The 144,179-nt window shown below is 36.8% G+C and overlaps 1 protein-coding gene and 1 pseudogene across 3 annotated transcripts; one reads left to right on the top strand and one right to left on the bottom strand.

The window, feature by feature from the left end:
- Positions 1–42,854: 42,854 nt before the first annotated feature.
- LRP12 (LDL receptor related protein 12) lies at positions 42,855–142,472 on the top strand. 3 transcript variants are annotated; one of them, XM_014345991.5, is made up of 7 exons: positions 42,855–43,266; positions 99,888–99,944; positions 122,755–122,890; positions 132,188–132,390; positions 133,637–134,741; positions 136,512–136,644; positions 140,183–142,472. In XM_014345991.5, the coding sequence occupies exons 1-7, from the start codon at positions 43,188–43,190 to the stop codon at positions 141,047–141,049; spliced, it is 2,580 nt and encodes an 859-aa protein (XP_014201477.2). In that variant the 5' UTR covers positions 42,855–43,187; the 3' UTR covers positions 141,050–142,472. The 3 variants fall into 3 exon arrangements, with proteins under 3 accessions (XP_014201477.2, XP_034822363.1, XP_054972821.1); XM_055116846.2 differs by lacking the exon at positions 42,855–43,266 and adding an exon at positions 43,316–43,395; XM_034966472.4 differs by lacking the exon at positions 99,888–99,944.
- Positions 65,596–83,173, bottom strand: LOC103786648 (NADH dehydrogenase [ubiquinone] 1 alpha subcomplex subunit 5-like; annotated as a pseudogene).
- Positions 142,473–144,179: the final 1,707 nt, after the last annotated feature.

The raw sequence follows: 144,179 nt of genomic DNA, 5'->3' as shown, positions 1-144,179 counted from the left end.
ATGAACCCACAGAGAGCAATGAACAACTCCGGACGTGCCACCTTTAAGAACTGTAACACTCACTGCAAAGGTCTGCAGCTTCACTCCTGAAGTCAGCGAGACCACAAACCCACCAGTAGGAAGAAACTCTGGACACACCATCTTTCACCATCTTTGAGAACCGTAACACTCACCATGGGGGTCCGTGGCTTCATTCTTGAAGCCAGCGAGACCAATAACCCACCAATTCCGGACACAGTCTCAGAGCTAGAAGGACAGAGCAGGCAGAAATAGAGTCCACATAAAGTACCTGGTCACTCTAGGCTAAGTGGCACCAATAACACTGAATGGTTGCAGCTGAAATTCATGAGCTGATGAGTACATGGAGATGTACACCAGCTTAAAGCCCTTGTGAATCAATCTGTCTTCTAACAACTCTTGTTCAATTCTCAGGACAGAAAGTTTGCCAAGACGATCTTTGCCCAGATGCTGGTACCATTTGTGGGCAGAACTTTCTTATGCTGTTTGGTCAGTACCATCTATTTCTGGACTGATGTCTCAATATCCTTATCTATAAAATGGGAATTATAATAGTACCTAACCTATAAATTAGTGATGGTTAGAAGAATTAATACGTGAAATACGATAATATATAAGTGCCTGGCACTTAGAAAACACTAAAAAATTGTTGATTGGGGATGAAGGTGAACAAAATGATATAAATGTATTTATTGCCACCGAACTATACACTTAAAAATGGCAAAGATGTTAAATTAAAAAAAAAAACTTGATTGCTGCTGCCACCATTGTTGCTGCTGTTTGCCAGTGTTACTATAATTAACAATTTCTCATGAACAACCAATTATTTTGACACCTTTCTCCTTTATGCTGGGTTTTTGTTGTTGTTGTTGTTTTGTTTTGTTTTGTTTTGTTTTGTTTTTAAGACATGGTCTTATTCTATCACCCAGGCTGGAGTGCAGTGGCATGATCATGGCTCACCATAGTCTTGACCTCCCAGGCTCAAGCAATCCTCCCACCTCAGCCTCCTAAGTAGCTGGGACCACAGGCATATGCCACCATGCTCAGCTAATTTCTTTGTAGAGATGGGGTCTCACTATGTTGCCTGGGCTGGTCTCAAACATGGGCTCAAGCAGTCCTCCCACCTCAGCCTCCCAAAGTGCTGGATTATAGGAATGAGCCACCATGCAGCACACCGTATGCTGAATCTCTTGATACTGACTTCCTGCCTAGGTCATGACACATGTTGTTGGCTGCTTGTTTCCTTCTAGGTACTATGTTTCAGACAGAATTCCCTCATGAAAATTAGTCTGTTTGATACCACCGCCTACCACTTCCTGATAGTGTTACCCATCTCATCAGGTAACAGGTCATTTCCATTATGTCCCCAAATAACACAAATTTCTTCTTCCTTACCAGATATTCTTGAAGACCTGACTCAAATACTTTCTTTTTCATAAACTTTACATAACCTGAAGGGTTCTCCCAGCTCTCTGGAGTGCCTACTATATGTAAGCTGAATAATGAATCTACCAATTAATCATTTGCTTCTTCATAAAATCTTTTCTGTAAGTCCCTCAAATTGTTATTTAAATCATGTATTATTATTTAACTTATCATACATCCATCTTGTGTACACAGAAAGGTAGTACCCTCCTTGATGATAGCAACTGTTATTCATCTTTGTATGCCCCCCAGCTAAGCACCACGCTTTTCACAGAACTCAACAAATATATGTGATTTGATTTGAAATGCTTAGTTAGAATACCATAAAAGACTACCCATTCCACATTCAGAGGAAGTCATTAAGATTTAAAGAGGCCATTAAGGACTAATCCAATAACTCACAAGAGAGTAAACTGCTTACTTTCAGGCAGATGTGCTAACTTTCTAGGCCACTAAGGTTCTATTTAAGCAATTTACCATGAGTAAATTATCAAATGGATCCAGGTAGCTCAAAAAGGTTAATACCCGCTACTTCCTACTAAGAGGTAAGCTATGCCTCCTTTGCCTGCTCTGAGCAATGGCAGGCAAAACCATCTATTGCTTATAATGTACTGAGAATGATATTTAAAGAGTAACCATTTGGACTGAACATACATAGCTGAAGAAAGCAGTTCCATAAACTGTAAGATTACACTGCACTACTGGTACCCAGATGCTACTGACTTGCCCTAACATTGACATCACTCTTCTTTTCTTCCTACCCCATATTCTAAAATGGTCATATGTAACATGAAAACAACAACAACAACAACAACAATGGAAGAAGAACTCAGTTGCATTCACTGTTTTGTTTGTTTGTTTTGTAGATGGGGTCTTGCTCTGTCACCCAGGCTAGAGTGTAGTGGCACAATCTCGGCTCATTGAAACCTCCGCCTCCCAGGTTCAAGAGATTCTCCCACCTCAGCCTCCCAAGTAGCTGGGATTACAGGCGCGTGCCATCATGCCTGGCTACTTTTTGTATTTTTAGTAGAGACGGGGGTTTCACCATGTCGGCCAGGCTGGTCTCGAACTCCTGACCTCAGGTGATCCATTCACCTCCGCCTCCCAAAGTGCTGGGATTACAGGCGTGAGCCACCGCACCTGGCTGTGTTCACTGTTAATTGTTGCAGAAATTGCACTCAATAGTAGGGATACAAAGGGATTTAAAGCCTGAAAACATGATACCTGTTTCATGAAACTACCATTCTAGTTGTGAGTAAAGTGGTGGAAAGGGGAATGAGAGAGGAAACACAAACAATCATGAAACAATGTGGTGCATATTACAATAACGATATTTGCAAAGTGTTCTGGTGAGGATTGGGAACTCCTAACAGCTTTGGGGTAGGAGTAAGAGAAGCAGATGTTGAGCTGTGCCTTAAGGGGGCATCAGGAATTCTCCAAGGGAGACAAGAAGAGAAAAGGCAAACACAGAGAGATGCATGAACAAAGAAATGGTTTTGGCAAAAAGCGATCTTAGTGGTACTTTTGTCCAATCTGTAAATGTTATAGACCAAAGAGAACCAAAAATAAGACTGAGGGATGTTAGGTGACACATAGTCACAACTGGAAATGAAAAAACCAATCTTGAACCTGCATCTGTCTGACCGATGTCAAATCTGGTGGTTAGCCTGATTTGATAAATTGCATATTTAGTGGAATTTCAATGTAAAAAGGAGGCTTGGTAAGTAAATCCTGCTCAATTGGAAGTTCATTTTTACATTCATTCATTCAATCACTCAACAAGTACTTATTGGCATCAACTAGGTGCCAGGTACTCTATTAACAGATAGGAAACTAAGACGCAAAAATAACGAAGGCATTCAAAAATCATGATCTCATGGAACTAACAAATTAGTAGAGGATATGAATAAATAAGCTGGCAGTTAGAGATGAGTGTAAGGGTTGTGAAGGGGAAGTACAGAGTGCCATGGGGGCAGGCTTGGGAGAAGCTTTACTGCATAGAGAAGCATCACCGTGTAGGCTAAAACCTGAGGAATTAGAAGGAGTTAGCAAGGTGTTCCATGAAGGGATAACAGCACATGTAAACGCACGAAGGAACAAAGATCCAAAAATAAGAGAATGTATTATGTGTAAGAATTCAAATTTCAGTGTGAGTGGTGGTCTTCCTCCCTATGCTATCCCTTAGCCAGCTCCTACTTATCATTTACATTGCAAATGGCATGTAATAGCCTCCCTTTCCTAACACTCTAAAAATCAGCTTCCCATACTGCCCAAGGTAATTTACAGATTCAATGCCATCCCCATCAAGCTACCAATGACTTTCTTCACAGAATTGGAAAAAACTACTTTAAAGTTCATATGGAACCAAAAAAGAGCCCGCATCACCAAGTCAATCCTAAGCCAAAAGAACAAAGCTGGAGGCATCACACTACCTGACTTCAAACTATACTACAAGGCTACAGTAACCAAAACAGCATGGTACTGGTACCAAAACAGAGATATAGATCAATGGAACAGGACAGAGCCCTCAGAAATAACGCCGCATATCTACAACTATCTGATCTTTGACAAACCTGAGAAAAACAAGCAATGGGGAGAGGATTCCCTATTTAATAAATGGTGCTGGGAAAACTGGCTAGCCATATGTGGAAAGCTGAAACTGGATCCCTTCCTTACACCTTATACAAAAATCAATTCAAGATGGATTAAAGACTTAAATGTTAGACCTAAAACCATAAAAACCCTAGAAGAAAACCTAGGCATTACCATTCAGGACATAGGCATGGGCAAGGACTTCATGTCTAAAACACCAAAAGCAATGGCAACAAAAGCCAAAATTGACAAATGGGATCTAATTAAACTAAAGAGCTTCTGCACAGCAAAAGAAACTACCATCAGAGTGAACAGGCAACCTACAAAATGGGAGAAAATTTTCGCAACCTACTTATCTGACAAAGGGCTAATATCCAGAATCTGCAATGAACTCAAACAAATTTACAAGAAAAAAACAAACAACCCCATCAAAAAGTGGGCAAAGGATATGAACAGACACTTCTCAAAAGAAGACATTTATGCAGCCAAAAGACACATGAAAAAATGCTCACCATCACTGGCCATCAGAGAAATGCAAATCAAAACCACAATGAGATACCATCTCACACCAGTTAGAATGGCAATCATTAAAAAGTCAGGAAACAACAGGTGCTGGAGAGGATGTGGAGAAATAGGAACACTTTTACACTGTTGGTGGGACTGTAAACTAGTTCAACCATTGTGGAAGTCAGTGTGGCGATTCCTCAGGGAGCTAGAACTAGAAATACCATTTGACCCAGCCATCCCATTACTGGGTATATACCCAAAGAACTATAAATCATGCTGCTATAAAGACACATGCACACGTATGTTTATTACGGCATTATTCACAATAGCAAAGACTTGGAACCAACCCAAATGTCCAACAATGATAGACTGGATTAAGAAAATGTGGCACATATACACCATGGAATACTATGCAGCCATAAAAAATGATGAGTTCATGTCCTTTGTAGGGACATGGATGAAATTGGAAATCATCATTCTCAGTAAACTGTCGCAAGAACAAAAAACCAAACACCGCATATTCTCACTCATAGGTGGGAACTGAACAATGAGAACACATGGACACAGGAAGGGGAACATCACACTCTGGGGACTGTTGTGGGGTGGGGGGAGTGGGGAGTGATAGCATTGGGAGATATACCTAATGCTAGATGACGAGTTAGTGGGTGCAGCGCACCAGCATGGCACATGTATACATATGTAACTAACCTGCACATTGTGCACATGTACCCTAAAACTTAAAGTATAATAATAATAATAAATAAATAAATAAATAAATAAATAAATAAAAATCAGATTCCCTTAATGTCTTTGCTGTGAACTGCAATTACTGATTTATCATATGGCTTCCCCACCAAACTGTAAGCTCTTTGAGGGCAGGTATGATGTTCTTGATCCTAATCTCTTGAACCTGTAAATGTTACCTTGTGGGGGGAAAAGGGTTCCTTGTAGATGTGATTCAGTTAAGGGTCTTGAGATGGGAAGATTATCCTGGATTATCCAGATGGGCCCTAAATGCAATTACAAGCGTCCTTCTAAGAGAGAAGCAGGGGGAGACTTGACTACAGGCAGAAGAGAAGAAAGCCACAAGACCACACAGGTAGTGATTGGAATGATGCAGCCACAAGCCAGAGAATACCAGGAGCCACCAGAAGGTGGAAGATTCTAGATTCTCCCCCTCTGCAGACTCCAGAGGGACAAGCCCTGCCAAACCTTGATTTCAGCCCAGTGATATTGATTTCTTTTTTCTTTTCTTTTCTTTTTTTTTTTGAATCGGAGTCTGTCTCTGTCACCCAGGCTGAAGTTCAGTGATGCAATCTCAGTTCACTGCAAACTCCGTGTCCCAGGTTCAAGATATTCTTGTGCCCCAGCCTCCCAAGTAGCTGGGATTACAGGCACATGCCACCACGCCCTGCTAATTTTTGTACTTTCAGTAGAGATAGGGTTTTGCCATGTTGGCCAGGCTGGTCTCGAATTCCTGACCTCAAGTGATCTGCCCACCTTGGCCTCCCAAAGTGCTGGGATTAGAAGGTGTGAGCCACCACGCCTCACCCCAGTGATACTGATTTTGGATTTTGGGACTCCAAAATTGTGAGAGGATAAATTTCTGTTGTTTTAAGCCACCAAGTTTATGATAATTTATTACAGCAGCCACAGAAAACCAATACAAACACTGATATATATCTTTTCCCTTAAGAATTGTTTTGGTGTTTTAGCGTTAATTCCTTTGGATAGATTCCTAAAAGTGGAGTTGTGAATCAAAGTGTATGACCCTTATTTTAGGTATAATGAAGATTACTGAATCAGTTTCATAAAACAATTTCTATAAATACCAATAACGTAAGAGTGTATCTATTCACACCATCTTCATCACTAAATATTTTCATTAATTTGAATGTATGCTATTTTGATATGCAAAAAGTTTTTCAATACTGTTTTAATTTATATTTCTTTGCTTGCTAATGAAAATAAATATTTTCCCATGTTTACTTATCAGCCTTATTTCTTTTGTACATGTGCAAAGTTTATTTTTTTAGAGAGATTTGTATGTATTTCTCCTAGAGCAAAGATATCACACTTTTGTTTCTTAAATTTGCTTAAAATGATTTATCTTACTCTATTGTTTGCCAGTTTTTTTAGGTTGGATTTAGGTTTCTGTCTTTTTAAAGGGGCTGTGCAAAACTTTCATCTATACAAATAAGACAAAGTACTGATCTTTTCCTTGGTGCTCCTTTTGTTTCTAAACTTAGAAAGCCCGCCACTCCTCTTCTAGAAGAACACTATAGAGTAAATTCTAGTTTCTTTTAGATTATTTATGGCTTGACTTTATATTTAACCCCTTTTCTATCTGAAATGTACTTTTGTTGTGTATAGTGCAAGTTGAAGAACAAATAATCAATTTTTTCTCCGCTGCTTTATAACACTTCTTTCATTATGTATTAAATTCTCATATACAATGGTATCTGTTTCTATATATTGTGTTTCTCTAATCCAATTACCTATGATAAGGTAAGTATTATATAGTTTTCAATATTGCATTTTAAAATTTGTTTCCAAATACGGTAGGCTTGCCTCATCACCATTTATATTACTTTTTTGAAGTGTCTCTTTGTGTTTTTAATATTTCAGTAAGTTTGCAAAAGTTGTTTAAAATTTTGTATGCTTTTATATCAAATTTATCTAGTTTCCTCCACAACAGAAGGTATAGTGACAGATCTATGATAAGCACTTATAAATTGTAGTGATTATTGCTAAATAATAACTTTTAAAAACATATTTTTGTCTACTTGATTTCTGAGCTATGTAATATTTCATTTTACCAATTATGAAACAACCAAGTCCAGGAATTTTAGCCAATCATCTTTTTTGTTGTTGTTTTTCAAATTTCATTATAGGTTCAGAGGGTATATGTGCAGGTTTGTTACAAAGGCATACTGCATAATACCGAGGTTTGGAGTACAAATAAATCTGTCTCCCAGGTAGTGAGGATAGTAAACAATAGTTCATTTTTGAGCCCTTCTCCCACTCCTTCCTTTCCCTCTCTTGTATTCCCCTGCATTTATTATTCTCATCTTTATATCCCTGTGTACTCGAGGTTTAGCTCCCATTTTTTATTTATTTATTTATTTATTGAGATGGGGTCTCTCTCTGTCGCCCAGGCTGGAGAGCAGTGGCACAATCTTGGCTGGCTACAACCTCCACCTCCCAGGTTCAAGCGATTTTCCTGCCTCAGCCTCCCAAGTAACTGGAACTACAAGCGCATGCCACCACACCTGGCTAATTTTTGTATTTTTAGTAGAGATGGGGTTTCACTATGTTGGGCTGGTCTCGAACTCCTGAACTCAGGTGATCTGCCCCACTCGCCCTCCCAAAGTGCTGGGATTACAGGCGTGAGCCCCCATGCCCAACTAGCTTTCATTTATAAGTGAGAACATGCAATATTTGGTTTTCTTTTTCTGTGTTAGTTTGCTTAGGATAACGGCCTCCAGCATCCAAGTTGCTGCAAAGGACAAGATTTTATTCTTTTTTATGACAGCATAGTATGACCCCATTAAAAGATGGGCAATGGACATGAACAGACACTTCTCAAAAGAAGACATACAAGCAGCCAAATATAGAATGATTCTAGGTTTCTTACTATCCTCCTTTTTTAAAAAAATCACAGATTTATCTCCTTTATATGTTGTAAATAATTCTATAAAGCAATATAACATTGCCAATTTCTTCTTTCATACCCTCATCATTTCTTGCTTTTATCATAACCAATATTATTAGTCAGTTTATATAGTTCCTGGTTCGGTCAATATTTTTTGCATGTTTATATGAGAAAATGCTCATCATCACTAATCATCAGAGAAATGTAAATCAAAACCGCAATGAGATACCAGCTCATAACGGTCATGACCTTGGTTTAAAAAAGTCCAAAACATCTAAAAACAGCAGATGCTGGTGAGGCTGTAAAGGGAAATACTTATACAGTGCTTGTGAGAATTTAAATTAGTCCAACCACTGTTGAGAGCAGTTTGGAGATTTCCCAAAGAGCTAAGAGTTGAACTACCATTCAATCCAGCAATCCCATTACTGGATATATACCCAAAGGAAAATAAGTCATTCTACCAAAAGACACATGAGCCATTTGTTCATTACAGCCCTATTCACAGTAGCAGAGACATGGAATCAACCCAGGTGCCCATCAGTTCTGAAATGGATAAAGAAAATATGGTGCATATACACCAGGAATACTACACAGCCAGTCTTCTTTTGGTGAATAAAAGCTTTGCTAAAACTCCACCCCCACCAACACACACACACATTTCTAAGTGGTGTCTGTTTTAAAAGACCTTAAAATATATAATTAAGAGAATGATTATTCCCATAGTAAGTTGAATAGACACAGTCTTTTACAAGCCTCTTCTTCAAGTCTTTAAAACTGCTGAGCTATACTTGACTCGTGAGCCCTAAAACCACATGTGCACTTCAGCAAAAACTAGGTCAATAGTGAAATTTGACTAGTGTGAGAAACCATCACTTCCTCATATTATTAGACACCTTGCTGTATCTTTCAAAATACAACAGCACAACAATGCTTATTAGAATTCATTGATCTACTTGCCTCCTTTTTATCCCTTGCCATGCATGAACAAGGCTAATCCTTAGGGATCACCTATGTATTCATTTAAATGTTATTTATTCTACATCTGTGTGTATCTTCTATGAGCTAAGTGCTGGGAATACAAAAATTAATAAGACCCTGACCCTGCCATTAAGAAGCTCAGATATTGCAAGGGAAGTAGACAAATAAACAACTGCAATGGGACCCTGAGATAACGACTCGCTTCCTTCAAATGGGGTTAGCAAAGTTTTTATCTTAAGAGTAAGGCAGAGTAGAAACCACAGGAATCCCTCCCCCAACCCTGCTTTTCTTACTTTAAAACAGCAGCTGGTATCTCCTGTAATGACAACGCAATGACATGAAAATTGCAACAATATACTATGGCAGATGTCAACAGAGATGGTATTTAAACTGCACCCTAAGGAATAAGATGGAAAAAGGATGGAGGGCATTTCAGGAAAAGGTAACATGAGGGTGTGAGAAAACATAAAATGTTCTGGGAAAAAAAACTACTCCAGCATAGCAAAAGTGTAGAATTTCACTACACACAAATGTAGAAAAGATAAGATACAGAGCAGGGAATCAAGTCTTGAAAAATAAATTGGAGATAGAGTATAAAACTTAAATGCATTTGGTCTCTATGTTATTGCCAATGAGAGTCATATCAGACTCTAAAGAAACAGAGTAAGACAATTCATCAACCCAGTACTTTGTGGCTCTTGTTGCTACCACTTCACTAAAACTATACTTGTCAAGGTCAAACATAGTCTCCATGTTGCACATTAGTGTTTTTAAAACATTACGTTGGTGGCTATATAGAAAGCTGATTGAAGAGGGTTAAGACTTGTGGTAGCAGTACGAGTTGGGAGATTGCTGCTGCCACAATTAAAGCAAGAAATGATGAGGGTATAAAATAAGAAATTGGCAATGTTTATATTGCTTTATTGAATTATTTACAACATAGAAAGGGAGAAATCTGTGATTTGTAGTAAGTGGAGCACAGTGCGAAATCTAGGATCATTTTCTAGTTCCTAGTTTGGTCAATTGCATGAGAAAGATGAGCAATTTAAGGAATCATGTAATAATTTCCATGGTAGACTGTGTTGAATTTGAGTTGATTCTGGGTCATTCAGGCAGGGGATTCAAGGTAGAAGTATGTGTCTGATACTCACATGTAAGAGTAAGGGCTAGAGATATGGATTTCAATATCTTCTGAATTCGCCCATATTAATCTTACGTTCTACTTCTGTTCTCATGGAAACTTATATTTTAATCTGTATGTTCAAAGGGAAGATCATTCTACTTGATTTGTTATCGACAGCCAATATTATTAGTCAATTTACTTAAGTCATTCATAAAACATAACTAGTACTGAATCTGAATTTAGTGAAAAAGTTGAGAGCTGACTGTAGTCAGAGAAGAGATCTATGTGAAAACTACAAGGACATTATTAGCTCCTAGGAATATTCCTAAAATGGTAAAATCATGTGTTTACATATTTGTGAGTTAGCTCTCATTCATTTGAATTCTTATTTTAGAATTCATTTGTCTTTTCAAAATAATTTGAATTTGAATTCTAAAATAAGAAGTGTTATAGTGTTTATCAACCTACTCCAATATGGCTTATATATTCCATGGAAACTATTTTTGTCAAGTTCACCAACAATCTTTGTGTTGAAAATTCAGTGGGCACTTTTCTTCCCTCATCTTAAGCAACTTCTCTCACCTTTCCACATAGAAAGGTACTTCTTTTCTTGACATACTCTTCTGGCTTTGGCTTAGTTTCCTCCTGTCTCACTGACTATTTCTTTTCGGTCACTATCTCCTTCTCCTTCTCCAATACTCCTTCTCCAATACTTGACCTCTAAATGTCCCAGAGCTTCTCTTTTCTTTATTTGTACACTTTTCCCCAAGCCATTCCTGTACCTTCAAATACTTTCTATTTTTTGTGACATCCAAATTTATATTTAAAAGATCTAGGAAACAGACATATATATCCAACTGCTTATTTGATATCTCCATTTGGATGTTTCATAGGTATCTCAGATTTAACAAATCCAGTACAGATCTTTTGCTTCTTCTCCATCCACACCTCCCAAAACTGTTCTTTTCCTGATGTTCCCAATCATGGTAAGGGGCAGTTTCACAAGCCAGAAACATACAAGTCAACCCTGATCCTTTCCTTACCCACATTCACAATCCTTCTGCCTTCAGTCCATCAGTCATTTCTACCTCCAAAATATACTTAGAATACTCTCCACTGTCTCTGTCTCCTCTGCCACTACCCTAGTTTGAGCCACCATCATGTCTCACCTGGACTAATCCATTCAATATCTGACTGATCTCTCTGCTTCTTATGTGTCCCTCTCCAATCTACTCTTCATCCAGCAGTCAAGTACTCTTTTAAAAGTATATGTAGATTTATGTCAGTTCCTATGTAAGAAAAAAAAATCATTTACTTCCCAGAGCATTTGGAATATAACCCAAACTCTGCAAGGCCCCACAAAACATTTTCTCTTAGCCTATTCAACCCATTGCTCCCTGGGATGCAGCCACACTGGCCTCTCTATAATTCCTAGACCCTGCCAGACCTGTTCCCTTTTCTAAGAAGACTCTTTCCTTATTCTTTGCATAGTTGCTTCTTCATCTTCTGCTTGGATAGTAAATGTTCCTTAGAGAAATATCCCCTGGCCACCTTATCTAAAGAAGCCTGACCCCTTACATGTACCTCATTCTCTACCACAGAATTATCTTTATTTTACAGCACTTTACAACACAAATTATAATCATTGTTTATATTTATATTTATATTTATATATTTATTCTCCATCTCCTCCACTGGAATACAACCTCCAAAAGGACACAGCCATGTCTGGTGGTCCATCGCTACACTGTTATCTCTCTGCTTGAAATAATTCTTCCTTTGGTTAACAGAATGACTCTCTTCAGTCCCGTGCTACTAATATTGCCACTCCTTCTACAGCCAGATCCCCCTCCTCCCTGGTCCTTTAATGTTGGTAATTGCCAGGGATACTGTCTTTATTTATTTCCAATATTAACATTCTCCTATGTTTCCCAGGCCTGGCGCATGGTGGCACTGAATAAAATGCTGGGAGGAAGGAAGACAAGAACAAGATGCAGGTAGGAAGGGAGAAAGGCAGGAAAGAAAGGAGAGACAGGCTGTAGGTAACCAGAAACTAAAGGTTTTATTTTCAGGGAAACTTCAGAGGATATTACATAAGGACAGTAGCTTCAGTTTTTGCAGTTCTTAAACACTGTGTCAGAAGAACTTCTGTAAGCAAACATTTGGAATTTGCCTTGTGACATCAACATTCACACAACCGAGAGAATTAAAGCTGGTAATTAAGGCTGGCAATCAGGGTTTTTCAGCTCTTACGGATTTAATAACTCTTAATTTGCAAATGCTTGTACCAGAAAGACTGCATCTTCAAAAAAATCAAAAACATGAAAACACAACTAATAAACAAGCACCCATGTTTGATTAAATATCAGAGGAAGAATGAAAACCTGAAGAAAACATTCAAATGATTTCATCTGTCCTAATAAAACATAAGGAAGAGAATGTTTGAAGGAAGTTTTGGAGCGTGCTTGGCAGAACTGCGGTTATGCCAAATCTCACCTCCTTCCACCAAGTTTCAAAGGAAGAAGTATCTTTCTTGTTCTAAGCTAGCCCCTCCACCTGGGTTCCTGAATCCATTTCCTCCCATGTCCTCAAGTACTTTGCTTTAAATGTTATTTCTTCTTTCTCCTGTATTTCAACATCTTGCCCTCTCCATAGGCTCCTTCTCAAAAGCTTAAACAAGCTTAGCTTCCTATTTCAAAATACACACTCATTGGCTTTTAATTCTCCACTAGCTATCTCCATCTCTTCTCAGCAAGCTCATCCAAAGACTAGTCTTTCTTCCATTATTGCCTCTTCAGTGAACTGCCGTCAAGATTCTGCTCTTACTACTCTTGTGATACTGCTCTGGTAAAAGCCATCTTTGGCATCCTAATTTACCAGTCTCTTTTTTTCAAAATCTTGGCTTCTCTGCATCAACTGACCATACTGTTATCTCTCTGCTTGGAATAATTCTTCCTTTGGTTAACAGAGAATGACTCTCTTCAGTCCCATGCTACTAATATTGCCGCTCCTTCTACCTGCCAGATCCCTCTCCTCCCTGGTCCTTTAATGTTGGTAATTGCCAGGGATACTGTCTTTATTTATTTCCAATATTAACATTCTCCTATGTTATCTTATCCATTCCTATATCTTCAGTTAACACCTACATATCAGTATCACTCAAATTCGTGCCCCTAGGTCAGATTTCTCCTGTAATCTCAAAGTGCCTATATTGACTGGATTAAACACAGACGTCTCAAACCCATCTCCAATCTCTACTCTATGTTTGCTCCTCTTCTGAACTTTCCTCATCTTAGTGAATGGCCCACTATCTACCCAGTTATCCCAGCTGAGAATCTGGGTATCATCTTAGACTCCTCCCTCTTCTTCATTCCAATTCACAACCAAGTCCTATTAACTCTGCCTTTTCAAAATCATTTTTCCTATTGATCTCCTTGTTTTCAACTTGTGGCTATTGCCTCACTCAGTCTCATAGAAATCATACTCTCAGGCTCTCTCTGCCTCCAGTCTAACATTCTTTTTATCCATCCACCATGTTGTCAGAATTTTTTTTCTCAAATTACAGTTTTTTCTCTATGCCCCATTTCTTATACTTTTATGTCTGTTCATCTGCATTCTTTGGCCTGGAGTGTCTTAGTCCTTGTTTACTCACAGAGCATTTACTCACTTTCCAGGCACATTTCAAGAATAACCTTCTCTGTGGAGATTTCTTGACCCTCCCAACCCCATAAAATCAATGAGTCATCCTTTAATCCCATGACATTCAGTACTGACATGTGTCATGCCATCCTAACAGTGGATTGCATCTAAAGATAATTCTACTATATTCTAAGTTCTGTTTGCTCTATTTTAGGGTTTCTTGATGTCAGGAACTGAAACTTACTTATCTTTCTCCTCCCAGCACAAACACAGTGTGCAGCACATAATTGACAATAATGTCGCTTGCTGAATGAGTGAATAGCCCTTACATTGTCAAAAAATAAAAATACTATCATGAAAGACAGTCCTCTTGAAAGACATGAAAGACAATAGAGCACATTAAAAATTCACTACATCAACACTCATCTCTACCTCAAAATCTGGTTCTGCCTTCAAACTGAAATCCTAACTATAACAATAATGAAATATTAAATGTTCATTGAATAATATTTTCCAAGGCACATAGAAAGCATGGGTTTTCATGATTGCCTGGAGATTTGCTGTACAATCTAGTAAGACCTTTCCATTAACCTCAGCTCCTCTGCTCCTGCCCCACATAGAAGCAGTGTGCCTCTGCACTTCTAAATGTTTCTTCCGGCTACAGTTACACACCTGTGGATCCTGAGCCCTCTATGTGCTACTGATGCATAAGAGTGAAGAGGTCAAAGAACAGGAGCTGCATTGTTTTACATCAACACTCTGTACTTTAAATGATATCCTTGGTCTGGGGCCAAGCCCATGCTGGGCTCCTACTGAAGATGTTATCCAACACTCCTGACCTTGCCTTACTTAACTTTCTCTTCCTTCCTGAATTATTTGACTACCTGGATCTGACCCATTTTTTAAATCTAAACTTTAGTTCCTTCTCATCATTAGTTCCTGGAGGACATGGAACACATCCTAGAAGCAATGGGAGACAGTACCTAGGTAAGAGGAAATTCACTAAAATTTGGTGAGAATAATAAGAACAGAGCCAGAACAGGGGTCCCCAGTACCAGAGGTCAGAGATCAAGATTTACAAGGAGCTATTTGTTGATGCAGTCCAGTCTCAGATCCAGTTCCTTGAAATAAAAGATTACCTGATCCAAGGAGGTATATGCTGGGTAGAGCTTCAGAAGTAGAGATGGGAGAGTAGACCTGTCAGAATCAGAGGCAAGACATACCAAGATTTGGCCTAGCCCCCAAGAACATACAGTGGCGGAGTCACAACAATAACCCAGCTGTCAGACTCCAAAACTCTGTGCTTATGGGCCGAGCACCCTGAAACTTCAAGAGTGTCAGTAAAGATTAGAGTTAAGGTGCATTAAACACCTGGCTCAGTGCCTGGCACATAGGATGTGGTTACTATTCACGCTACTATTACTATCTTACAATTGACCCTACAAAGCCATCGGCCACTTTTTTCTTTCCTGATATATTTTCACTGGTTCAACAGTTCACCATTTGAAGAAGCTTTGTGTACTCTTCAAACTCAACAACTCCATTATGCTCCACAATAATTTTTTTAAAGATATTGATGGATAACTGTTATGATTTTTTCCTAGGGAATTTCTTCCACTGTGAATATTTCTCTGTGCAGATAATTACTTGGTGTACTTACCCCTTCTCCAATATACTTAAATAATAGGACTGTGATTTCAAACTATGGTCCCCTTTCTACTGTGACTCAATTTTGTTTTGTTTTGATGATAAGCTCCTGCACTCTCTTTAGGTACACATTTTCAGTTTCCTTGCGAGGCTTCTTTTCCTCCACTTGACCTTTAACTCTTAGAATGTCAATACACTCTGAAGAGTTGGGGTATAATAATATCTCATCAGAGGTCTTAAATATTATTATTTCTCCAATCACTAAATATCCAGAATGGACTGATTCCAACACCTTTCCTACTAACATGCTGATGCAGTAGTAGCTAAGCTCTTGTTTCCTATAAATGTACAACAAAAATCACTGATAAAATGTATGTTATTAGTGTATGTGAAAAAGAGGTGCATTTATAGGAGGAATAATCTTACTAAAAATTAATGTCCTGGGATATGAAGCACATAAGGAAACAAAACATCTTTTATGTAAGTATAACAACATTATTTTGTTTTGTTTTTGAGACAGGGTCTCACTCTGTCGCTCAGGCTGGAATACAGGGATGCTATCACAGTGCACTGTAGCCTCAATCTCCTGAGCTCAGGCAATCCTCCTGCCTCAGTCTCCCAAGTAGCTACAACTACAGACATGTGCCATCATGCCCAGCTAATGTTTTAATTTTTTGTAGAGACAGTGTCTCTCTATGGTGCCCAGGATGGTTTCAAACTCCTTGCCTCAAGTGATCCTCCTACCTGAGCCTCCCAAGGTGTTGGGATTACAAGTGCGAGCCACCATGCCTGGCTGACAGAACTTTAAAAGATATTTTTAAACACACCACTTAAAAGATATTTTAAAAGATACCAAGTTTGGAAAAGATCAACAGGAGGAATTTTGTTTATTTTTGTCATGTTTGTATTTTGAGTTCTAAATAATTGACTCCATGTAGAAATTGAAGGATCAGAGATTTTTAAATATACTCCAGGCAGGGCAAGATGGCAGACTTGAAGAAGCTAATGTGCACCACTGTCATGGAGAGGAAACAAACAGGTTAGTGATCACTGACCCTGTGGGCCAATCATCTAAGAAACCACATGGATCCATCAAGGAAGCCGGGGGACACAGAGAGCAGAGAGGAATGAAACTGGGCACCAGCCTACCTGGGCTCAGTGTGGAGCCAGGAAAACCTCTCCAACATAGGAAAGAGTGAATGAGTGACAGCTCCCAGGGAGATTCATTCTCTCCACAGGAACTGTGCAAGACTGAAAATAGAAGAATTCCCCTGGTCCCTCATGCACCATCCTACCTTCTAGACTGAGGCAGAGAGCCACCTGGACATTTTACAGGGGCACCTCTCAAGTTCAAGGGGACCTGTACAAGCCTTGGGTCCCTTAGCAGATCAGCACTGCCACCATCGCCCCAATAGAGGCTTTAGTTACAGTGCCTGGGAACAGTAAGTTTGCTCCACACCCCCTTGCTGGATGGGGCTTGGTGCCAGTTCTGGCCCAGGAGTCCCACCTTGTCCCAAATTCAGCTGGTCCCTTCACCCACCCCTACCACTGGTACTAACAAGCCTGCTAGAGCTTCTGGCCCAGAGGTATTGCTTCCGTGGCAATTCAGCCAGTGGGCGCAGCCTCCTGTTATCCCAAGAAGCATCTGGATGGCAGGGCAGGTGTCCCCACTGACCCCCACCACTGGTAGCCAGGAAAGCCATGCCTGCTACAGCAGGAGTCCCCACCCCTGGGCCACTGACCAATACTGGTTCATGGCCTGTTAGGGACCAGGCCGTACAGCAGGAGGTGAGCAGTAGGCGAGCAAGCAAAGTTTCTTCTGTATTTACAGCCACTCCCCATCACTCACATTACTGCCTGAGCTCTGCCTCCTGTCTCCTGGATAAAAAGGCAGCATTAGATTCTCATAGGAGCACAACCCTATGGTGAACTGCGCATGTGAGGGATGTAGGCTGTGCACTCCTTGTAAGAATCAAATGGCTGATGATCTGTCACTGTCTCCCATCATCCCCAGAAGGGACCATCTAGTTGCAGGAAAACAAGCTCAGGGTTCCCCTGATTCTAAATTATGGTGAGTTTTATAATTATTTCATTATATATTACAATGTAATAATAATAGAAATAGAGTGCACAATAAATGTAATGTGCTTTAGGCACCCTGTAACCACCCCCTGCCCTCCCCACTCCAATCTGTGGAAAACTTATCTTCCATGAAACTGGTCCCTGGTGCCAAAAAGGTTGGGGACTGCTGTGCTAGAGCTTCCAGATCAGTGGTCCTATTTCTGCCTGAATTTGCTGAGGGGCATATCCTCCTGTTGCCCTGGAAACACCCAGGTGGCAGGGGGGCAAATGCACCTCTCTGCCTCTCATAACCAGATGGGCCACACCCAGACAGCTTCCAACCCAGTGGTCCTGCTTCCACCTGAATTCTGCAGGCAGGTGCAACCCCAAGTTTCCCCAGGAAGCACAAGGACAGCAGACTAGGGCCAACCTGGCCAGGGTACAGCTTGTCTGCCAACTACAGCTCCTGCCTGAGGGAGCCCCATGGACCAGAACACCCAACAAAAGAAATGCAGGCATGGAGATAGTATACAGACTCCTCCAAGACCCAAGAGCCGACTAGAATTGAAGTCAGTCAACTGAGCCCATCTTATACAATAATCAAGCCAAACGGCATCAGAGAAGAAAAAAGAAAAAAAAAAAATCCAAAGAGCAACTTCAAAGATTGAAGGAACCCCACACAAATGAAACAGAACCAGCACAAGAAATCTGGCAACTCAAAAGGCCAGAATGCCTTCTCTCCTCCAAATGACTGTACTAGTTATTCAGCAAAGGTTCTTAACCAGGCTGAAATGGCTGAAATGAAAGAACTAGAATTCAGAATATGGACAAGAACAAAGATCATTGAGATTCAGGAGAATGTTGAAACCCAATTCAAGGAACCCAAGAATCAAAATAAAACAATACAAGAGCTGATAGATGAAACAGCCATTATAAAAAAGAACCAAACTGATCTGATAGAGCTGAAATACACACTACAAAAATTGCATAATGCAATTGCAAGTATAAACAGTAGAATAGACCAAACTGAGGAAAGAATATCAGAGCTCAAAGACCAGCTCTCTGAAATAAATCAGACAAAAATAAAGAAGAAAGAATGAACAAAGCTTCCAAGACATATGGGATTATGTAAAGAGACCAAATCTATGACCTGTTGGTGTCCACGAAAGAGACAAGGAGAAAGCAAGCAACTTGGAAAACACATATTAGGATGCTGTCCATGAGAACTTCCCCAACCTCACTAGAGAGGCCAACATTCAAATCCAGGAAATGCAGAGAATCCCTGTGAGATATTACACAAAAAGACCATCCCCAAGATACATAATTATCAGACTGTCCAATGTTGAAATGAAAGAGAAAAATTTTAGAGCCAGCTAGAGAGAAGGGGCAGGTCACCTACAAAGAGAACCCCATCAGGCTAATAGCAGTTTTTCAACAGAAACCCTAAAAGCTAGAATAGATTTGGAGTCTGTATTCAGCATTCTTAAGTGAAAAAGTTTCCAAACAAGAATTTCATACCCAGCCAAACTAAGATTCAGAAGTGAAGCAGAAATAAGATCCTTTTCAGACAAACAAATACTGAGGGAATTTATTACCACCAGACCTGTCTTACAAGAAGTCCTGAAAGGAATGATAAATATGGAAAGACCATTATCAGCCACTACAAAAGCACACTTAAGCCCACAGACGAGTGACACTATAAGGAACCACACAAACAAGTCTGCATAATAAGCAGCTAGCAACACGATGAAAAGATCAAATCTGCACATAACAATACTAACCTTGAATGCAAACAGGCTAAATACCCCAATTAAAAGACATAGAGTGGCAAGCTGGATAAAGAACCAAGACCCAATGGTATGCTATCTTCAAGAGACTCATCTCACATGCAGTGGCATCCATAGGCTCAAAATAAAGGGATGGATAAAAATCTACCAAGCAAATGGAAAACAGAAAAAAGCAGGGGTTGCAATCCTAATTCCAGACAAAATGAACTTTAAACCAACAAAGATCATAAAGGACAAAAAAGGGCATGGTAAAGGGTTCAATTCAACAAGAAGATCTAACTGTCCTAACCATATATGCACCCAACACAGGAGCACCCAGATTCATAAAGCAAGTTCTTAGAGACCTACAAAGACACTTAGATTGCCACACAATAATAGTGGGAGATTTCAACATCCCACTGACAGTATTAGACACATTATTGAGGCAGAAAATTAACAAAAATATTCAGGACCTGAACTCAGCACTTGACCAAATGGACTTAATAGACATCTACAGAACTCTCCATCCCAAAACAACAGAATATATATTCTTCTCATCACCACATTGCAGTACTCCAAAATTGGTGAGATAATTCAAAATTTAAAAAGTACTCAGAAAATTCCAAAAAACCCAAAATCATACCAACCACACTCTTGGACCACAGCACAATAAAAATAGAAATCAAGACTAGGAAAATCACTCAAAACCATACAATTGCATGAAAAATAAATGACCTGCTCCTGAATGACTTTTGGGTAACAATAAAATTGAGGCAGAAATCAAGAAATTGTTTGAACAAAGATACGACATACCAGGATCTCTGGGATACAGCTAAGGCAGTAAGAGGGAAGTCTATAGCACTAAATGTCCAAATCCAAAAGTTAGAAAGATCTCAAATTAACAACCTAATATCACAACTAAAAGAACTAGACAGTCAAGAGAAAACCAATCCCAAACTAGCAGAAGACAAGAGATAACCAAAATCAGAGCTGAACTGAATGAAATTGAGGCATGAAAAACAATACAAAAAAAATCAATTAATCCAGGACTTGGTTCTCTGAAAACATTAACAAGATAGAAAGACGCTAACTAGACTAATAAAGAAAAAAAAAGAAGTTGCAAATAAACACAACTGGAAATTATAAAGGGGACATTACCACTGACCTCACAGAAATTAAAAAAAAAAAACCATCAGAGACTATTTATGAACACCTCTATGAACACAAACCAGAAAATTTAGAAGAAATGGATAAATTCCTGGATGCATACACCCTCCCAAGACTGAACTAGGAAGAAACTGAATCCCTGAACAGACCATAATGGAACATTTGGAACATAATGAGTTCCAAAATTCAGTCTGTATTAAAAAGCCTACTAACCAAAAAACAGCTTAGGACCAGATGAATTCAAAGCCTAATTCTACCAGATGTATAAGGAAGAGCTGATGTCATTTCTACTGAAACTATTCGAAAAAATTGAGGAGAAACGACTCCTCCCCAACTCACTCTGAGGCCAGTATTATCTTGATACCAAAACCTGGCAGAGACACAACAAAAAAGGAAAATTTCAGGGCAATATCCTTGATGAACATAGATGCAAAAATCCTCAACAAAATACTAGCAAATCAAATCCAGCAGCACATCAAAGAGCTAATCCACCATAATCAAGTAGGCTTTATACCTGGGATGCAAAATTGGTTCAACATACACAAATCAATAAATGTAATTCATCACATAAACAAAACTAAAAACAAAAACCACATGACAATCTCAATAGATGTGAAAAGGCTTTCAATAAAATTCAACATTCCTTCATGTAAAAAAATCCTCAGTAAACTAGACACTGAAGAAACATACTTCAAAATAATAAGACCCATCCATGGCAAACCCAGAGCCAACATAATAATCAATGGGCAAAAGCTGGAAGCATTCCCCTTTAAAACTTAAAACAAGACAAGGATGCCCTTTCTCACTACTCCTATTCAACATAGTATTGGACATCCTGGTGAGAGGAATCAGGCAAAACGAAACAAAATGAAAAGAATCCCATTCACAATTGCCACAAAAAGAGCAAAATACCCAGGAATACAGCTAACCAGGGAGGTGAAAGAGCTCTACAGCAAGAATTACAAAACACTATTCAAAGAAATCAGAAATGACACTTGTAACAAATGGTAAAACATTTCATTTTCATAGATAGGAAGAATCAATATTGTTAAAATGGCCATACTGCCTGCCCAAAGCAATTTACAAATTCAATGCTTTTCCTATCAAACTACAGATGACATTCTTCACATAATTAGAAAAATAAAAGTATTTAAAAATTTATATGGAACCAAAAAAGAGCCCAAATAGCCAAGGCAATCCTAAGCAAAAAGAACAAAGCTGGAGACATCACATTACCCAACTTCAAACTATACTACAGGGCTACAGTAATTAAAACAGCATGGTACAGGTACAAAAACAGACACATAGACAACTGAACATAATAGAGAGCCCAGAAATAAGGCTGCACACCCATGACCATCTGATCTTTGACAAAAAATTAATAAAAGCAAGCAATGGAGAAAGGATTCCCCATTCAATAAATGGTGCTGGAATAACTGGGTAGCCATATGCAGAAGATTGAAACTGGACTCGTACCTTACACCATATACAAAAATCAACTCAAGATGGACTAAAGACCTAAATGTAAAACCTAAAACCATAAGAACCCTGGAAGATAACCTAGGAAATACCATTCTGAACATAGGAATTGGCAAAAATTTCATAATGAAGACACCAAAACCAATTGCAACAAAAGCAAAAACTGACAAATGGGATCTAATTAAACTAAAGAGCTTCTGCATAGCTCTTTAGTTTCAGGAAGGAAACTATCAACAGAGTAAACAGACATATACAGAGTGAGAGAAAATATTTGCAATCTACACATCTGACAAAGACTACATAAGGAACTTAAACAAATTTACAAGCAAAAACCAAAAAACCTCATTAAAAAGTGGGCAAACGGCCAAGTGCAGTGACTAATGCCTGTAATCCCAGCACTTTGGGAGGCTGGAGGCTGAGGCAGGCAGATCACCTGAGCTCAGGAGTCCAAGGCCAGCCTGGGCAACATGGTGAAACCCTGTCTTGAAAAAATAGAAAAATTAGCTGGGCACAGTGGCATGAGCCCGTAGTTCCAGCTACTTGGGAGGCTGAGGCAGGAAAATCTCTTGAGCCAAGGAGGCAGAGGTTGCAGTAAGCCATGATTGTGGCACTGCACTCCAGCCTGTATGACAGAGCCAGACCCTGTCTCAAAAAAAAAAAAAATGGGCAAAGAGTATGAACAGACACATTTCAAGAAAGACATACAAGCAGAAACAAGCATATTTTAAAATACTCAATATTATTAATCATTAGAGAAATGCAAATAAAAACCACAATGAGATATCATCTCATACCAGTCAGATGACTATTACTAAAAAGTCAGAAAATAATAGATGCTGGTGAGGTTGCAAAGAAAAGGGAATGCTTATACACTGCTGGTAGGATTGTAAATTAGCTCAGCTATTGTGGAAAGCAATGTGGCAATTCTTCAAAGAAGTTAAAACAGAAATACCATTCAACCCAGCAATCCCATTATTGGGTATATACCCAAAGGAATATAAATTATTCTACCATAAAGACACATACATGTGTATGTTCATTGCAGCACTATTCACAATAGCAAAGACACAGAACCAATCTAAAGCCCATCAACAGTAGACTGGATAAAGAAAACGTGGTACATATATACCACAAATGCTATGTAGCCATAAAGAAAGAACAAGATCATGTCCTTTGCAGCAACATGGATGGAGCTGAAGGCCATTATCCTAAGCAAACTAACACAGGAACAGAAAACCAAATATCACATGTTCTTATAGATAGGTGAGAACATATGGATGCTAGGAGGGGGAGGATCAGAAAAAATACCTATCGAGTACTATGCTTATTACTCATTTGACAAAATTATCTGTACACCAGACCTCCATGACATGCAGTTTACCTATGTATTAGTCTGTTCTCACACAGCTATAAGGACATACCCAAGACTGGGTAATTTATGGAAAGAAGTTTAATGGGCTCACACTTCCACAAGGCTGAGGAAGCCTTACAACCATGGCAGAAGGTGAAGGAGGAGCAAAGGCACATCTTACATGGCAGCAAGCAAGAGACTGTGTGCAGGGGAACTGCCCTTTATAAAACCATCAAATCTCATCAGACTTATTCACCCTCATGAGGACAGCATGGGGAAAAACGCAACCCCATGATTCAATTACCTCCCACCAGGCCCCTCCCCCACATGTGGGAATTATGGGAGCTACAATTCAAGATGAAATTTAGGTGGGGACACAGCCAAACCACATCATTCTGTCCCTGGCCCCTCCCAAATCTCATGCCCTCGCATTTCAAAACCATCCCTTCCCAACAGTCCCCCAAAGTCTTAACTCATTTCAGCATTAACTCAAAAGTCCACAGTCCAAAGACTCATCTGAGACAAGGCAGGTCGCTTCTGCCTATGAGCCTGTAAAATCAAAAGCAAGTTAATTACTTCCTAGATACAATGAGGGTACAGGCATTGGGCAAATACACCCATTCCAAATGGGAGAAATTGGCCAAAATGAAGGGGCTACAGGCCCCATGCAAGTTCAAAATCCAGTGGGGCAGTCAAATCTTAAAGCTCCAAAATGGCCTCCTTTGACTCCATGTCTCACATCCAGGTCATGCTGATGCAAGAGGTGGGTTCCCATGGTCTTGGGCAGCTCTGCCCCTGTGGCTTTGCAGGGTATAGCCTCCCTTCAAGCTGCTTTCATGGACTAGCACTGAGTATCTGCAGCTTTTCTAGGCACATGGTGCAAGCTGTCAGTGCATCTACCATTCTGAGTTCTGGAGGACAGTGGCCTTCTTCTCACAGCTCCACTAGGTGATGCCCCAGTGGGGACTCTGTGTGGGGGCTCTGACCCATATTTCCCTTCTGCCCTAGCATAGGTTCTCCGTGAGGGCTCCACCCCTGCAGCAAACTTCTGCTGGAAATCGAGGTGTTTCCATACATCCTCTGAAATCTAGGGAGAGGTTCCCACACCTCAATTCTTCTCTTCTGTGCACCTGCAGGACCAACACCATGTGGAAGCTGCCAAGGTTTGGGGCTTGTACCCTCTGAAGCCGTGGCCTGAGCTGTCCCTTGGGCCCTTCTGCCACAGCTGATGCAGCTGGGACACAGGGCACCAAGTCCTAAGACTGCACACATTGGCAGGGGGCCTGTAGCCAGCCCAGGAAACCCTTTTTCCCTCCTAGGCATCTGGGCCTGTGATGGGAGGGGCTGCCGGGAAGGTCTCTAACATGCCCTGGAGACATTTTCCCCATTGTCTTGGTAATTAATGTTCTGCTCCTCATTACTTATACAAATTTCTGCAGCTGGCTTGAATTTCTCCCCAGAAGATGGGTTTTTCTTTTCTATCACATCATCAGGCTGCAAATTTTCCAAACTTTTATGCTCTGCTTCCTCTTGAACACTTTGCTGCTTAGAGATTCCTTCTGCCAGATACCCCAAATCATCTCTCTCAAGTTCAAGATTCCACAGATCTCTAGGACAGAGGCAAAATGCTGCCAGTCTCTTTGCATAGCAAGAGTGACCTGTACTCCAATTCCCAACAAGTTTCTCATCTCCATCTGAGACCATCTCAGCCTGGACTTTATTGTCCATGTCACTATCAGCATTTTGGTCAAAGTCATTCAACAAGTCTCTAGGAAGTCCCAAACATTCCTACATCTTCCCATCATCTTCTGAGCCCTCCAAACTGTTCCGACCTCTGCCTGTTACCCAGGTTCAAAGTCACTTCCACATTTTCAGGTATCTTTACAGCAGTGCCCCACTCTCTGCAGTACCAATTTACTGAATTAGTCCATTTTCATACTGCTATGAAGAAACACCTGAGACTGGGTAATTTATAAAGAAAAGGAGGTTAAATGGACTCACAGTTCCACATGGCTGGGGAGGCCTTACAATCATGGCGGAAGGTGAAGGAGGAGCAAAGGCACATCTTACATGGCAGCAGGCAAGAGACTGTGTGCAGGGAAACTGTCCTTTATAAAACCATCAGATCTCATGATACTTACTCACTATCATGAGAACAGCACGGGAAAAACCTGACCCCATGATTCAATTACCTCTGACCAGGTCCCTCCCAGGACATGTGGGGATTATGGGAGCTACAATTCAAGATGAGATTTGGGTGGGGACACAGCCAAATCATATCAACCTATATGACAAAACCTGCACATATGCTTCTGAACCTCAAATAAAAATTTAAAAAATACACTCCATGCCACATAGAGTGATTCAGTAATGATATAAATTTAGTAACACAGATTCCTTCAGATGAGTAATCGCATTGTTTCACCTAACCTCCACCAGACTCATAATCCGATTTTATTGTTTATAATATTTAAAGTGTTTTAAAATTAAAATCCGACTTCCTACACGGTATAAATTTCTGTGTTATTATTTTTCCTTTGTCTCAAATTTTGTTGTTGTTGTCCCATAGGACATGTGATTGAATGAGTGCAGAGTCTGCCAGGCTGGAAAGTTTGGCAAGTTTGCCACGACTACTAGAGATCACAGCACATTACTCACATAATCAGAACTGAGAACAATTTCTGCCTAAATGAAAACTCATTTATTGCTGATACTTACTGTTGGTAGTAAATAGTTATACTCACTCCTTAAAAGAAAGGAGCGAGGAGGAATTTGGAGTTTAGAAATTGATTCTTTCAGGGTCTCGAGTTTTGTTTTACAAACTTCACAGCATTATACTGATGAAGCCATGATTGCTTGCATTTCAAATGTTGAAAGAAGTGACCAAAGTGATTTGGCTATTAAACATGGTGAAAAGGGAAAAGAAAGATGTAGAGTTAAATGGTTATCCTCGATGCATAGATTTAAAAATATCTTTACAATTGCTAGTTACATCTGTTTCTAAAGAGTAATCTAATTTCTGATTTCTGTATGCTTGGTTGGGCTGTCTTTTGTTGTTTTTCCTTAATGGCCCACAGTTATCCTTCATGGTGTGAAAGGGTTATTTAGTGCTTTTAATGTGTTTCCTCTGCATCCCTTACTTGCATTCACTTCATTTAAGTTTTATGTACAGGAAATGCTTAGAGTTCTCATTATACAGCTCTTATATCTTTCAATATCCATTAAAAACTCTATTTTTAAAAAAATAATCTTATACTACCCTTGTTAAAGCCATGAAATTTGGAACCAGAAAAGCAACGAGACTCAATTTTGCCACTTACCAGCCTTGTAAACATGAACCAATCATTGATCTCTCTGAATCTGTCTCTTCTTCTGTAAAATGGGAATCATAATGACATCTCCTTTACTTACCCAACCTCCACCAGTAACTTGTTATCTGATTTTTGGCACATTACTTATCCTTCTGGTGCCTCCGTTTCTTCTTTTACAAAGGAAAGATAATAGTCCCTACCTTATAAGGCTATTTAAGGATTAAAGAGAGAATATATGTCAAATGTGTAAAACAGGTACATATTAAGTGTTCAAAAAATGTCAGCACGTATTATTGCTAAAAAGATAAAATGAGCTAGTGTATGCAGCATGACGCAGTAGAAAGAACAAGGGCTTCAGAGTCTAACAGATGGGTTCAAATCATTCCCTGCCATTTATTAGTTTTGACATCTTACATAAGTTACTCCACCTCTCTAAGCTTCGGTTACCTCAATTGTCAAAATTATGGATATTAACAATATTCATATGCATAAAGAGCAGTGTGGGTATTCAAGAAATGGTGGTTATTATGAGCATTATGCAAAAGTAACTTTTGTAAAAAATCACTGCTCAAATAATATTTATAAGAAGCTCCTATCTCAAGCCTGACCAGAAGCAAGAAGAAAGCATATTCTAAAGAAACAGGAAAACAATAAAAACAACAGTGAAACAGAACAAATATATGACCATAACAAAATCCTTTACTGATGAATTTGTCAGAAATTTCACAAAATGAAGAGAAAGGTCTTTGGATTCACAGCTGTACACTTCTGCTCAGAAGGTTTGTCAAATATCAACTTCTGCTTGGTAGGTTTGTTAAATAGCAACTGTGTAATAGGAAATACACATATTTCCTTCTAAGAAAATCAGACTTAGTCAATGGGTGGTCTTCACCATAATCATAACAAAAATATTCATATATCTGGAGCTAAAAATGGGTAATGTATATGTAGCATAATGTAACACTAAAAATTGGGATGGTAACTTCTTGTTGGACCAGTTTGATATGCTAGGCTAGCATATCATAGATTATATAATGACATATTTAGTCCTATTTGCTGTAGTGAAGTTGATAGAATACTAACATTTCTAGGATCACGTGCCTAGAAATGGCACATGAATCAGTCCATGAATGATATTCATGGTGACATGAGAAGACAGTTCATAATCATTACCAATGTTGCTATTATTAAAGCCAAATGCCCAGTACTCATTATCATATGATATTCTAGAACCATTTTTATAGTTTAAAAACAGGAAGTAGGGAAAATATAAAAATATATGTTGAGTAAACACAAGCACAGAGAATGCCTGTGTTCTAACACATGTGATAAATATCTCATGTAGTGTTTTATATGTGGTATTAGGAAAAATGAGGCAAAGTGTTATAACAATTAAGCAAGTATATTCAACATATATGGCTAGAATGTCAATGATCTGGGCTATCATGCCCTAACTTACTCTAACAACTGAAGACTGTGTTACACCTATCTGGTTACTTTGGTTCCTGATTCAGGAGCCAATCTCATTCCTATGTAACAGGACAGTAAAACTCTCTAGTTAAGTAGCAAATTGACCCAGCATTAAGTCAGACAATGTGGAGTACATGTCCCCTGGGTTTCCCATTACTGCTTCCACACCATTCTTCCTTTCTTCTCCTTTCCATTTCCACTTAAGTTTGATTCTCATTTCTTCACATAATACCACTGTGATGGTTAATTTTGTGTCAACTTGGCTGGGCCATGGAACCTAGATATTTTGTCAAACATTAATCTAGATGTAGCTAGATTTTTTGAAGGTATTTCTTAGATGAGATTAACATTTAAATCAGTAGACTTAGAGTAAAGCAAATTAGCCTCCATAATGTAGGTGAACCTAATTCAATCAGTGGAAGGCCTTCAGAGCAAAAACTGAAGTTCCCCCAGGTAGAAAGAATTTTGCCTCCAGACTACCTTTGAATTTGAGCTTCAATACCAACTCTTTCCTGAGTCTCCAGCCTGCCAGCTTGGCCTGCAGATTTCAGACTTGCTGGCCCCCACAATTGCATGAGCCAATTCATTAAAAATTTCTCTCTTTCTCTCTCTTTGGTTCTCTCTGTCTCTTTCTCACTAGGAAGACAATGCTAGGAGATGAAGTCAAAGTGACAACCGGGGTCATAGAAGGAAGTTGCAGCTCAAGGGATGGCTTGTACAAATTGAAAGGCCTTTAGTTTCTCTCAGAATGAGTTAGGAAGTCCTTGGACATTTCTGAGTAGGTTGACATGATTTGACATGTTTACAAAACTTTAATCTGGCTGTGGGCTGAGAAAAAATCACTACTCACAATCATTTAATTTTTCTGTACCCAATTTGCAAAACCAGTAAGTGAGAATTGGAGATCCTTTTAGGTTACATTGAACTTTTAAGACGTCATAAAAATACGAATGGAAAGGGTATTTTTTAAATCCCTGGTTTAATTAAATGTTTTGTAATTGATGGCAAACAACAAATCAGTTGCTCAACTTGATACCATTTTTAAAATAAATGCTTGGCGTAATTCATGATCTAAGCTACTCATCAAAGTGCCCTTCAAATTATCAGATTTTCCTATTTGCCACGGCCTCACAGTTATTTTCACATGTTCCCACTAAAACTTGGCTTAAAGAACTCCTGAAAGGAAAAATGGCAGAGATTCAGTAGATGCAAGATTTATTGTGACTCAAATTTAGATGAAACCAATCAAGTCTTGGCATGGGAAATTGAAGTACAATGTATTGAGATGTGTTGTTTTCCTGGTAACACTTAAAAAAGAAATCCAAATGCTTCTGGCCTAATCAGACAAAGCTCTTATACTTGTGATGTTGAAGATTTTTCTGCATTTGACTGACTTTCAGTGTGAAAACAGGCCATGTGCATGAGCCAAGTTTTCCAGAGAAACAGAACCAAAAGGATAGATAAATAGATGATAAATATATAGATAGAGATTGATTTTAAGAAATTGTCTCATGTGATTGTAAAGATTATCAAGTCTGAAATTTGTAGGACAAATCAGCAGCTGGAATTTCAGGCAAGAGTTGATGTTGCAGTCTTGAGTCCAAATTCCACAGGATGGAGACTGACGCAGTTTCTATGTTGCAGTATCAAGGAGAATTCCTTTTTCAGGAAACCTCAGTCTTTGTTCTTACGGCCTTTACCTGATTGGAAGAGGCCCATTCACATCATGGAGGGTAATCTGCTTTACACAAAGTCTACTGATTTAAATGTTAATTATTTTTTTTAAAAAAAATCCTTACAGTAACATTTATACTAGTGTCCGACCAAACAACTGGGTACCACATAGCCTAGTCGGGCTGACATATAACATTAACCATCACACCATGTTAACCTTCAGTCCAAAGCTCCTTCACAGGGTAGGGTCTAAGCAAATGCTGAAATGCATAACATTAATTTTCAAAGAACACAGATTATTCTACTCATCTGAAATCTGGTATCGTATTCTAATTATATTTTCATTTTCTTCACTTTTCTCTTTTTGCTGGAAATAAAAGCAAGAGGCACTATTCAAAGTTCTGTTATTAAATTCATGCATGAGAACAAATAATATTATTAATGAGGAATGAAAGAACAAGCTTTCTTCTACTTCTTTATTCCTATGTTGCTAATACAAGTTATATTTGAGAACTGCTACAGTAAAATCCCTAGATCAGGTTCATCTATTGTCTTAGACTGAATGTTTGTGTCTCCTTCCCAACACCCACGATTAATATGTTAAATACTAATGACCATGTGATGGTATTTGGAGGTGGGGCCTGTGGGAGGTAATTAGGTCTTGAGAGAAGAGCCCTCATAAATAGGATTACTGTCCTTATAAAAGAGACCCCAGAGACCTCCTTCACTTCCTCCTACCGTGTGAAGTTGCAGCAAAAAGACTGCTGTCTGTGAACCAGGAAGCAATCCCTCACCAGAAACTGAATCTGTCAGCATCTTAATCTTGGGCTTTGCAGCCTTCAGAACTGTGAGAAATAAATTGTTTACTAGCCACTTAGTCTATAGTATTTTTATAGCAAATTGAATGGACTAAGACATCTATTAAATGTGAAAAGTAACCTGATAATGCACAAAAATTGCTTTAAATCAAGTTGAGTCCGGGATATTAGTAGCGTCTAAATGTAGTTTCACAGGATTTGAAGCCCTATTCTCACAGCTGGAACCACTGAATTTCCACATACCAGGGTTTCTTAGAAAAATCCTTCTCTTAAGAAGAATGTAGGGGCTTCTACCTTAGCATCTTGGAACACACCATTTTTCTACTTTGTTTCTGTGAGCTCTGACCCTGTGCCCCAGTACTAGGAATCTCTCTTGCTCCAAAGCTGTAATACTCACCTTGAACATCCAGTCTAATGATGCTGATTATCTATTTTTAACCTAATTGGCAACCCAGTCTTTCTGGGATTGAAGCCTTGTCTTGCTCTTGTTAGACTTTCCTTCTTTCTAGGGGCAAGACATCTGCCTCTGGATTGAAGATGAATAACTAAGGCCCCAGCTACCAGCTCAGGGTTCACTACCTACCTAGATGTACACGTGCCAACAGATTGGCCTCCCAGTAACAGCTATGTGCTATCCATCTGTTGGAATACTCCTGCCATCTCAGCCCTTCATGTGCCATGCTCTTCTTTTTTTGGAGACAGAGTCTCACTCTGTCTCCCAGGCTGGAGTGCAGTGATGCGATCTCAGCCCGCTTCAACCTCCGCCTCCTGGGTTCAAGCGATTCTCCTGAATCAGCCTCCCGAGTATCTGGGACTACAGGCGCCTGCCACCATGCCCGGCTAATTTGTTGTATTTTTAGTAGAGATGGCATTTTGCCATGTTTCTCAGGCTGGTCTCAAACTCCTGAGCTCAGGCAATCTGCCTGCCTCAGCCTCTCAAAGTACTAGGATTGCAGGCATGAGCCACTGCGCCCAGCTTTGTGCCATGCTCTTTCCGGGAGTTTGGACTTCCTTTCTGAAAACCAGCCTGTCTTTCCTCCCTCACCTCTGCCCAAGGTCTACTTCTAGGTCCCCATTTCCCCAAGAATGCCTGTCCCTCAACAGAATTCACAGGGTATTATTACCCTTATAAAAATGGGCCTGGGTTTTCTCACCTGTAAAATTAGAAGATTGGACTAAAGATGACCCTTTCCGTTCTGACAGTCTTATGATTCTATAAATGCCTCTTCTGCTTAATGGTCCTTGACAACACCTCAGAGAAAATACAATCACACCAGGTCCTGAGTAGATTATTTCTATTCCTACATTTCTGTGCCTAGCTCTCTTTTCTGATAATAAAGTTCTCATCATTCATTTGGAGTAATGCTTCTATTTCTTAGAGAGTACTTTTCTTTAAATACTATAGTCATTATCAGTTCACCCAGTCTATTCTAGTGAGACTATTAAGGGACGTACTAGAGATTTTCCTTCGCATTTCTTACATAACACAAATTAAAGGGAAAGCATTGCTAATCCACTGCTTCCTGCCCATGAGGAGCGTTAAGACTGAGCATTCTGGGCAGGATGAGCTCGCTGGTCCACACACGCCTCTGATAATGGGCCTTTGATGGTTAGGATATCTTTGGGCTTGTACACTTTCTCCTCTCTTTTGGTAAAAGAATATTTTTACACAGTGCGTTTATTAGGAACCTTGCTCCCTGAGGCTTAAATGTTAACAAAGGATTAAGAGCATAAATAATTTACATGAGATACAAACATATCCATGACAGCATAACACATTTTAAATGATACACTGAACAAAAGTTAATATAGTTTTCCATTGCATATGAGAATAGGCAAATCCTCTTTGTCATTTACCTTTACTTTTAAAAACGAAGTTCATAACAATAAAATTTTTCACTCACTGAGCTATTATTTTTTTCCAATCAGAGAACTTCGGCAGAGACTGTTTTAGGAAACGTGGTATCTATACTTACTGCACACATAAAATGAATCTTAAAAACGAATAATGAGATTGTTTTCCCTTTCTAAACAACTGAATTAAATTAAAAGCACGATCAAACTACTTGGCTGTACAGAAATCAGTTATTAATACTGATTAAAAAATGTAATAGGGAACAGCTGATTCAGTAGACATAGATATATTTGGCTTCTGTAGAGCTGAACTTGTCTGTCCCATACCACATTTGAAGTTATTCCAATAGTGCCAAGCAAAATAGTGACAGAGTAATTGGCATTAAACAAGATAAAGGGTACGTGTTCTTTGGCTATTATGTTAGCAACTGAGTACACTGAAATACTATCAGCCAAAAATATAATTGCCAAAAAGAACATTACTGATATAATAAATGTTTGTGACCTTTAAGTCTTCTAAAGGTATAGTATGGCTCTAGGAGGAATAATTAGGCATTCTTGCACCAACTTGTCTTCTATCTCAGGGAAGGATTGCTGTGCAGTAAGGGGTCACCTTAGAAGGGAATTGGGGAAACATCCCTGACCTCAAATCTCTCCACCCTGACACTTCCACTAATGACCCATTAAATTATAAATACTCTAGAAGAGTAACCATATTTGGCTTCAAGATGGATTTGTTTATAAAGTTTTTTTTTGGGGTTTTTTTTTTTTTTTTGCCAGGAATCATTTCTGATGGAGGAAGGGAGAGGGTAAGAAAGCATCAACACACTGGGAGCCTGAAGTCGAAGGAAGAGAATGTAAGCAAGTCTGGGGAGAACAGAGGGGAAATAAAAAAGGAACCACTGGGTGGTGAAGACAAACTTTACATACTTCAATGTTGTATCCAGGGTCCATGCCGAATTTAGAAATCCCTAAGTTTAACTTTGAAATGGATAATGCTGTAACCTAACAGGCTGAGGGGAAAAAATAAAAAAGGACAAAATTCTTGATGAAATCAGAAAAAATAAATAAATAAAGATCACCAAGAATTCAGCTGTGATCTAAATCAAAGGCCAAAGAATTTTCTGTAGAGGCCTCTGGATAAGAACATTAGACTTTCTTGTAGGCAATTCTGTTAGTTCCTCTTGACCTCTTGACCTTTTATTACTTGAGCTCTCTCTGGCACAGACGCACTTTACCTTTCCTTTTTTTGTAAAATTTTCTTTACTTGGTGTCTACAATACCAGACTTTTCTTCGTCTCTTCCCACCCACTGGCCATACCTTCTCTCTCTCTCCTCTTATTGTAGGTTCCTCTTCCTCTACCATCTCTGACCCCTGCAATACTGATGTTTTCCATATTCTCTAAGGGAAACTTCATCCTCTCCAGAAGCAATCTTATCAATGCCAATCATCTTCTACCTTGGGCCCATTTTTCTCCTCTGAAATACGCAGTATACCCAATTGCCTGTTGAATTTCTCTACCTGAATGTGCTGGTTCTAAGTTACACTCATTATTTTCTCTGTCCTCTTCTCCCTACTTCACTCCATCTAGTTGCTCAAACTAGAAATCTCAGAGTCTTAAATTCTATCTGCTACACAACCACTGACTGTGTTCTCTACTCCCCATTCCTACCGCTCCTGGGCACTCCTCAGTCCATCTAATCTCCTTGCTGCTGTCTGTAACCCCCTTCTGACTGCTCTCCACCTTTCCATTTCCTCCCATGCTGGGCTCTATCAAAATGGAGCCTGACTCCTCTGCTCAAAATTCTTTCAAGGCTCCCCAAATCCTGCATCATACAAAATAAAACTACACTTATTTGCATGTCACTTATAATCCTTGGTGATGTAATTCCTGATTATAGTTTGATTTCCTCACCTTCCTCTACCCCTATTGAATCAGCAATACCAAACTACTTTATATTCCCAGAACACACCCTGTTCTCTTCTCCTATCTCTACTTGACATTCCTCTGCCTTCAATGCTTTTGTATTACCCCTCGCAAATCTCCTTCTTTACTGGCCGTCTCCTACTCATTCTTCATTTCTCAAATCAAGTGTTTCTCCTCTATGAAAACTTCTCTAATTCTCCCCTGTGGTTCTGCTGTATCTCACACATATGTATCTCTACTGTTACCATGTTTGTTCACTGAACAGTCTCAGCACCTGCAACAATCACTGGCACATACTAGGTGCTCAATAAATACTTACTGAATGAATGAGTGTTGTTTATATTTATTGATATATCTGTTTCCCCCACTAGATTATAAGTTCTGTTGTATCTACAAGGACTAGCCTGACAGAGTAGAACCTCCATGGTTTAGTGATTGAGTCAGGTAATGTGAACATCTACACTGTCTACAATCTTTAGCATATTTCAAGTATTCAAAAATATAGAGTGGATTATGAGTAAAATCTCAATAACATTCTAGTTAATTTTTAGAGAATTGATTTTATTTTGCTGAACCATCAACTTTAGCAAATACACATTGATGGACAGAAGACAATATTGGTAATAGCAAATGATGAATAATAAAGATAATTTATTTTGGAGTTTCAAAGTTGGAAAGCGCTCTTTAAACTTATCGTTCTCATATGTTAGTGACTGATGGCCCAGATATTCATAATGCATTGAACACATCTTGAATTCACACTTCAAAGATCTGGCTATTTGGGTTCCCTTCTCTGTTCCCTGATCCTGACTTCACACTGGGCATTAATTTCATCACCTCTTCAACTAATTCTAAGGAACAGTTTAACTTGACAGACAACAGAATTGGAATCTGTCTGCACATCTGAAGCAAAGTGTTAGCTCACAGCTTTCTGAAGAATGTTTTGAAAAGACTTCTTTTCTAAGGGCTTCTGCTGAGTTACAGAACAAAAGTCCTGTTTATTTTAATAGTCAATAAAATAAGTAGTATCCAACTTATAGGTCACATAAGGCCAACTGAGGCTATAAAAAGACCACAACTAGTATAGAGGAAATATTAAACATTGACAATAAAATAATAGAAAACTATGGCTTCAATACCAGATTTGTATTTGAAAAAATCTCATTAGGCAATATGTTGAATATCAGCACATGAGAATATGTGGGTCTCATCCTGCAGTGATATTTATTGGCTGTTTCTAAGACCAGGCATCAAAGATTCACTCCCTTTGTGCCTGGGCTCCAAACCTAGCAGTTTTCACTGGAAGGCCACTCGGGCACTAATGTCCAGACAAGTATCTGTCATATCTCTCTCTCTCTCCACTGCATTATCCCTGCCTAATAACTTGGCTTCTCATTTTCCCCAAGAATCTATTTAAGTCTTGAGCTTCTTTATTCATTCACTGAATAAATGTTTACGGAGCATCTATTTGGTGACAGGCCCTCTTTCAGGTGCTTCCAGTGAACAAAACACAAAAGTCCCTGTCGATCTGGAGCTTTCTCTCCTCCTCACTTTCCTTATTTCTCTTCCTCAATGAAGATAGGAGAATCCGAATATTCTAATTCTACTCCCCATATCTGCAAATGCACCAATCAATAAGCTATAGATGGGATTAGTGAATTGAGAGTACTTCTCTCATCTTCAGAGAGAGGTCTATGTCTCAATTCTTAACACTATTTGTTCAGAGTTATAAGGAATGTCCATGAAGTGCCTTGCCAGCAAGAGGAGCCTGTACCAGGAGGAGGCTTGTGGGGAAATTGGTTAACTATTCTGATGAGTGTGGCCAATGCTATGAGAACAGACTTCTTGAAAGACATCATCCACTGAACAGGAAGATGGGATGTGAGTGGGGAAGAATAAGTGTGCATGGTAGGCAGCCTCGGTGACTGCTTCTGCCTGTCTGAGGCAATGAAAAAGCACAAAATGTCCAGAGGAGCCTGGTGCCTATATATCCCAGTCTCTGGAGTGCTGAAGATTAGAACTGCTGAGAATCTAATCCAGAAGGAACACAGTCAGCACAGCTGCTCTAGGACTTGACCTTTCTTCCCCACTCACAGGCCAGTTGAGGCAACCTCCAAATAACAGGTCTCTACTTGTTCATTGCCATTAATTGCCTTTAAGTCATGCATTTAAAAGCTGGAAGTATTTTGTGAAATTGTGTATGTATGGGTATTTATAAATTGGAGTTACCATCTGAGGAGTGTCTGTACTTAAACAGAGCTACTAATTACATAGGAAAAAACGTTGTCGTGACTGGAGTAAAGTGCACTGGTGACTAGAGCCAGTCAACATAATGTTCTAAAGTGCTTAACTTTTTTCACTTAATTTGCTTTATTGAGTACAAGAATAAAATTTTTAAATTGAACTGCTTTTGACACAATTTCTTTCATGTCCTGTGCTGTGCAAGTGAGGCAGTGGACTCTGGGAATCGAAAGGCTTAGACTGTTCTTTTCCATCACAGCTGGTATGTATTCAAAATGCAAACCGGCCTGGGTATTTCCAAGGAGAATATTCTTTTCATGATGAAGCTGGAGTAATCTATTCTTTGGTAGAAATGACCTGTGTTTTCATGGCTGATAACTGAGCAGTTTCATATGATTTGATGTATTCTTTGAGATCAGAAAAAATCTGTCATAGATCTTTTCTGAAGATTAGGGCAATAAGCAACCTAGGGTTCTCTGATCTTCAAAGGAAACTATAAATACTGACTCCAAGGTCAACAAAAAAAATTACTACAAGCAGCAAAAAGCCAGACTTATGGCTCTTCTAATTTATATTCACTTGCTATTTTCAAAAATTCAAGGAAATAAAACTATAAAAAATAAATCTAAACGAGGTTTATGTCTATTTAGCTTAAACAGAATTTGAGTTAGTATGGGTTATTTCTGGGAAACAGGAGACAGAAAAATAACTATATAGATTTTATTTTAAATTGTATGATATGAGAAAATAGGATCATTTTGCTTATGTCATTTATATGTTTAATAACAGTAGCTGCTATTTATTGAGTACCTCGTAGGTGCCTGGTGGTATATTAAGTGCTTTACATACAACTTGGTAAAATGATTTAAGAGAGCATGCTCTAGAGTCAAACTGCCTGAGTCTAAATGCTGTCCATTTACTGTGATCTTGAGATAATTACTAAATATCTCTGTGCCTGTTCTTTTGAAAAATGGGGATAATCATAGTATCAAAATCACAGGATTGTTTGAGGACTAAATGCATAGCATACCCTAGGCATTCAATATATTGTAGCAATTATTATCTCAAAGGTATGTAGATGATCAAAGAAGCCCCCGTTTTTTTCCTGTTTTATAGGAGGAAATATGAGGTAAAAGAAGTTAGGTTCTTTACTAAGGTTGAACACCTAGATCAAACCCAGCACAGTTAAACTCTTAGGCTTATACCTTGTAATAGTCTGTTCTTGCATTGCTATAAAGAACTACTTGAGACTGGGTAATTTATAAAGAAAAGAGGTTTAATTGACTCACAGTTCCACAGGCTGTACAGGAAGCATGGCAGGGGAGGCCTCAGGAAACTAACAATCATGGCAGAAGGTGAAGGGGAAGCAGACACATCCTAAATGGCTGGAGCAGGAGGAAGAGAGTAAAGGGGGAGACACTACATGCTTTTAAACAACCGGATCTCATGAGAACTCACTATTGCGAGGACAGCAAGGGGGAAATCCACCCCAATGATCCAATCACCTCCCTCCAGGCCTCTCCTCCAACACTGGGGATTACAACTGGACATGAGGTTTGGGCGGGTCATGAATCCAAACCATGTCAGCCTTTATCTGTTACAGTATACTATAGAGTTGACCCTTGAACAGCACAGGTTTGAAGTGCTTGGATCCACTTATTATGTGGATTTTTTTTTTCAACCAAACATAGATCAAATATTGATGGTATGAAACCTGCATATAGGAAGGCTGCTGTTATATAGGTGGGTTCTGGTCCCGTAGAGTCCACTGGACTTAAGTATACATGGATTTTGCTATATGGGAGAGGGAGGTGTCCTGGAACCCATCCCCTGCATATACCAAGGGGTAACTATATTTGCCAAATATACTGGGGAACCTCAAATCTTTTTTGGATTTAGGCAGAATAAAAACAAATAAGTTATATATGCCTGAAATTAGCAGTATTTCCCTATAAAGAGCCATCGGATTGCCATCACAGCAGCCAAATTCATTTCTGATGGGCTCATGGAGAGACATAGAATGAGATTTCATCCTACATACATTTCTAGCTCATATCCTCAGTCAATCATCAGAACTTAAACACAAAGTTATGTGCATTTTGAAACTTCGCAGTTAAACGACAACAAAAAAGCTCAGAGTATCTCTTTATATATGCCAATGTCTGTAGTTAATGCTCCCTTTACTTCTTTTTTCTTGGTGAGGGCAATTGTTTTCTACGTTTACAAGAGACAGATGTTATCACCACTATAAGTTATTGCATGCTCTATGGTCTGGTTTTACAATTAAGTTGAACTTATGAGGGAAAAACTAAATCTATTCGGATTTGGATTAGTTAATTTAGAGCCAGGATTATATATTTGACTACTTGGTACAATGGTGGGTATGCTGTCACAGCCCAGAATATTTAACCACAATAAATGTGCTAGTGAACTGGTTTAGAAGTTATCTAGATTGATGGATCTCATTTGCTAGCCTATATTATTCAACACCAATGGAAATTAGAATTCATTTGTAAAGGGATCTCATTTACTTAACTTCAATCTTAAAAAACTGTCTTTTTTTAGTTAGTTATATGTTTTTTCTCAAGTTTGTTTTTCTTTTTTAAACACAATATTCCTTTGAGGGGGAGTTAAAAGATGTAACTTTCTCTGGCAGCAGGCTGAATAGAAAACCCACTATCATCAATTTTCTTTCCAATAAAAGATGATTCTCAGAGTGGGAGTGATAATGCTCCCCAGTCTAACCTCAGTGTTGATGAGATTTTCAAATGCTACTAAATGAAGCAGAGTCTACATTAGGATGGAGCAAATTTTAATTGGTGACAAAAATTAGACCATTATAGCCAAACAAGGAAAAAAGAGAAGTTTAAAATCAAACAAAAGGATTATTTAAGGGCATGTTTCCATAAAGTGGAAGATTGTAGCCCTTTTCAAAATATGTCAAGGGAAAAAGAAGCAGTCCCTGTACTGCTCCACTCCCAATTGCATGTACCTGAGGAGCTCCAGAACCACTTGGAAAAGGATTAAGCAGCAACTCAAATGGTTGCCTCATTCAGTTTTTCTCAAACTTTTAAGAAAATGGTTGACACAATATTTTAAGAAACTGCTGAAAATAATGTCTTCTCTCTATAAAAGTACATGAACACAAAATCTTCATATAATTTCAGAAGGCTTAAGATTCTTTGAAGCCCATCGGTGGATCCAGAGGACTCAGATTAAAAATGATATCGGTCTCAGGGGCATGATTTATGCTTTAAATCATGCAGTCCAGAACACTGGCCAAGCAAAATCAACTAGTAGTACAACTGCAATGGAATTGTTACCAATATTAACCACTGCATAGCTATAGTTTTCTGGATTTCAAAGTGCTTTCTCACAGATGAACAATTTGATGTATCAGCCCAGATGGCCAGCTAGGTAGATTAGGTGAGAGAAAGGGAGTAACGTTGAGTACCTATTCTGTGATGTGATGCTTATTAACGTCTGATATCCTACTATAACTGTTTTCAATAAATAAAAATGTTCCCTCAAAAAATATAAATACCCTTCACTGGTGAACATTGAGTACTTATTAGAGCCCTTCTAATAAAAAACAAAATACTTAGATTTTGAAGGCATTAAGGCAGACACCTAGATCTACATTTCTCAAAGTTTTTCTGGGGGTGGTGGGGGGTTAGCGGGGTGTCACTAAGACTATTTCAGGAAAGTACATGAGGTTCTCCCTTTGCCAATTTATATATTGCATGAGTCTAGATTTTCTTCATATACTTCAACCAAAACAACATATTGCAACAGATTGGATGCAGAAGCAGATATGAGAATCCAGCTGTCTTCTATTAAACCAGCCATTAGGGAGATTTATAAAAGTGCAAAAACAAAGCCACGCTTCTTAACTTTTTGTGTTTGTTTTGGAAAGCAGAGTTATGTAAACTTGTAATGCATGTTTTATTTTAAATGAATTTAAAATAAATTCTTTTTTTTCTATTTTAATTTCTAAATGCTAAATATCAATAGCTATGACCCACATAAATAAAAGTTCTTTGGTGTTCTCACCAAATTGTAAGTGTTATGGGGGGGTCCAGATACCCAAAAGTTTGATAACCTGGCAAGTCTGAGAAGACACATCTGGGTGGATGAGCAAGTGTAGGGGTGGAGGGGTGTGACAGGAACTGATGAGGGCACTGTGTGTCTCGTGTTCGGGACAGGATTCCTTGAATGGTACTAAAAGTGGACAGGGGAGGATGCAGTCCAGTCTACTCCTTCACTCTGCTTGTGGCCTGTTCTTAACACAGCTCTCATGGAAGCGCAATTTAGAGAAAGCAATCTTAAGAAACAAGAAAGTAGAGTTTAGAATCCCAAAATTAGGAAAGACAACTGCAATTTGTTTAGTGAAAAACACTGAAGTTGCTTCTTTCCAACAAGAATGGAAAACATTTTTGGAGTGCTGGTTGCTTTTTTTACCAGATGATGTAAGATTTGTTAATTATTAGATTTTTGTAATACTTATTAATACATTTTTCTCTTATCTTTTGGAATAGCATTTCCTGGTTTAAAAAAAAAAACAACTTAAAAGGGGGCAAATCGGCAGGAGACTGAGGAAAAGCCTAAATGTATTCCCCAGAAAGTATGTTTTAAATTTTAACATTTACTTACTGAGAGGTGAGGCCAGCTGAACTTCCTGGGTCGAGTGGGGACTTGAGGAACTTTCCTGTCTTACAAGAGGATTGTAAAATGCACCAATCAGCGCTCTGTAAAATGCACCAATCAGCACTCTGTAAAATGCACCAATCAGCAGGATTCCAAAAGTAGCCAATCGCAGGGAGAATTGAAAGAGGGGCACTCTGATAGGACAGAAACGGAACATGGGAGGGGACCACAAGGGAATAAAAGCTGGCCACCACCGGCCAGCGCCTGGGGTCCTCTTCCATGCTGTGGAAGCTGTCCTTTTGTTCTTCGCAATAAACCTTGCTACCGCTCACTCTTTGAGTCCGTGCCATCTTTAAGAGCTGTAACAGTCACCGGGAAGGTCTGCAGCTTCATTCTTGAAGTCAGGGAGACCACGGAACCCCCTGGCAGGCACCAACTCCGACACATTACTAGGCGCTAAGCATTGTGCTAGAGAGTTTGCTGTGGTATAGGGGCAACAATCTTTACTTTGGAATGAGAAAAACTGTTTCAAACTTGCCATGAGTAATTTAATCTCTCTCTTTTCTATAAAACATGGGTAATATTTATCTCACAAGGATGTTTGGGATTAAAAAGTGACAACCTATGTCAATAGGACAGCATGATGCAGTGTAGGTCTTCAATGAATAGCATGGAGAGTGCTTGCAAAGGGCAACGATAGAATCTAATATAAATAAGACGTTGTAGACAAACGCTTTAAAAACACAGGGGGTAAGGTCTGATGTGCCAGCGTCACTACAGACGTACGTAGAAAAGTGTTCTGGGGATCTAAGTAAAGGAGGACTCCCATTTGTTGGGAGTGAGGAAAGAGCTTTAGGGAAACTGCAGCGTGATGGGCAAATCCTCCTTTCAATATATCTACCCTGAAAGTCGGCTCCAGCCCTGCCGAACATCCTGGCCCAGCTGCACCCGACCCAGCGTGAGATGTCAAATGACCTCTTGGGGCTTCCACGCCAGACTGGAGGGGCTCTGCACAAGCCTTGCCCGACTCATTCCGGGCACCTTGAGCGTGGGAGTCCACACTGCCCCTTGACCGACCAGCTGCCAGGTTGGCCGCACTAACTTGAGCCCACCCCCACTCGAAGCTCCGCGCCGACAGCAAGTGGAGACTTGGGGGTACCGGATAGAGGAAGGAACTCCCAAGTTCTCAGCTTCAGACCATCCACGCCTCCCCCAACACGGAACCACCTTCAGCCTCCCAGCTGGTATCCCACCCCCCCCACCCGCTGGGCCAGAGCCCAGGCCTCGGACAGCGACCGTGCTCCTCCACACACCCCGCGCTCCAGCCCCTGGGCATCCAGCAGCCGGCGTTCGCACGCTCTCTCATCGATTGGCGCTGCCTTGCTCCTTGGGCTCCCGTCGCGTGGAAATCGGCCCGAAACTTGGAAAGTCCAGCGGAGCGCGGGGAGGGAACCGAGGCAGGCGGGCCAGGGGATTGCCGATCGCACGGATGGGCGCGCGCTCAGTCTGGCGAGTGGCGGCGCCGGCTACCCCGAGCGGCGCGAGGCCGGAGTCCGGCGTCCGCCACCCTCTCGTCTCGCGCTGGCGCGCGAGCTCCTTGCCCTTGCCCCCAGGAGGGCCGCCCCGCGTGGGGCTCTCGCGCCGCCCGGGGTGGGAGCAGGCGAGCCGGAGGGAGGAGGGAGCGCGCGCGTGCGGCGGCGGCCCCTCCCCTCCCCCTCCCGCAGCCGCGGAGAGCGCAGGGAGCAGCCGGTGGCTCCGCGGCGGCGGCGGCGTCTACCTCCAGCTCCTCCTCCCTCCTCCTCCGTCTCCTCCTCTCTCTCTCCATCTGCTGTGGTTATGGCCCGTCGCTGGAGCACAAAAGAGTCTCCGCGGTGGAGGTCTGCGTTGCTCTTGCTTTTCCTCGCTGGGGTGTACGGTAAGTGTCCGCGTCCCCGCGCCCCGCTGACCGAACAAAGCTGAGGCGACCCGGGCCCCGAGGCCTCCAGGACGGGGGTTCCCCTGGAGACTCCCGCGGAGACCCTGGCTACCGGCGGGACAAAGACCGGTGAGGGGGTGGATGTGGCGGAACGGGTGTCCCCACACGGAGATGCTTTTCTCCACTCGCCCACCTCCAGACCCTCGGGTGGTGGAGAGGGGCTGGGGGGCCCGGCCGGGAGGGCCCCGGCGGAGCGAGGGGGTGGCGGGCGGACTTCCCGACCTGGGTTCGAGGGCCCCCGCGGCCAGTTGCTCGAGGACCCGTAGCCCGGCACAATCCACACACAAAGATGCTTGACTGTGAGAAAGCAGAGGAGCTCGCCCCCGCCGCTGCCGGGACGGTCCTTCCCCCCGCCCCCTCAACCCGGGGTTAGGAAGTTCTCTCACCGGTGAGATTCCCACCGCGCCAGCCCTTGTCCTACTCGATTCCCTGAAAAGGCTTCCCGCTGACTTCTCCCCACTCCTCCACCTCGGGGGCAAGGGCTCTGCCGAATCCGGGCGTGCAGGGTCCTGTTGGTTCCCCGGGAGCAGCACGCGGGAGAAGGCCAGAAAATAGTTTCCAGCTCCACCTCAGTCTCTCCTGTTAGGGTGTACACATCTGTCCTGACTCCTAGTTCAATTGTAATTTCATCCATCATCGTCCGCTGCTGTGGTCACTGTTACTTTATTCCAGTCGATGGATCGGGTTAGAGATAACTCCTTTCGGGTTAAGAGAAGGCTGAAGACTGTGCGGACAGCTTTATATTGCGTTGGGGTCTGAGCAAGAGCTGAATGGAATTAATTACAAAGAACATCTATCTCTTAAGATAATTAAGTTACACTTCTGTCTTCACCGTTCTTAGTTCATCAGTTAAACACACTGAATAGGTATTTCAGAGAGCTCAGTTTTAACCTTTCCTTTTTGGAGTGTTGCTCTGATTTCTCCAGAAAAAGAATTAGAAGATACCATTACTTTGGTAAATTTTACTTATAAAAAGTCTAATTCATTTGCCACAAACATTGATTTGACTAGTATAATGGTGGTGGTGGTGAGGTTTAGTCAACAGCCAATTTGTCAGCAAGTGTTATCTCTTTTGAACGCATTTATCTACGGAATTGAACGTGATGGTGGCTTTTGAAACCTGGCAAGTGACGCTAAAAGAAGAATTAATGAACGTAATTGGGCATTTACTGACAGCCAAGAAATTCTTTTTGGTACAATTAAGGATGTGCTGCTCCCGTACCTGATTAGTAGTATTTTTGTTTGTTTTGGTGAGGAGAGTAGTTTGGTCCATTTTTTATGTAGGGGTAATTGCCAGAGGTGTGCTTGTGTGGGACCAAAAACCCAGTACACGACTTTTGATTGTTAGCTGCATCAAGTGGCTGTAATCCCTGCTTGCCTGATGACTTGTGGGTTTGGGTCTACACCAGAGATCAATAAGCTATTACGTTGTTTCTTCTGCCCTGAAGGTGGGTATAGTTCTGCTCTAGGTTTGGTGTAATGGCCCAGGAGAGAGAAGAAATTGAGAGGTATCTTTAATTTAGGGTGATTAGGATTGTCCAGCTTTGGCCTCTACTATAATAAGAATTGAATTTCTGTGATGTCTGATCAGAATAGATAAATAAATGGGCTCTTCTTTCATTAAAACCTGTGTCATCAGTGTTTGAACTAGAAGTCTTTTGCCTCGAGGGATAAGAGGCTGTGAACCCCTCAATTTGTTTTGGTGCATTCTTTAGTACTTGTACACAAAGTGACTTTCTGGTAGGTGCCTATCAAAGCTTTATCTTTTTGGAATTTGTGTTCAGTGAGGAACACAAATTGTTAGTAAGCAAAGACTGAAACTCCTTTTTCCAACAGTGTGGGCCGCAGATTATAAAACCAGCAGGTGATTATGCCAAAGGTTGATGTCTCAAGCCACAGCAAGTTTCAAAGTGTAAAAAAAAAAAGGAGGTAGTGAACCAGGCAGAACATTAAACTATATCAGCAGAGATTAAAGGGAACCCTTCACCCTGGAACTGAGAAATCCTCTTTATGGCTGCATGTTTTTTGTCCTCTTCTGTCTCTAACCATATGTGGGTTTATAATAGTGAAAAAGGGCTGTAACAATAGTATGGGGTGGATGTGGTTCTATAACAATAGTGGGAATTGAGTAACTTAGAATATATAGTAGTTGTAATGGGTAGTGGATGCATCCTGAGAAATAGCTGTCGCCTTGAGCCTCTTAGAACAGATACTAGCTGTAATTTATGAAACTGTCCTCTATACAGTAAAAAGTGTGGGTGTGTGTTTTAAAAGGCTTCAAAAATAATTAGCTCTGTTAATGAAACTGAATATTCACAATCACTGTTAACAAAGAAAAGCAGGTTGATTGGCCAATATTTAGGGAACTGCAATATTAATTCTTCACAGAGTGACTCTTGAAAATGAAATGACTCTAAGGTGTGCTTCAGATTTTTGAAACATTTCACATACATAAAAAAATTTTTTGTTGTTTATTTTGGTGCTACTTTCCAGATGACGATTTTATGGGCTCTGATATGTGACTGTTGTACTTCCAAATTAACTTTTCTGAATGCCAGAGTCTTACCTGAAACTCTAAATTGTAATCTAGAATATAATGTTTTCTAGAAGTAGTTGTTCAAGGACCTGTAATTATCTTTCAGGGGCTACTGTATCTTAACCGCATTCAATGTGCCTAAGAGTTAGGAGAGAGTAAAGGTTGACCTCTGCCACCTTTGAAAGTTTGAAGGGATAAAAATATCAGTGGTGACAACCACAAGCTTTGCTACGCATTGTCCTAGGCTTACTGTAAGAGGAAAAAGTGCTTTGTCATTTTTCACATAGGGATGTCTCGCTTTTACAAATCTATGGGAGTTTCCAAAACCTCTGTCTCCTAGTCAATAGAAGCTGTTAGTCTTGCTCACCTCCTAAACCACAATTTGGTAATTCTGACAGTTCCGTTGCTTTATCCTTTCCACTTCTGTTTGTCTCCCAGATTAGTGTTTCCTAACTTTTACTCAAACCCACCCTTAAAATACACATTGCTTCGGGTACTATGTACATAGAGAAAAAAGTTAATGAAATCGTACTCTTAACTACCTGTGCACTCAGATGTTTTCTATTTATTCCTCCTCTTTCTCACCCTTCCCTTCTTCATTTGCTGGTCTGGACTCATTAAATAAATTTTGGATCCACTAATAAATTGCAGTCCTTAGCTTGAAAAACACTACCCAAGATGAAGCCTTAAAATATAGTTTAGAGGCCAGGCGTGGTGACTCAGGCCTGTAATCCCAGCACTTTGGGAGGCTGAGGCGGGTGAGTCTCCTGAAGTCAGGAGTTTGAGACCAGCCTGGCCAACATGGCGAAACCCCGTCTCTATTAAAAATACAAAAATTAGCCAGGTGTGCTGGTACATGCCTGTAATCCCAGCTACTCAGGAGGCTGAGGCAGGAGAATCACTTGAACCAGGAAGGTGGAGGTTACAGTGAGCCAAGATTGCACAATTATATTCTAGCCTGGGTGACGAGTGAAACTCTGTCTCAAAAAATAAATAAATAAATAAATGTAATTTAGAATGTTTTTTGTTTGTATATCATTTTACAATAAACTTCAAGAGTTGCAGATGGTTAATTTTTGGTTACTTGCTGCCAGAGCATTTGATAGTCGTAGAACTGTTCACAGCATATACTGATTGACTTGTGATAAAATTCATTTTTAAACTGGTTTTCAGCTTATTACAGTCAAGAGTCTTTACTGTTCACAGTAGTATTCTAGATGTTGTGGTAGCCTAAAATAATCTTTTTACTTTGCATATATGTAATGGATGAATCTTTTCCCATGAATTTTATGGAATGTTCAGTAGCACTTAATAACTGGTTTAAGGGTAGACAAGAAATTCCAATTTTAGAAAGGTTGTAGAAGTAACTGGAACATGAGGGAAAAATCTAAACCAGATACCAATTACTTCTTACAAAGTCAAGTTTGATTACATAAAATGTGTTGAATAAAATTGAATTAATTGCTTAACATAAACCCTTCCTTGAGTTCAGAATCTAAATTATATCCATATCCTTGGGAGAATATGAAGGTGGGCAGCACATTCCACAAAATTCTAGGTGGTTATCAGGCAGAAAGTATTAAACAAGCACTGTTAACTGTATTCTAGATAGAGTATGGAGGAGATTTGAATGATGTATGGTAAATGATTTATAAGGTTCCTAGAAAGTAAAATTTCTTTTGAAGAACATAAAAGGGATTTTAGCCTGAAAAGTGAGCAGCAGTTAAAGAAAATGTTGAGATTTACTTTTGTAATTAGAAAATTTAAAGCTTATTAAAATATTAAGGGAACAAGAGGGCCTTTTTGTGTTTCTGATATGAGATGTTGTTCCTTTTTTTTTTCCCCACTTTACCAGTGATACCACAATTTAAGGGGTGAAAGTTCAGTAAAAATATATATGAAATATAAGTGAGAATTATATAGATTTAAGTAAACATAGAATATTTTTATTTTAGGTATTAATCCTGTTCTTACTGCAAGTCTTTATAAGAAGAGGAAGGTTGTTCTAAATTTAGGAATTGGAAGTTGATGATCTCTAATTTCTAAGGTTACCTTTCTTTTCTGTTTTTCTTCTTTTCTCCTTATCACTCCCTGCTTTTTGAGAGAGTTAAGTAATAGATGTACATTATTTATTCCCATTTTCTAAAATTTAGGATTAGATCCTGCAAATACAAATTACCAATGTATCTATTCAAATACATGTTATCAGAGTCTCTTCTTTTTAAGTATATATAAATATATTATTTCAATACTGTATTAGCTTAGGGAATTCTTACTGTCTAAGTTATAGAAGGGAAGGAAGGAAACTAACATTTATTAAGTTTAATAGCACTTATTTACTTACAAGTACTTAATACTTACATTGAAAGATGCATGATTAGTCTTTATTTATTGCCAATTAATCTTTAGTAGGTCTTATTTGGCAATCCTATCAGATATGTACTCTTTCTTTTGTTTTATGGAAGAGAACATTGAAACACAGAAATATTGTGACTTAACTGAAGTCAAACCAGTATGAAGTAGTAGAGTCAGGATTGTAGCCTAACCCTGGCTGTCTCTTCACTTAGTTCATTTAGCAAATATTTATTGAGCCCTTGCTTATGTCTAGCACTGTGTTAGATAAAACCTGATGCACATAGTTTCTGCCCTCATGGAGCTTATAGTCTAATGAATAAGTTGTAATAAGTGCTCTCAAAGAAACAGACACGGGGCAGAGATAGTGAGTAACAGGCACAGAGTAATTAGGGGAAGACTTTTTCATGAAGGGACATTTATGAGACCTAAAGCATAGCTAACTGTGTTATGGTTGGGTAAGAGAGCTTTACATATGAGAACAATGCATGAAAGGCCCAGGATCAGGAAAGAGCTGGTATGTTGCAGATAAATTACTAAAAACACTGTAACTGGAACATAATGGTTGTAAGGGAGAGTGACAGGATGAGATTAGAGCAATACTTAGAAACTCTAGGATTTAGAATCCATGGTAAAGAGTTTGGGTTTTATTTTAACTATTTAAGTGACATAATATGATTTATGTTTTGAAACAGTCACATTTGCTACTATGTGGAGTATTGTTGTGAAGTGGGAAACAGTAGAGATGGGATGATCAGTTAGGAGATTTTGGCTGTAATCCAGGTGAGAGATAACAGGAGCTTGGACCAAGGTAGTAGTAGTGGAGATAAAGGAGTGTAGGTTGCCCTATTGATAGAGATAAGGGGATTTTTCCTCTTGCCGTAAGAGGTAAAGAAGAAAATATTGGTGCAAGTGTACTTAGGTCTGTAGGTTTTGGGGTGGGAAGGTGGACATTACATCTGATCGTTCTTATTTTCTCAAAGTAATATGACATAAGATCATCAGTGAAGAGGAGGAATGAGAAGTTGAGGGTGATTTTTGTTCCCTCAATTCAGTAGAACAGTTTGGACGCTTAGCAAGTTAGATTTCTGTTATTTAATCTAGAATAGAGAAGGCTATGAACACTATGCAAGCACATATATTGTGAATAGTTGTACAACAGATGACAGGAAGAGATGGACTTAAATTACAAGGGGAGGAACCTTAAGAAGGGTTCTGTGGAGAACTCAGTTCTGAGGGCAGTCATTTTGTCAATGAAATAAGTATAGAACATAACTTTTTACAATGTTTTAAGTGTATTTCAGGCAGGAAGCAAAGGGTGGAGCAAAAGCTGGATTTCCAATACCTTTTTGCCAAAGTTAAATGCTTTCTGCTAAGCTATCAATAAAGATTGCTTTAGAAATCAGATTGTCTTTGGTAGAGGCAAGAATGTATTAAAAGATTGGTGAATTTCAGAGCAGATTTGGAAAAATTGAGCTTTTATCTTTTTTTTTTTTTATTGTGTAGCTTTACAGAAGATATAACTTTAGTAGGTCCCAAAACTTCAAAGTAAATAAAACTGACAAAACAGTTTTCTAGTTTTCCTCTTAAATAGTTAATAACTCATTTACTTGCTGGTATCAGTTTGGTGAAGATGTGAAATTGTTTTATGCTCATGTTTTGTCATTGAATGAGACTAACTTGATACCTACCTTTAATTCACTTACATTTCAGTTTTTAGAGAAATTAATAATGATGCCAATCTTTTAATATTAGGATTAAATGGAGCACAATAGGATGTTTAGTAGTTGGAATTTACTTTTTCAAATATAAGTGAGTAAACCTTTCATAATCTGACTTAATTTCATTAATAGTTAAGGCATCTTTTTACATATATTGGAGAAAACATAAGAATAATCTTTGTATCTGATATATTTTGAAGTAGAATTGTTTCGTGAAATTATTATTGCTTGTGAAAGTTTTACTAAGAGAATACAGAACACCTATACAAAAAATGCCATGATTAATTCTCAAAATCATTGTGTGAGGTAGGTATTATTAGAAGAAACTGAAGCTTTGAGAATAGTAGTTTTGCCTAAGGTTCATGTCTGTCTACTGCTGTGCTCTTCGTGTAGAGGCCCATTATTTTTTTTTGTCTACATTATTGTAACAGCCACCAACTAGTCTTAGCTCTAGTCTTGTCCTGATTGAATCATGTCACACCTAGCAGTAGCCAGAGTGACTTATCTAAAGTACAGATCTGATAATGTAACTTTCTTGCTTAAAACCCAACAGCAGTTCCCTGTTCTTAAAATATAAATTAAACTCAGCAGAGCTTTCATGATCTGGCTAGTTTTTTTTTTTTCACTTTTAAGTTCAGGAGTACATGTGCAGGTTTGTTATATAAGTAAACTTGTGTCATGGGGGTTTGTTGTACACAATTATTACATGGGGGTTTGTTGTACAGATTATTTCATCACCTAGTGATATGTTACATCCTATCTAGTGATATCTGTACATCATATCATACATAGTACCCAGTAGTTATTTTTTCTGATCCTCTCCTTTGTCCCACCCGCCACCTTCTGACAGGCCCCAGTATGTGTTGTTCCCCTTCCTCTATGTGTCCATGTGTTCTCATCATTTAGCTCCCACTTATAAGTGAGAACATGCAGTATTTGGTTTTCTGTTCCTGCATTTGTTTGCTAAGGATAATGGCCCCCACCTCCATCCAAGTTCCTGTAAAGGACATGTTCTTGTTCTTTTTTATGACTACATAGTATTCTATGGTATATGTGTACCACATTTTCTTTATCCAGTCTGTCATTGATGGGCATTTAGGTTAATTCCATGTCTTTGTTATTGTGAATCAGTGCTACAAGGAACATAACACATGCATGTGTCTTTATAATAGAACAATTTATATTCCTTTGGGTGTATTCCCAGTAATGGGATTGCTGGGTCAATGATATTTCTGTTTTTAGGTCTTTGAGGAGTCGCCACGTTGTCTTCCACAATGATTGAACTAATTACACTTCTGCCAACAGTGTACAAGCATTCCTTTTTCACCACAACCTCTCAAGCATTTGTTATTTTTTTGACCTTTTAATAATTAGCCATTCTGACTGGTGTGAGATGGTATCTCATTGTGGTTTTGATTTGCATTTCTCTGACTGGTGATGTTGAGCTATATTTCATATGATTGTTGGCTGTATGTATGTCTTTTTTTGAAAAGTGTTCATGTCCTTTACCCAGTTTTCAATGGGTTTTTTTCTTGTAAATGTGTTTTAAGTTCTTTATAGATTAGATTAGTTTTTTGTTTGTTTGTTTTGTTTTTTTTTTTTGAAATGGAGTCTTGCTCTGTCGCCCAGGCTGGAGTGCAGTGGCACAATCTTGGCTCACTGCAAGCCCCGCCTCGTGGGTTCACGCCATTCTCCTGCCTCAGCCTCCCAAGTAGCTGGGACTACAGGCACCCACCACCATGCCCGGCTAATTTTTTTTTTTTTTTTTTTTTTTTTGTATTTTTAGTAGAGACAGGGTTTCACTGTGTTAGTCCTGATGGTCTCAATCTCCTGACCTCGTGATCCACCCGCCTGGGCCTCCCAACGTGCTGGGATTACAGGCATGAGCCACCGCACCCAGCCTAGATTAGTTCTTTATAGATGCTGGATATTTTGCAAATTATGAATCTTTGTCAGATGCATAGTTTGCAAAAATTTTCTCCCATTCTGTAGGTAGCCTGTTCACTCTGTTGACCGTTTCCTTTGCTGGACAGAAGCTCGTCAGTTTAATTAGATTCCATTTGTCAAATTTTGCATTTGTTGCAATTGCTTTTGGCATCTTTATCCTGAGATCTTTGCCTATTTCTGTGTCTAGAATGGTATTGCCTAGCTTGTCTTCCAGGGTTTTTATAGTTTTGGGTTTTATATTTAAGTCTTCAATCCGTCTTGAGTTAATTTTTGTATATGGTGTAAGGAAGGGGTCCAGTTTCAGTCCTCTGCATATGACTAGCCGGTTACCCCAGCACCATTTATTGAATAAGGAATCCTTTTCCTATGGCTCATTGTTGTCAAGTTTGTTGAAGATCAGTTAGTTGTAGATGTGCTGCCTTATTTCTGGGTTCTCTATTGTGTTCCATTGGTCTATGTGTCTGTTTTTGTACGAGTACCATGCAGTTTTGGTTACTGTAGACCTGTAGTGTAGTTTGAAGTTTGGTAGCGTGATTTCTTCAGCTTTCTTCTGTTTGCTTAGGATTACCTCTGCTATTTGGGCTCTTTTTTGGTTCTATATGAATTTTAAAATAGTTTCTTCTAGTTCTGTGAAGAATGTCAATGGTCATTTAATAGGAATAGCATTGAATCTGTAAATTGATTTGGGCAGTATGGCCATTTTAACAGTATTGATTCTTCTTACCCATAAACATAGAATGTTTTTCCATTTGTTTGTGTCATTTCTGATTTCTGTAAGCATAGTTTTATAGTTCTCCTTCTAGAGATCTTTCACCTCCCTGGTTAGCTGTGTTCCTGGGTATTTTATTCTTTTTATGGCAGTTGTGAATGGAATTACATTCCTGATTTGGCTTCAGCTTGACTGTTGTTGGTGTATAGGAATGTTAGTGATATTTGCACATTGATTTTATATCCTGTGAATTTGCTGAAGTAGTTATCAGCTTAAGAAGCTTTGGGCCGAGACTATGGGGTTTTCTAGATATAGGATCATGTCATTTGCAAACAGGGATAATTTGACATCCTCTCTTCCTATTTAGATGCGCTTTATTTATTTCTTTTGCTTGATTACCCTAACCGAGACTTCCAGTACTATGTTGAATAGCAGTGGTGAGAGAGGGCATCCTTGTCTTGTGTCGGTTTTCAGGGGTCATGCTTCCAGCTTTTGCCCATTCATTATGATGTTGGTTGTGGGTTTGTTTGTCATAGATGGCTGTTATTATTTTCAGGTATATTTCTTAATACCTTGTTTACTGAGAGTTTTTAATATGAAGGGGTGTGGAGTTTCATCAAAAGCCCTTTCTGCATCTGTCAAGATAATCATGTGGTTTTTGTCTTTAGCTCTCTTTATGTGATGAATCACATTTATTGATTTGCATATGTTGAATCAACCTTGCATCCCAGGGATAAAGCCTACTTGATCATGGTGGATAAGCTTTTTGATGTGCTGCTGGATTTGGTTTGCAAGTATTTTTTGAGGATTTTTGCATCAGTGTTCATGAAGAATATTGGCCTGATGTTTTCTTTTGTTGCCAGTAAGTTTTTTGTTTTTGTTTGTTTGTTTTTTTAATACCAAAACCGCCATCAGGTTTTGGTATCAGGATGATGCTGACCTCATAGAATGACTTAAGAGGGAGCCCTTCCTCTTCAATTTTTTTGAATAGTTACAGCAGGAACAGTACCAACTCTTCTTTGTACATCTGGTAGAATTCGGCTGTGAATCCATCTGGGCATTTTTTGGTTGGTAGGCTGTTTATTACTGACTTAATTTCAGAGTTTGTTATTAGCTTGTTCAGGGATTCAGTTTTTTTCCTGGTTTAGTCTTAGGAAGGTGTATGTGTCCAGTAATTTATCCATTTCTTCTAGATTTTTCTAGTTTATGTGCATACAGGTGTTTGCAACATTCTCTGATGATTGTTTGTATTTCTGTGGGGTCTGTGGTAGTATCCCCTTTGTTGTTTCTGATTGTGCTCATTTGAATTTTCTCTCTTCTTTATTAGCCTAGCTAGTGGTCTGTTTTATTAATTTTTTCAAAAAAAACCCAGCTCCTGGATTTGTTGATGTTTTGAATGGTTTTTTGCATCTCAGTCTCCTTCAGTTCATCTCTGATTTTGGTTATTTCTTGTCTTTACTAGCTTTGGGATTTATTTGCTCTTGGTTCTCTAGTTCTTTTAGTTGTGATGTTAAGTTGTTAATTTGCAATCTTTCTAACTTTTTGATGTGGGCATTTAGTGCTATAAATTTCCCTTTTAATACTGCCTTAGCTGTGTCCCAGAGATTCTGGGATGTTGTATCTTTGTTCCATTGGTTTCCAAGAACTTTTTTTTCTTTTTTTTTTTTTTTTGAGATGGAGTCTCGTTCTGTTGCCCAGGCTGGAGCACAGTGGCGCAGTCTTGGCTCACTGCAAGCTCCGCCTCCCTGGTTCATGCCATTCCCCTGCCTCCCCCTCCCAAGTAGCTGGGACTACAGGTGCCCACCACCACGCCCAGCTAATTTTTTTGTATTTTCAGTAGAGACAGGGTTTCACCTTGTTAGCTAGGATGGTCTCAATCTCCTGACCTCGTGATCTGCCTGCCTTGGCCTCCCAAAGTGGTGGGATTACAGGCGTGAGCCACTGCTCCCGACCTGTTTCCAAGAACTTCTTGATTTCTGCCTGAATTTTATTATTTACCCAAAAGTCATTCAGGAGCAGATTATTTAATTTTCATGTAATTGTATGGTTTTTAGTGAGTCTCTTAGTCTTGATTCCTAATTTGATTGTACTATTGTTCAAGAGATTGTTTTTTACTATTTCATTTCTTTTGTATTTGCTGAGGAGTGTTTTACTTCCGATTATGTAATCAATTTTAGAGTACGTGCCATCTGGCAATGAGAAGCATGTATATTCTGTTTTAGGGCGGATAATTCTGTAGATATCTGTCAGGTCTGTTTGATCTAGTGCTGAATTCAGGTCCTGAATATCTTTGTTAATTTTCTGTTTTGATGATCTAATACTGTCAGTGAGGTGTTAAAGTCTCCCACTATTATTATGTGGGAGTCTAAGTCTCTTTGAAGGTCTCTAAGAACTTGCCTTATGAATCTGGGTGCTCCTGTGTTGAGTGCATATATATTTAAAATCTTCCTGTTGAATTGAACCCATTACCATTATGTAATGTTCTTCTTTGTCTTTTTCGATCTGTGTTTTAAAGTCCATTTTATCTGAAACTAGGATTGCTTTTTTCTTTTTTCCATTTGCTTGGTAGATTTTTCTCTCTTTATTTTAAACCTATGTGTGTCATTGGATGTGAGATGAGTCTCTTGAAGATACCATACCTATGCATCTTGGTTCTTTATCCAGCTTGCCATTCTGTGTCTTTTACTTGGGGCATTTATCCCATTTACATTCAAGCTTGGTATTGATATGTGTGGATTTGATCCTGTCATCATGATGTTTCCTGGTTATTTTGCAGACTTGTTTATGCAGTTGCTTTATAGTGTCATTGGTCTGTATACTTCAGTGTGTTTTTGTAGTGGCTGGTAATGGTCCTTCCTTCCCATGTTTAGTGCTTCATTCAGGAGCTCTTGCACAGCACGTCTGGTGGTAACGAATTCCTTCAGCATTCGCATGTCTGAAAAGGATCTTATTTCTCCTTTGCTTATGACGCTTTGGCAAGATATGAAATTCTGGGCTGGAATTTCTTTAAGAATTTTGAATATTGGCCCCCAGTCTCTTCTGGCTTGTAGAGTTGCTGCTGAGAGGTGTGCTGTTAGTCTGATGGACTTCCCTTTGTAGGTGACCTGCTTTTTCTCTCTAGCTACCTTTAATATTTTTTCTTTCATTTTCACCTTGGAGAATCTGATGATTACATGCCTTGGGGATGATCTTTTGAAATGTCTTACTTGAGTTCTCTGCATTTTCTCAATTTGAATGTTGGCTTCTCTAGCTAGGTTGGGGAAATTCTCATGGATGATATCCTGAAATATGTTTACCAAGTTGGTTCCATTTTCCCCATCTCTTTCAGAGACACCAATGAGTTGTGGATTTGATCTCTTTACATAATACCTTATTTCTCAGAGGTTTTGTTTGTTCCTATTCATTCTTTTTTCTGTTCTTGTCTGACTATCTTGTTTCAGAATGCCAGTCTTCAAGCTCTGAGATTCTTTCCTCTGCTTGGTCTGTTCTGCTATTAATACTTATGATTGCATTATGAAATTCTTAAAGTGTGTTTTTCAGCTCTATCAGGTCTGTTACATTCTTTTCTGTAGTGGCTGTTTTGTCTGTCAGCTCCAGCATTGTTTTATCATGATTTTTAGCTTCTTTGGATTGGGTTTCAACGTACTCCTGTAGCCCAGTGATCTTTGTTACTATTCATATTCAAATTTCTATTTCTGTCATTCAGTCATCTTAGCCCAGTTCAGAACCCTTGCTGGAGAGGTGATGTGGTCATTTGGAGGGAAAAAGGCACTCTGGCTTTTTGAGTTTTCAGAGTTCTTGCTCTGGTTCTTACTCATCTTGTGGGCCTGCTACCCTCAATCTTTGAGGTTTCTGATCTTTGGATTTTTTTTTCCCTTTTATCCTATTTGATAACTTTGAGTGTTTGTGGTATAAGGTGGATCCAGCTGACTGACTTCATTTCTGGAAGATTTTAGGGGGCCAGTGCTCAGCTCCCGACTCCTGGACGGCTTGCTCTTAACTCTGGGGGACTTGTATTGGGCCCCGACTTTGTTCTCTGGTTCTTCAAGGCTTCGAAATCCACTGTGCTGGATTGGGGGACCAACTTGCAGCACCTGTGCCAGAGCGCTAGCAGTGCCAGGGTGCCTGCCTTCCTGTGGGTGTTCACCACAGTGGTGGAGGCAATGCAGCTGGTCAGGGTGTCAGGGACCTGCTGCTGGTAACTGGAGGTGATGTTGGCTTGGGGCTCTAGTCACACTGAAGCTGATGTTGGCTTGGTGGCAGGGCACTGGTGGATCTGGATTCCTTCTCTGTGCCCTGCAAGCAGGAATGATCACTCAGGGGCAGGGGATCTGGCTAGTTTTTATCTTTCTGCCTCATCTTGGTCATTCCCCTTCACCCCTGCCCTTCCCCCTCTCCCACACCATGTTCCTGCCATACTTGTGACTTCCAGTCTTTATACACGCTGTTCCCTCCGCCTGCCTTATTTCATTCTCCACCACTTTCTTCTCTAGGCTAACTCCTGCTGTCCTTCAGCTTTCTTCCCATTGCTGCCTCCTTTGGGGAGTCTTCCTGGTTCCTCAAAACTAAGTGCCCTTCTTAGAAGCATCTCAGATATAATGTGAGCCTCAAGTGTAAATCACATATGTAGTTTTGAATTTTCTATTAACCACATTTAAAAAAAAGAAACAGGTGAAATTAATGTTAATATTTTAAAACTAATATATCTAAAATACTATCATTTCAACACGTGATCAGTAGAAAGTAATTATTAATGAGAAGCTCTACATTATGTTTTTCATGCTCAGTCTTCAAAATCCATTGTAAATTTTATACTTACAGCCCATCTCAATTCAACTAACCACATTTTAAATGCTGAAAGCCACTTGGAAAACAGTGTCTATTAAAGCTGTATGTAAACATGTCCTGTGGCCCAGGAATTCTGCCCCTAGATGTGAACTCAACAGGTATATAATGTGTGCCAAAAGACATGTACAAGAATATTCATAGCATCCTTATTGGTTATAATCCCAGACTAGAAACAACCCTATGTTCATCAGCAATAGAATAGATGAATAAATTATGGTATATTAGCATAAGGTAATTCTATTTAGCAGCAGTTTCCAAACTTTCGGGTCGCAGGACTCCACAGTTATTGAGGAATCCAAAGAATGGTTTTTGTATAGGAGCTATAAATGTTTTTAAGAATATTAGGAATTAAAATTGAGTAATTATTAAAACATTAATTCATTTAAAATGACAATAAGAAACCTATTACATATTACCGTAAATAACATGTTAAATAAAAATATGTAAGATGACAACTGTATTTTCCAACAGAAACAAAAATTTTTTGAGAATAGTGGCATTGTCTTAGTTTTTGCAATTACCATAGGGCCAGATTTATATGTAAAACATATTTAATATAATGCCAGACAATACTTGTTGAATAAATGAATTCATTTATCTATAAATGGAGTAAATTACATTTATGTGATTCCTAATGTTGAATCATTTTTGCATTCATTCATAGGGCATACCACCTTGCTAATGATATATTTTAATCTGCTAGAATACATTTACTGATAATTTTTATACTTTGCATTTATATTTATGACATCAGTCCATAGTCAGTCTTAGCTTTCTTCTGCCCTCTACCTCTTTTTTTCCTTCCTGTAACCTAACCTCCCTCTTCTTCTGCTTGATTTTCATATCTGTTAATCCATTCTTTTAGAAGCACTTACGATCTTTTTTTTGTTGAGTTCAGTGTTTAGAAGTAGTATAAAAGATTCTAGTGTTCCAGTTATTATTATTTTGCCTTTTAAGATTAGAAAAAGAGAAGTAAGTGATTGTTTATGAACTATATAGGTACTGTAACAAGAAAGCAAAAATTAAAAATTTTGTACTAATAAATGCCGAGGGGAGAAATGTTTTCATTCCTAGTATGTTTAGACTTTATTTCACTAACCAAGATAATACAGATGAGCCTGTAAGAAGTAGATCCCTTCTTACGCATCAGCTATAGGACTAAGTAAGCCAGTAAGAGACCTCAGTGGAGATAGATCAGTTCCATTAGAAGTGGAACTCACATCTGAAGGCAGGAGCTGTGTGGGAGGTAAAATGGAGATGCTAAATGAGGACTGAGCTCAAGTCAGGGGGTAGGACTCCTGTATTCTGTCAGTAGGGTACATCCGGTTTGTGTGGATGACACTTTAAGACCAAACTAATTTGCTCAAAAAGTAGCAGACATAAAGTTAACCAAAATATGGCTCCAGTGCTATCTAAACTATGACCTAGTAGTGTACTAACATGATTACTTGTATATAAAAGTATTTGCCCAGGTACAAAGGATGGGAGATTAAGGAGAACCTACTACTATCGGTGCTGCTGGAGTGGATCACTGCACAGGGGCTAGGAGCCATATGAAAAATACAATCGAGTATTAAGAAATTGCATAAATTACATTTGTATACAATTCAACTTAACATTATTTTTTCTACTATGTAAGAATAAGAATCTGAGTGTTTGATTTGATTGCTGTGTGTGGGTGGGTTAGAGAGAATTAGAATATATGATTTATCTCTGGTCTTTATTTTATTATTTTATTTATTCTTTTATTCCCTGATCTAAGTAGGGGGCTAGCTACGATAAATAGAAATTATGTTTTTTAAAGGTTTATTTGAACTCTACTCTAAAAGCATATGTTCATGATGCCTTTGGGGAAATAACTCTAATTTTCAATTCCTTCATCCTTGAGTCAGTTTTGCTAATTTATATTAAGTTATATGTTCTAGAACGTTATTTTACCTATATTTCCATATTTGCTTTAAATTTATAAATAATATTATTTTTAAAATATTTTCTACATCCGTGATTATATCACCATAGTCATTCCTAATACCCATCTGTCTCTTGTCTGTCATTCTTTTCTTGAACAGACTTATCAAAGGTTTCTTTATTTTAGACGTTCTTCTCAAAGAACCAGCTCTTGGTTTCATGCTGTACTGCTTTCCTTGTTTTCTGTTTTATTAATTTTCTTTCACTATTTCTTTATTTTGTTGATTTTTTAGCTGGTTGTTTATTTTTAAATTTTGTTTTAGACATTATACAGTAAAACTGACTCTCTTTTTTTCTGGTGCAAAGTTATGTGACTGTTAACACATGTACACATTCATGTAGCTGCCACTAAAATCAGGATGTAGAACAGTTCATCACCCCCAGAAAACTCTTACCTGCTCTTCCTTTATAGTCACAACCATGTCCTCACCCATAATCTGTGATAGCCACTGAGCTGTTCCTAACCATAGTTTTGTCTTTTTAAGAATGTCATATAAATGGAATTGTCCAACACATAACCATTTGAGACTGACTGCTTTTACTCAGCATAATATCTTGGAGATTCATGCACATTGTTGCATCAATCACTAGTTTTATTCCTTGCCATTGTATGGATATACCACAGTTTATCAGTTCACCTATTGAAGGACATTTCCATTGTTTTCAGTTTTTAGCTATTATAAATAAAACTTCTACAAATATCCAGTATTTCTGTGTGGACATAAGTTTTTATTTCTCTAGGGCAGTGGTCCCCAACCTTTCTGACACCAGGGACCAGTTTTGTGGAAGACAATTTTTCTGCAGACCTGGGGGGAAGGGAGGATGGTGTTGGAATGAAACTGTTCCACCTCAGATCATCAGGCATTAGATTCTCATAAGGAGCTCCCAACCTAGATCCCTTGCATGTGCAGTTCACAATAGGGTTTGCAGTCTGCCACCAGGAGGTGGACCTCAGGTGGTGCATTAGTCTGTTTTCACACTGCTGTAAAGAACTGCCTGAGACCAGGTCATTTATAAAGGAAAGAGATTTAGTTGACTCACAGTTCAGCATGGCTGGGGAGGCCTCAGGAAACTTATGGTGGAAGGTGAAAGGGAAGTAAGGCACCTTCTTCACAAGGTGACAGGAAGGAGAATGAACACAAGAGGAACTACCAAACAATTATAAATCATCAGATCTCATGAGAACTCACTCACAATTACGAGAACATCATGGAGGAAACCACCCCCATGATTCAGTTACCTCCACCTGATCTCTCCCTTAACACATGGGGATTATAAAGATTATGGGGATTATAATTCAAGATGAGATTTTGGGTGGGGACATAGGCAGACCTTATCAGGTGGTAGTGCTTGCTCACCCACCACTCACTTGCTGCTGTGCTGCCCACTTCCTAATAGGCCACGGCCCATTACTGGTCTGCAGCCTGGGGGTTAGGGACTCCTGCTTTAGGATAAATACTTAGGAGAAGAATTGCTGGGTCCTAAGTTACACATACATGCTTAACTTTTTCAGAAACTACCAAACCGTTTTCCAGAGTGACTATATCAGTTTGCATTCTGACTAGCAGTGTGGGAGTGTTTCAATTGCTCTGCATCTTTGTCAGTACTTGGTATTGTTAATATTTTTATTTTTGTCATTCTAGAAGGGATATGGTGGTAGCTCGTCTGGTTTGCATTTGTATTTTTTAATGGCTAATGATATTGAACATCTTCTCATATACTTCTTTGCCATCTTGTGTGAAATGCTTGAGTTCATTACTCATTTTTAATTGGGTTGGTGGTTTTTTGCTGTTGAGTTTTGGGAGTTCTTATATATTTTTCCCCCCTCTGAATCTGTAGCTTGTCTTTTTTTTCTCTAGACAGTGCCATTGGCAAAGGAAAAGTTTTAAAATTTGATGAAGTTCAACTTGTCAGTTTTTTAATGAGTTGTTTTTTGTGTCATTTCTAAAAGCTCTTTACCTAATCCCAGATCAGAAAGGTTTCCTTCTGCTTTTTTCCTGAAAGTTTTAGAGTTTTATGTTACACATTTAGGTCTAAAATTCATTATAATTTATCTTTTTAAAAGGTATGAGGTTTAAAAAAGAGGTTCAGTTTTTGCATATGGATAACCACCAATTGTTCCAACACTACTTGTTGAAAAGATTATTCTTTCCCATTGAGCTGCCTTTGCACGTTTATCAAAGATCAAGTGGCTATATTTGCATGAGTCTATTTCTGGATTATATTCTGTTCCATTGTTCTGTGTCTATCATTTTGTCATTATCACACTTTCTTAATTACTGTAGCTTTATCCTAAGTCTTAAAATTGGGTAGCGTATGCAATCCTTTCAGTTTTATTCTTTGTAAAAATTAACTATTCTAATTCCTTTTCTCTTCCATATACATTTTAGAATCAGCTTGCTTTTATCTACAAAATGTCCTGCAGGGATTTTGATTGATACTATGTTAAATTTATAGATTACTTTAGGAAGAATTGATATCTTTACTATGTTGAGTTTTCTAATCCATGAATGCAGAGTTGCTCTGTTAATTTAGGTCTTTGATTTCTTTCATTAGTGTTTCATAGTTCTCAACACACAGATCCTTTGTATGTTTTGTTAGATTATACATATTTCATTTGGGGGGAGTTATAGGAAATAATATTGCTTTTAAATGTTGATTTTTAATTGTTTTTTGCATGTGTATGAAATGTGATTGATTTTTGTGTTGACCCTGTGTCTAAACTCACTTATTAGTTCTAGGAGTATTTGTGTAGATTTCTCTCAAATTTTCTGCATAATTATGTCTTCTGTGAATATGGACAGTATTATTTTTGTGTTTCCCAACTATACACCTTTTTAAAATTTATTTATTTTCTTGCCTTATTGCATTGGCTAAGACTTTTAGTACACTGAGTAGGAGTGGTGAGAGTGCTTGCCTGTTTTCCATCATGGGCGGAAAGTATTTCAGATTCCACCATTAAGTATGTTAGCTGTAAGGTTTTTGTAGATGCCTTTTTACCAAGTTGAGGATGTTCTTTTGTATTCCTAGTTTGCTAAGAGTTTTATTATGAATCTTTATTATGAACATTATTATGTTGTATTTTGAAAAATCCCTTTTCTGTATCTACTCATGTCATTATGTGATTTTTCTTTTTTGACTGTTAGTATAATGGATTACATTGATTGACTTTTTTCAAATATATAACTAGCCTTTCATTCTGAGGATAAACCACTTGGTTGTAGTGTATTATGCTTTTTTAAAAATAACAATTTTAAATGATGAACTTCAGCTTTTAAAAGTGTACAATTCAGTGTTTAGCATATTCACAAAGTTACACAACTGTCACCACTATCTAATTCCAAAATATTTGCATTGGCCCAAAAGGAAACTCTGTACCTATTAACAATCACTACCCATTCTTCCTACTCTCTAGCCCCTGGAAACTACAAATCAACTTTCTGTCACTATGGATTTGCCTATTCTGGGCATTCATATAAATGAAATCATACAATATTTGGTCTTTTGTGTCTGGCTTCTTTCATCTAGCATAATGTTTTCATGGCTTATTCATGTCATAGCATGACTGTAACATGGCTCAGTACTTTATTCCCAAAAATTCCATTGTATGGATATTCCACTTTGTGTATCTGTTCATTAGTTGACAGACATTTGAGTAATTTGCACTTTGGGACTATTATGAATAATGCTATGAATATTTGTGTGAAAGTTTTTGTGTGGACACATAGTTTCAGTTCTCTTGGGTATATACAGAGGAGTGGAATTACTGACTCATACAGTAATTCTGTGTTTACCTTTTTGAGGAACTCCAAACTCTTTTCCAAAGGGCAGCACTATTTTACATTCCCACTAGCAGTATGTGAGGGTTCCAGTCTCTCCACATCCTTGCCAACACTTTATTGTCTGTCTTTTTCATTACAGCTGTTTTAATTGGTGTGAAGTTGTATGTCATGGTGGTTTTGATTTTCATCTCCCTAATGGGTACTGATGTTGAGGTTCTTCTCATATGTTTATTGGCCTTTTGTGTTTATACTCTGAAGAAATGTCTATTCAAATCTTTTGCCCATTTCTTAATTGGTTAGAGTATCTGTCTTTGTTGTTGAGTTGTAAGAGTTCTTTAAAAATTGTGGTTATTAACCCCGTTATCTGATATATGATTTTCAAATATTTTATCCTGTTTTATAGTTTGTTCTTTTACTTTCTTAATGGTGTTCTTTGAGGCACAAGTGTTTTCAATTTTCAGACAGTCCAGTTTACCTAGTTTTTGTTACTTGTGCCTTTGATATTATATCTAAGAATCCATTTGCTAACCCAAGGTCATAGGGGTTTACTCTGGTGTGGTTTTTTAATTCCCCTAAGAGTTTTATAATTTTGCTGTTATATATAGGTTTCTGATCCATTTTGACCTGTTTTTTGCATATGATGTGAGGTAGGGGTCAAATTCATTCTTTTGCACATAGTTTCCTTTGTTCCAGCATTATTTGTTGAAAAAACCAGTCTTTCTCCCATTTAATCCTCCTGGCACCCTTGTTGAAAATCAACTGGCTGAAATTAATGAGAGTTTACCTCTCAGATCTGTATTTTATGACCTATATTGTCTATCCCTATGCTAGTACCACACTGTCTTCATTAGTGTCGCTTTGTAGTAAGTTTTGAAATCAGAAAGTGTGAGTATTCCAATTTGTTTTCATTTTTCAAGATTGTTTTTGCTATTCTGGATTTCTTGAATTTTCATATGAATTTTAGGATTAGTTTATCAATTTCTAGGCACAGGGGAAGGTAGCTAGGATTTTGATAGGGATTGCATGGAATCTGTTGAGCATATTTGTCAAGAATTGTCTTACCAATCTTAGTCCTTCTGATTGATAAACATGGGATATGTCTTTTCATTCATGTAGATTTTAATCTCTTTCAATAATGTTTTGTTCTTAAACTATTTTATTCCTTTTCATGCTATTGTAAGTGGAATTGTTTTCTTAGTTTTCAGATTATCATTGTTGGTGCATATGGATATACTTTTTCTTGTATCCTATGACTTGTTGAACTTACTAGCTCTAATAAGTTTTTGTTTCTGTGAATACCTTACGATTTTTCATATACAAAATTTTATCATATGCAAATAGGGATGGTTTTACTTCTTCCTTTCTGATTTGGTTTGGCTGCATCCCCACCAAATCTCCACTTGAATTGTATCTCCCAGAATTCCCCTGTGTTATGGGAGGGACCCAGGGGAGGTAATTAAATCATGGGGGGCCAGTCTTTCCCGTGCTATTCTCGTGATAGTGAGTAAGTCTCCTGAGATCTGATGTGTTTATGAGGGGTTTCCACTTTTGGTTCGTCCTCATTTTTTCTTGCTGCTGCCATGTAAGAAGTGCCTTTTGCCTCCCACCATGATTCTGAGGTCTCCACAGCCATGTGGAACTAAATCCAATTAAACCTCTTTTTCTTCCCAGTCTCGGGTGTGTCTTTATCAGCAGCATGAAAACAGACTAATATACCTTCCAATCTAAATGGCTTTTTTTCCTTACCTAATTCTCCTGGCCAAAACCTCTGGTATGGTGTTGAATGGAAGTGGCAAGAGTGGATATCCTTGTTTTTATTTGTAATCACCTTTAATTTTCCTGCTCTCTTACCACTTTTTTTGTCCTGTCATTTTTGTTTTTGTTTTTTTAATAAAATGACATTTATTATGGATTTTGTAATCAGTATATAATTATATATTTAAATTTTGCTTTACATACATAAGATCACAGCCAAGGAGGTTACCCATAATTTCACATTTTATCACTAGCTGCTTGTGCTATTTTATATTTGAAAATATTCACTCTTATTATTTACATCAAACAGTGATCTATAACTTTGTTTAAACAATAATAATTAAGGGCCTTTTCTTCTTTGGGACAATAAAAAATTAAATAACGTATTGAAGATACTACTAAGGAAACTCTACTTTTTGATTATGGCCTCTGCATTAAAGAGCTGTAGGAATTTTTCTAATTGTCAGATCTTCCCACAACCTCTCTGTTCAAAGAAATAACATCTTTGAAATAATTTGTGTGAGTACTTTACAAATCACAAGTTGATTCACAAGACCATATTAAAAGTCTCCTAAATATTTTGTATATCACTTCTCTTGATTATAAAATGTCAATAGTATGGACACACTCTTAATATAACAGAATATTAAATCAATTTCCTATCAACCCACGAAAGGCCTTTAGTAATTGTATTGGCCATTTCCACTGATTGGCAGGAGGCTCTTACCCTAAGGCTCCCATGGTTTTCACTGCATCATTTTCCTCACCAGACTTAGTTAATTTTCAACCTGAGGAATCACCTCTTCTACTTGATCACCTTGAGGTTGGTCTTCTAATTTTTTAACATCTGGTTCTACTTTAACTATAGCCAGCTTCTCATTTATAATCTGTTCTGTATACTTTCTATGTGCTGCATTTTCAGGGATTTGCTCAAGAACATCAAGAATCTTTGTGTACAATATTCTCAGCCTCTCTTATGGGCTCTTGCATATAGCCAATCCCACAAGGCCAGTGGTCTTCAGCACACCCACTATGACAGTGCCAACAAGCCAATGACCTGCCATTTTTTTTGAAGTCTTTAATCAGGCTGAATTTTATTTTGCTGTGTCCTCTCCCTCTCCCCCCATCTCCCCCTCTCCCCGTCTCCCCCTCTTCCTCTCTTTCCCCGCCCCAGCCTTTCTCCCCCTCTGTCTTTCCATTCTTCCTCCACAACCAAGTAACATGTATGGGGTGTGTGTGTGTGTATGTATTTTTTTTTTTTTTTTGAGATGGAGTCTTGCTCTGTCGCCCAGGCTGGAGTGCAGTGGTGCGATCTCGGCTCACTGCAAGCTCTGCCTCCTGAGTTCACGCCACTCTCCTGCCTCAGCCTCCCGAGTAGCTGGGACTACAGGCGCCCACCACCACACCTGGCTAATTTTTTTGTATTTTTAGTAGAGACGGAGTTTCACCGTGTTAGCCAGGGTGGTCTTGATCTCCTGACCTCGTTGATCCACCCGCCTTGGCCTCCCAAAGTGCTGGGATTACAGGCGTGAGCCACCGCGCCCGGCCTGGGTTGTATATATTTTTATGGGTACACAGCTAAAACTGTTTTTTTTTATTTTGCCCTCACGTTTGAGTAATGGTTTGGCTGGATATGGAATTCCAGGCTTCAATATTTTCTTTCAGAATTCTGTGTATGTTATTTTATCCTTTTGTAACTTTTACGTTAACCATTTTGGTTCTCATACCAAAGAGTTGTCCTCTTAGAAGCTTGTAATTTCCTGTTTCTATTTGGAGTTTACAGTTTTCACAAGTATGTGTCTGTGAGTTTACAGTTTTCACAGTCATTATTACCGTTTGTTATTTGGCGGACCATTTTATCTGAGCATATCAATATTATTCTAAAATAGTTATTGTGTGTATATGTCTAGTTGTGTGGATATATGCACACATATGTATTTATTATGGATATGTGTGCACATATATATGTCTACACCTGTATATGTGTTTTAAATCCATTTTATCCTGAAGGTTTCATCCATTTAGAACTATTAAGTGAATATTATATTACACTTAATAGAAGTACCTAGCTTTTTTTTGTCTCTTAGGTTTTAATATCCTTATCTTTTTATTCTATAATTTAAAGATTCTTCAGTTTAGTCTTCTAAATTATAATTTGTCTGTAATACGTCTATTTATGATTTTTTTTTTTTTTTGACAGAGTCTCACTCTGTTACCCAGGCTGGAGTGCAGTGGTGCGATCTAGGCTCACTGCAACCTCGACTTCCCAGGTTCAAGTGATTCTTCTGCCTCAGCCTCCCTAGTAGCTGGGACTACAGGCGTGTGCCACCACGCCCAGCTAATTTTTGGATTTTTTTGGTAGAGATAGGGTTTCACCGTGTTGGCAGGGCTGGCCTCAAACTCCTGACCTCAAGTGATCTGCACGCCTCGGCCTCCCAAAGTGCTGGAATTACAGGTGTGAGCCACTGCACCCAGCCTAATTTTCTTTTTTTTTCATAACGATAGTTTTGTTTTTTTAGTTAGCTATGCGGCACTGATTTGTGTCTTTCTTATCTCCCCTGATTACTCCCTCCCTGCCCTGTCCCCTACTCTCGTCCCTATACCTGAGAATATAAGAATTGTAGGTCCTTTCCTCAGAAAGTAATGCCTCTGCACACATTCACAGAAAATTTTGTACATAATGCGCGATTCTAGAATGTCTAAAAGCTCATTTATGACCTCTAGATCCTTGCTTTTCAAAGTGCTCTTGTAGAAACAGCTACATTGGTCCTGTCTGGTAGCTGGTTAGAAATGCTGAATCTCAGGGCCTGTGCCAGATACCAAATTGGAATCTTCATTTTAACAGATCCCTTGTGATTTATTTGATATTCAAGTTTGAGAAGCATTGCTGTAGGAGGTTAGAAACTTCTGTGATGTATGTGATATATATTCTTTTCCTGTTGTGTTACCTTTTACATATCTGGAGTATCATCTACAGCACTTTTAAAAAAAAATCATGACTTGATCACCAAAAGTGTAAAGTAGAAATATTTTGAAGTAGTTACAATATAGTATAGTATTTGAATAGCAAGCTATGCTATATGAAGTAGCAGGAGGCAAGCAGGGACTGATGTATACACTCATTCTTGTAACAATAGCAAACAGTTACGTAGTAGTTACTATGAGCCAGGCAGCATTCTAATCATTGTGTTTTTGTTTATGTATATGTGTTTGTATATATGTGTCTTAGTCCATTTGGAGCACTGTAACAAAATACCATAGACTGAGTGGCTTATAAAGAATAGAAATTTCTCACAGTTCTGGCGGCTGGGAAGTCCAGCATCGAGGCACTGGCAGATTTGATGTCTGGTAAGGGCTCACTTTCTGATTCATAGACAATGTCTTTTTGCTGTGTCCTCATATGGCAAAAGAGGCTAGCTAGTTCTCTGGGGTCCCTTTTATAAGGACACTAATCCCATTCTTGAGGGCAGAGCCCTCATGACCTAATCACCTCATGAGGTACAAAGACTCCACCTCCTAATACTATAACCTTAGGAGTTAGGATTTCAACCATATGAATTTGGGGAAGGATACAAATATTCAGACTCTGCGAATGTATGTATGTATATGTATTTATTTACACAGATTCATTTGCTTATCATTTGTTAATAATGATATATAATGACATATCATTATTAACAAATATATAATATAGTAAGACAGACCTAAGTTTGGATATTAGTTGTATGTCTTAGTTGTGTCCTTGAGCAACTTATTTACTATATCTGAAGTTTAGTTTGTTCATTTGTAAACTGGAGACAATACGTACCTCAAATATTTGTTCTAATAACTAAGTAAATTAAAATTTGGGAAAGTACATTAATTTGCTTATCATTTGTTAAGCAAATGAATCTGTGTAAATAAATACATATACATACATCAGCTTCGATACTATTTCCATTTTACAAATAAGGAAGCTGAGGAACAAAAAGGTTAAGTATCTTAGCCAAGGTCACATAATTAGTAAATGGAAGATCTAGGATTTGAACCAAGATAGCATAACCAAAAATCTTTGCTCTTAACCATTACACTATATTGTTCTTTTATAGTTGTACTTGGAGATCTCCATAAACAAAATGCAGCTCAAAAGCAAGCTGATTAATTCCTTATACATTTACCTTTTAAAATTTATTACTAGAACTCATCTGCTTGTGGTGCTGATAGATGAGCCAGACATGCCAGATCATTAATTCTTTCTGAATTACTTTTGGTTTGCTATTAATTGAGATTTCTAAATGGCAAGAAGCTAGATTATTGGATTTTACACTACCTACCCTCAAGGTTTGAAATAAGGTTATTAAATAACTTATGCAAATACTTTCTACATTAAATGTTAATTTTCTCCCATCTCCAGTAGATGGACAAAAGACAATTTATAGAAACAGTAATTGGATGGCTAATAAAATTAGAACAAAGATTAACTTCAAAAGCAGAGAAATACAAATACCACGTGTTAATTTAGTAAATATATAAAAATGAAACTGTTTTATCAAATATTCAATAAAGACATAAAAATAAAATGTGATTAGTGTTTAATGAAATGAGCATTCATACTTGATAAGTAGAAATGTTCATCTTTGCTGATGGGTTTGTTGGTATTATTTGACATATCATGGCCTTCTTTTCCTTACCACTTTTTTTCATAAACTATTTCCTAATTTTGAACATTAAATTGTTTGCAGTTTTGGTCACATAATGCTGTAATGAACATGCTTTTATCTTTGTTTGAATGTTTATTATGGTTTATAAAAGTAGAATTACTAGGTCAATGGTTGGAGTGTTTTCCAGGCTCTCATTAAAAACAATACCTAATTTGTATTGAATGCTTACCATGTGCAGTCATTACTCTAAATGCTTTACATATGTATGAACTCATTTAATCTTTACATCAAAAATATAAGATGGGCCCTATTTTAACTCTGTTTTACAGGAAACTGAGCCACAGTGGAATTAAAATAATTTTCTTAAAGTCACACAGTTAGAGCCAGGATTTGTTTTCCAGAAAGATTATACTACTTTACGCTTCTGCTCGTAGAATTTGAGATTATATACCCTCTTATGACTTCCGCAGTAAAATGTTGTGATAATTGCACAATAGCAGTGAGCACAACTAGAACCTCTAAATTATGGTCTCTAAATACCATTCCTCACTGAAAGGATCCAAGGGTCATTGGATGAATGACTGATTTCCATTCTAGGGCAGAAAATACAAGCGAAACCAGGGATGTTCTCTTGTATCAGAAAGCAAGGAAGCTACCAAAGACTAGTATTTCCAGCCAAAAGGACACAATGGCCAATAAAAAGGGGACTCCCAGTGACCAAAAGATGAGAGAACTTGAACATGATGAAAGAATATAACGAAGGCAGTTGGTTGAAATGCACTGAATTTATAAAAACTCCTTGGTTTATAACAATAGATGTGTAATAAGGAACACAAATACACACACACCACTACAACAACAGTGAATTACTGGATACAGTAAAAACAAATAGGCACTAACTCCATACTCTGATAACAAGCAATTATGAAGAAAGAGGGAAACTTCTTTGCAGAATTTTTGTTAATGAATGTGGAAGTAATGACAGGATTAGAATATCATTTTGCCAACCCTAATGAAATGATTTATTCAGGCTGTGATCATCAGTGGATGAAAGCATTAGACATATGGTCATGTGAGAACTTCTCAATGGAGGAATCAGTCTGCCCTACCTGGACCTATTGCTTAATCTGAGTCTTATGAAAAGTAGGGTAAGGAGATAGTGTATGTCTTCTTCTGTCATACGTATGAAACATACAGCATAAGCTCTGAAGTTTTCCAGCCAAAAATGTTGAGCCTGTGTCAAATTAAGATCAAGCTTCTGTAGCAGGGTTTGGCAAAACACGGCCTTTCAGTCAAATTCTACCTAATGACTGTTTTCAAATAACGTTGTTTTGTTTTGTTTTTTAAACACAGCCACTCTGAATAATTTACATATTGTCTGTAGCTGCTTTTGTGCTGCAGTGACAGAGTTGAGTAGTTGCAACAGAAACCGTATGGCCCACAGAGCCTAAAATATACTAGCTTGTCCTTTCACAGAAAAGGCTTCCTGATCCTTGAGCTAGATGAACCAAAGTTAAGTGACATCAGAAAGAAGCAACACCACAAAATATGGGCCTTCTACAGGACAGCTGATGTGGCTTCTTTAACTAGTCAGTGGTATGGAAAATGAGGGAGTGTCACTCTAGGCTAAGAGAGACTTAAGCGCAACAACCAAATGAAATCTCAAGACTGTTTTGATCCTGCTTCAAATAAGCAAACTGAAAAAACAGGAGACAACCAGGAAAATCTGATTATTGCCTGGCTATATTAAATGTCATCAAGATTTATTATGAATTTTAAGTAGTAGCATTATAGATAGCTGGATAACATATTTTGAGAGATATGTATGTTGAAGTATATGGAGGTAAAATGATATGTGGCATTTGCTTCAACATACTTCACAAAAAGAAAAATACAGCAAAGACAAATTGATCTCAAGATTCTTTGATGTCAAGGCTCATATACTTTATACTGTATCATCATGCCATCATTACTATCTATGGTAGGTTTTAGTGTTGCCTCCTAGGTTGCTGTGCACAACAGCTACCAACCTCTCTTTTAAATGCCCTAATTCCTTGGTGTCTTTGTCAATGTAAGCACACCGTTGTGTGCTTACTCCTGTTTCCGCTATATCTAAGCACGATTGACAGAGGGACATCCATCAAGACTGGATCTGTATCTTCTGGTCTTGGTGGTAGAAGAGCCTCGTATTTGATACTTGATTCTGTTCTTCAGTAACTGTGAGATTTAGTCCTGACAGGTTAATTTTTTAGTCTCAACATCCTGGGCCTTTAAAGGGGGAATATCAGTTACTCCTGGAATTGTTTCAAAATTAAAGGATACGTTTGTTCTGTAAATAATGAAATTATTAACCCAAATGAGATCCATAAATATTTTGGAAGGTATAGTGAGGGAATTGATGCATGATCTTTATAATAAGACAGACCTAAGTTTCGATATTAGTTGTATGTCTTAGTCGTGTCCTTGAGTAAGTTATTTACTTATCTGAAGTTTAGTTTCTTCATTGGTAAACTGGAGACAATATCTACCTCAAATATTTGTTCTAATAACTAAGTAAATTAAAATTTGGGAAAGTACATAGTATAGCAACAGATACATGCTAATTAAATATTTTTTCTTTTTTTTCATTTGGGGAAATACACCTGTATAGTATAGCTAGACATATTTACAATGGATAACTTAAAAAACTTTTTTTGAATATCAAATGGTATGATTAACAAGAATTATGCAGAACTTACGTGAAGAAAATTCCTCTAACATAAAGAGGATACTAAATAGAGAGATGTCATTTTTTTTGGATAGGCATGTACAATATTGTTAAGAGGTCCTTTCTCTCTAAACTATTTTTTTTTTAATTAAAAAAGTTTTTATTTCAATAGGCTTTTGGGGAACAGATGGTGTTTGGTTACATGAATAAGTTGTTTAGTGGTGATTTCTGGGATTTTGGTGCACCCGTCCCAAGCAGTGTATGCTATGCCAAATTACCCAGTGTGTAGTCTTTTATCGCTCACCCCTCCTCACCCTTTTCCCCGAGTCCCCAAAGTCCATTGTATCATTCTTATGCCTTTGAGCCCTCATAGCTTAGCTCCCATTTATGAATGAGAAATAAAGTGTTTGATTTCTCCATTCCTGAGTTACTTCACATAGAATAATGGTCTCTAATTCCATCCAGGTTGCTGCAAATGCCATTATTTTGTTCTTTTTTATGGCTGAGTAGTATTCCATGGTATATGTATACCACATTTTCTTTATCCACTTGTTGATTGATGGGACTTTGCACTGGTTCCTCATTTTTGCAATTGTGAATTGTACTGCTATAAATATGCATGTGCAAGTATCTTTTTCATATGACTTCTTTTCCTCTGGGTAGATACCTAGTAGTGGGATTGCTGTATCAAATGGTAGATCTACTTGTAGTTCTTTAAGGAATCTCCACACAGTTTTCCATAGTGCTTGTACTAGTTTACATTCCCACTGGCAATGTAAAAGTGTTCCCTGTTCACCACATTCCATGCCAATATCTGTTATTTTATGATTTCTTGATTATGGCCACTCTTGCAGGAGTAAGGTGGTACTGCATTGTGGTTTTGATTTGCATTTCCCTGATCATTAGTGATGTTGAGCATTTTTTTCATGTTTATTGGCCATTTGTATATCTTCTTTAAAGAATTGTTTATTCATGTCCTTAGCAGACTTTTCAATAGGATTATTTGTTTTTTTTTTTTCTTACTGCTCTGAGTTCCTTGTAGATTCTAGATATTAGTCCTTTGTTGGATGCATAGTTAGGGAAGATTTTGTCCCACTCTGTGGGTTGTCTGTTTACGCTGCTGATTATTTCTTTTGCTTTGCAGAAGCTTTTTAGTTTAATTAAGTCCCATCTATTTGTCTTTGTTTTTGTGGCATTTGCTTTTGGGTTCTTTGCCATGAAGTCTTTGCCTAAGCCAGTGTCTGGAAGGGTTTTTCAAATGTTATCTTCTAGAATTTTTATGGTTTCAGGTCTTAGATTTAAGTCCTTGATCCATGTTGAGTTGATTTTTGCATAAAATGAAAGATGAGGATCCAGTTTCATTCTTCTACATGTGACCTCCCAATTATCCCAGCATCATTTGTTGAATAGAGTGTCCTTTCCCCACTTCATGCATGTTTTTGTTTGCTTTGTCAAAGATCAATTGACTTTAAGTGTTGGGCTTTATTTCTGGGTTCTCTATTGTGTTCCATTGGTCTACGTGCCTTTTTGTTTGTTTGTTTCTGTTTTTTTTGTTTGTTTGTTTTTGATGAAGTCTTACTCTGTCACACAAGCTGGAGTGCAGTGGTGTGATCTCAATTCACTGCAGCCTCCGCCTCTGGGGTTCAAACAATTCTTCTGCCTCAGCCTCCTGAGTAGCTGGGACTACAGGTGTGCACCACCACACCTGGCTAATTTTTGTATATTTAGTAGAGACAGGGTTTCACCATGTTGGCCAGGCTGGTCTTGAACTTCTGACCTCAAGTGATCCTCCCGCTTTGGCCTCCCAGAGTGGTGGGATTACAGGAGTGAACCACTGTGCTAGGCCTACATGCCTACTTTTATATCAGTACCATGCTGTTTTGGTGACTGTAGCCTTACAGTATAGTTTGAAGTCAGGTCATGTGATGCCTCTAGATTTGTTCTTTTTGCTTAGTCTTGCTTTGGCTATGTGAGCTCTTTTTTGGTTTCATATGAATTTTAGGATTATTTTTTCTAGTTCTGTGAAAAATGATGGTGGTATTTTGATGGGAATTGCTTTGAATTTGTAGACTGCTTTTGGCAGTATGGTCATTTTCACAATGTTGATTATACCTATCCATGAGCATGGGATGTGTTTCCTTTTGTTTGTGTGGTCTGTGATTTCTTTCAGCAGTGTTTTGTAGTTTTCCTTGTAGAGGTCTTTCACCTCCTTGGTTAGGTGTATTCCTAATTTTTTTTTTTTTTCAGCTATTGCAAAAGGGTTGGGTCCTTGATTTAATTATCAGCCTGGTTACTGTTGGTGTATAGTGGTGCTACTGATTTGTGTAGATTAAATTTGTATCCTGAAACTTTCCTGAATTCATTTATCAGTTCTAGGAGCTTTTGGGATGAATTTTTAGGGTTTTCTGGGTGTGGGATTATATCATTGGCAAACAGCGACAGTTTGACTCCCTTTTTACCAATTTGGATGCCCTTTGTCTCTTGTCTGATTGCTCTGGCTAAGACTTCCAGTACTATGTTGAATAGAAGTGGTGAAAGTGGGCATCCTTGAATAGAAGTAGTCAAAGTGGGCAATCTTGTTCCTGTTCTCAGGGGAAATGCTTTCAACTTTCCCCGTTCAGTATAATGTTGGCTATGGGTTTGTCATAGATGGCTTTTATTGCCTTAATGTATGTACCTTCTATGTTGATTCCACTGCGGGTTTTAATTATAAAGGGATGCTGTATTTTGTCAAATGCTTTTTCTGTGTCTATTGAGATGATTGTGATTTTTGTTTTTAATTTTTGTTTATGTGGTGTATTACATTTATTGACTTGTGTAAAACTATTTCTGCATTTCTGATATGAAACCCACTTGATCATGGTGGGTTATCTTTTTATATGCTATTGGATTTGGTTAGCTGGTATTTTGTTGGGGGTTTTTGTATCTGTGGTCATCAGGGATATTGGTCTGTAGTTTTCTTTGTTATGTCCTTCCCTTGTTTTGTTATTAGGGTGATGCTGGTGGCTTCATAGAATGATGTAGGGAAGATTCCTTCTTTCTCTATCTTTGGAATAGTGTTAATGGGATTGGTACCAATTCTTCTTTGAATGTGTGATAGAATTCAGCTGTGAATCCGTCTGGTCTTGGACTTTTTTTTGTGAACAATTTTTTAATTATTTCAGCCTTGCTGCTTGTTATTCATCTGTTCAGAGTTTCTGTTTCCTCCTATTTTTCAGGAATTTATTCATCTTCTCTAAGTTTTCTCATTTGTGTGCATAAAGGTGTTTGTAGTAGCCTTGAATGATCTTTTGTATTTCTGTGATATCAGTTGTAATATCTCCCATTTCATTTCTAATTAAGCTTATTTGGATCTTCTCTCTTCTTGCTTAATCTCACTAATGGTCTGTTAATTTTATTTATCTTTTCAAAGAACCAGCTTTTTGTTTATATATATTTTGTATTGTTTTTATTTGTTTCAAATTCATTTAGTTCTGCTCTGATGTTTGTTTCTTTTCTTCTGCTGGGTTTGTTCTTGTTTCTCTAGTTCCTTGAGATGTGACCTTAAATTGTCTATTTGTGTTCTTTCAGACTTTTTGATGTAGGCAGTTAATGTTATGAATTTTCCTCATAGCACTGCTTTTGCTGTATTCCAGAGGTTTTGATAGGTTGTGTCACTATTGTGCCATTCAAATAATTTTTAAATTTCCATCTTGATTTCATTGTTGACCCAATTATCATTCAGGAGCAGGTTATTTAATTTCCATCCATTTGCATGGGTTTGAGGATTCCTTTTGGAGTTGATTTCCAATTTTATTCCACTGTAGTTAGTCTAAAAGAGAACTTGATGTAATTTTTATTTTCTTAAATTTATTGAGACTCGTTTGTGGCCTTTCATTTGGTCTATCTTGGAGACTGTTCATGTGCTGATGAATAGAATGTATATTCTACAGTTGTTGGGTGGAATATCCTGTAAATATCTGTTAAGTCCATTTGTTTTAGGGTATAGTTGAAGTCCATTGTTTCTTTGTTGACTTTCTGTCTTGATGACCTATCTAGTGCTGTCAGTAGAGTATTGAAGTCTGCCACTAATATTGTGTTGCTCTCTACCTCATTTCTTAGGTCTATTAGTAATTGTTTTATAAATTTGAGAGCTCCAGTGTTAGGTGCATATATATTTAGGATTGTGATATTTTCCTTTGGACTAGTCCTTTTATCATTATATAATGTCCCTCTTTGTGTTTTTATTTATTTATTTATTTATTTACTGTTGTTGCTTTCAAGTTTATGTTGTCTGATATAATAATAGCCATTTCTGCTCACTTTTGGTCTCCATTTGCATGGAATATCTTTGTGAGTGTTTATGTTTCAGATGAGTCTCTTGCAGACAGCAGATACGTGGTTGGCGAATTCTTATCTATTCTGGCATTTTATGTCTTCTAAGTGGAGGATTTAGGCCATTTACCTTCGATGTTGGTATTGAAATGTGAGGTACTATTCTTTTCATCATGCTATTTGTTGCCTGAATACCTTGTTTGTTTTCATTGTGTTATTTTTCATTGTGTTATTTCATTGTGATATTTCATTGTGTTTTATAGGTCCTTTGAGATGTATGGTTTAAGGAGGTTTTATTTTGGTATGGTTCAAGGATTGGTTTCAAGATTTAGAGCTCCTTTTAACAGTTCTTGTAGTGTTCACTTGGTAGTGGCAAATTCTCTCAGCATTTGTTTATCTAAAAAAGGCTGTATCTTTCATTTATGAAGCTTAGTTTTGCTGGGTACAGAATTCTTGGCTGATAGTTGTTTTGTTTAAGGAGGCTAAAGATAGGACCCCAATCCCTTCTAGCTTGTAAGGTTTCTGCTGAGAAATCTGCTGTTAATCTGATAGGTTTTACTTTATAGGTTACCTGATGCTTTTGCCTCACAGCCCCTAGAATTCTTTCCTTCATCTTGACTTTAGATAACCTGATGACTGTGTGCCTAGGTGATGATCTTTTTATGATGAATCACCTGAGTGTTCTTTGAGCTTTGTATTTCAACGTCTAGATCTCTAGCAAAGTCAGAGAAGTTTTCCTTGATTATTCCCTCAGATATGTTTTCCAAACTTTCAGATTTCTATTCTTCCTCAGGAACACCAATTATCCTTAGGTTTGGTCATTTAACATAATCCCAAATTTCTTGGAGTCTTTGTTCATTTAATTTTTAATTCTTTTTTCCTTGTTTATATCAGATTGGATTAATTTGAAAGCCTTGTCTTCAAGCTCTGAAGTTTTTTCTTCTACTTGTTCTGTTGTTTCGATTTTCCAGTGTATTTTCCATTTCTCTAAGTGTGCCCTTCATCTCCAGAAGTTGTGATTGTTTTTTATTTATGCTATCTATTTCTCTGGAGATTTTTCTGGCCATATCCTGTAACATTTTAAAAAAAAAATCTTAAAGTTGGTATTCACCTTTCTCTGATGCCTCTTTGAGTAGCTTAATAATCGACCATCTGAATTCTTTTTCTGGCAAGTCAGAGATTTCTTCTTGGTTTGGATCCATTGCTGGTGAGCTAGTGTGATCTTTTGGGGGTGTTAAAGAACTTTGTTTTGTCATAGTGCCAGAATTTTTTTTCTGGTTCTTTCTAATTTGGATAGACTATGTCAGAGGGAAGATCTCGGGCTCAAGGGCTGCTGCTCAGAGTCGTTTTTCCCACGGGTTGCTCCCTTGATGTGGTGTTCTCTCCCTTCCCGTAGTATTCCTGAGAGGTGAACTGCAGTGATTGTTGTTTCATTTGTGGGTCTAGCCACCCAGCAGAGCTACCAGGCTCTGGCCTGGTACTGGGGAGTGTCTGCAATAAGTCCTGAGATGTGATCCATCTTCAGGTCTCTCAGCTATGGATACCAGCATCTTTCCAGTGAACATAACAGGGGAGTGAAGTGGAGTCTGTGAGGGTCCTTGATTGTATTTTTGTTTAGTGCACTGGTTTTTTGTTTGTTGGCCTCCAGCCAGGAGGTGGCACTTTCAAGAGAGCATCAGCTGTGGTAGTGTAAGGAGGATACAAGCTTGCCCTAAGGTCACCTGGATAAGGTTTCTCAGGCAGTGGGTGGGACCACAGAGCTCCCAAGAGATTATGTCCTTTGTTTTTTGGCTACCAGGCAGGTAGAAAAAGATCATCAGGTGGGGGCAGGGTTAGGTGTGGCCGAGCTCAAACTCTCCTTGGGCAAGGCTTGCTGCAGCTGCTGTGGGGAATGAAGGTGTAGTTCTCAAGCCAATGGAGTTACGTTCCCAGGAGGATTATGGCTGCCTCTGCTGTATCATACAGGTCGCCAGGGAAGTGGGGGAAAGCCAGCAACGACAGGCCTTACCCAGCTCCCATGCAGCCTGAAAGGCCGGTTTCACTCCCACCGTGCTTCTCCAACAGCACCAAGTTTATTTCCAGGCAGCCGGTGAGCAAGGCTGAGAACTTGGCCCAGTCTACAAACCTCCCTGCTGAGAAAGCAAGCAGGGCTTTCAGGTTTCATGCCTCCGCCCCTGCCAAGACTTCTGTGCATGTATCTGCACTCCCCATTTTCCCCCTCCCCCGGATTCTGTCCAGTAAACTTCACATTCAGTTGAAATTGTTACAAAGTTCAATTGGAAGTTTCCTTCTCCCTGTGGTTTTTTGCCAGTTTCACTGGCAGCCCTCCCCAAGGACCCCTGGAAGACAAAGTCAGAAATGGCTTCCCTGTGGACCTAGAGTGCCCACAGGGCTCTTCCCACTGCTTCCTGTACCCCTATATTTCACTCAGCTTTCTAAATTAATCTCAGCTCCAGGTAAGATCAAGTTCTTTTCCCTTGATCTGGACCAGTGAGGATGTGCGTTTAGGGGCAAACGTTCCCCCCTCACACTTTGGGCACTCACAGTTTTTGGCTATCTCACAGAGCCTGCAGCAGCAAGCAGCTTCATTCAAAGGATCTGTGGATTCTCTAGGCTTTCTTGGTATGTCTCTGTGGTAGTTCTTGGAGCAAAAGTTCATGACGTGGGTCTCCACACACTGCTCTGTCTGTCTGAGTGGGAGCTGCAAGTTAGTCCTGCCTCCTGTGCACCATTTTTTTTCTTACATTGGATAACTTTTATCAATTATGTGAAAAAGGATAATTCTCTGCTTCACATGTGATACTTCTGTAGAAAAATGCCAAGCTGACAGGTTAACTGGAAGATAGTACTTTAAGGTTCCATGAAAGAGTAGGTAAGCTATGAGATGACTTAAGTAGAAGTAAGTGAAAAGTTAGCTATTTGCTGAGAGAAAAAAAAAAATTGTATTTTTAGTAGAGAAGGGGTTTCCCCATGTTGGTCAGGCTGGTCTCGAACTCCCAACCTCAGATGATCTGCCCGCCTCAGCCTCCCAAAGTGCTGGGATTACAGGCATGAACCACCACGCCCGGCAAAAAAACAAAAAAACAAAAAAAACCCAACGTATTTATACATTTATTAGATTGATGGGCTATAAGCTGTTAAGAACCCAGGAGTCACTGAAGATCAAAAATGGTAAATTTAAAAAATGCCATTTTCTTGGTATCCTCCTCCCTAACAAGTTCTAAAGCTAATGCAGAGCAAAGTCCCTTACAATCTAAAGACTGAAGCTGCTCAAAATGTAAAATATTTGATAGTCATTTACCAAACATTTTGAAAGACAGTGATAATAAATTTCTCTCTAATTCAAGGGAATAGTTGGGTTTGAAATCTTCCACTTGTGGCTTTCTGACTTCGTTCACTCGTGGAAGAATGCCTAGCTTTCTCTTTATACATTCTTTATCCTTTTCCTTCTCTCCTCTTACTTACAGTATCATATGAAACCAAATTGTTAATTATGCAGAGGATGTTTCATGCCTAATTCCAAAATCTGATAATTTTTATTCATTAAAACAACAAACATTTACTGAGATCTCACTGTGTCATAAATTGGGAGATGGTTGCTGGGGAATAGCAAGGCAGGGAGAAAGAGAGTAAGAAAGAAAAGGAAGGAGAGAAGAAAGAAGGGGAGAAGGACTTTCTTTGCCCTGAGGTAGTCAACATTTAGTGTGGAAGACTAGCAGTTAAAATGTGGTACATATGTATATGGAATACTACACAGCCGTAAAGAACAAAATCATGACTTTTGCAGCAACATGAATGCAGCTGGGGGCCATAATCGTAAGTGAATTAGCACAGGAACAGAAAACCAAATATCGCATATTCTCACGTTTAAGTGGGAGCTAAACATTCACGGATGTAAAGATGGGAACAGTAGACACTGGGGACTACTAGAGGTAGGAGGGAGAGGGATGTGGGTTAAAAAACTACCTGTTGGGTGCTATGCTCACTATCTGGGTGATAGGATCCATACTCCAAACCTCAGCATCACACAATCTACCCATGTAACAAACCTGCACATATACCCCCAGTATCTAAAAGTTGAAATTATTTTTAAATATTAATAACCCCAAAATATGATGAGGATTGTGGTAGTAATATGCTTATAACTCAATACGTACTAATACAATGTAATATGTGAGCATCAAGGAGGACCCCTAACTCATCCTAAGGTAGACAGAAATGTATTTCCTGAACTGGGTTGAAGGAGTTAGACAGTAACCAGTGGCAATGCACTCAACTTTTCCATGCAAAGGGTACATCATATTCAACAATGGCAAAATTTCAGAAACTGTATGTATTTTAGTAGTGCTGAATCCAAAATATATAAGTACAAGGTAAAGGCAGAAAAGGAGTAGCAAAATTTAAGGGATGGAGAGATAGAAGAGCCAGATTATGGTGAGCCTTAGAGACTCTTAAGACATGGAAGGAATTGAACTAGTTACAGTTTTATAAGCTGAAGATTAATGTCAGATGTACCTTTAAAAAAGATCTCTGGTAGCATTGCAAAGAATGATAGAGGATTCATGAGAGAATAGTGCAAAAAGGATCAAAGAGTTGTGAGACCAAAAGTAGGAAAACCAGTTTGCAAGCTAATTCATTTATTTATACATTCAGCAAATATTCATTGACTGTCTAATATGAACCAGGCACTATTCTGTGTTCTGCCCCTTTGAAGCTTATATTTAATGCAGTAAGAAGGAAAGAAATATCAAAGACATGGAATAAAGAAATAGCAGGAGAGTTGGAAAGAACTGAGAACTTAATATATAGTGCATGAAGGGAAGGAAGGAAGGAACGATAAGGAAGAAACTGAAATGACTTCCAGGTTCCTACTTGAACAACTGGGAGATGCTGGTGTCATTCACCAAGGTAAGGAATATAAGAGGAAGAGCAGACTGAGGGTAGATAAGAGTTTAGTCTCACACCTACCTAGTTTGAGATACCTAGGACATTAAGGCAAAACTGTACAGTAGAAAGTTAAAAGACAGTATTTATTGTAAAAATTGGACTAACATCTCCTTCATAAGGTGATTGTGAAATTAAATGTACTGAAACATGGAAATTCCTTAGACCATCATTTGGTACATAGTACATATGTTAGCTGCTATTATTATTTCAAGATTATGGGCTTTGAGCTAGACAAATTTGCTTAAATACTGGTAGCACCACTTGCCACTTTTGTTACCTTGAACAAGTCTCTTCTTTGAGTCTTTTTTTCTGCATGTAAAACTGGAATAGTATCTATTTTAGAGGGGTGCTGTAAGAATTAGTAATGATGTATGAAAAGTACCGACTACAGTGACTGGCACAGTATAAGTGCTCAGTGACTACTGGGAGTCAAATAAAAAATTGCAGTTTAGGAGAAAGTTCAGATTAGGGGTTGAAATTTGGGATCTATCAATATGGAGTACTTGAACCTTTAAACATGTATGCTGAGAACAGACTTTCTAGAAAGGGAAAGGATAATATGCCAAAAGATCCCTGAATAGTTGGAAAGAGAGGCGATTTACTAAGAATAGTGGTTGAGGAAGTTTGTTGGAAACTTGAAGCAAATAATGGAGGGCTGATAGAGTTTTCAAGGGCATTGGAGATAGAGCTGAGTCAATTATTTGAAGGTTATTCAACAGCATTGAGTATCCAGATGAATTGAAACCATGAATTTACAGTGATACTGTTCTTTGTAGTTATATGGTTTTCTCCAACTTTAAGAAAAGTGGAGGCCGGGCGCGGGGGCTCACGCCTGTAATCCCAACCCTTTGGGAGGCTGAGGCGGGCGGATCATGAGGTCAGGAGATCGAGACCATCCTGGCTAACACGGTGAAACCCTGTCTCTACTAAAAATACAAAAAATTAGCCAGGTGCGGTGGCAGGCGCCTGTAGTCCCAGCTACTCGGGAGGCTGAGGCAGGAGAATGGCATGAACCCGGGAGGCAGAGCTTGCGGTGAGCCGAGATCGCACCACTACACTCCAGCCTGGGCGACAGAGCAAGACTCCGTCTCAAAAAAAAAAAAAAAAGTGGATTCAGAGTTGATGTTTTTTAGGATAAAGTGTTTTCTAAGTAGGTCATTGGTATCCGTTTCCACATGAGCTTCAGATGTGCTAGGGGTAAAAGCTAGATTGAGGAGGGTTCAGGAGTAAATGATAGGTAAGGAAGCTCTATTAATCAGTATAGATTCTTCTTTCAAAAACTTTGGCTGAGAAAGACCAAAATAGGAAAATGTAAGGAAGGAGATGCACTGGCAAGAAAGTAGTGGTTTTGCTTTTGTTTTTTAATGGACAGGAATTACTTGAATGTATATTTAAGAGGAAACAAGGGAACCAAAAGAGAGGAAAGAAAGGTCTGAAGTTGAAGCAAAGAGATGGGCTAATGAATGACTCCAGGATCCAGAGTGACCTTAGACCTAGTATGTCCTTGACACTCATTATAAAGCCTCTGATAAACTTGAGATTCATATTTATTTATTTATTTATTTATGACAGAGTTTTGCTCTTGTTGTCCAGGCTGGAGTGCAATGGCGCGGTCTCAGCTCTCTACAGCCTCCTGAATTCAAGCGATTCTCTTGCCTCAGCCTCCTGAGTAGCTGGGATTACAAGCATGCACCACCACACCCAGCCAGTTTTGCATTTTTAGTAGAGACGGGGTTTCTCCATGTTGGTCAGGCTGGTCTCGAACTCCCAGCCTCAAGTGATCTGCCTGCCTCCCAAAGTACTGGGATTACAGGCGTGAGCCACTGCACCCATATTAATTATATAATAATTATATAATTAATTTAATTATATCGTTATATATGATATACAAAATATAATATAATATATAATTATATATAATTGTATATTATATACAAAATATAATATATAATTATATAAATTGTATATTATATACAAAATATAATATAATATAGAATTATATTATATTTTAATTATTAATATATATTATATATTAATATAATATATTACATATTATGTATTAATTATATATTAATATATAATAAATAATATATAATATAATTATAATTATATATTATATACAAAATATAATATAACAGAATATTATATACAAAATATAATATAACATAGAATTATATATTATATATAAAATATAACAGAATTGTATATTATATACAAAATATATAACAGAATTATATATTATATACAAAATATAATATAACAGAATTATATATTATATACAAAATATAATATAACAGAATTATATATTATATACAAAATATAATATAACAGAATTATATATTATATATAAAATATAACAGAATTATATATTATATACAAAATATAGAATTATACATTATATACAAAATATAATATAACAGAATGGTATATTATATACAAAATATAACAGAATTGTATATTATATACAAAATATAACAGAATTGTATATTATATACAAAATATAATATAACAGAATTGTATATTTTATACAAAATATAACAGAATTGTATATTATATACAAAATATAATATAACATAGAATTGTATATTATATACAAAATATAACATAGAATTATATATTATATACAAAGTATAATATAGAATTATATATACAAAGTATAATATAATATAGAATTATATATAATATATATAATATACAAAATATATATAGAATTATATATGATTATATATTATATACAAAATATAATATAGAATTATATTATATTTTAATTATTAATATATATTTATTATATATTACTATATTATATATTATATATTTATTATATATTTATTAATATATAATTATTAATATATAATATGTAATTATATATTATATACAAAATATAACAATTATATATTATATACAAAATATAATATAACAGAATTATATATTGTATACAAAATATAACAGATATATACAAAATATAACAGAATTGTATATTATATACAAAATATAACAGAATTGTATATTATATACAAAATATGATATAACAGAATTGTATATTATATACAAAATATATAACAATTGTATATTATATACAAAATATGATAGAATTGTATATTATATACAAAGTATGATATAACATAGAATTGTATATTATATACAAAGTATGATATAACATAGAATTGTATATTATATACAAAGTATGATAGAATTGTATATTATATACAAAGTATGATATAGAATTGTATATTATATACAAAGTATGATATAATATAGAATTGTATATTATATTTAATTATATATTATATACAGAATATATATAATTATATATTATATACAAAATGTATAGAATTATATATGATATATAATTATATATTATACAAAATGTAATATACAATTATATATAATTATATAATATATATAATAATAATTATAAGAATAATAATTATAAGAATGAAGAGGGCCTGGGATCAGTCTCCGAATGACAGGGGAAGGTAGTGGGCACTGGGCACCTAAAAATGGCATGCCTCTTCTAAAAGAGGTCAGCCACAGATCCAGCTCAGTAGGTATGTATGCAGAAATAGATGTACACAGATACTAATTTTTTTTCAAAAGAAGCCCAGAAATTCAGTATTTTTAGGTGAAAACTCAATTTTTAATGTTGGAGTTGGGTAAATCTGGATTTGAGTCTGTCTCTGCCACTTACTAGCTGTAGAATTGTCTAAGTTAATTGTATGAGAAAACCTGAGTGAGTTTTCGCATCCTTAATGTGGGGACGATGGAATCTATTCTTACAACTTTAGAAGGTAGATTTAATAATACATCATGAATTCGTACAATGTGTAATGCTTATTAAATGTTGACTGTGATTAGTGGTTGTCCAGCTTTAAAGGTGTGGGAACGGGATTGATTACAAGGGAACATCAGAGAGCTTTTTTGGGTTATGGGAATGTTCTGTGTCTTGATTGTAGTGTTGGTTGCTTGACTGGACATATTTGTTAGCACTTATCAAACCCTTGAAGTTGATGGATTTTTTGCATATAAGTTATACCTCAACAAAGCTGATTTTATAAAGATAACTGCCTTTCCCTTTTCTGTGTACTCCAGTTACATCAACTGTTAATAAAATAGAGTTGATACCAAAGGTTTCTAACATTTTTATCGCTAGTCTCTTACTGTCCCCTCTGAGCCCCAGTTACAAGCCCCACAGTGTGAAAGATCTTGCCCACTGGGAAACAAGAAAGAAAGAAAAAACTACCTTTATTAGTCCAATATACTCTTCTCCTATACTGTGCGAACCATGTACTGGATTTATCAATTTGGGTACTGTGCTTGATACATAATATGAGTAAAGCAGGTCACTTAGTTACTTTGCAGAAGTGTTATAATGTAATCTACAAGCTAATTACCCACTGTTTAGTAATAAGCTATAAAGCTTAATAAACCAAGAAGAAAAATTAGAAGCATAAGTAATATACAGGCATACATCAGAGATATGGTTTGGTTCCAGACCTCCACAATAAAGTGAATGTCACAATAAAGTGAGTCACGTGTATTTTTTGGTTTTCCAGTGCATATAAAAGTTATGTTTATACTATACTGTAGTCTGTTAAGTATGCAATGACATATCTAAAAAAAATATACCTTAATTTAAAAATATTTTATTGCTTCGAAATTCTAATGATCATCTGAGCCTGTAACAAGTTACAATTCTTCTCCTGGTTAAAGGTCTTGCCTCAGTGTTGATGGCTGCTGACTGTCAGGGTAGTGGTTGTTGAAGATTGCAGTAGCTGTAGCAATTTCTTAAAATAAGACAGCAATGTAGTTTGTCACATCAGAAACCTTCATAAAAGCTTTCTCTGTAGCATGTGATGCTGTTTGATAGCCTTTTGCCCACAGTAGAATGTCTTTCAAAATAGGGGTCAGTCTTTTCAAACTCTGCTGCTGCTTTATCAACTAAGTTTATGTAATATTCTAAATCTTTTGTTGTCATTCCAACAATGTTGACAGCATCTTCCCTAGGAATAGATTCCATCTGAAGAAACCACTTTCTTTGCTGATCCCTAAAAAACAACTCCTCATCCATTAAAGTTTTCTCTGGAGATTGCAGCAATTCAGTCACATATTCAGGCTCTACTTCTAATTCTAGTTCTGTTGCGATTTCCACCATGTCTGCAGTTTCTTCCTCCACTGAAGCCTTGAAACACCTCAGAGGTCATACATGAGGGTTGGAATCAACTTCATCCAAGCTCCTGTTAGGTTACAGTTCATTGACCTCCAATGGAATCATGAATGTTCTTAATGACATCTAGAATGGTGAATCCTTTTGAGAGGTTTCAGTTTACTTTGCCTGGATCCCATCAGAGGACTCGCTGTGGCAGCCATAGCCTTACAAAATGTGTTTCCTAAATAATAGACTTGAAAGTTGAAATTACTCCTGATTCATGGGCAGCAGAGTGGATGTTGTGTTAGCAGGCATGGAAATATGTGGATTTCCTTATATATCTCCATCAGCGCTATTGGGTGACCAGGTGAATTGCCAACAAGCAGGAATATTTTGAAAGGAATCTTTTTTTCTGAGCGGATGGTCTCAAGAGTGGGCTTAAAATATTCAGTAAACAATGCTGTAAACATGTTTACAATGTGCTGTCACCCAGGCTTTGTTCAAGCAGAGCAGATTTAGCTTAATTCCTAAGGGCCCTAGGATTTTTGGAATGGTAAATAATCATTAGCTTCAACTTAAAGTCACGAGCTGCATTAGCCTGTAACAGGAGAGTCAGCTTGTCCTTTGAATCTTTGAAGCCAGGCGTTGATATCTTCTCTCTCGCTAGGAAAAGTCCTAGATGACATCTTCTTCCAATAGAAGGCTGTTTCATCTACATTGAGAATCTGTTGCCTCGTGTAACCACCTTCATTAGTGATCTTAGCTAGATCTTCTAGATAACTTGCAGCAGTGTCTCCGTCAGTACTTACAGCCTCACCTTGCACTTTTATGTTATGTAGAGTGCTTCTGTCCTTAAACATCATGAACCAACCTCTGCTAGATTCCAACTTTTCTTTTGAAGCCTCCTCACCTCTCTCAGCCTTCGTAGAATTGAAGTGTTCTGTGTGCCTTGCTCTGTGTTAGGCTTTGGCTTAAGGCGATGTTGTGGCTGGTTTGATCTTCTTTCCAGACCATCAAAACTTTCTCTCTATCAACAATAAGGTTGTTTTGCTTTCTTATCATTTGTGTTTTCACTGGAGTTGCACTTTTAATTTCTTTTAGAAACTTTTTCTTTTGCATACACAACTTTACTAACTCTTTAGCTTTCAGCTAGACCTTCCTTAATTAATAAAGGCCTTCCTTACTAAGCTTAATTTTTTTTGTTGTTGTTTTGTTTTGAGATGGAGTGTCACTTTGTCACCCAGACTTGTGTGCAGTGGTGGGATCTCGGCTCACTACAACCTCCGCCTCGCAGGTTCAGGTGATTCTACTGCCTCTCCCTCCCGAGTAGCTGAGATTACAGGCATGCGCCACCACGCCTAGCTCATTTTTGTGTTTTCAGTAGAAACAGGGTTTCACCATGTTGTCAAGGCTGGTCTTGAACTCCTGACCTCAGGTGATCCACCCACCTTGGCCTCCCAAAGTGCTGGAATTACAGGTGTGAGCCACTGTGCCCAGCCCATTTATAGCTTTTGATTTAAAGTGAGAAATGTGTGAGTGTTCCTTTTACCTGAACACTTAGAGATCATTATAAGGTTATTAATTGGCCTAATTTCAATATTGTTGTGTCTCAGGGAAGAGGGAGGCCCGAGGAGAGGGAGAGACAGCTTGTTGATGGAACAATCAGGACACACACAGTATTCGTCAGTTAAGTTTACCCTCTTTTATAGGCACAGTTCATGTTATGGCACCTCAAAGCAATTATAGTCGTAACATCAAAGATCTCAGATCACAGATCACCATGACAAATATAATAGTAATGAAAAAGTTTTAAATATTGCAAGAATTGCCAAAATGTGACAACAGAGACCTAAAGTGACCTCATTCTCTTGGAAAAATGGTACTGATAGACTTGCTCTATGTAGGGATGCCACAAACCTCCAATTTGGTAAACAAAACAACAACAGAAAAACAACACTGTATCTGCAAAGTATCATAAAGCAAAGTGCAATAAAAAGAGTTAGCCTGTACTTAAGTATATAAAAGTTTAGTTCCTTAAATGAGAATAAAATACCTGAGTAACAGCACTCAGTGTCTTTGTGCATGCTTCTTTGGGTGTATGTGTATGTGTGTGTGTATATATATTTATATATATATATATGTATTTATATATATATATATTTGTGTGTGTTCTATAAACACACGCAAATATGTCTTTCACAAACTTTTCCTAACTTCATTCTACCTCTGCCACTCTTGAGACTGCAAGACAAACTCCTTCTCTACCACTTCCTCCTCCTCCTCTGCCTACTCACCATGAAAACAGTAATTCACTTCCACTTAATGAACAGTAAATACATTTTCTATTCCTTGTGATTTTCTTAATGACATGTTCTTTTTTCTAGCTAACTTTATTGTAAGAATACAATCTGTAATACATGTAACATAGAAAATATGTGTTAATCAACTGTTTGTATTATTGGTAAGGCCTCCAGTCAGCAATAGGCTCCTAGAAGTTATGTTTTGGGGGAATCAAAAGTTATATGCAGATTTTTGACTGTGCAGAAGGGTTAGCACCCCTAACCCTTGTCTTCTTCAGGGGTCAACTGTATAATTATAAATTGTGACCAAAGCACAAGCATCAAAAGAAGACATAGGTAAATTAGACTGTCCTGAAAATTAAAAACACTTGTGCTTCAAAGGACACTATCAAGACACTGAAAAGTCAGCTTATAGAATGGGAGCAAATATTTGCAAATTATGTATCTAACCAAGGGATCAATATCTACAATGTCTAAAGAACTCTTAAACAACTCAGCAATAACAGAAAGACAGTCCAGCCAATTAAGAAATGGGCAAAGGATTTGAAAGGACGTTTCTCCAAAGAATAGCATAAGTGGCCGTTAAGCACATGAAAAGAGCCACATTATTACTCATTAGGGAAGTGCAGATCAAAACCATAATGGTATATCACTTCACACCCATAGGATGGCTAAAATGAAAAAGGTGGACAATAACAAATGTTGTCAAGGATGTGGAGAAATGGACCCTTATATGTTGCTGATGGGAATGTAAAATGGTATTGCCATTTGGAATACAGCTTGGCAGTTCCTCAGAAAGGAAAACATAGGGATACCATATGACCCACCAGTTCCACTCTCTCTACATACTAAAGAGAATTGAAAACATATGTCTATATAAAAACTTGTATACCAATATTCATAGCAATGCTATTCACAAAAAGTAGAAACTACCTAAATATCTGTCACCTAGTGAATATGTAAACAAAATGTGATATATCCAGATAATGGAATATTATTCAGCCATAAAAACAAATGAAGTACTGAGTCATGGTACAAGGACGAATCATGAAAACATAAGGCTAGGTGAAAGAAGTCAGACACAAAAGACCACATATTGTATGATTCCATTTATTTGAAATGACCAGAATAGGCAAATCCATACAGACAGAAAAACTAGATTACCTGTTGCTAGGGGATGTGGGGAAGAGAAAAGGGGGAATAACTGCTGATAGGTACAAAGTTTTTTGAGGTGGTGATGAAAATGTTCAGGCATTAGATGGTGGTGGTGATGGTTGTACAACTTCCTGAATATACTAAAAACCACCCATTGTGCACTTGAAAAAAGATGAAGTTCGTGATATAAAATATCTTTCAATAAAGTTGTTACTGTAAGAAATATAGGTGTGTAATTTTTTTTCCTGGAGTTCTGAATTCTTTCAGACTCATATTTATTCTTGTGAACCACAGTCATAGGTAGGAACCTTTGAACTTAGTAGTCCTAAAATTCCTTTTCCAGTTTATGTTGTGAGCTCTTTTATCAGTAGCTCAAGCTAATTTTAGAATAGAGAAGGTGATTCTCACCTGTATGAACACTCACTGAGATGCTCAGCAGTAGGGTGCATAAAGATCGCTGCATGTTCTTTAAGGGATCTGATTCATTCTCTGAATACTAGGAGCATGTGTTTGTTTAGTATTTGTACTTTAAACAATATAGTAGTTCGTTGTCATTATATCCTTATTTCCAAGACATTTCAAACATAAAATCTTACTAACTTAATACTACAGGAAGTCTAAACATATAAAAACACTGAACTCCCAAAGGTCCATTACAGGCGCGGTGGCTCACGCCTGTAATCCCAGGACTTTGGGAGGCTGAGGCGGGTGGATCATGAGGTCAGGAGATCGAGACCATCCTGGCCAACATGGCGAAACCCCGTCTCTACTAAAAATACAAAAATTAGCTGGGCGTGATGGCACGTGCCTGTAATCCCAGCTATTCGGGAGGCTGAGGCAGGAGAATTGCTTTAACCAGGGAGTCGGAGGTTGCAGTGAGCTGAGATCGTGCCACAGCACTCCAGCCTAGCGACAGAGCGAGACTCTGTCTCAACAACAACAACAAAAGAATGGGGTTTAAAAATTATAATGTATCTTTTCATTAAAAGTAATGTTATAAATAATTATTACTATTATTTTAAGTGGGAAATAGGTTCAAGCCTAGTTCATATAAATACATAATGGATGGCCACAATTAAAAAGTTACAGAAATAATACTTTTAGGATACCAGTAATTAAATCAATCAGGAAAATATCTTATTTCTCAGGGATTTCATAACCTTTTTTACAAAAGTAAACATCTCATTATAGGTATTTGTTAGACATTATGGAGCCTTTCCTTAGAAGAATGTACTGAATTTGTCATACACTTGAAAGGGATTCCCAAAAATCTTCATCTAGACATACATGGGGAAAGTAGGTATATGAGTCTATTTGGACTACCATAACAATACCACAGACTGGGTGGCTTAAACAACAGAAATATGTTTTCTCCCAGTTCTGGAGGCTAGAAGTCCAAGATTTAGGTGTTGTCAGGGTTGGTTTCTGGTATGGCCTCTTTTCCTAGCATGCAGTGTCCTCCTTACTGTGTCCTCACATGGCCTCTTCTCTTACTGTGTCCTCATATAGTATGTGTGGACAGAGATCTCTGGTATCTCCTCTTCTTATAGGAGGACACCAGCCTTCTTGGATAGAGCCCCCACCCTTACCTTATTTAGCAGAGGGCCAAAATTCACTGAAAATGTTCTCACTCAGTGAGAAAGTGACCACTCTGCACACTTTGATTCTAGATGTTAGGCCTGCCGACATGTAACACAAGCAAAATGAGGCCTCCGCTATCAAGCCTGCCTTTTTGGCAAACTATATTAGGGTTTGGCCTTACAGGTGGTAAAAAAATATGTATTTGCATGGCTTTGTTTTCTGCATATATATCTTCACAAATAAAAAGTGATGATCAGGCTACAGCATATCAGAGTTGAGGATTCTAGGACCTGGGTTTTGAGCCCTCCTCCCTCATTTTTTTTTATCTTCTCACATAATTTGACATGAATTATCTATAAGATTCTTTACAGTGCTGTCTTACCATAAAACTAAGAAAGAAATTTAAAACTATAATTACTGCAAATATTATTTTGCATAATTTGCATATGTGATACTAGATTAAGATACTGAGGGGAATAAAACAATGCTTATGATATTAACCCTGATCTTAATTCACCTACATGTTTTAAGATTCATAAGTCATTTGTACAAATCTCAAATCCAGAATCTTTTGTGTGTTGTATAATATGCTATCAGAGGGGTTTTTTTTGTTGTTTAAAAAATTTCCTATGGATAATTTCAAATATTTGTGAAAATAGATAGGACAGGATAATGACCCCCTATGTACCCAAAACCTAGGCCCTAACAGCAGTTATTAACCCAGAGCCAATCTGCCTCCTTGCTAGCCTGTTAAATTCTTCTGCATATTTTGAAGAAATACCAGACATCATTTCATCCACTAATATTTTAGAGTGCATCTCTAAAAGAACAAATATGCTTTCTTTTTAAATCAATATAAGTGCCATGCCATTATCTTAGGAATGATTGTTAATTTTTCCTCAGTTTTATAAAACCAAACTGGTTTGTGTTTACAGTCGTCTCATTAATGTCCTAAGTGTTTGTTTATGAATCAGAATCTAAATGAGGTCCACAGTTTGTAATTATTCAGTACTTCCTTTAAGCCTTTTTCAATCTGTGGACTTTCTTCACAACTTTAAAAATATATATATTTGTTGAAACAATTTAGAGTTTTTCATTCTGGAGTTTGTTGAGTATTCTTCTGTAATATGATTTAAAATGGTCCTCTGTCGTTTGCTTTTTCAGTAAACTGGTAAATGGATTTAGAGCTATAAAGCCTAATACAGTAGCCGTCAGCCACATGAGCTATTTTAAATTTAAGGTTAAATTAATTAAAATTAAATAAAATAAAAAACTTAGTTGCTAAAGTACACTAGGCTCATTTTAAATTATTAATAGCTACATGTAGCTAATGGCTACCATATTGGGCAGTGCCTTGATAGAACAGTTCCATCGTGTGGGAAGTTCTGTTAGTCAGTGCTGCTTTAGATAGAGTCTTGATCAAATTCAGGTTTCTCTTTCTTTGTGTTCTTCCATTAGGAGGCCCATGATGTGTGATGTCTCATTGTCCTTTTTTTCTGATGTTAGCAGTTACTGATAGTCAATGGCTGAATCCATTCATTCATTCAAGAATGCAAAATGTTGACCATAGGAGTTTAAAAGAATTACTTCTGCTTGAGGTGATCTCCAGAAGCTTTATGGCTGAGGTAACATTTAATTGAGCCTTGAAATTTCTCTAAAAATTTGATAAGTGAAGATACAGGGAGAAGAGGATTTTTGTGGTTTTGGGTTGTGGTGGTTGTGTTTGTTTTTGTTTTTTAAACAGGGCAGAAGACTAATGTGTTTGATGCACAAGGAGTATGGGAAATTAAAATTGAAAAGTATATTTGGAGCCTATACTATGTAGATCCTGAATGCAAGGACAAGGCATTGGATTTTATTTGAAAGGGAAAATGCTATAGTAGCTATTTGTTGATTGCCTACCGTCCAGTTATCCTTTTTCTCTTTTTAACAATGCCCTTAAATGCTTCAGAAAATGTAATTCAACACCTCACTCCTAGGCTTACGCCTATCATCGTATTCCATTTTGTTTTCCTTGACAGGGTTGGGCATGTGACCTAAGCTGTTCTAAACAGAATGAATATCAAGGCTTTTGGTTGCAAGTGATGAGATACAAATACTGTCTCTTCCCCTGGATGTGGTACCTGGAAGTGCTGTAGTTATTTTGTCAGGATGATGAGGAAGCCAGCACACAGCCTGACAAAATAACACACAGAGAGATCAGGCAACCACTGATCTCTCTGTCACTATAGATTATTGTTTCCTGTTCTAGAACTTTATAGAATAGAATAGAATCATACAGAATGAATACTTTTGTGTTACTTCTTTTACTCTATGTTTTTGGAATTCTTTTTTGTCTTTTTTATATGATTTCATTTCCCTTACCTAGTTGTGGAATTGTTAGGTCATATATCTATATGTTCATCTTGAAAGAACTGTTTTCCAAAGTGGTTGTACTATTTTATATTCCCACTGGCAATTTTTGAGAGTTCTAGTTGAAGCTTGTTTTAAAGCTTTGCTAGGATAATTACAGAGTAGCTTTTACTTGGCAGTTAGCTCTACTCCTAAGGTGTGGGTGGACTTCCTGGTCTGGTAATACCCATGTGTTTATCAAGGTCTCTCCACTTTGGAGCTCTCTCTTGCTGGTCAGAACTTTAGCGTCTTCCAGATTTGTGAGATGGAAGTGTTTATTTAAGCTTTCAGCGGTAGTTCTTTGCCTATTCTTATATGGTGTCACCTTACACATGTGCAGCTTGACATTCAGCCTAAGACTAGGACCGTGATGCAAATTTTGGAGGTTTTTGTTTTTTGTGTTGTTGTCTTAAAAAACTGATACTGATACTCTCAATGTTTCTGTTGCCTGAGCCCCTCTAAACTCTCATCTCTGTCTCCTCAGCTTAGCAAGATCTCCCTGCTTTGCTTGGGTTCTCCTTCAATATGCCAGAGTCCAGGAAGTCTCCAGGCAGAAAGGGCAGTAATAGGACTTACCTTAATTTGTTTCCCTTTTCTCAGGGATCACAGTCTTACATTGCCTGTTGCCCAGTGTCTGAATTTTTTTTTTTTTTTACATATTTTTCTGTTTTCTTAATTGTTCACAGCAGAATTGCTGATCTGTTGCTAATTCCTCTTTTATAACCAGCAGCAGTTCCATGAGCTTTTTCTTTTAATCTTTTTTCATTGCAACTGAAAATGGGGTCTTCTGCCATGTCTTCCAACTGGCTATCGTTTATATTTACAAATGCTTTGGATTTCTGTATGCTTATTTTATATCCTACTACCTTACTAAATTTTCCTGTTCTTTATAGTTATTTTTCTATTGACTGTCTTGGGTTTTCCAAGTAGATATAATCTGCACATGGACACAGTTTTACTTTTTTTTTAAAAACAATTCTTGTCTAATCGCACTGTCTAATATTAGTAACTATAGTGGCCACTCCTGTCCTCATCCCTATTTTTAGTAGAAAAGCCTCTAGGCTTTCCCCTTGAATAAGAAGCTTGCTAATTATATTTTGTTTGCTTCTGTTTTATATATTTTCAATTATTTTGTCAACAGATTACCAACTCTTCAGGAGCAGGGACTCTGCATGCCTCTTACTTACATGGACTAAGTATTCCCTGCTATGTGTTATGTTTTGTACTAGTTGCTGGGGTTGCAAAACAAAACCCTGCTGTGTCCCATCAGAATACTCCCCCCACCCCAAAATTAAGATCTAGTAAGGAATATAGGCATTACACAGATAAAACAAATGTGATAAATTTTCAAAAAGTGACAGTGTCAGATACTGAAGGAGTCTATAACAGAATGACCTAACCTAGTATGGGAGAATCAAGAGATACCTCCCTAAAGAAATAATGTTTAATGAAAATCCAAAGGCAAGAGAGACAGTTGATACTTTTCTAAAGGAGATCCATTATTACTGGAAAGAAGAGATAGAATGGGAAAGTGGGTCACAAGAGATAAAGATTTAGAAGTAGTTAGGAAGAATCGGACTGTGGAGAGCTTGGCAAGCCCTATTAGGATTATGAACTTTTCCCTTAAGTACAATAAAATAGGAACCATCTTTGCTTTTTTGTTTTATATGTTTATATATGTGTTTATATTTGATAACTATTCTCACTGAGCAGTAGAAAAGAAATTGTAGGAAGCTGAGCATTTTCATTTCTTGTAGCTGACAGTCATTTAACTTTTAAACCAATGTTTTTCTTACAAATTGGAATGCTGTGGCAGGTAGATTTTAATTCTGAGAGCTAAGCACTATTTCTTTTACAAGCAAGAAATATATTCATGTCTGAATCCTTTTTTAAAAAAAGTAAGGAACACAAACTTTTTAATGTTGTGGGAATTAGTATTGAACCTGAAATCTTTTTAAGAGGTGAGGAATACAGACTTTTTAATGACTGTGTATTTGAATGTTCAATCCATGCAGTTACTAGCTCTTTGGAAAAAAAAATTACCAAACTACTAGAAGCTTTGGTTTTCTCATTTGTAAAATGAACTGTTGTTTTAAGGATTAGCTGAGTGAACGCTTGTAAGGCACTTAGGATTTGGCTGGTACATACCTATCAAATCTTAGGTGTATTTATTAGCTATTCTTAAGAACTTTAGTTCTTAAATAAAAAGGACAGAAATATATAAAAGAAGACAGAAAGTTAATAAAGCAACAGGGATGCACAGACTATAAATTTAGACATTCTCTTATGATAACGTCCCCATTATATAAGTGAGCAAACTGAATCTTAGGAGTCATTTGAAGTTCATGACTATATAAATAGTAGAGCTGGGGTTTTATTACAGGAGTCTGACTCTAGAACTTAAACTTCATATCACTGTTGTATAGTTTCTTTCCTAAAGCAGCATCTATTTTAGTTGATTCTCTCTCATATTGTAGTCAAAACTACAGAAAGCAATAAATGGGGTTGGTTGATTACTTCTTGGTGTTTAGTGAGACCAAAAAATTGTCATAACAAACTATTTTCTGATTTAGGTGATAATCAAACTTTTTCGTACGTGAAAAATCTTTTTTAGGGTTTATCTACTTAACTGGTTCATTACATAATTAGCTGCTAATGTGTAGTTAAAGAAGTAATGTTTTATCAGACTTTTTTTTTTTTTTTCAGTATTTGCTACCTCTAAAGGGTGACGTCTGAAAAAATATCTGACATGGCTGCATTTGAACACTAGTCATAGTAAGATTGGTGGTGGGTGTTCATATTCATATATAAGAAATTTTCTTGGGGTTTGGGAGGGGGCATTAAGGAGAATGTAATTTGCTTTGTGTTAACAAAGCGATTTTCTTTGGGCTATCTACTGGTAACCTAGAAATAATTGAAAGTGACATCTTCGTAAACATATTTTTTAGAATGGTAGTACACATAAATTAAGTAGCCCACTTCTTCAAGTGATGTTCAGAAGCAGAAACATCACTTTGATGTTAACAGAAATTATCATTGATTTAACTTCTAAATAGTATTGTTTTTAAGCTAGAGTAAATGTATGGGAAATTAATTGGCAGTATCATGTTTTCTGTTTTAAAGTGTTAACCATTTTTTAAAATCATTAATACTTTAATGAAATTTTAATATGTTATAATTAGCATGATATTTACCAGATTTCTGTTTATCCAGAATGATGGGAATGAACTATATATTCTGTTCACCTGTTTCTCCTTTTTTGTAATATAAATAAAATTTTTAAAGAAATCTGTGCCTGTTTGTAACAAATTTGGCCAATGCTAAAGTATACAATTCAAATCTTCCTCTCTAATTCCAGTTCCAGAGGTTTTCCTCCACATCAGTGTTATACCCTTAGGCTCATCAGTGTTTATATAAATGCATAGACATACATATGACATGTTTAACATCTGCATATTATAAACTATACATACATAATTTTAAAGTTAAAATTAAATCATACTTTACTGCTCATCTGAAACATTTTTAATTTAATATGTGTATCTATCCAAGTTAGTATATATATAATTATTTGTTTATTGAATATTATAAGGCTGTATCAGTTTATTCCTGTGCATGTTGATAATAGTTTTAGATTTTTTTTTTTTTTTTTTGCTATTATAAAGAAGTTCACTAAGCCCTATAAGGTAGGTATTATTTCCATTTTAAAACATGAAATTGAGGCACAGAGAGATTGGGTAACTTGCCCTAAATTGCACAGCAAGAAGTAATGGAGCTGGTTTTAGAATCCTGGCAATATAGCTCAGAATCCACAGTCTTCAATATTACATTATGCTGCTTTTTTGCCTTCTGTTTTTGCTCTGTTTACCAAACTGGAAAAAAGATTTCATGTTTAAAATATATCTAAACTGGGTGTGATAGTACACTCCTGTAGTCCCAGCTGCTCGGGAGGCTAAGGTAGGAGGATTGCTTGAGCCCAAGAGTTCTAGTCCAGCCTGGGCAACATAGTCAGACCCTGTCTCTTTTTTAAAAAAGTAAAATCTGATATTAAAACTCTCCTGAGCATAATATGCTATCTTACAGATACTGGAAACATTAGTATCACAAATTATGTAACTGTGATTTGTAGCAATGTATAATATAGAAGTAGAAGATTTAAGCCCAAACCTTGCCAGTGCTTCTTAAACTTTAATGTGCATATAGATCACTAAGTGTGCATATAAATTCAGATTCCATAATCTGGAATGAGCCTGAGTCTCTGCATTTCTAGCACACTCCCAAGGTGGCCAGTACTGCTAGTCTACTCGTGAGTAGCAAGGATTTAGGCAGTTTATACTGACCTTTGGCAAACCTTCTTAGGTATTTTATTGAATCAGTTTCATGTTTTGTTTCTGCTGCCTGTTTTTATAAGTTTTGTGTGGTAAAGAAATGGGTACAGTCTTTCTGGTCATTTCAATTCTGTATGTGTGACATTTAACAATAAATGAGAAAAAGAAATTGTGCCTTTTTTGGCATCAGTGCAGAGTACTTAAAATGAATATAATCATTTATTTGTATACTTAATATGGCCTTCCCACCTATCTCATCATTTCCACTGTTTCATTCTTAATTGAGGGAAATATAATGTATGTTTTCATTTTGAAGGGTATAGCTGTAGTTGAACCAAAAATATTGTTTTATCGCTGTTATTTTTTCTTTAGTAACAATAATATACTTTACACAGTTACAAAAATCAACACCTGTTCAATGCTATGTGCCAGGCACTATATCAAGTGCTTAATGGGCATGACTTCATTTTAATCATCAGGACATCCCTCATTTATTCATCTTTCAGCTATTTGTGCGCCTCCTCTGTATCAGGAACTGTGCCTACAGTGGGGAGCCAAATAAACACAAATTCTGTTCTCCTACAGCTTAGTGCATTGGGGTGGGGGGTGCAATACAATATTCAAGCAATTATAGAAGTGTGATACTTGTAAACAAAAAGTTGTTAATTACAATATTTGCTATTTTCTCCACTCTCAACCATGAAAGAAAATTCTGCTTTTGCCTTCTAAGCTTTTTCTGACTAGCTTCCTTCCCCACCTGACTCCAAGGAGAATTCTTTGTCTGTTCGGTTTCTGAGCTGTTGTGATGCCAGATCCAACTAATGGGTAAAGAGAGAAACCTTTAGAACTAATGATGTATAAAATACAAAATTTTAAGACAAATATCTGAAGAGACATTGCTTACATTAATTTGAGGGAGTAAATATTCGCAATATTTAAGATTGTTAGAATTGTTGGTGAGAAAAATTTGAAAGATTTTTTTGAAGATTTAGAAGACAATGCAAGACTTTTTTTTTTTTTTTTTAAGTACCAACATATGTGGCCGTGACAGATATTACACCGACTTGTGGCTGATTTGGACACGCTTTTAGGGGAATGCTATTTTTAACAAGCTGTATTCTCTTTTTTCTTGTAGCAGTACTGACTTCCCTTTTGATTATTAATTGATAGAAAATTCTTTCTGGTGTTGATCAGATCTATCTATTTGACCTTTATATATAACACTACCTTGTTGAGATTTCTAAAATGTTTGTTTTCCCCATTACTATTATGATTTTGAGCTTCCTAGTATTGTCTTGAAGATTATTATAAGAAACTTTAGCTTCTCTATATTAAAAGGAGCTCTATGTAGTTGTTTCTCTTTTAAAGGGAGGATCTGAAAAAATTTTGTAATTTTATCTTGGATATTAGTTTATTCATTATGTTTAATTTTAGGAAATGGTGCTCTTGCAGAACATTCTGAAAATGTGCATATTTCAGGAGTGTCAACTGGTAAGTCATTTTTTGTAATGTTTAAATTTCATGCATGACTTATATGGTAAATATTGAAAGCCACCTGGTATCTTACGAAGTGATATTTGGCTATAAAAATTATTACTGCTTTTTGCAGCATGTAATAAGGAATGAAGTAACTGGAACATGGAGAAATTCTCATAAGATAAAACTGATACTTGCATGCCCGTGGATTGATTATACTTTTCCAAACGGACTGCATAATTATTTTTTCATACAAACGTTGAACCTAGAGAAAAGTTAGCTCAAGTTGAATTAGTATTTTCTTTCCATACAAAGTTATGTGACATGAAATTTACTGAAATGTGATTTTGAATGCTATCCCTAGGATTAGAGCCTTAGAAATTAAGCTTTTTGCTTGATTTTTATAGTACTACTCTACATATAACTATTGTATTTGAGCGCACAGTTTATTTGCTGTTAAAAGCAACACAATATACTTGTGTCCATGAAATTCAGAAATTCATCATTGTGGTTAATGTATTTTTTATACTCATCTAGGCTTTTATAACTTATAATTACTTTATAACTTTATAATTACTTAAAGACTTATAACTACTAAAATTTTTATTCTTAGGCCACTTCCACAGCTCCGTTACCATTTTTGCTGTCAACCACAGTTACTAGGAGAACTAAAATATTTATTTTTGCATATATTGAAATAGGTTTTCTTACTGTTCATTTATTATTTCCCTATATTGATAAGTTTTGTGTGGTTAAAACTGTACTTAGTGTATTTATCAATCCATTGATTAACTTCTTTGTGTCATCTTGTAATTTGTTTGGTTCTTTTTTCCTCACATGAAGCAAATCCTGTTCTTTTGTTTTATGTCTGACTTTGTATTCAGAAAGTTAATAGACTTCACAAATACTCTAAGGGTTAGTATGCCCTAGTCAAACACATCAAGCCCAACAAGCCTAGTTTCCTGAAAACGCAAAGCAAGTGCTTCAGTGCCTGCATCAATTTTTTTTCATAGTTTGTTTCACTTTTTTAAAAATACATTCTCAAATGATATATAATTGTATTTATCAAATAACAGTAAGGTTATTTTAAAGATGGCCTTCTCCCTTTTTCTTTGCATTTTGAATAGTTAATGAGAATTATAATTACTTTTCCAAGTTGTAACTATAAAGTATGTTTGTTTACAAACATTTTAATTTATACAACCAAATGGTTACTGTTTAATTCAGTAGTTTTCAAAAGTTTTGGTCTCAGGACCCATTATAAACTTTTAAAAACTACTGAGGCCTGTTTTAGTCTACGTGCGCTGCTGCAACAAAATACTACTGTGGATGGCTTAAATAACAGACATCAGTTTTTCTCACAGTTCTGAAAGTCCAACATCAAAGTGCTGCCAGGGTTGGTCCCTGGTGAGACCTCTTTTCCTGGCCTGTAGATGGCCACCTTCTCATTGTGTCCTCACATGGCCTTTTTTCTATGAATGTTCAGAGAAAGCAAGAGGTCTCTTGTGCCTCTTCTTCTAATAAGAACATGAGTCCTATGGTATTAGGGTCCCATCCTTATGACCTCATTTAACCTCAGTTACCTCCTTAAAGGCTGTGTCTCCAAATACAGTCACATTGGGAGTTAGGGCTTCCACATATGGGCTTGAGGGGGGACACAGTTCAGTCTGTAACAAGGACTTAAAAGAGTTTTTGTTTATATGGGCTACAGCTACCAATATTTACTATGTTAGAAATTAAAACTGAGAATTTGTTTTAAAACTCATTAGTTCAATTAAAAATAACAGTAACCTATTGCATGTTTACATCAATATGTAGTATGGTTTTATGAAAAATATATATTTCAAAACAAAAAACATCAATAAGAACAGCATTGTTTTATAATTTTATAAAGTAATGATTGACTTAAAAGAAGATAGCTAGATTCTCATATCTGTTTCCGCATTCAGTCTTTTGCAACATCATGTTTTGTTTGACATACTAGGAGACAGGCCAGCCTCACAGTGACGTATAATTGGAAAAGAAAGGAATATTTTAATAGCCTTTTTCAGATAATTGTGAATATTCTGTGATACTACACCAAAACTCAACACGAGGTAGTTTCTTTAAGGTTAGTTGCAATGTGGAATCTGAAACCATATCATTGAGCGTTTTGTGCTCTGTTACATTAAAATCTAATTGGGTCTTTCTTACCCTTTGAATCAATTTTCTTACCATGTATGTTTTTATAATGTGCATTGATCACTTGCAAATGCAGATTTGCTGAGTTATGCAGATTATTACAGAGTATGAGAACTTATGAAAATTTGGAAATTTAGATAGATATAGTACTATATTCTGAATTTTAGATTATACTTATTTTTAGCTGTTTACTTGTGATTCACTAGGCTCTTCTTGAGCATTGATAATACCCTTAAATAAATTTCTGTTTGAAGAAAGAAATCAGCAGTAAAGATATTTTACATTTTTTAATCTTTTTTTTCTTCTGAATTTCAGATACACATTTAGAAATATGTATTAGTTTTCTAGGGCTACCATAACAAGATGTCCCGGTCTAGGTAACTTAAACAACATAAATTTATTTTCTCACTGTTTTGCAGGCTAGAATTCTGAGATCCAGGTGTCAGCAGGGTTGGTTTCTTCTGAGTTCTTTTTCTTTGGCTTATAAATGGGTGTCTTCTTACTGTCTTCACATAGTCTCCCCTCTGTGTGTGCTGTCCTGATCTCCTCTTCTTATAAGGACACCAGTCATTGGATTAGGGCCACACATATGACCTCATTTTAACTTTAACTCTTTAACTCTGTAAAGACTCTCTCTCCAAATCCAGTTACGTTCTGATGTATTAGGGTTAGACTCTAAAATATGAGTTTTGGAGGCAACACATTTCAGGCCATAACAAAATGTGTGTTTTAATTAAATATATTTATTCGTCAATAAAATACTCCATTTCAGAAGTGGGTAAAACCTTATTCATGGCTTATTTTTTCTAAAGTCTCATCTTACAAAATCTTTCTAACAGAATGAGAAGAATAATACATGAAATCTATTCCAATTATATTATTAAAAATAAATGGATGCTGTTTCCAGAGGTATGTCTGGGTACACAGAGTCATTGCTATTTTTTTTTTTTTTTTTTGAGATGGAGTCTCACTCTCTCTGTTGGCCAGGCTGGAGTACAGTGTTGTGATCTCAGTTCACTACGACCGCTGCCTCTGGGTTCAAGCGATTCTCCTGCCCCAGTCTCCCAAGTAGCTGGGACTACAGGTGTGCGCCACCACGCCCAGCTAATTTTTGTATTTTTAATAGAGACGTGGTTTCACTATGTTGGCCAGGCTGGTCTCAAACTCCTGACTTCAAGTGATCTGCCCACCTTGGTCTCCCTAAGTGCTGGCATTACAGGCATGAGCCACCGTGCCCGGCCTCATTGCATTTTTTCTGTGGCCAGTACGGAGCTATAGATGTAATGTTTAATAGAGTATAAGCTTTCTGAAATCCTTGCATCCCCAGTAGAAAGTAGGGCCCCTTCAGTGCTGGTCTAAATAGAGAGCTAGCCTTTGGAAAAATCTCAAAATGCAGGACTTGCTTTCTGTTGAGATCAGCAAGCCACAGAAATGGTGAGATGCTTCAGTATTCTGTGCTGCCATCTATTTCTGCTCTTCCCCTGCTCTTTTCACCTCTGCTACTCCATTTGCCGGTGCTCAGTGCCCTGCTGGATTGTCGTTTGCACTTTGGAAAGTATATTGATGATTTTAGAAAGAATTTTAATTGTCTGCACCTAGTGTTATCAGGTAATTTATTTTCCAAATCAGGACACTTTGAAAGCGAAATAATACATTATTTTTAATTATGCTGCACCAGTGACAAAACCAGGACTGTTCTGGACAAATCAGGCTGTATAGTCACCCTGTTGGCAATGAATTCAATTCATTTAACATGTATCAAGCACCTGATAGGACCTTGTGCCAAGGAGGGTGGAAGTAAGTGGTGAGTAAAATATTATCTGAAGGAACTTATCACTTAATAGCAGAAGTAAATGTGCAAACTGTACCTATAATATGGTCTTTTTTTTTTCTTTTTTTTATTATTATACTTTAAGTTTTAGGGTACATGTGCATAATGTGCAGGTTAGTTACATATGTGTACAAGTGCCATGCTGGTGTGCTGCACCCATTAACTTGTCATTTAGCATTAGATATATCTCCTAATGCTATCCCTCCTCGCTCCCCTTACCCCACAACAGTCCCCAGAGTGTGATGTTCCCCTTCCTGTGTCCACGTGTTCTCATTGTTCAATTCCCATCTATGAGTGAGAACATGCGGTGTTTGGTTTTTTGTCCTTGCAATAGTTTACTGAGAATGATGATTTCCAATTTCATCCATGTCCCTACAAAGGACATGAACTCATCATTTTTTATGGCTGCATAGTATTCCATGGTGTATATGTGCCACATTTTCTTAATCCAGTCTATCATTGTTGGACATTTGGGTTGGTTCCAAGTCTTTGCTATTGTGAATAGTGCCGCAGTAAACATAGGTGTGCATGTGTCTTTATAGCAGCATGATTTATAGTCTTTTGAGTATATACCCAGTAATGGGATGGCTGGGTCAAATGGTATTTCTAGTTCTAGATCCCTGAGGAATCGCCACACTGACTTCCACAATGGTTGAACTAGTTTCCAGTCCCACCAACAGTGTAAAAGTGTTCCTATTTCTCCACATCCTCTCCAGCACCTGTTGTTTCCTGACTTTTTAATGATTGCCATTCTAACTGGTGTGAGATGGTATCTCATTGTGGTTTTGATTTGCATTTCTCTGATGGCCAGTGACGGTGAGCATTTTTTCATGTGTCTTTTGGCTGCATAAATGTCTTCTTTTGAGAAGTGTCTGTTCATATCCTTTGCCCACTTTTTGATGGGGTTGTTTGTTTTTTTCTTGTAAATTTGTTTGAGTTCATTGTAGATTCTGGATATTAGCCGTTTGTCAGATGAGTAGGTTGCGAAAATTTTCTCCCATTTTGTAGGTTGCCTGTTCACTCTGATGGTAGTTTCTTTTGCTGTGCAGAAGCTCTTTAGTTTAATTAGATCCCATTTGTCAATTTTGGCTTTTGTTGCCATTGCTTTTGGTGTTTTAGACATGAAGTCCTTGCCCATGCCTATGTCCTGAATGGTAATGCCTAGGTTTTCTTCTAGGGTTTTTCTGGTTTTAGGTCTAACATTTAAGTCTTTAATCCATCTTGAATTAATTTTTGTATAAGGTGTAAGGAAGGGATCCAGTTTCAGCTTTCTACATATGGCTAGCCACTTTTCCCAGCACCATTTATTAAATAGGGAATCCTTTCCCCATTGCTTGTTTTTCTCAGGTTTGTCAAAGATCAGATAGTTGTAGATATGCGGCGTTATTTCTGAGGGCTCTGTTCTGTTCCATTGCTCTATATCTATGTTTTGGTACCAGTACCATGCTATTTTGGTTACTGTAGCCTTGTAGTATAGTTTGAAGTCAGGTAGCGTGATGCCTCCAGCTTTGTTCTTTTGGCTTAGGATTGACTTGGTGATGCGGGCTCTTTTTTGGTTCCATATGAACTTTAAAATAGTTTTTTCCAATTCTGTGAAGGAAGTCATTGGTAGCTTGATGGGGATGACATTGAACCTGTAAATTACCTTGGGCAGTATGGCCATTTTCATCATATTGATTCTTCCTACCCATGAGCATGGAATGTTCTTCCATTTGTTTGTATCCTCTTTTATTTCATTGAGCAGTGGTTTGTAGTTCTCCTTGAAGAGGTCCTTCACGTCCTTTGTAAGTTGGATTCCTAAGTATTTTATTCTCTTTGAAGCAATTGTGAATGGGAGTTCGCTCATGATTTGGCTCTCTGTCTGTTATTGGTGTATAAGAATGCTTGTGATTTTTGTACAATTGATTTTGTATCGTGAGACTGCTGAAGTTGCTTATCAGCTTAAGGAGATGTTGGGCTGAGACAATGGGGTTTTCTAGGTATACAATCATGTCGTCTGCAAACAGGGACAATTTGACTTCCTCTTTTCCTAATTGAATACCCTTTATTTCCTTCTCCTGCCTAATTGCCCTGGCCAGAATTTCCAACACTATGTTGAATAGGAGTGGTGAGAGAGGGCATCCCTGTCTTGTGCCAGTTTTCAAAGGGAATGCTTCCAGTTTTTGCCCATTCAGTATGATATTGGCTGTGGGTTTGTCATAGCTCTTATATAATATGGTCTTAATGTACTAAGGCACATTATGGCAAATAATGAACATATTAAGTTAGAATATGAATTTGTAAAAAGCCTAGTTAAAATATCTGGTGAGTAGTAAATGAATTAATATTAACTTTTCTTATTAGGCATAGTATTAAGGGCTTCATTTTGTTTACTCATGAATTTTTGGGGGAATTACTAATTTCTAATTAATAATATATTTTTGGTTCTTGTGCTTGGAATAATTTGTTCTGTTTTTAATATTCTGTTTATTTACATCTTCTTCCTCCTCAAATCCTTGCCAGGAAAGATAAATCTTTGCCTTTTTGCTCGTTCTGATGCTACAGGGTTGGCATAAGAAATTGTAGTTAAATTATCAAAAAGTATGTATCTAGTTGTTATATAATGGGAAATAATATTGGATAAAATCTTAATTTTTGTACTTATTTTAATTTAGAACTTTTCTTGGTTCAGAATTTTAAATCTCTCTTCATATATAAGCTAGAGAAAGGAGAAAAGACAAATGGTATTTTTATAAATTTAATAATATATGAAAATCATTATGAATTATACCACAGAAACTGCCAAGTAATTTAATTGCATACATAAGAGAGTAGGAAGGCTCTTTTAATCGCTTTTTTAAAAAGTGTCTAAATTATATGTTTCTTTTTGAAATGTTTAAAATTACCAAATTACTGCTCATCTGCTACATAGAATGAAATATATCTTACGTCAAGTTAATTTACCACAAGGCCCTTGTACACATTAAACAAATATATTTGATTTTTTAAAATATATCTACTTTAAACTGAATTACTCTGTAATCTGTGATATTGACTTTAATCAGGATATTCTAGAAATAATTTATGCTGTCTTTATTCTTGATTACTTCTAAATCAAGTTTTTTGTTTTCACAAATTCTATTACACAAGTTGCATTAAACATTTAGAAAAAAGCAAAAAGATTAAGAAAATCACCCATTAACCCTACCTTCCTACAATAATTAATAGTAGTATATTAAATTTTTTATTTGTCCTTTTGTGTACATACCTTAAAAATAATTGTATATGCATTTGAATTATCCCTAATTTTATCTCCTGCTCTTTCTGTTTAACACTATGTACATTTTTCCCTTAGCCTTCATATTCATTATTTTAATGCCTGCATAAAATTTCCATCATGTGACTTCATTACAATGGATTGTTTCCAATGGATTTTGCCTAATTTGGATCATGCTCAAGAGACATATTCATATACAGTTGACCCTTGAACAACATGGTGGTTAGGGGCACCAATTCCCTGCATAGTGGAAGAAAAGCCATATATAATTGTTGATTCTCCAAAAGTTTAAGTACTCAATAGCATGCTGTTGACTGGAAATCTTAACAACAACATAAACATTCAATTAAATTTATGTACGTTATATGTATTAAATACTGTATTCTTTTTTTTTTTTTTTGAGACAGGGTCTGACTTTGTCACCCAGGCTGGAGTGCAGCGGCATGATCTCAGCCCACTGCAACCTCCACCTCCTGGGCTCAAGCCATCCTCCCACCTCAGCCTCCCGAGTAGCTGGGACTACAGGTGCGCATCACATGCCCAGCCAATTTTTGTTTTTGTAGAGACGGGGTTTTGCCATGTTGCCCAGGCTGGTCTTGAACTTGTGAGTGCAAGTGATCTGCCCACCTTGGCCTCCCAAAGTGCTGGTATTACAGGTGTGAGCCACCGTGCCCAGGCTTAAATGCTGTATTCTTAAAGTTAGCTAGAGAAAAGAAAATGTTATTAAGAAAATCATAAGAGAAAATTCATTTACAGTATGCTACTGTATTTATTGATACCGTAAGTTTACATTATCTATTTACAGATGAGTCATCTGTTTGATAAGATGGGCAGCTGCAGTTGCAGACCTCAGTCTACAGTACATATCAAGCAGTTCGGCTTTTTCTTGTAATGTCATGACTTTCCTTTGCTTCTTGGGAGCACTTGCAACATCACTAGTGGCACTTTGTATGGTTCCCGTGGTGTTATTTGGGGTTTATGGTATTGCACTAAACACAATGAAAAATAAGCGAGAACCACCAGAGATCACATTGTACTGTGACACACAATTTACTGGAGATAACAACTGCTCACATGGAGATGATTAGCATCACACAGCGATTTAAGCAGATACTTGCAAATTGAGCTGACCAAAATAGCAATGGGAGGTGGCTACAGAATTATTAGTTGTATAGTATGTCCTATAATTAATTTTATTCAGTTATGATTTAGTATTCATCTTTATACTTCTCTTGAATGTAAATGGTGCTGTGTGTGGTCTGCAAGTGTTTGTGTAGGTTTTGATAAATTCTAACTCTTTATAATAGGTTAGTGTATTTTTTATGGTAGTAAATGATAGACTAGTATTTTACATATATATGCGTTCATGATATACCTAATTTTTTTTCAAAATTTCCAGTCTATGTGATTTGTCTGCAAGGTTTTTCAAATTGTCACAAATCTCCAAAAAATTTTCCAATGTATTTGCTGGAAAAAATCCATGTATAAGTGGACTTACACAATTCAAACCCATGTTGTTCGAAGGTCAACTGTGTATCTAGCCTTTTTTATTTCTAAGAATATTTCCTTAGCATACATTTCTGAAAGTGAAATTACTGTATCACAGGTCATAAATAATTTAATGACTCTAGAAACTTTTTGACAGATTGCCTTCCAAAAAGGATGTACTAATTTACACAGTTGTCTGCATTTACTTTCAGTACAATCATGTTTTTCTTGCTTAACTTTTTTTCTTATTATGTTTCCATTAAAGTCTCAACCTTTTATTTGCTGTCAAACTGTTTTTTTTAAGTAACATTTTCTTTTCTTCTTGATTCATGGCCTGGAGTTGTGACATCGCAAAGAATAAGAGAATGAGATTTGCTTTCCTTTATAGTTAGGCAAAAACTAGCCTGAAGTTTATAAAATATTTTCTGGTTGCTAATAGGAACAGATGTTAAGGCTTGCTGCTTTCTCAGGCAGAAGCTTTTTTTACATAGGAAGATTAACATGGTATTTCCAATTACCAATGATACAACTTCCAAATATTCCTACCTTTTAATGACAGCTGAAGTCTCTGTCTGAGGTTAGCTTGATTTTGAGTCTACTCTGCATTTGACTTAGAATCTTTTGTCAGGCAAATCTGACATTTCTGTGAGCTGAGAGAGAATATTTACTTAGGAAGTTTCTTTCTTAATCCTTATTCATATTAACTGAATTAGCAGAGTATATAAAATAGACTTCAGATAGTTTTGAAGTATTGTTTATGCTGTCAGAATTTTATTCTATCAAAATCATCACCCTTTCTTGCTTTTATGTATTTGCATTTTATAGTTTCTATTCTAATATTCGAAGGCCTAGCACATTGCTAATCCTGTATGCCTTTTACAACTAATAATTTAGTTGTGGCCTTTAAAATAGGGACATATTTTCTAAATTGCAATAAATTTGCTTTCAGATTAGTTAACATTTTGTAATAATGGAGAGTACTAAATTAAAATGGCTTTTGTTTTTAACCACAGCTTTGGGCTTAAATATTATAACATGGTATTTTGAAATTTTCCTGGAAGAACATCTAGTCTGATAAAGCTTTTATTATCCTAGAATGTTTAAGATCTTCCAAATAAAGAATCTGAAAGGAAATCTTAAATTGTAATTATCTCTGATAGAAGTTTACAATTATTTTTTAAATATAGAAAAGTTACATGAAAAAGTAGCAGGTCAAATGGTCCTTTGCACCTTTCCTATGTAATTTTAATATTATTTTACAATTATTCAATTAGGTACCTGGACCTCTTGTTAAAGTTACTGAGAAGAATTTCACTAGTTCTTTTGACCAGTGTTATAAAAATGTCTTTCATCCATGTTTCAGATGAAGAAAAGAAAGAAGCCTTATTACATTTTAGTTGATTATTAATACATTAGGGTTTTTAGGATTTCAGAATATAAAAACAGAACATAGTGTGAACCCAAGAAGCTATCCTTTATATAAAGAAAATGAGTAGGGAATATGAGACAGAGTACATTCTTGATATATATATATAAAAACATTACTATAGGATGCTAATAATTTTTAAAGTCATTGTCTACCTTCAGAGTTTACTTCTGAGACACTTAAAGTTTTAAAGTAGTGAACTCCCTTCAAGTTTTGGAAATGAAACTAATGGTGGTATTATTATTTATATATTATATACTCTATAATTGAATCATGGCCAATGTCTTATATGAAACATCTTTATATTATATAATTGTAACCTATTTTATATTATATATCACATATTTATTGAACAATTATGTATTTATAACAAAATAATTATATGTTATATTTTTATGTTACATTACAGGTTGACTATCCCAAATCTGAAAATCCAAAAATCAAAATGCTCCAAAATCCAAAACATTTTGAGCAATGACATAACACTCAAAGGAAATGCTCATTGGAGCATTTCACACTTCAGATTTTTGGTTTTGGGATGCTCAACTAGTAAGTATATATCTGTACATATTCCAGAATTTGAAAAAAAAAATCAAAATACTTCTGGTCCCAAGGATTTTGAATAAGGAATACTCATTGTATGTTATAATAAACAATAACTCCAGCATTAGAACAGCATGTGTGAGTACCAGAACTATAGACAGAACAGGTTGTATTGTGACAGGGTATGCAGTGCTTAGATGGTAGAAGTGAAGTTCATCTGATGGATATATCCATTTCATTGAGTGAGCCAAACCTAGTGAAGGTAAAAAGGCAAGCTCTGTTCAAGCATTTGACATTTTCTTTTCCAGTCTGTAACTTTGGGAATAACTCTTCAAAGTGTGATAACATGTTGGTTATCTGTAATTTTTGCCAAGGCATGAATTTTAATTGGATGTACTGTGAAACTGTTGTGCAAAAGCCAGTCACTTGGTGGATAAGCAAACTGTACTTGGGTATCAGTTGACTAACAGCCTGATGTAAGTAAGGGGGTGATTTGATATTAAACTGCAGTAATAGAAATACAGAATCCAGAACCAAGCAAATGATAGTTCTTCTTTACTCTTCATGCAAACGTACTCTGGTATTGTTTATTTCTGGGTACCACCCTTGACAAAAGACACAGTAACTGGAACACTCATAGAAGATGTGAGTATACTAAAAACTATGTCAAAGCTGATAGAGATGACTTACAAAATCGTGAGCTCCAAGGCCAGTTTGTTAGCTTAAGTGAGGATTTCTGCCTTACCTTTTTATGCTTCCAGCCAGAGTCACAGTAACCTTCAAAAATTAGTAATTTTTCCCATTTGGGAAATAGTAGTAGCTTGCTTTAGCATTTTAGTCTTCTGTAGTCCTTAAAATAGGAAAATGTAGGTACCATGTCAGTAATTTTTATACCCTTGCAGGAAAAAAAAAATTGCCCTCATAAGCCCTTTAAAAAAGGCATAAAAGGATGAATCTTCTCTATTCATCTTACGTTATGCATTGTTAGCAAAATCCTAAATTATTCTTACTAAGAAATTTCAGGGTGAAGCTGGCTAGTTAGTTCCATTTTAGGTGGGTATATTCAGTTTCTTTGCTCTCCTCATCTTCATTCATACTGTGCTATGACCCGCTTTTTTTTTAAATTTCTCCTTCTCTCTTTATATTTTTGCCTCTTCTGACTTTGTATTTTATTTTACTGCCGTATAACCCTTGATTATAGTTTGATTGTTCTGAACATTAGTGACCTTCAAGATACCAAGAAATTACCTGCCTTGATTACAGCTGATAGCCAAGTAAAATATTTTGGTCCTTAAAGAATGTCACTTAGAATAATATGAATAAATATATTGCTGTATTCAGTCTTAAATATCGGTACTAATGCAGAAGAATATTTAAATTATAAACAGCTGGATATAAGATTTCCTACTTGCCATGGCACTTGCGGTTTCTAATAATAAGTCTCAGAGTAATGAGAGTCCTAAGTGGGAGTGATGGATTAATATCATTTTTTCTGCTTGCCTGATTCTTGTCTTTCAAGTCATAATTAAAACCTTTCCCATCTTAGACTAGTAAATATTGCTACAAGTTGAGCATCCCTAATCTAAAAATCTGAAATTTGAAATGCTCCAGAATCTTTTAGAGCACTGACATGATGCTCACAGGAAATACTCATTGAAGCATTTCAGATTTTGGATTAGGGATGTTCAACCAGTATGTATGCGCAAATATTCCAAATTTTGAAATCCAAAACACTTTTGGTCCCAAGCATTTTGGATTAGGGATACTCAACCTATGTTCAAGTGCTAGTAATTATTCCCATACAGGGAGAAGTTCAGTTTTCTAACTTCTTTTTTAAAAAGAATGAAATTTGGAGTAATTCTAAGGAAATCTTACTCATGTTCAATCTCTGTCCCCTTCCAACTCTGTCCATCCTCAAAATGTTGACTTCTGACATTCACATTATAACGCAGCTTGGCTCAGGTGCCAAGGAGTCAGAAAACCCCATTTAAAGAGTCTGGAGGGTCAGAGAAATCAGGACACTATTTAGGCAACAAACACAGTCAAGATACAGGAAGAGGACTTTTGAATCAAAGTCATTTCTGCCTAGCTGTGGGCGTGTGTTTCCTGTTCAGGTTACAGGGCTTAGTTATGTTATACATGGCAGTCCAACAAAGGGCAACTATAGTACTCTAACTTATTTTTCTTGCAGATTCCAACAGTTGGTCGGTCACTTGCCTTGTATTCTCAGTGGCCCATAGACTCTATGCTGAACATGTATGCTTTCCAGACTGTCCATTATTAAGTGTCTTTAAGTATCTGTCTGTTGCTCTTTCCTTTGAAATGTCTCCCTCAGCCTCCACTTCATCCCCTTATTGCTACTATTCTACTCCTTGCCCTAAGCATCTTACCCATAATTAACTATATGTATATATGTTCTCTTATCATTAAAAGTAGGTTCTAGAATGCTGTTTATAAAATTTTTAATACCAAAGATACTAAGAAGCTGGTCAGTTCTGCCTGTAGTTCTTAGATAATGTGTAGCAAATAAGGAATCAATCTTTAGAAGCTTTAAAACTACTAACTATACTTATTTTCTCTGTGTTATTATAGATTATCTACCCTTTCTATCCATGTTAATGTAGGACCAATAGTTCATTTTTCTAGAATAGACCACTTTTGTCATTTAAATGCTATTGAAACGGCTCCCTTCCACCTCCTTGGTAATTTTTCCAGATGTTATAGGGAGTTCGTTAGTGGGCAGCAGTTTGCCTTAGTGGTTAAGAATACAGCTTTTATGAAGCCTCTTGCCTGGGTTCCATCCCAGCTCTGAGACTTACAGCTTTTTTGTGACCTTAGAAAAATTACCAAATTTCTCTGTGCCTCCATTTTTTTCTTATCTGTTAAATAGGGATAATAATAATAAGTATTAAGGTACCTGACAGGTAGTAAGAGTTCAATAAGTGTTAGTTAATTTTATAACATTATCATCAGCTGTGGATCCAAGGCCTGCATACATGCTTCACTTTAATGATACTTACAGTTCTTGGACTTGGAAACCATATATTTCTGACTTGAAGCAGAAATCTCATCCTCAGCACTATGTGTCATACTTAGCCTTTTAAGTTTTCAAACTGCTATTATTTTCCTAAATTAACAGTAGGCCAGGAGGTACCTGATTTTTATGCTAATCATCTAACTACATACTCTGCTTTTTCCATGTTTGGGTGCCTTTAGTTGTTTGCATAAGCATAATATTTTCCATGTATTGAATGATTCACTTGTTAACTTTCAGAATAATTTTTACTGTCATCCCATATGGCCATTCAATCCAGACACCATTTGCTTACCAAATTTTTATTTTGGAGATGGTGGGTTTCTTTAAGTACATTTATTTCCATTGGAATCAAATCCTTCTTACTAGTTTTCAACACTTGGAATTGCTTTTGTACTCATCAGCCATAATGGAATTAATATTCTTTATAATACACTCTATACAGTACTCTGAAAAATGAGATGGCCAAATGACACTAACCACCGTTACCTATATATGCTATTATCCTTTGCTTATGAACAGAGTGAGCATGATTTTGCTGTCGTGAAACTTTCATAAAGTAAAATTGTACAAAAAGATGAGTTTTTATAATTGCTTTTTAGGTGATCTCTTTGCCTCACTGGTTTCTCTTCCCTCAATAACCTTTACAAAATACTTGGATCATATCACTTCCTTTTGTAGTAGGTCTGTCTTGGCTTGACTGCTGTCTATAGAATTTGGGTCATTAAATTCTTTTAACTAGTTTAGAGTATGCTTTTCTGTGGCTCTACCAACTTCTCTTCTATGAAAGAAATCTTTTGTTCATAGTCAAGCATAACCTTCTCTGTTCTATACTTGTATAATATAGGTTTTTGGTCGGCCTTTGTTTCTGTTTAATTACACCATGTGTATAACTGAACATGTGATACTTTGCCTAAAGTTACTTGTTATGCATTATATCATGTACTGTATTATCTGGTATGCTGTCATATTAACTGTTATATGCTTCTTGGATTCAGTTAAAAAGTATATGTCATTGTTATAAAACTATAATTTCCATGAGAGCATGAGTTCTCTATTTCTTTTGTGCCCTTCATATGTGTCTTATAAAGTTAGGTGGTCAGTAAACATAAACAGACATTTACTTGCATTTCAGTTTTGTGATTTATTAAAATCAAAGTCACAAAGATTTCACATAACTTTTAGTGTCAACTACTTTTTGTCATGAAGTATCAACTCTCGTCAGTTTTTAAAAACCCAGTTCTTCATCTGTGGTGCAGGAAATTATACTTTTTCTTTGACAGTAGTTCAGCTCTAATTGTAAATATGTATTTTTTCTGTAATTTTTTAGGTGTTTTGAAACTATGAAATCTCAAATTGTAAGACAACTTGACATTATTTTGAAGTGATCCTCCCTCTTTCATGTGTCTTCTTAATAGAGGCTGAGCACTGCCAATTTTTTAAATAATTGATTTAAATATAATAAGTATGATGCATTAATCTAGTTTTAAAACCATAGTCCTGTGCTTTTCTGTAGGATTATTAAAATAGTATAAGTAAAAACAAGAAGTCTTCAGTGTTTCATCAGTTAACTTTGCCCTGTTTTCTAAACTATACAGTGAGATCTTATATTTTAAATGAGAAAACTAATACCAAAATCTTAAGAACTCCATCAGAGGATCTCTACCTGTTCATTCTTCAGTTAATTCTCCCTTTCTTAATTGACAACCTACATGATAAATTTTAAAAATATGTATTCAGTTAATCTTTTCATATAGTTTAACCATTAGCATTATAATAATGTCATTGCCTTTTTTTTTTTCATTTCAGATGTCCTATACACTACTTCAGCTGTAAATTAAATAGGCTTTTGTGGGGGCTAGTCAGATAGCCTGTAGGTTCCTACTAAGAAGATGCTATCTACGTTTGAAAGTTGCTATCTTTTGAATAAACATTTTGAACCTCTTTAATTTGGGGATTTCTATTTCTGGGTTATAGAAAATTTATAAAAAGTAGAGAATGTAGATCATCATTATCCAAAGTACTTGAATATTTGTTTATATCTAAAGATAACTGACCAACGTAAATTAGATGATGTTTGTAAAACAAAAAGTTGATACTGGCTGGGCTTGGTGGCACACACCTGTAATCCCAGTACTCTGGGAGGCCAAGGAGAGTGGATTATTTGAGCTCAAGAGTTCAAGACCAGCCTGGGCAACATAGGGAGACCCCATCTTTATAAAAAAATAAAAATAGTAAATTTAAAACATTGATGCAAGTAATTAAGAGATGTATTAAGGAAGCAAAATGAACAAAGACTAACAAGGCTTCTGAGAGAAGTGTTGGCATAGATCACTTACAACTACATACCTTTTAAGTATAACCCTAGCAAATAAAATAACAATCCAAATACTAGCACAGTCAAATACCTGTGGACATTTACAATTAGAATCAGTCTATATTCTGCAGCCATATATGCATAGGTTCATGCTCCCCCACTTAAAGGTATTTGCTTTTAATGGAGACCAATTTAATCAAAACTAAAAATACACTTCAGGGATATCCCTCATCAATTAAATTGTTTTGTTTTCATAGTGGTGTGATGTCTTCATATTTCCATCTGCATTTTGCAGCTTCCCAAGATAGCTTAATAGAGACAAAAACCAAGCAGTAATTTTAGCCAAAAATAGTAACCACATTTTGCAATAAAGAAAGGCAGCTTCTATAGGGTTTTCATATTTTTTCTTAAACTCTGAAAACTTCTACCTCTGGTTATTTCAAATCATTAGCATGCTGGGAATAAGATCTTACATAATTTTGCATTGTACTGACAAGATTTATTTATTTGCCAATTACATATAAACTAATTCTTAAGGAAGAATTAGCCAGACCATAGCTGAAATAACTATGTTTAAGCAATAGAAAAGGTGTGAATAGAATGAATGTAAGCAAAAGAAGGTCAAGTTTGATGTATTTTAAACTGGGAGGATAGTCAAAATATAGAAAGATGAAGTTCAAACCATGTAAAGATTTTGATTTCAAACAAATATTTATTTCCTAAAGTAAAGTTTTGTGAGTATGTGTCCCAACCCTATCCTTCCCATGGCTTTTATCTGTGTCAGGTAACCAGTTAATCATGACATAATTTCTCATTCTTTCGAGTGCATAATAGTGCCCAGCACTTACAAAGTAAACAATCACACATCCTCTTTCAGTCACTGTCCTCTTTCTCACTTAGCCTGAACACAGCCTTAGTAGCCATCTCAATACAGCATTCCAGGCATTACTACCAACCAGTCTGATTTGGCATATCATGTAATATTGTTTACTGACAGTTTACTGTAATACAAGCAGTGTGCTATGTCTTTTACCAAAATAATTGCATGTAATCCTTGGAACACCCTGTGTACTAGTATTTTAATCCCCATTTACAAGTGAGGAAATTGAGACTTAGTTTTTTTGTTTTTCTTTTGTTGTTGTTTTTTCTGTCATTTTTTTTGAGACAAAGTCTCGCTCTGTTGCCCAGGCTGGAGTCAGTGGCACGATCTCAGCTCACCTCAGCCTCCTGAGTAGCTGGGACTACAGGTGCGCACCACCACGCCTGGCTAATTTTTTTTTTTTTTTTTTTTTAAGTAGAGACGGGGTTTCACCATATTGGCCAGGCTGGTCTTGAACTCCTGATATCATTATCCACCCGCCTCGGCCTCCCAAAGTGCTGGGATTACATGCGTGAGTCACCACGCTTGGCCGGAGACTTAAGTTTTATCTGTTTTATCAATATTACAATAATAAGCCACCTCAAATCTATAACGTAAAATGAGTAACAGTAATATAAATATGATAAACTAGGAAAAATGAAATTACAGGTTATAGTAGGTACTGGAGCTGAAGTATTAATGATAAGTTGGGACTGGGAAGCCATTTATAAAGCACTGAAATAATGAAAAAATGGAAGACCCAGAGGAGGTCCTTTGGAAGGTTGGGGCAGATGTGTAAGAGATAAAACAGGCCTTGGTTCCCTAAGACGTGGTGAAGGCAGGCTCAATTTCTGACTGAAATTTCCGGTTTTAATCTCTGTGAGGCCTAACTTATTTCCTGTCCTTGAAAATTCTTGAAAACGCCCGTAGTATTCTTCAATTTCTTTTTACTTCAGTACCTATTCCATCAAACAAATGCTGCCTGAGATGATGTAGATTCAGAATATAGGATATTCTGAAGACGGATTTGGGAAACACACAGGTCTGATCATGTTGAATTTGAGGTTAGAATGTCCAGTGGGCATTTGACTATGCAAAGCCTCTGGGTTAAAAATTAAACTCATGACCATAGTTGAAATTGTAAAAGTGGACGAAATCTTCCATTGAGAGTGAGAAGAGCAGAGGGCTTTGGAATTAACCATGAAACCAGTATCAAGGACTGGCTGGCTGGCTGGCCAAGGACAGAGGATCTAGTGCTAGAAAATTAACACAGAATAGAGTTAGAAGGAGAATTAGAGGAGGTGATATCCACAAAGTCTGGGTAGTACAGTTCCAAGTCTGGGTAGTCAGTGTCAGGTGCTCCAGAAAGATCAAGTACCTTGGGAATGAGTGTCCATTGGATTTAGCGGTGAGGTCACTGATGGCCTTTGCCTGCTAGCATGGTTTCTGTGGAGATAAGGTCAGAATTGAAAGTCTATTTCAGTGGGTCAGAGAAAAAATGCAAAGGAAGAAAATGAAAAATTTATCAATGTATCCCACTGAGCTATCAGAAATATAGTGGGAAGAGGTGCATGATTGAGGGCTGAAATAGACCTTAGAGGTAATCAAATAGCAACTCCTTATTTCAACACATGAGGAAATTATTAATAGCACCCCCAAAAATTTAGTAGTTTATATTGTGCAAAGCCAGTAAGTGGCAGGTAGAACAGACAGCATCTAGGTCTTCTGATACCAAATCTGCCAGTATACATAGGCAAACTCTTAACCCAAAAGGGAGTTAAAAATTGCTTTAATGGTTTCTTTTGGCTTTTGAAATGTATTCTTTCTTAGATATAGAAAGGAATACATTATGGCTGTGCTACAGCATATTTGTCTACATACTCAGTGTGTTGTACATGCAGAAATAGGTTGAAAAAAAGCCACTGGCTAGATCTGAAGCCAAATTCCAAATTCAGTCATGTTGGAAATGTGCATAACTAAATCAATATATATATTTATAACCAATTCAGGAAGAAATTTTAAGATACTATGGTTTTGTTTTTGATTAGGAAGAATCATTAATATTTTAAAATAATGTTATAAAAGTACATATTGAATTAGAAATATAAATGTTGAATCTCATAATAGTCATTCTTATTTATGGGTGGTATGTCTTATCCCTGGGCCGTTGCATGAAAATAAAATATTCACAAAATGTATTTTTGAGTACCATACTAGAATCTTCAGTTATTGGTATAAGAGCACCACCTATGGGTTTCTCATGTACTTGAAATTTTTTTCCTAAAAACCTAATAAAATTCTTTCTAGTTTTTCCCTATAATTAGTCTATCAATTTAGTCAAAGGTTAGGAATGTTCTTTGTCCTAGATTAATCCCACCTTGTTTTTGGCTGTATGTCACTGCTGTTAAACCATTTAATAAATAGTTGAGTACTTACATGGTAGTACAGAATTATAATTGAGTTAAATGTAATTTAACTCAAAATTGTATTATTCTCTTTAACGTAGGTGAATCTTTTAATAAAAATGAACAATTTTCCATATTCTGGGGAAAGGGTGATGATTGTTTTTGGCTGTTTATTTATATGTTTGTTTATATTTTCATGAACTTAAGATTTCCTTTAGCTTACTGCAACTCCAGAATGCTGTGTTAGGAGATAATGAAAAGTCTCGCTCTGTCACCAGGCTGGAGTGCAGTGGCACGATCTCAGCTTACTGCAGCTTCCGCCTCTCAGGTTCAAGCAATTCTCCTGCCTCAGCCTCCTGAGTAGCTGGGACTACAGGTGCACGCCACCACACCCAGCTAATTTCTGTACTTTTAGTAGAGATGAAGTTTCACCATGTTGGCCAGGAGAAAAAGAAGTTCTTACAAATAACTTAGCTATCTTTTTATTAAATTATTGTAATGATAACTCAGAGTAAAGTGGAAGAAAACTGGCAGTTTATTATTAATAAACTCTTAAAGAATTACATTTGGCTACATATAGTCTTTTTCTAAAACATCATTTATTAAAATTAAAACTTTTTTGTAAGGGAGATTTACTAACGAAACAGCAGCAAAAAAAAAAAAAAGAAAAAAAAGCTTTGACTATGCCTTGGCAATGAGATGAATGCTAAGCCCTTGATATATCTGTGTGCTGTATGCCATGAATCTGTTCTGAAAGCGATTCAAAACAGATGCCCTTTGGCAGTGCACCCTAATTCCAGGGCAGACCCATTTTTCGATATGAACTTTTTTTTCTGCAGTAGAATATACTTTTAAAGCTTTGATTGCATGTTTTCTTCAGGGAGTAGGTTATTCTATAGAAATAAGGATTGACTTTAAGTAATATAGCTTGTTTTATTTTGATCATTATGGATAAAATTCTTTAAATTACATAATATACTTCCTAGCATTCTTAACCTAAATTGAAAAGTGTATAACCCCTGTTACGGAAAACAAAAACAAAAACAAAAAAAAGTTGCCATGCATGGTGGCATGCTCTTTGTAGTCCCAGCTACTCAGGAAGCTGAGGCAAGAGGATCACCTGCGCCCAAGAATTCAAGGCTGTAGTGTTCTATGCTAGTGCCTGTGAATAGCCACTGCACTCCAGCCTGGGCAACATAGTGAGATCTCATCTCTTAAAAAAAAAAAAGTGCTGGGCGCGGTGGCTTACGCCTGTAATCCCAGCACTTCGGGAGGCAGAGGTGGTAACATCACAAGGTCAAGAGATCGAGACCATCCTGGCCAACCTGGTGAAACCCCTTCTCTACTAAAAATACAAAAATTAGCTGGGTGTGGTAGCGTGCACCTGTAGTCCTACTTACTAGGGAGGCTGAGGCAGGAGAGTTGCTTGAACCTGGGAGGCAGAGGTTGTAGTGAGCCGAGATTGTACCACTGTACTCCATCCACCCTGGAGACAGAGTGAGACTCTATCTCAAAAAAAAAAAAAAAAAAAGTCATTTTTCCAAATTACAATTGTAATAGTGGTATTTGGCCATCTCTTGGGTTACCTGATTTTTAAACTACAGCAGAACTTAAAAAGCATGGGAGTGCGGGCCGTGTTTTATACCAGTCATTTTGCCTATGCTGATTCATTATTCACTCAACAACTCTTAGATCAGTATGAATATTAATTTATTATGATGATATAATACAACAGTCTTACCTTTTCAGAGACAGGCAATATATAAATTATGAGCTCATGGTTTTTGAGTTTAGTATGTAGTGTTTGTTTTTCTGAAAATTTACTCGTCACTTCTGATAACTGTTTATGTACCCCTGGCAGCTACTCTCCCCACTTCTAATTTTCTGCTTCTAATCTGCTGTTACTTTAAAATCAAGTAATCTAATTTGTTGAAATTGTATTAAATAAGACGTTCTAGAATTTTAAATTCTACTAAAGGCTTAAACATCACGTATTTGAGAGAGAATAAATTGTCACATTATCAACTGAATTCTGGATAATGTTAACTATATTGCAACGAGAGTTCCAGATAGTGCAAGAATAATCCAGGAAAGTGTTGGTATTAGTTTTAATTTATTCTATATGCATGAAGATTTTCCTCTGTGATATGCAGATATCTAATCACATGGTGATATTTTAAGCACTATTTCAAGATTTTACTTATAAATAATGTAGGAATCATTCATAACCCTGTAATAAATAGCTTGGAAGTATTAATGGAATAAATTGAAGAACTGCTTTGCAGTGATTTTGAGTGTTTTACTATCTTTATTCAATCATCCACTAACTTCTTAACAAAAATTACAATCCAGCATCTTACTGTTAGGCTTATTTAGAGTACCCTAAAAGCAGCATTATGCTCCTAAGGATCTAAACAAAGTAGGTAAGCAAATATTGGAAAGGTAGTTTATGATAAAGAAAATAAACTTGAAAGATGAGTTTTGAAAAAAGATGGGTGGATGGATAGATCAGTCTCCATGGCCAAAGCCAGTAATCTTGAACTCTTGTTCAGTGATCCAGTTTGAAATTTCCTTGCCTGCCCAAAACATGTACAGTAGTCCCTCCTTATCTATGAGGGATACCTTCAAGACCCTCAGTGAATGCCTGAAACTGCAGAGTACCAAACCTGATTGCTGTCCAATTTAATGCCTTTTCCATCTTAACTAAGCACTTAGGTACTGCGGCCATTAACTTTTGCAGTTTGAGGTATCACAGCAAAACTAGCATGAATTTTTTTCCTTCCTCATAATTTCATGGATATAAGATTCATTCTTACCTTAGAGCTCAGACACCTCAGCATACGATTTTTTTTTCTATTGTTGAGAACTTTCACCTTTTCACTTATTAATGGAAGCACTTTACAGCTTCTCTTTGACATATCCGAATTACCAGCATCACTGCTTTTGTGCTTCAAGGCCATTCATAATGGCAAAATAAGGGTGACTTGAACACAAGCACTTCAATACTGTGACAGTTGATCTGATAAGTGAGATGGCTACTAAGTAACTAATGGGTGGGTAGCATACACAGCGTGGATACACTGGACAAAGGGAAGATTCATGTCCCGGGAGGGACAGAGCAGCACAGCAAGAGATGTCATCACTACTCAGAACAGCACACAATTTAAAACTTAAGAATTATTTATTTCCAGAATTTTCCATTTACTATTTTCAGACCACTGTTGGCTCCAAGTAACTGAACAATGAAAAGCAAAATGTCCGATAAGTGGGGCTACTGTATTTTATTGGAATAAGGGACTTTATCTAAAAGGGAGAAAATTGAAATATCTCATTAGAATAATAGCTTTTTAAAGTTGATACTACCATATCTTATTGGTTATTATTTGGTGTGTAAAGTTTTTTGGTTTTTAAAAAATAAACACTGATTTACCTAATACCATTTAAATGTGTAATAATAAGGAAAGATTGCTTTGGCTATCTTCCAGCTTGTGGAGAGACTCCAGAGCAAATACGAGCACCAAGTGGCATAATCACAAGCCCAGGCTGGCCTTCTGAATATCCTGCAAAAATCAACTGTAGCTGGTTCATAAGGGCAAACCCAGGCGAAATCATTACTATAAGGTAATTCTACCTTTCTGTATTACCATATAATTTATTACAAAACATAAATTCCATTTTCATTTATTATTACTTAACATGCAGTAATATAAAAAGAAGGCTTTTCAGGAGATGTAATAAAGAACAGCTATTAGCTATTGGTGTTATCTTAAGAGTAAGAATAACAGCCCATCTGGTATGTGTTTTGAGTATTTTCTAAGGGTGGTAATGTATTTGCATTGAATCATCTATATTCTTCTAAGCTACTTTTTAACAAAATATAGACATTTGCAAAATAGCCTATTAGGGTCAAGACTAACCTTTGGCAGTGGAACAAACAAATAAACAAAACTCATTAATTCACTTGGATATCTAGCTCTTAACCTTTGTCTCATTAGTAGAGCCTTCTACCTAAATGAGTTAAAACACAATTTGTCATGCCTGTCTGTATATGTGTATGTATGTATAAAACTTGAAACAAACTGATAATGGAGAAATACTATATCTAGAAAAATCTTTGTTTATAACTTCGAAACAAAAGAACATTTGTTAAGAATACAAATGAAAGGCATTCCTAGGGGAAATAGCTGTAAGTTTAAGATTCTAAGAATGAATGTGACATATAAATAAGGAAGGTTAAGATTAAATTTTAAAACATTTAGCAAATTACTTGCAGAGAAAAACAGTACGGGAATAAGATTGTAAAGAATATATTTAGTAGAACTAGATACTGCTTGCTTAGGAAAATTCTATCAAGGCCATTAGGAAAAAAATATTTACCTACAGGGGAAAAAAAAATAGCCCGAATGAAGAACTGCAGTTGGAACAAAACACAAATAAGAATGTCATTTCCATCACAGAGACAGTGTAGCACAAAGGCACCTTCAACATGTTTTCATGTGTAACATTGTATGGGTAGGAGGCATAGAATTTTAGATTTAGAAGAGACTTTGGAGATCATAAACTCAAATTCCTTCATTTTATGTTTTTAAAATAAGACATACATTTAGCCTACTTTCTCATCTTTTTTCATCTTCCTTTTTTGTATTTATTAACTGATGAGGAAACCAATCTCTCTTGAGAAGCATAACTGTCATCTATCTCCTTTTTTTGGTGGAAACCACAAACAAGGGCCATAGTTTGTTTTCCTTTTATTTTCCTCTACCCTACATTACCTCTTCTGGAACCCCAGAGCTTGGCACATACAAAAGCTGTTGTTCTCCTCCTCCATGCAGTGTTTTTCTCTTGCCTGATTGAGTGGTAGAATGCACCATTAAGGTTATCTTTCTGTAACAGGGTCAGTGTTTAAATGTAAATAATATACCTATTTTCTGTTACTTGTAGTGTGACTAAGTATGTTTACAAAATAACATTTTTACCACATATTGGGAGTTTTTTAGCATAAAACTAGAATTTATAGAGACCTTCACCTTTTAACCTAAAAATTTAACTTACAGCTTATAGCTCAGTTTTGTAAAACTTGAAAATCTTACCAGCACAGAGGAGATTACATGAAATACTGCCATCTGGTTTTGATAATGTATTGCATCCTTGAGATTTCATGAGGTTAAGATACACTGAAAACCAAGCACAATACTGAAATGCAGAATAAAATTGAAGTGAGCCCTACAGCTAAAGGAAAATTTCCTGAATTTTAGAAGGGAGCAATGAATTTCGATGTATACAGATCAGAAGGTGATTTTAGTAATTGTTCAGATTCTTTACTGAAGTCATTATCATGGTAATACCATAACTTTAAAAAGATGACACACCTGCATATACACAAAGACAAGTTTTACATATGATTATCATTGCATACTCTTAAATGATTCAAAAGAATCATATGCATAATTAAATGTAGCTCTTTTAGACATACAAATGAGTCAGTATTAGGAAATATTAAATTAACTTACCATGTAAACAAGTCAAAAGAAAAAGTATATGATTATCTAGTGTACACAGATGCTTTGAAGCATCTTGGTAAAAAAGAAAATCAGCATTCATTCCTGAATTTAAAATAAAAATTTTAAATTCTTAGTAAAATGGAATTAGAAACATGATTTTTTAAAATCTGGATAGAAGAGGGAAACTAAAGTTATGGAGTAAAAACAATACTGAGAACTGTCTGTATAAAACTTGCTTAAGATGGTGAAATAAAGGCATTTTTACTTCATTCCTCTCCCTTGGAACCCACTATAATCAACAAAGGCCACCTTATCCATGGGGAAGAGAGGATTGAATACCAGCACCCTGCTTGAAGCCAAGGACTAGGGACAGGCAATTTTGCTCCAGACAGGAGGCTGAAAAATCTTCCACCAACCACAGCCTGAATTTATATGGGGCTGAGAGCTTAGAGAGCTGAGAGGGCATAACCTAACAAACATGAATAACTATGTCACCTGCTGACTCCATGAAAGGATCTGTAATACTCTGAACCATCATTTAAGACTTGTTCTGGAATGTAGACCCAAGTAGGGGAACATAGAAGAAGAGAGGATTAAAAAAAAAGAGAGAAAACCAAAAAACTTCCATAAAATAAACCTGTAAACCAAAATTCCAGAATGTGTGAAAAAATTGAATGCTGAGAAAAACAGCCAAACAAAATTAAGTTGGAACTCAAATTTACTCCAGGCATTTTAAGATGTATTCTGTCAGGGATTATTTCTTAACTTTCTTTATGCCACGGCCACCTAGTATTCTGGTAAAACCTATGTATTCTTTCCCAGAATAATGTGTTTAAATTCATTAAAAAAAATACATAGCATTACAAAGGGAACCAATTATGTTAAAGTACAGCTATCAGATATTTTTTAATATTTGTAATGTAATATATGCTTATTTATGAACACATGAGCAAAATCAAGTGGTTAATTTCAAAGAAAAAATTTTACGTGTAAATAGTATTTTTAGATATCTGTAAAAACTGAAATGTAACATAAAAATATCTCTAATTTTGAATAGTGGTGGAGTGGCCAGTGCTATAAATACTGTCATGGTTTGTTGTTTATAAGTATAGGAAATGCTAAATTTTAGTAAAAGGTTAGTGAAAATAAAGCTTTAAATTGTTCCTACCCTATTTGTGATTTTTGAGGGGACAGGAGAAACACCGAATATTCTTACTTGGACTTTGTTAGAAAAAAAGTGTGTTTCAGCATTTCAGTTAAAATATCAAAAGGTAGCCACTGATTAAAAATAGAAGTAATATTGAGCAGTTAACAGAGGAAAAGGAACTTTAAAAATATATTCAAAAAAGACAGGAGGCTAGATGTGGTGGCTCACGCCTGTAATCCCAGCACTTTGGGAGGCTGAGGCAGGCAGATCACTTGAGGTCAGGAGTTTGAGACCAGCCTGGCCAACATAGCGAAACCTCATCTCTACTAAAAATACAAAAATTAGCTGGGCATGGTGGCACGCGCCTATAATCCTAGCTACTCAGGAGGCTGAGGCATGAGAACTGCTTGAACCCAGGAGGTGGAGGTTACAGAGCCAAGATCATGCCACTGTGCTCCAGCCTAAGCAACAGAGTGAAACCCTGTCTCAAAAAAAAAAAAAAAAAAAAAAGGAAAGGAGGAAAATGAGAACTCTCTCCCAAGTAGAAAGGTTGTAACACATCTAAAACAAAACTAATACAGAATGTCTAAAAACAAGGAGATGGGCCAGATGCTGTGGCTCGTGCCTGTAATCCTAGCATTTTGGAAGGCCAAGGTAGGCTCAGGAATTCGACACCGGCCTGGGCAAGGTGGTGAAACCCTGTCTTTACAAAAAATACAGAAAACTAGCTGGGCATGATGGCACGTTGCCTGTGGTCCCAGCTACTCAGGAGGCTGAGGTGGGAGGATTACCGGAGCCCAGGAGGTTGAGGCTGCAGTGAGCCATGAATGCACCACTGCACTCCAGCCTGGGTGGAAGAATGAGACTTTGTCTCAAAAATAAACAAAAACAAAACGAGATAGAAAAGGTTAGTTTTGGAGCTGCTCAAGAGAAAGCTAGTGTAGGAAGATTAACATCCATTGTAATTGAGCTTAAGGCACAAAATACTAGTAACAATTGGGGTATTCTACCAGGAAAATAAAACAGCAGTAAATTTCATGTACTTAATTACATAGCCTAAAATACATGCAAAGCAAAATGTGGAGAATTGCCCGGCAAATTTGACCAATCCACAGTTGCAGTGGGAGATTTTTAACACACCTTTAATACTTATTTCAACAAAGAATACACATTCTTTTCAAAGACATGTGGAACATATATAAAAATTGATTATGTTTCACATCACAAAGGAACTCTTAATACATTTCAAAGACTGTACATCATTCAGATTGTGTTTTCTTACCACAATGCAATTAAAATAAAAGAAAAAAATAAACCTGTATGTTTAGAAATATATTCCTAAATAACTCCTGAATTAAAGAGGAAATCACAATGGGACCAAATATTTTTTAAATAACCATAGTGAAAGTAATACATATTAAAACTGTTAGAATACATTGAAAGAATACTTAGAAAAGTTTACAACTTTAATGCATTGATTTAAAAATTAGAAAATAAATAAGCTCAGCATTTAACTCAAGAGTTAAGGAAAAGAATTAGAGGGTAAATTTTAAAGTAGCAGTAAAGACCAGGAAAATACGCAATAAAATTCAATAAAACAAAAAGCTGACTTTCTGAAAAACTCAGGAAAATAGATAAAACTCAAAGCAAAACTGAAGAAAAAGAGAAGATAAAAAGAGCAAAAGTGTCTATAGTTATAAACAGAATTTTTAATGTTATACGAGAATATTATAAGCAGTTTTATGTTAATACTTTTATACAAGTAGATGAATTGGATTGTTTTTTAGAAAATTTATATTACTAAAATTGATTCAAGAAGAATTAGAAAACGGATGAAATCAGTAGCCATTGAAGAAATTGAATCAGCATTCAAATTAAGACTCTAGAACTAGTTTTATAGGCAAGTTTTACTAAATGAATAGAAAAGGAATTTCCTTAACCTGGTAAAGGGTGTCTGTTTAAAAATTTTCAAAAGCAAATTTAATGTCAAAGTTAATTTTAGCACCAAGGACCAAGACAAAAATGTGTGCTTTTACTGGTTTTAGTAGAATTCTTAGTCAATGCAACAGTGCAACAGATAGAAATCAGTGATATAAAGAAAATAGGAAGGAAGAGAAAACTTTTATTTGCTAATTATATGTTTGTTTTAAGCAGTCTAAAGCAAACTTAAAGATCACAGATAGGAAAAAATGTCTTTAAATTGTATGAAAGTACTGTGTACAGAGCTTTGTAGTAATAAATTTTACTATCAACATAAAATCAATTTCTAAGAAAATTTAAATGGTCAAAAGTTTAAGAAACACTGATTAAACCAAAAAACATCAAGAAATTGAAACTCTCTCCCTGACTCAATATATTCTGAATAGGCACAGAGCACAAATATGTCAACAGTGCTTTTATTACACAAAGTACTATGAAGCATTTAAAAAACCAAAAAGTAATTTTACTTATTTAAAAATCCTAAATGAATTAGCAAACTAAAATAGGGTATACATGAACAGATATTTATTGTTTCTTATTGTAAACAAGGTTTCTGCCTTCATGAATCTTTTTTTTTTTTTTGAGAGACACAGTCTCGCTTTGTCACCCAGGCTGAAGTGCAGTGGCGCCATCTTGGCTCACTGCAACCTTTGCCTCCCGGGTTCAAGCAGTTCTCCCGCCTCAGCCTCCCGAGTAGCTGGGATTACAGGTGTGTAAAAACTAAAACTCTGAAATGCTTAAAAAATAGTTGAACATCTTTGGGATCTTTGGAAACACCAAGATAGCTTAGAGAGGACACTAAATGCACTAAACATAAAGCAAAAATAAAAAATTAGACTTCATCAAGACTAAAATTAAAAACCACGCCCAACTAATTTTTGTATTTTTAGTAGAGATAGGGTTTCACCTTGTTGGCCAGGTTGGTCTCGAACTTCTGACCTCAGGTGATCCACCCACCTCAGCCTCCCAAAGTTCTGGGATTACGGCGTGAGCCACCTCTCCCAGCCTTTGCCTTCATGAATCTTAAATGTTTAGCGGACTAAAAGTTTATTAAGGGATTCCCTAGTTTGAATGGGACTAGACCTCCCATAAACAAGAGCTATTAAGTTTGGAAAAGATATTTGAAGGCTCTGGAGAGTAATAAAAAACTGGCAAAAACTGGGGAGTATTCCACCCCTGAAAGAAGGAACCACACTTCGTGAGATAGGCTTGTTTCCTACCAGTTCTCTGAAGATTCTTGCCAGTCTGTGCAACGTGGAGTGACTGGAACTCAAGCAGATCACCATGATCTTGTCAGCTTGAGGTGTCAGGATGCAGTTGAGGATGGGACAGTAACTGGAAATTAATAAGGTAACTCCTGGAAAGGAGAGAACCACAAGCTGGAAAGTAACTGCATTTAAATTATTCTCGAATCCTTAGCTGACCCATGAATTGTGTGTGCTTAAAGAAGACTCCAAGGAACCTGCTGGAAAGTAACAGCAGGAAGGCTGAAGATTTCAGCTGCTGCACCCCACAGCAGAGGCAGCATGTGGAGTTTGAATCCTGTCCATCACAGGGGAGACCGAGTATAGGGCTTCATAAATAAATGCCTTGAGATTTTTAATGAAACTCTGTGTGTCATACTTTACAAGTAAAGACAGTGTCCTTAAACTAAGAATTCCCCCTAAGACTAAGGGCAAAGCAGAAACAAACTCACTTTAAACAAAGTGTAAAACCAAACCTCCTCAAGTTCATGGTCATCAGACTAATTTAACTGTGTGATAGAACAAAAATTAGTATCTTCTATGTTCTAGATAAATGTAAGAAAGAAGAATCTCATTTTCTACTTGAAAACACAAAAATTTATATAAATCTCAGCTATAAATGTAAAAACTAAAACTCTGAAATACTTAAAAAGTAGTTGAACATCGTTGAGATCTTTGGAAACACCAAGATATCTTAGGACAACAAATGCACTAAACACAAAGCAAAAATAACAAATTAGACTTAATGAAGACTAAAATTTAAAACTTCTGCTTATTAAAAGGTTCCATTAAGAAAATGAAAAGACAAACCACAGGCTGGAAGAAAATATTAGCAATACACATGTCTAACAAAGGACTTGAATCCATTTTTTTTTTTTTGAGGTGAAGTCTTGCTCTGTCGCCCAGGCTGGGGTGCAGTGGTGCGATCTTAGCTCACTACAACCTCCACCTCCCAAGTTCAAGCAGTTCTTCTGCCTCAGCCTCCCGAGTAGCTGGGACTACAAGCATGCACCACCACACCCAGCTAATTTTTGTATTTTCAGTAGAGACGGGGTTTCACCATTTTGGTTGGCCAGGCTGGTCTCGAACTCCTGACCTCAAGTGATCTGCCCACCTCAGCCTCCCAAAGTTCTAGGATTACAGGTGTGAGCCACCATGCCCGGCCAAGAATATAAAAGGGCTTTTATAACTTTTTTTTTTAATGGGCAAAAGACATGAACAGATACTTCACAGAAGATATAAAAATGGCCAATAATCACATGAAAAGATGTTCAGCAAATTTGTCTTCAGGGAAGTGTACATAAAACCACAATAAGAGATCACACCCATCAGTGACTAAAATGAAAAAGACTGACCACACTGACTATTGGAGAGAAAGAATGTGGATGTAGGTGGATATGACATGTCTTACATAACATACATGCCCCCGAATAAGCTCATGTTTATAATATGTAGAGTTCTTAAGAAATATTAATGAATAAAGGAGGCAATTTGGAAAACAAGGCAATTTGGAGTAAAAGAAATAGAAATAACCCAAAAATTGGAAAAGGATTTCAATCTCAGTAAATAAAGACATGCTAAATAGAAGTGATAAATCTCTTTTGTCTACCTAATTGGCAAAACATTTTTAAAAATAGAATATGTCATTTTGCTAAACATGTGGGGTATATGGTACTTTGGTACATACTTGGTAGAACTGTAAATTCGTATAAACATGTTTTTCCAGTGTCTGTCAGATTTAAAGAGGAATTATTCTTCTGACCTAGCAATACTAGTTCTAGAATAGTTTGTCCTAGAGAAATTCTTGTTCTTGTAAGAGAGATATGTACATGTATAAGGGTTTTGTTTTGTTTTGTTTTGTTTGAGACAGAGTCTCACTCTGTTGCCCAGGTTGGAGTGCAGTGGCACAGTCTCGGCTTACTGCAAATTCTGTCTCCCAGGTTCAAGAGATTCTCCTGCCTCAGCCTCCCGAGTAGCTGGGATTACAGGCACATACCATCATGCCCGGCTAATTTTTATATTCTTAGTAGAGATGGGGTTTCACCATGGCCAGGCTGGTCTCAAACTCCTGACTTCGTGATCCACCCACCTCAGCGTCCCAAAGTGCTGGGATTACAGGCGTGAGCCACCATGCCCAGCCAGGAGTTTTTAAAGCATAGTTCATAATAGTGCAAACCTGGAAACAATCAAATTGTCTATCAGCTTTTGTTAGTTATTCAGAATATTTGAAGAAGAAACATTCTGGTATAATAATCCTTGGGTAATTAACTTTATTATCACTTAGTTTAAGGCAAAGGCAAGAATATAAAGTCAGATCTTTACTTTTTGGTGAGGCATGTTCAGATATTGTAAAACTGTATTTTGGTTTCTCTTTTTTCATAAGCAGTGACTAATTTTCTGTGTGCATTTATTTATTTGATGTTTTTGGCCTATACTTATGCCCACATTTTATTAACTACAAGATAGTGTTTGGCTATAAAGTGATTTATGTAAAAAAATATTCCCAAACTCAAGGACTTTTCACCAAAAACATTTTTCGTGTGTTCCTTTTTCAGTCTTTTACCTTGCTCAGATTTGTGCTAATTACTCTCCTAAGAATGTCAGCTGCAAACTTTTCATTAAGCAGGTATTAATCTAAGAGAAGGCTGAGTTTCTCTGTGTTTACTTCAATTCATCAGACTGGGGAGAGGTGATTCTGGTTGGAACACAGAACAGTTTAGGATGTTCTGAGTTAGAAGTGGTCTTTCCCAACCATACACACAGAGAAGAAAAAGAAAAGGTGCCAACTGTCACCTGTTTTTTAACATTATTTTGGAACCTGGCATTACTTGTGAAGAATTATTTTTCTACAATCTGGGGAAAAAATACAAATATGAGGAACATAGAATTAGTATTATTATTTGCTAATGATATGGTTGTATGCCTAGAAAACCCAGGAGAATCAGTCAGTATATGGAGGCTTATAATAATATCCTCAGTTACTTTGTAATACGATTTTTTTTTCCAAAATTGACTTTTTAATAGACAATTCTGATTTTTTTTTCAGTTTTCAGGATTTTGATATTCAAGGATCCAGAAGGTGCAATTTGGACTGGTTGACAATAGAAACATACAAGAATATTGAAAGTTACAGAGCTTGTGGTTCCACAATTCCACCTCCGTATATCTCTTCACAAGACCACATCTGGATTAGGTTTCATTCGGATGACAACATCTCTAGAAAGGGTTTCAGACTGGCATATTTTTCAGGTGTGTTTTTAAATAAGAAAGATATTGAACTGAATTTTATGGTATTAACTGCTCTGTCACTTCAGAGCTAATCTTCTAAGTAGTGTTCATTTAATTAGGAGTAGGCCCTTGAGGCAGCTGAGATTGAGGATTAGAAGCTAAAGTTAGATGCCCTAAAGCTGGGTCTCCAAAAGGTGTTTTGTATAATTCTAACAAAATGATTAACTTCATATACTAAGGTTAATTTTCTTTTTAAACATCTTAAATACATTTATTCTAAGAATAGCCTTTTCTCCCTCAAGTGCTTACTCATATTCAGAAAGTTACTTCAGAATGTATTTTTGTGGTAATTGTCATTGTTTTTATACCTCCAGAGAAAAGACCTAACAAACTTCACCTTCATAGTTTATAGTCTCAGAAAAAACGACATCTTTTCTTTTCTTAAACTGTGTCTAAAAAACATGACCAGATCATACAAATGTGAATAATTCAGAATTAGTCCTCTCTTTTAGATCAAAATGCAAGATCTTCATGGAATAATAATAAGTATTTAACAAGTTGAATTGTTGAGTAAGCATGCCAGTACTAATTTGTCATTAGAACCCAACCTGTTAAATCATTCCATTTATAAAGATACATACACACATACGTTGATTGCAGCACTATTCTCAATAGCAAAGAGATGGAATCAAACCAAATGCCCATCAATGATAGACTGGGTAAAGAAAATGTTGGTACATATACACCATGGAATACTATGCAGCCATAAAAAGGAACGAGATCATGTCCTTTGCTGGAAGCTGGATGGATGGATGAAGCTGGAAGCCATTATCCTCAGCAAAATAACACAGGAACAGAAAACCAAACACTGCATGTTCTCACTTATAAGTGGGACCCGAACAATGAGAACACATGGACACAGGCCCCACATTTATTGTGGCCTTTCTAGGGAGGGTGGGGTGGGAGGGAGAGCATTAGGGAAAAGACCTAATGCATACTGGACTTAATACCTAGGTGATGGATTGATGGGTGCAGCAAACCACCATGGCACATGTTTACTCATGTAACAAACCTGCACATCCTGCACATGTACCCTGGAACTTAAAAATAAAATTAAAATATTAAAAAACCAACCTGTTTTTTAAAACTTCTAGCACTTGGGCTTTATGAACATTTATTATAAAAATATCACTTGCTGTTTTATGTCTTTTAAAGATTATAATTTTTCTCCTTCTCTTTCCATCTCTTTCTACTCACATCTTCACAGGGAAATCTGAGGAACCAAATTGTGCTTGTGATCAGTTTCGTTGTGGTAATGGAAAGTGTATACCAGAAGCCTGGAAATGTAATAACATGGATGAATGTGGAGATAGTTCCGATGAAGAGATCTGTGCCAAAGAAGCAAATCCTCCAACTGCTGCTGCTTTTCAACCCTGTGCTTACAACCAGTTCCAGTGTTTATCCCGTTTTACCAAAGTTTACACTTGCCTCCCCGAATCTTTAAAATGTGATGGGAACATTGACTGCCTTGACCTAGGAGATGAGATAGACTGTGATGTGCCAACATGTGGGCAATGGCTAAAATATTTTTATGGTACTTTTAATTCTCCCAATTATCCAGACTTTTATCCTCCTGGAAGCAATTGCACCTGGTTAATAGACACTGGTGATCACCGTAAAGTCATTTTACGCTTCACTGACTTTAAACTTGATGGTACTGGTTATGGTGATTATGTCAAAATATATGATGGATTAGAGGAGAATCCACACAAGCTTTTGCGTGTGTTGACAGCTTTTGATTCTCATGCACCTCTTACAGTTGTTTCTTCTTCTGGACAGATAAGGGTACATTTTTGTGCTGATAAAGTGAATGCTGCGAGGGGATTTAATGCTACTTACCAAGTAGATGGGTTCTGTTTGCCATGGGAAATACCCTGTGGAGGTAACTGGGGGTGTTATACTGAGCAGCAGCGTTGTGATGGGTATTGGCATTGCCCAAATGGAAGGGATGAAACCAATTGTACCATGTGCCAGAAGGAAGAATTTCCATGTTCCCGAAATGGTGTCTGTTATCCTCATTCTGATCGCTGCAACTACCAGAATCATTGCCCAAATGGCTCAGATGAAAAAAACTGCTTTTTTTGCCAACCAGGAAATTTCCATTGTAAAAACAATCGTTGTGTGTTTGAAAGTTGGGTGTGTGATTCTCAAGATGACTGTGGTGATGGCAGCGATGAAGAAAATTGCCCAGTAATCGTGCCTACAAGAGTCATCACTGCTGCCGTCATAGGGAGCCTCATCTGTGGCCTGTTACTCGTCATAGCATTGGGATGTACTTGTAAGCTTTATTCTCTGAGAATGTTTGAAAGAAGGTCAGTATCAAGACAGAACTATTGGGCCTCAATAAAAGCAGGCCCAAGTGTTTGAAACAAGTTCTTTGATGATTAGCAATGTATTTTTGTTTTATATTAGTTTAGAAAATGGTTAAAGATTGTTGATGATGTATAAAATTAGCGTGAAAAGCCCGAGACTCAGAAGGCCAGACACATTACAAACTAAATATTTAGAGTTATGAGAAAAAGCCCATCTATTTACCAGCTCCTGTTTTCAGATTAATCTGTTTTATAGGAATATTGTAAGCTGCAGCTCTCAGTTTTAGTGTTTTAACCTGTATTTTTCTAAATACAAATTCAAAAATTCCAGATATTCTATATGCTATGTTCAAAGCCTACAGGTAAATAGAAAAATGAATAAGGCATAATATCACAAGCAGTTTACAGTTAGGAGGAAGGAATTGGGGCATGGAATAAGATGACAAAAGTATAATACTATAAAGAGCTATGAAACAAAATGGTATAAAGTCAAAAATACCTAATCTAATGAGGGAGAGAGGCAGAAAGGCTTTAATTGGAGGGGTGCCACTTGAAATGTATCAGTAGAAGAATATAGATAGGGGAAAAGGTGTTGTTAAAGCAATAACCTGGGAAAATATATAGAAGTAGGAATGTCCAGCATTGCTCAAAAAGTAAGCACATGATTCAGTTTATCTGGAGCCCAGGATGCGTATGAAGGGCTAACAGGAGATACGATTGGAACACAAGACTAATGTCCTGTTGTAGAGTTAAGTGACAACAGCACTTCAGAGTTCTCAGTTCAGTAAGAAATGGTTAACTGTTAAAGGGTGACCTTCAGAGTGAGTAGTTTTCAGTTTGATGCAGGATAAATGGGACCTGGCAGAAGTTAATGGCAGAGATGTCCCTGTGGAGACAATGACCTTCAGTCCCAGAAGAATTACAAATAATAGATTTAACAACTTTTTACATAACAGATGACTAATAGATGGCACACAGATGCACAGTATCGTAATAACCATTACTGCATCTTTTCTTTTTTTTCCTTTTTTTTTTTTTTTTTTTTTTGTTGTTTGTTTGGAGACGGGAGTCTTGCTCTGTCACCCGGGCTGGAGTGCACTGGTGCGATCTCAGCTCACTGCACTCCGTCTCCCAGGTTCAAGCGATTCTCCTGCCTCAGCCTCCCAAGTAGCTGTGATTACAGGCGCCCGCCACCACGCCTGGCTAATTTTTCGTATTTTTAGTAGAGACAGGGTTTCACTCTGTTGGCCAGGCTGGTCCCAAACTACTGACCTCGTGATCCACCCGCCTTGGCCTCCCAAACTGCTGGGATTACAGGTGTGAGCCACGGCGCCCGACCACTGCATCTTTGGCCAAGTGTAAATGGCCAGAAAACTTTTTACCACATTGCAACAAAAGAGCACAATGAAGAGTCAAAGATCCCAGCTGGGCGCAGTGGCTTCAACGTATATTCAGTAAATACAGTATTCTTAGGAGTTTTTTAATCTTGTATTATTTCTCCCTTTACCTTTTACAGGGATTTTCATTTATTAAAACTCAGTGATCTAGGCTTCTACTAGCATAAAGCCCTATGAAGACAGACTGCCTGCATCAGCTTTGTATTCCCACTGTAGGGATAATACATATATTCAGTAAATGTTTATCAAATGACTAAGCTTTAAAATGATCAAATATGCCAAGATTCAGATTGTTTTAATTACTGATAATAGAAAATTGTTCTTTTTCTTCACTCCCCCTTTTAATCATTTTTCTTTCCATCTACTCTCAAAGATCATTTGAAACACAGTTGTCAAGAGTGGAAGCAGAATTGTTAAGAAGAGAAGCTCCTCCCTCGTATGGACAATTGATTGCTCAGGGTTTAATTCCACCAGTTGAAGATTTTCCTGTTTGTTCACCTAATCAGGTATATTGCAATGTGTAATTTCTATTACATTTCCTCTTAAAATGAAATCTGCGCCTGTATATATGATAAAGCAAAGACCCTTGACTGTCAGAATTTTTGCAATCAAGGATTTAAATGTATGGAAGATTTGAAGTCATAGTTTTCATTATAGTTTAACACTACAAACTACAAAAGTATATTTTTCATTCCTCTGATTTGGCTGTGCAATTCTTAAGCATTTTACTGTTTAGGATAATTTAGTGCATTATAATTCAAAAGTATTAAGCTTGGCAAATTATTTTTTACTTGACCTGAACATCTGCAAGATTTAAGAATGAACACTAAAATTAATATGCTAGCAATATAACATGCTAGATTAACCACTTATAAGTAAAAGTAATTAAAATGAAGTTAACATTTCTACCTCAGGAAAAACATCTTGAAGCTGGATTTTACAGTGTTTAACAATTTATAGCATTTTGTTTATATAGTAATTCATTATATGTTTCTGAATTCTTTCAATTTCTCAGCAATTAAAAAAATTTTTCTCGTGCTTAAAAATGTGCCAGTGTTCATTTTAGGCATAAGGATTTATTCATTTAAATTGTAAATTCATTCAGAAACATTTATAAAAATTGTTGTTTCCAGTATTATAATTAAAACTGGTAAACATTGTTTTCCCAGTAATATAATTACTTTCAAAATAGAATACCATTTCCTTTTTGGTAAATGTGAGTTCTGATTACAGTCTATCACCTTATTGGAGTATTTTAGGAAATCTTTGGTGAGAATTTGTAGTTTCAAAACATTTCTCCATATGTAATTTCCTAAGTAAATCATTCAGAAGTTCCACTGTTGGAATTTTGTGTGCAAAGTAGGAAAAACCTAAGTTGTGGCTTCTTTATATCAGCCCTGCTATGGGGAAAGTTTTTTTTTAGGTAAGAATCAGATCACAGTTAATTTTACACACCTACTTCATTCTCTACCACCCACCATGCCTAAACCCCATAAAGTTAGAGAGAACACGGTTCACACAAGATTGTCTTCACTCCTAACACCAACTGCAAATTCAAGGAGTTCCCCAAATCCCCTTCAGGTTTGATAATTTACTAGGAACACTCAAAAAACTCACTGAAAGCAGCTCACTTGCGATTACAGTTTATTACAGGGAGAGGATACAGACACAGATTAACCAAGGGAAAAGATGCATAGGACAAAGTTCAGAAGGGTACCAAACATGGACCTTCCAGTTGTCCTTTCCCCATAGAGGCAGGAGGGCATTACTGTGTGAACACAGATATGTGACAATATGCATGGAGTGTTACCAATCAGGAAAGCTCACCCAGGCCTCGGGTGTCCGGAGTTTGTACTGGTGCACTAGCACATAGGCAGGATTAATTGCACATGTGGCCAATCCCAGTTTCTAGCCTTATCCAGAGATTGACTGACCCAAAGCCCTCACCCTACATGACACTGTTGGTGTGGTTCAGAGCTTCCACTCTAAATCAGTTTTACTATCTGGCTGGTCCAAGGCCCCCAGGCAAAGACACTGCTTTCAGACATGACAGTGGAAGGGCTTGGAGATGATGTACCAAAAGCCAAGGACAGAGGCTTTGGGTGAGGTTAAATTCTTTATTACCTCACACTACCCCAGTTTCTCAGGTTATATTTACCCTCGTGGGAGAATTCTACTTCAACCTTTTAGAATAAAATATGTTTATGGGTGGTAAGTTAGATTGTATTCATTTAATGAGATTAAAAACTCTCAAGTTTGAAGCTTTTGGTAACAAATTACCAAATTTTTATAGCAGATTTTGGAAAAAATAAGTAATGATGTAATTCACCATCTCACTCAAAGGAGAAACGCTTTTTGAGGAATGCTTTCTCCTTCATAAACTGAAGAAGTATATGAAATTATTCCTAGAACATTCATGAGATCCCCTCATAAAATATAATGTTAGATTGCCAATCCTAATTAACTGACTTTTAACTAAATAGAGAGTTTCACCTCAGTATGACAAACCAAATGTTAAAGTCAGCAATAAAGTATGTTGAAGGCATTGTTGATCTTGATGGCTAATAGCAGCACAACAGAGAAGGATAACAGAAGAGCCTTTTGTTCATTGCTGGACATAATAGCATAGTGCTCAACATGAAGCCTTAAAACTTGCATGCTCACTGTTGAGGAGCAGATCTGTGGAGAAGTTCATTATAAATGTGAACCACTTTTTCTTTTTCTTTTTTTTTTTTTAATTTGTAGTTAGGTACTTCTTAATTGGTGAAAACTCTTAAACTCATCTGTATAGCAAATCCATGTGTGCTGATATCCAAATTTCTTATTGACAATCTGTGCCTTACTAATGTTAAGACTATGAAATGTTCCTATGATAGTAGCTTCTTATCATAAATTATGTTCATGGCACTATGGAAGGGCCTATATGGAAAGCATAAATAAATGCAATACCAGTCACAAAGAGATACAGAACATAAGAGGACATCTTCCTTATTTTCTACCTTCTTTCTTCTGTGAGGGGAAAGGGAAGAGGTGTGAGTTTTGGCAGGAGACGGTATCATCAGCTGAAGGAGAGTATATCAACTTAAGATTGTTTCCTGGAAATATAATTTTTAAATACTAAATGCCAGGTTGGTGAAAGCTGTTTCAAGTTTGAATACTTCTTTTTATAACCACTAGATGGAGCTTAAAGACTATCTTATATAATGCTATATGCTTTTAAAAACAAACTCTAAACTCGTTCATCTAGAAAAAAGAATAGATTTTTTATTCAGTTGGACAACCTTTCATGTACACTAATTACAGCTAACTAGTTTTCAAAGAATGATATATTTATACTTAATACTAAACTATAGAAAATAAAACTTTAAAGATTAAGAAGGAATCTAAATGTCAATACCATTGAGTAATGATATAAACAGTTTCTTTTGTTGTTTCTTGTTGTCTTCTGTGCTGTATTACAAATATAATTCCTTTATTTGTGACAATATAATTAAATCCTCAGTATCCATTCAGCAAATGCTTGAGAACCAACTCTGTGAAATACAATTTTCACATGTTTTGGAAAAGTTAAGCCTTGTAAATTAAATCTAATTTGTTCTTAAAAAAAAAAAAGATAAAAGTCCTCGTTTTCACAAACTCATTTTGGTCACTTCGTCAATTATGTAGAGATTCTCCTATGTTCCTAGTTACAGAAGTATCAATTTTATTTTCTAGCTTTGGTACACTTTTCATGTTGGATTACGATGTGAGATTTTGAAACAACTGTTATAATTGACATTAAATATCATTTTTAAGTTGCATATATAAAATGGAATATCAAGAAAAGTTTAAACAAACAATGATTCAAGTTAGATTAGTAGATTAGATTCTGTAGTAGGATGAACCCACATAGGTAAGAGAATTTAATTTTTCCTTCTTAGACCCAAAAGCAACAATGAGTAACAGAATTTTTAACCACAACACATTCTTAATAGAAGGGTGTTTTTTTTTTTTATCTTAGTACCTTGTTGTTAACTATCTTAAGATCTTTTCTTATTTTTGTAGGCTTCTGTTTTGGAAAATCTGAGGCTAGCGGTACGATCTCAGCTTGGATTTACTTCAGTCAGGCTTCCTATGGCAGGCAGATCAAGCAACATTTGGAACCGTATTTTTAATTTTGCAAGATCACGTCATTCTGGGTCATTGGCTTTGGTCTCAGCAGATGGAGATGAGGTTGTCCCTAGTCAGAGTACCAGTAGAGAACCTGAGAGAAATCATACTCACAGAAGTTTGTTTTCCGTGGAGTCTGATGATACAGACACAGAAAATGAGAGAAGAGATATGGCAGGAGCATCTGGTGGGGTTGCAGCTCCTTTGCCTCAAAAAGTCCCTCCCACAACGGCAGTAGAAGCGACAGTAGGAGCATGTGCAAGTTCCTCAACTCAGAGTACCCGAGGTGGTCATGCAGATAATGGAAGGGATGTGACAAGTGTGGAACCCCCAAGTGTGAGTCCAGCACGTCACCAGCTTACAAGTGCACTCAGTCGTATGACTCAGGGGCTACGCTGGGTACGTTTTACATTAGGACGATCAAGTTCCGTAAGTCAGAACCAGAGTCCTTTGAGACAACTTGATAATGGGGTAAGTGGAAGAGAAGATGATGATGATGTTGAAATGCTAATTCCAATTTCTGATGGATCTTCAGACTTTGATGTGAATGACTGCTCCAGACCTCTTCTTGATCTTGCCTCAGATCAAGGACAAGGGCTTAGACAACCATATAATGCAACAAATCCTGGAGTAAGGCCAAGTAATCGAGATGGCCCCTGTGAGCGCTGTGGTATTGTCCACACTGCCCAGATACCAGACACTTGCTTAGAAGTAACACTGAAAAACGAAACGAGTGATGATGAGGCTTTGTTACTTTGTTAGGTACTAATCACATAAGGGAGATTGTATACAAGTTGGAGCAATATCCATTTATTATTTTGTAACTTTACAGTTAAACTAGTTTTAGTTTAAAAAGAAAAAATGCAGGGTGATTTCTTATTATTATATGTTAGCCTGCATGGTTAAATTCGACAACTTGTAACTCTATGAACTTAGAGTTTACTATTTTAGCAGCTAAAAATGCATCACATATTCATATTGTTCAATAATGTCCTTTCATTTGTTTCTGATTGTTTTCATCCTGATACTGTAGTTCACTGTAGAAATGTGGCTGCTGAAACTCATTTGATTGTCATTTTTATCTATCCTATGTTAAATGGTTTGTTTTTACAAAATAATACCTTATTTTAATTGAAACGTTTATGCTTTTGCCAACACATCTTGTAACTTAATATACTAGATGTTAAGGTTGTTAATGTACAAAAAAAAAAACACCCTTATACTCACCTGCGTTTTCATTTGTTTGACATTTGTCTATTATTGGATTTCATTATCATATGAACTTGTCAATGGGAAACAAACTGTCTAAAAATTTTTCTCTTACGTTTAACATACAATCATGTGAAATTTAGGCAGAGTTCGATAAATTACTGGCAAAAACAAAACTCTTTTATAAAGATTTTCTAATGTTGACTTTAATACTCTAACATGGTACAAACCAAATGGTAAAATCCCAAGTCATTTCTTTTTTCATCTCTATTTAGCAACAGAATTAAGTGGATGAAGATATTCTACTATGCATTAAATCTTGAACTTTATAAAACATGTACAAAAATTGTACAAGATAAGTTCCACCTGGTAATGTCTTTCCCTAATACAGGGTTGCGCTTGCATTGGACCCTAGGGATTTGCACTAAAATTATATCAAGGTCTCAGATGAGCTTAGTGCACAAGCACTATCACTTTAAATACTATTATTTGCTACCACAGCAACTATATATTTCCATAGCTTTTGGCTGGGGGCGGGGGACGTTTTTATTACAACTTGAAATTGCTTTGCTGGTTTCATATTTATTTGTTGTATTTAAAAAATACATTGTTGTAAGAGTGATTTTTTCAATATATTTTATTCCTGGGGGGGATCATGCTACACTCTCAAAAGAAAATTAAGAAATCATTCAGATCATCCCCCCTTTTTAAGTAGTGTGAATTGCAAAACCCAACATATTTTTTTTACTGTCAATTGCGGTTTATTTATTCTTTAGCTGTCTGTTTTAGTAGTTTAATGATTATGAAAAATGTATCTGTGTGTGATTTGCTATTTATTAAATTTTAAGTACTTTGCTGAATGTCATTTTAAAGCATGTTTGAAGTCTTGTGTATTTGTGTTAATGCTGTCAGGAGGAACTGACTAAGATGTTTTAATATGTATCAAAAATTAAAATGATTTTTTTTATTGCCTTGAGGTACTTTTTAAATCAAAGCTGTTCTTTATTTGTTGAATTTTGGTGCATATACAAATTCAGGCCATAAAATATGCAATATATCTAGAATAAAAATGATTAGAAGGAGATCATTCCTTAACTACTTTATAGTAAAGTAGTAGCTTTTACCAGTACTCGAGGGTAAAATTTTCTAAGGACTTGAATATTATTTTGCTTGAGATTGCCCTTCAATTGATGTATCTCACAAGATGAGAGAGTTTAATTGATTAAACTGCCTTTTAATTGACGTATCTCACAAGATGCAGTAACACAATCAGTTCTCTTTTTAAATTGTTTTCACATACGTTTTAGACCCCTATAATATATTCTACTGGCAGAATTTGGGTTACCAAATAATCTTTTACGCCCTAGTACTAATATACTATCAAGTACAAGGGTTTTGGTTTTCTAGCATATGTTTTAATTTATTATTTTAATTAACTAATACATCATCCTGGTTCAAACAGTAAAATGTAAATTCCTCTTCTATCCCAACACCCATCTTTTAGTTCACTTGAAAGAGACACATATCAGTACCAGATTCTTGTATATCTCTCTAGAAATAACCATATATGTACATAGGCATATCAGTACCATATATAGTAATGCAAATTGTAACATAACTATGCATACATTTTCTGTACCTTTTCTCAAAGGGAAATAATACATCATTAGAGTTTGAATATTAAAAGTAAGATCAAGCATTTCTGTTATTTGTTTTTTTTACATTTAAATCATTGATCTCTCCTGAATTTAGGGCTTCACTATCTTTTTTCCAGATGACTACCTAGTTTTCACAAAGCTATTTATTAAATAATAAATCCTTTCCTTACTAATTTGAAATGGAACTTATATAGTACATTTCCATATTATTTGGGTATGTTTCTAGACTCTATTTTCTTCTGTTGATCTGCTTTTCTCTTTTTGTACCAATCCTTTATTGTTTTAATAACTGTGATTTTTAAGTGTTTCAAATATTCTTATTTATATTTCCATTTGAATGACAATCAATTTGTTGAGTTCCACAAAACATCCATGGGTACTTTTTTTTTTTTTTTGGACAGTTTTAATTTTATAGATTAATTTAGGGGAATTTGACATCATTATCATGTTAAAGCTTTTTATCTAAACCATGGTGCACTATCTAAAACTCATGCCCATTCATCTTTTTTTGTTTCCTTCAGATGAATTTTACACTTTACAGAGATCTCATACATTTTTAAGAGTTTTTTTTTTTTAAATTTTTACATTTTATTGCCTTTATTAATGAAATCCTGTTTATAATTTTGCCTAATTTTAGTGCATGTAAAGGCCAATTATTTATGTTAATTTTCTACCTGGCTACCTGATTCCATTTTTTTGTTGTTTGTAATAGTATTTCACTTAATTATTTTGTGTTTTCCAACTACACAGTCCTGTCATCAGCAAACACTGATAATGTAACCATTGTTACAGTTTGCATTCCTCTTTGTATCTTAATTGCATTGTCTAGTACTTCTAAAATAATGTTCAATAACTGGCTATAATGAATTGAGTTGAGAGAGATTTAATCATATTAAGGAGTATCAACTAATCCCTAGTCTTAAAACTTTTTAAAGACTGCATGTTTAATTTTATCACATGCCTTTTCGACATCTGTGGAGATGATCATATGATTTTTTTTCCTTTGATCCTTTAAGATGAATTTT

This window comes from Pan paniscus, chromosome 7, assembly GCF_029289425.2.
Source record: "Pan paniscus chromosome 7, NHGRI_mPanPan1-v2.0_pri, whole genome shotgun sequence".
NCBI classification, from domain to species: Eukaryota; Metazoa; Chordata; class Mammalia; order Primates; family Hominidae; genus Pan; species Pan paniscus.
Note: the sequence above shows the minus strand (reverse complement) of the source record. Positions and strands in the feature narration are given on the sequence as shown.

Bases quoted from the DNA above. Each gene is read 5' to 3' on its own strand.
- LRP12 (XM_014345991.5), top strand. From the start codon at position 43,188: ATGGCCCGTCGCTGGAGCACAAAAGAGTCTCCGCGGTGGAGGTCTGCG. The intron at 43,267-99,887 runs GTAAGTGTCCGC...GTTTAATTTTAG, and splicing joins TTTCCTCGCTGGGGTGTACG to GAAATGGTGCTCTTGCAGAA. The intron at 122,891-132,187 runs GTAATTCTACCT...TTTTTTTTTCAG, and splicing joins GGCGAAATCATTACTATAAG to TTTTCAGGATTTTGATATTC.